Raw genomic sequence first — 111,576 nt, 5'->3', positions numbered from 1 at the left:
ATCAAAACACAAAAATAAAAAACAGTTTTCTGAACTTATCAATATGACTCTGTCCTTCACAGGATAGGTAAAATGGATCACTGCAAAAACTCAAAATCTTAACAAGAATATTTGTTTCATTTCTAGTTAAAATGTCTCAGTTTAGTAAAAAAAATCTCATTACACTTAAAACAAGACTCATCACTGGAAAAAACAACAATTTTCACCTGTTTCAACTAGATTTTCACTTAAAATAAATAGGAAAATCTGCCAGTGGAACAAGATTTTTTTGCTTGTAATGAGAAGATAAATCTTGTTCCACTGGCAGATTTTTCTACTTATTTCAAGTGGAAATTTACTTGAAACAGGTGAAAATGGTCAAATAAGTTATTCTTCTGGTGATGACTCTAAATGTTGAAATAGCAGTAAAACCACATTAATTGATGAAATGACATAAGGGATGGAAAGGGGGGATGACAGTTTTACAGGGGGGATGATTTGGACCGTTTTTATTTCAGGGGGGGGTGCCATCCCCCCTCATTCCCCCTCAACTCCAGTACTGGGAATACGTCCTAAAACCCAAATACACAAACACACAGTATTTTTTGATGATTGTATTTTTTGACTGGCGGCATTGACTCAAGATGATTGTGGGTGCCTAAATAAGCGACATATCCCACCGAAAATGGTTCAAATCTGTATTTTATTTGTGTCGTCATACTTTGCGCTTAGGTTAAAGCTGGTTTAACACTGTCGGCTTTCTATGAATCTCCACATTTTTATGTTATTTTCTTGTGCTTTAGAGCACGGGATTGCAAGTGGAAATAGTTTTCATCACTTAATTGTTGTATTTAAAAAAAAATAGTTTTGAGGTCTAAATGATCCAATCGACCCTTTAATGGAGCTAACAAACATCTAAATACAGCAAGTCATCACAATTATTATTGAAGAGGTTATTCGACAGCCACTACTGGAAAAGTGTTATTTTTACACAGCTTGCAGTAGCTTCAACTAAATTCGGAAATTTTGTAAAGCCTATATTTCAGGGACTGCTACTATTAAACAGAAGATAGTAAAAAAAAATCACAATTTTATCAAAAAGTTCAAATGACAAACCTTCATATTTGCATGACAAAATATAATTGATCACGAGACAAGGGTACTTTATTTTTTACACGTTAAATGCAGCTGCAGTTCAAAGTGCTTTGCACAGTTAAATTAAAGCATCAGAACATTGGAAACAAGGAATAACAGAGGCAAGAATAAAATCAATAAAAAAAAACACAAGAAGAGAATAAAAGTATAGTAAAATGGATCCAGACACAAAGGGATAAAAGTGGCTAGAGTTGGCTGGCACACGTTTAATATGCAGGAAGTTAATTCCATCTGTGTGCAGCGGAGTAAATAGATGCATTTTCAGTCTTTTTAGTTCTTATTCTGACCATCTCCTGAAGACCCCAGCATCCTATTTGATTTATTTTCTGCAAGATGATAAGACATTTATTTTTCCATTTACTGATCTATTTATAAACAAAGTGCAGTAGTATAGTCTAGTATAGTGTACTCTGGAGATAGTAGGCTACAAAGACTAGAACACAAGAGCCCTTGGCAGGAGCGCTGGTCTGAATGAGCTCAAAAGCTACCAAACAGTCTTTTTCCTTCGTTTTTTCTTTTGTTCGTTTTTGTTTTTTCTCTGGAGACCGGAACTAAACTGGATTTAACTAAATATGATGCCAGATGTTTCTTGTAGCGCCCTCGGTGTCCGGTGCGCAGCAGTGAAGTAACGTCTCCACAAGGGGGCAGCAAAGCTCTACGGATCTCCTTCTCTTTTTGACACTATCATATCGCAAAAGCTGTTTGGAAATTTAAAGAATGTGTCAGTCTAAAAACAAGCGTGACAACCCTCACAGCGAATAAGCTAAAACATTAATAAAATGATGCAGATTTATGGGTTATTTCTGAGTTTGACACCGAACCACGTGGGGCTGGGGAAGGAGGAGAACCGTTTCTATAATACATCCATGAGGAGAACGCGCAGTGGGTTTGGGCTTTTGCGCAGCGGACACGCCTGTTTCTGGACTCCTGCTTCTGGCCACACCCTTCCTTCGCAGCCACTGAACACGTTGGACCAGTGATGAGTCCCAGAGGGTGGGTCCCGTCGTTGTGAAAGAAAGCAATGTTCACCTCTTCCTCTGTGCAGCAGGGGCGTCGCCAGCAGTCCTCTCAGTCCTCTCAGTCCTCCTACTTCCACGGACCTGGAGAGAGAGTCGGGCAGACACAAAGCTCGAGCACAGCCGCGCACCTCACAGCCTGGGGAAAGTGGACGATACTCCTGGTGGCGTGGCCCGGAAATAAAACAGCTGGAAATACTACCGAAACTATTTTAACCAACAGAGTCTAACCAGGATACTTCAGGATCTCCTGCCACCATGGGGGACGTGGTTTCCTCTCACCTGGATGAGAACAGGCGGGAGATAATTACAGGTGAGGAAGGAGTGTCACTCCCGCTGGTGAACAATGTCTTTTTTTATATGTATTATTCCAAAACAAATTCAGCAGGTTAATAGCAGATACTTTATCTTATTTTTCTTTGTTTTTTTTCTTTCTTTCTTTCATTCAGCCTTCTTTTCTTTCTTTCTTTCTAAGTTAAATTCCTCACATTTCCACTCTGAAACTGCTCTCTTCTATCGTGTGTATCAGCGTTCTGCTCCGTGCGGGGAGTTTCTGCTGCGGGCTCATTTCTCCGAGATAATAAGTAGGTTTCCCAAAGGGGAGCATGTTTGTAAAAGTTTGGGACTGCCTTCTATTTTGGTTTCAGATTGCTGCGCAGGTCTGGGGGATGATTTCCACAAAGCAGCACTAAAACACTTGAATCCGAAGTTGTTTGCACCGCGGTTGAATTGGTTTGATATTGGATATTGGATATTATGAATTCAACACCCATAAAACTTGTGATACATACCACTGATTTTGGTCAAACCACTTGTGATGTGTTCATGGTCATCTAGAGTCAGACTATATATCACAAAACAGTAATGATTAAAAAATCATATATATGGGCTGATTTAAAAATCATATGGGCTGATTTAATGTGGTTTAATGAATTGTACACCCATAAAACTTGTGATACATACCACTGATTTTGGTCAAACCACTTGTGATGCGTTCATGGTCATCTAGACTATATATCACAAAACAGTAATTATTAAAAAATCATATTATGGGCTGATTTAATGATTTAATGAAAACAATCAGTGTTATGTATCACAAGTTTTATGGGTGTTGAATTCATTAAACCTCATTAAATCAGCCCATAATATGATTTTATAATAATTACTCTCTTGTGATATATAGTCTAGATGACCATGAACACATCACAAGCAATATGACCAAAAACAGTGGCATGTATCACAAGTTTTATGGGTGTTGAATTCATAATATCCAATATCCAATATCAAACCAATTCAACGCGTTGTTGTCTGCTCTCACCTGCAGAAGCTCGGTGGTGCCTGCTGTTGGTCAAGGAGACTGTGTGGGTAGTGTTGTTTAACTAGTCATTTTACCCTCAATTGCTATGTTTTTCTCTCAGGGAACAGTCTGTTTGTGTGCCATTTCTGGTGTATTGGCAGAGGCACTTGCATGAGGAAACCAAAGATTATGTTTCTGAGGTCTAGACACTTGGTTTGTTTGTTGTTGCCTTCTTTTTTTTTTAGCCTGAGACATTCTCTCAACCTTAGACAGGAAAAAAGTGAAGACACTCAGTTTGGGAGCTGCTTCTTGCTGTGTTCGATTCTCTGTCTGTTCCTCTCCAGGATGAGGGTGTAAAGCATCTTCTCATTGGACTTTAAACTCCTCTATCTCCACTTACCTACTCTTTTTAGCCACACATTACAGCCTCCCTTCTTTGATGCTGCTGGGTCATGTAAAACAGGTGTCTGGACGACTGTCTTTGAACGCTGACACACTGTAAATGTGGCCTAATTACTGTGGGAGGCGTTGCTGGAAATGGAAACAGGAGCTTCAGCTTCATGCTGGGATGTTGACGTCAACATTTCTGTTACTGTGAATACCCAAATGTGTGGAAAATGCACCAAAACCAGAGGACATGAAAGTAAATTGATTCTTTTCCAGAGGTGTCTTCAGTATTCACATTCATTACTCAGGTAGAAGTATAGATACTAGAGTTTAAAAATAAAAATACTCCTGTTGAAGTATCAACTCAAGTTTTTTACTCAAGTAAAAGTATAAAAGTACTGGTTTCAAAACTACTTAAAGTATAAAAGTAAAAGTAATGTAAGGGGGGAAAAAAGCCATTAAGGACAAAAGCCATTGAAAATGAATGCATCTTAGTATAATGCAAATATATTAAAGAACCATATATGTGTACTATTGAGCATTAACATGTGTTTCAGAGAGCAGCAGATATGATGACTAGTTGCCTATAAGTATTGTAATGGTGCAAAAAGTCAAACTTCAGAGGCATGTTATCATTTATCCTAACCTTTATTGGAATGTACATCCAAGTTTAGTTGCAGGAATCTGAGGGAACGGATGTAAGAACAAAACTGGACAAGAACATCTGAAACAACCACAACCAAATTCACTCTATCCGGATGGAGCAATTTAACTGGATAGTTTTTTTTTAAAGGCCGAAATGAAATAGAGTAACGAGGCTGTTTTTAAAATGTAAGGAGTAAAAAGTACAGATAATTGCGTGAAAATGAAAAGTAAAAAGTCTGAAAAATAATGACTCCAGTGAAGTATCGATAACCAAAATATTTACTTAAGTAAGGTAACAAAGTATTTGTACTTTGTTACTTGACACCTCTGTTCTTTTCAGTCTGTTAAATTAGTTTAGTGTGTTTTATTTTTTTTTTACCAAGCTCCCTATCATAATGCTGATGTTGGGTAAAATAAAATGATCCAAACTGCTAAGTTTTACATTCAGACTCCATGAACCTTATTCCAACAATCTGCAGCTATGGACTGCAACTCACTGCCCGGTTCTCTGGGTACTGAAATAATCAATGCCTGAGAAGCAGTAGAAGCTATAAGGGGATAGAAAAAGCTCAATAGTCTTTCAAGAAGCTATTTCCTCAGTTTACCTGCTTTAGGAAGTCCCAGTAAAGTAGAAGACTCAGACTCAGCAGCCACCATAGCTCAACATGGATAATGGGGGTGCATTGTTCTGCTGCACGGTGACTAAAGGACATTTATGAAATGTGGCTGGTTGAAAAAGGGTGCAGAGTTTCCCCTAAAACAGCTCCTGTCAGGTGAAGCGGGGGATGGACCAGCTTTGCTTTGGGCAAAGTGAGTTTCACTGGGAGAAAGAAGATGGCTTTGCATCAATCTAGGACGGGTTATTAAAAAAGATCTTAATCATTTATTGACGAGTGGAAAAGACTGAAGACAGCGGACAATCCTCCCAGGTGTAAATGTCCCATCCCAAGTTCAGACTGAACAATGCTCAGATAATTTGTTGTGAAAAAACAAAACAATCAAGAGCATCTTAGTCTTCTGTGTTAAACATGAGGACCTGCTGTGACTGAGCCTCTTAAGTCTTAACAAACTTGTAGTTGGGTCATGCAGGAGGACAATGACACCTACAACACGAGAAAATCAGGAATATCTTCTAAATAAAACCTTTTTTCAGGATGATAGCCCCCACCACCACACACTAGGGATGGGCCGTATGGACTAAAACATTTATCACGATAATTTCTGGCATTTATCCCGATAACGATAAAAATGAGGATAAAAAAATACCAATTCAACTCCACCTTTGTAACTATAAATCTATCTCGCTCTCAGATCCGCCATGTTTGTTACACAAAAACGTCATCAACGGGAATTTATCCTTTTTTCTTTCTTTCTTTCTTTCTTTCTTTCTTTCTTTCTTTCTTTCTTTCTTTCTTTCTTTCTTTCTTTCTTTCTTTCTTTCTTTCTTTCTTTCTTTCTTTCTTTCTTTCTTTCTTTCTTTCTTTCTTTCTTTCTTTCTTTCTTTCTTTCTTTCTTTCTTTCTTTCTTTCTTTCTTTCTTTCTTTCTTTCTTTCTTTCTTTCTTTCTTTCTTTCTTTCTTTCTTGCTCATTTCCTTCCTTCCTTCCTTTCTTCCTTCCTTCCTTCCTTCCTTCCTTCCTTCCTTCCTTCCTTCCTTCCTTCCTTCACGTACGTTCTGCGTGAATTTAATGCAGAACCATAAATCAGATTTACACAAAAACATCAACAGGAATTTATCGTTTTTACCGTGAGATGACAAATTCTTACTGTGGGGAATTTTTTTGACGGTATATCATGAACGGTAAATTATCGCCCATTCCTACCACACAAACACACACACACTTCACTTTCACCACCTTCAAGCAAGTGTTGAACTGAAAGCCTCGCAAGACACCACAAATGCATTTTATAAGGTGTGATACTTGCCGAAGGATGTGTTAGCGAGTCCTGAATCTGCAGAGTGCCAGACGTTTTGGGTCTTCTTTAACTTTAAAATGTAACCACAATAATAATTATTATAAAAAAGAACCGTGCTGTTTTCTGGTAAAACTCTTGGATCAGGAGCAGAAGAGCCACATTGCAAGAGCATGTCAGCAGGTGAGGATAAAGAGTGGAGCTGCAGAGCTGCAGCAGGTAGAAACATGTCGCCGGGTTAACAGCTAAAACCGCAGTGTGGCTCTCACACGCCCTCCCTCACCGTCGTCTCTGCCAGCGTCTCTGTAAATGTCCTTTTGTTTGTATGTGTGAACCAGTGGGGAAACAGAGAGCATGGCCTTGAAATTTCTCCTGTAACCCACAAGTTTACGTTTTTTTTTCTTTTTTTTTTGGATTTGTGAATAAACTAGCATGATCTGACTTGTCGGTTGCTGTTCTCGGTTTTGTGTTTGTGTTTTCTTGAGCGTAGTCAGCATTGGGACATCAGGAGCTTTGATTGACTCATCTAACTCCCAGCAAGTAGATTTTCCCACCCCTACTGCTTGATTGCATGCTTTAGAAAAAAACAAAACCAAAAAAAAAAACACCTCCTCCCTCACGGGCCTTAGCTGATGGAGATGCAACATACACACACTCAAAGTTGAAACCATAGTCATGCGGCCACCCACGCATAGCGTAATTTATCCATCCATTACAGTGTTTAGCATGTTAGCATTCTGGTCAAAAAACTGCCGTGCCAAAGTGCAGCCTGAAGCACAATTATTGATCTTTGTAAACATTTATGAATGAATGAATGAAGTTTATTCAGTCATGACAACACAAAACAACACAAAAAAAAAACATTGTGCACAGCATTAACATTTCATACAAAACCAAAAATGTGTTGAACAATGACTGAAAAGGCATAGGCTGAAGCAAAATGCTTATAAAACCTTTTTTTTGGCTACCGACCTCCAGAAAACCAAAAAGAGAATAGAAACAATAGAAAAGCAAAGACACATTTACAGATAGTCAATTGCACTTATAAGCTTCAAAAATAGCTTTACAAACCATTTTCTTAAAAACAAAAAGAGAATGACATGTTTTTAAATGTATTTATAAAATGTATTGATGGAGATTTAGATGCTTTTTATGTTGCAGGTATATGTGACACACAACAGCAAAAGAGATAAGATACTAGACGTATTGGCTATCATGCACATGCAAGGCCTCGATGAGTGGAAGCATGGGAATATACGCACACGTCCCCTTTAAAAAAAACGCTCAGGTACTAGGCTGCAGCACAAGCGCACAGCATGATGGTAAAGGATGGGTTTGCACGCTGCAGAGCTTTTTGTTGAAGTGCAGCAACCTTTGAAACATCCTTAATTTGGTTCAAAAATATAATTAAAAAAAGTTGGATCCTGTCAGACCACAGCAGATCCTCCAATGTGAAACAAAATGACGTAAGACAAACCTCAGTTTTTTTCTCCTTCTCAACAAACTGAGATCAAAGTGAACCGGTCCACTCCCACCTGGAAAATAAACACTTGGTCTGAAAGACTAATTACCCAGAATTCAGTTCAAATGTTTTAATAGTTAATTCACAAGAAAAACCGTCATAGAGGAAGTAAACAAGTTGAATTAGATACAGTCGTTTTTCAGTCCAACTGTACCAAATTCAGTCTAGTTTAAACACAGTTTCAATACAGTAAATATCTATTTCAATAGAGATCAATTTAGTGTAGTATTTTTGTGGTATAAAGTAAAGTGCTGGTTCATACAAAAATACAACTTGTCTAGCAAAGGAACCACTGGCTTTGATTGCTTTCTTTTAACAGGTAGGGGCTTCCAGCAGCCAGACTCTGGAGGGCGGTCTTCTGGGCTGGTGGGTGGGGGGACGACCTGATGGACACAAACACCTGAGTACCTGAGAGGGAAAAAGAAGAGGAATAAAATGTTAAAGCAGCACAACGTAACTTTCAGCTTTTGTTGAGTTTGGTGGCTTCTTTGGACAAAAGCAGTAGTACTTTACCAGAAAGAACACTACGTTTCCCATGAGCACCAGCGCGTACTGCCGGAAAGATCCTGTACCGTCGCGTGCATTTGTTTTGATGAGAGAAGACGGGACGGACTTTCAAAACTACTTTTCTGTTTCACCAAGTGAACAGACGGAACGCAAAAAAAAAGATGTTAAACTGCTGGAAAGGAACTGGAATTTACCGGGATACCTTAAACAAGGAAGCCAGGGAGCGGTATGTGGAGAAAATAATGATTATTAACGGGTTGGGTTCATATGAAATCCCTATCAAAGAGTGAAGCTCCGATGAGGATTTACTGCCGCAGTTCTGCACAACCGACGTCTTAGGCGACCTTGTTTGGGAGTGTTTGGCAGCTGCTTTGGTAAATGTTTGACTCGCCATGTGTTTCAATAAATTTGTATAATAGTACAACAAACAGTACATGTATCACTCTTACTTTTCTTTTCTCTTTTTTTGACTGCTATATTATGCTGAAGAGGCTCCAAGGCGTGAGCAATATTTTTGTTTTCCTCGTGAGATTATTTTTTTCCTCTGCAGCTACAAATAGAGTTAATATCTTTTCCTCAACAAACTAGTTTTATCTGAAGATTGGGGTTAATCGCACCGCAGAGAGCTGGCCAGCAACTGCGTTTAGCTGGCGAAGTGGGGAATAAAACCCGATCCGACCCCGGTCTGTGTGAGTGTTTGTTTGTGATCATGTGTGGAAGTTTGTTTGGTCGTTACAGCCGCGATCCAACCGAGCCGACGACTCTTTTACTCTTTTACTTTGTTATATCAGATACTTGGCCTCCGGGGTTCTGCCTCCGAGCAGGAAACCGTTGAAAAGTTAAACCATTAGGATCTTTTCCCCACGTCTGTTGTGTGTGGAGCTGCTGCAGCCACAACGCAGCAACGGATTACCAGCTTCTGCGGAGCTGCGCTCCAAGCCCCGCCCATTTTCGTCTCGACTACGAATCGGGAAGGAGGGGGAAGTGACGTATGCCGTAAAGCAGTCAAAGCCGTAAAAATGTGTAGTTTTTTAGTGTGGCAGGGTTCCTACCATGCTCCTCAAAGTTACATAGTGCCAGTGAAGGCGATACAGACCCCTCAGACCATGACAGAGGTTCATTAAACCTGTTGGAAGTTGATGTACCATCACAATGACTCTGGAAATATGATATTAAGGTGGAAAAGTTACATAGTGCTGCTTTAATTGCAACAACCATAATGGCACGTGTGGAGTAGAGCGTTCCCTGTAGTCTAAACCTGTAGGAGCATAACTAAAGCCAATGATGGCTCAGGCCCTAACTATATGATTTGTATAGTTTTATAAAAGGAAGGTTTTAAGTCTAAGGTATGAGGGTATCTGCATCCTGAAGCTGAACTGGGAGCTGCTGCGTCCTCTCTTTAAGCTCCACGGACCACAAAGAAGCCTGAAGGCTTCCGTCGGGATGATATGAGCCAGGATGAGGAGATGGTTTTACATTTTATGCTAGGTTTAACAGTGAGCCAATGAAAATATACTCAAACTAGAGAAATACGGCCTCTCCTATGACTTCTAATCAAAACCTTTCAGAATAAAAGCTTAGGCCAATCTAATGATGAGGAATAGAAGTTGAAGGGACATAATGTATTGATCTTTTTTTGTTCCTGCATCATATTAAGACAGCATGGCTTTATTTTCTGACGGTATTAATGTCGGTGAAAGCAGGCGTCCTAGAAACATGTGAATGAAAGTATAAATCCCGGGTTCTTCACAGATTTTGGATGTTAAATGTCATCCAGGGTAACTTCATACTTGGGAGATCTGTTTTGATTTGCTTCAGTTTTTTCTGCAAAAATGTTCAGAGGTTTTTAAGACAAATTGATTGGCAATCGTACCATCACAGGCTCAGATCTTGGAGCTGATTACTCATCTGTAATCACAGACAAAGTCCTGTTTTGTCTTCAGGGGTAAAAATAACAACTTTTATTTTTATTTTGACTGGTTCATGCATCTGCGTTTTATTTACCGACTGAAAAACGGTTGTTAATTCTTTTAAAGGGGCCGAAGCTGCCGTGGAAAAGGACGGTGTGATTGAGTTAATAACGACATAGTGGGATCAACAATGTCAGGAATGTGTAGGTCAGTGTAGGGGACGCTGTCTCGTGGAGCGTCTGGGCTCTCGTACAACAGAGGAAAATAGCCAGCAAGCGATTGGAGAGATGGAGGGACGTGTAAGAGGATGAGGAGGAACCTCCAGAGTTAAAACAGAGGGCGAGTGTGTGTTTTATCATCCGGCCCAGAGCTCCTTCCCCATTTAAAGTTCCCCAGTCTGCTGACTTTGGCACAGCGGGACAACCGGGGGAAAGTACCAACTCTCTGCATATTTGGAGAGTAGGAAACATTAACCAGCACTTATCTGGTGGAAACATACTCGTGAAAAAGAGGGTTTCTGTACGAAAAGCAAATATCTACAATTTGTCCAAAGTGGCAAACTGATTTGAAGCCAGAAACCCGAACAAAAGAGTTTGTGCAGTGGTCTGATTTCACACTCAAATGCCGACAAGTGCTTCTGGAAACAAAATGAAAGAGATGATGTGAACATCCCAAAATATCAACATTTTCAATCTGAGCTTAAATTTGCAATTGAAACAGCAATCTCTGGAGCTTACCTGGTGCCTCCGCATCGTCCAGTTTGTAACCTGTCCTCCCTTCTCATCCCGCTATGACACGGTGGTACTTTTTAATAAGTTTGGGCGTCCCTGTCCTCGGTCTCCTCCACATTTTCTCCCCGTCTATCCTGTCCTGTCAGCTCTTTCCTTCCTCCTCTCCCCTGCAGCCTGGCTCCCTCCTTCCTGCGCTGTTCCTTCCATAAACAGATCGTCGGCAACACTGTCTGCCGCTGACTGAGCTCAAAACACCCATCGGGTCGGGGACCCAGTCTTTTTCCAGCATGAGAACGTGGGAAAGCTGGATTCCTGCAGAAGTCCTTGGGGTGTTGGTCGGGACGCTGAGCATCTGTGCAGTGCAGGAATGCGGCTAACTTTAAGTTATTTGGGGGGAGAATTAGACAGGACATGCATATTAACCTATGATTATTATTGTTTTAAGCAGAGGTGTCAAGTAACGAAGTACAAATACTTCGTTACCTTACTTAAGTAGAAATTTTGGTTATCTATACTTCACTGGAGTAATTATTTTTCAGACGACTTTTTACTTTTACTCCTTACATTTTCACGCAATTATCTGTACTTTTTACTCCTTACATTTTAAAAACAGCCGAATTTCATTTTGGCCTTTTAAAAAAAACTATCCAGTTAAATTGCTCCATCCGGATAGAGTGAATTTGGTTGTGGTTGTTTCAGATGTTCTTGTCCAGTTTTGTTCTTACATCCGTTCCCTCAGATTCCTGCAACTAAACTTGGATGTACATTCCAATAAAGGTTAGGATAAATGATAACATGCCTCTGAAGTTTGACTTTTTGCACCATTACAATACTTATAGGCAACTAGTCATCATATCTCCTGCTCTCTGAAACACATGTTAATGCTCAATAGTACACATATATGGTTCTTTAATATATTTGCATTATACTAAGATGCATTCATTTTCAATGGCTTTTGTCCTTAATGGCTTTTTTCCCCCTTGCATTACTTTTACTTTTATACTTTAAGTAGTTTTGAAACCAGTACTTTTATACTTTTACTTGAGTAAAAAACTTGAGTTGATACTTCAACTTCTACAGGAGTATTTTTAAACTCTAGTATCTATACTTCTACCTGAGTAATGAATGTCAATACTGAAGACACCTCTGGTTTTAAGTATGCAGGCATTTTTATATACTGCTTTCAAACACCTGGGCTTTCGGTGTTGATGATGCTGAGAATGAATCCAGTACCGTAGTTCATTTTAAATTTAAAACAAACGACAATTTTTGAATGAAACCTGGTTCAGAAAATGTATTTTCAGTCGGGGAAACTGTACCCCGGTTCCAGATGTTAAATTATGCTGAAAAATTAACAACTGACAGAGCAGGTCATCTGGGATAATGATTTCTCCAGTTTTGTTCGTAGTTGCTCCAGTTTCTGGCTTTCCTTGCGGAAACCCAATCCTTTGAAACCCAAACGCCAGAGTGTGCAGCTGCAGTTCATCCCTCTTTCCCTTTGACTTAACAAACTCGTGGCCTTTCATGTGACGCCTCATTAAATGCTTAATGAGGGTCCTCGTGTTATTTCTAGAAACCTTCGTGACACCTCTGGAAACCGCAGCTTTGTATAATGACCCTGTCCGTGTTCCCGGTGGGATATTTGCGACCTAAAATAAATTGTTTTTGCCAAAGTGAATATGGTGGTGCTAGATGGCTAGCTGTATCGGCCGACTCGTGCCACCGCTTCTCCGGCTGGCAACTCAAAACAGGAAGTTGCAAGGCAGTATTGTGTAACTTCCTATGCTGGATTTTACAGCAACAAACAAGAGTTGGGATTCTGTTAATTAAAAGAATAAATAAACAAAAATACATGACTTAGTGAACAGGTCTGTCCGGCAGGGAAACGATGAAGCTGTTTGGTTCTTTAAAAGGAACCCTGGTTATTAAGACTTGTAGTCCCTAATTAGCCACAATTGTTCTCTTATACTAAAATATGTTGTTAGAAACACATAAAATAATCTAATTGCTTTAAAAATCTACAATGTTTATCACATATTTTGACCTGCGGGAGGCGCCATGTTCTACCTGCGCAATGCATTCTGGGGGCGATGACGTAGAGCGGTGGCTCTGGGAAGATAAGCCGCGTTAGTTTAACTGGGACAGGTATCTAAATTAAAACATAGATGAGCAGCATCTCCCGGCCGTGGAGGCTGACGAGGGAGCCCATAAGACGTCTCGGTTCAGGCCAACTGGATCAAAGTTCTCGGGTGCTGTGATGCACGGGAGATCTGCAAAAATGATCAAAGTCGTGCGCATCTTACCAGTGCATTAGGCTACGGCGTAGACGGCGTAGACTGCGTAGCCGTGCCTCTAGAGCCTGCAGCGCACCGCCACCCGCTCTCCACTCTCGCCGGGATGGAGACGCCGGTGGGCAGGATGCACGTTTGGGTGAGCATAGCCCACCCCTGCCACCCCCTAAAACCGGCCTCGGTACTGGGTCCACCGTTTGATGACAGACCAGAGGCTGAGGGGACTGGCCCGGGACTTTGACGAAACGGGAGGCGCAGACTTCGCGTCAAATAGGCAAGAACATCTTTATTTAATTTAATGTCGCCAGATCTGGCTGGGGTTTTTATTGTAGCATCGGCTATCTGCTAGTTGAAACGTGTGGTCTGTTAGTCTATCTGAGTTTTATGGTGTTTTTATAGTTCATGCTGTATGGTGCTGTACTTTTTTTTTTTTTTTTTTTTACTTTTTTGTAGGTGCGCCGTCACCTTTTCATCTGTGTTTCTGTTGCGCCGTCACCTGTTTAGCTGTGTTTTCATCTGTTTCTGGGTGTCAAAACAGTGGACGGGGGTTAGCAGGAGCCACCGTCTGACGTCACTACCCAGAATGCATTGCGGTGTAAACAACAATGGTGACCTACGACTTAAATTATATTTTCAAATTTTATAAAAACGAAGACATCAACAAGGTTTTTTATATCACATTGTTATAATTGATACCAACATTTATCTTTTAAGACCTACATGTCTTAATAGCCATGGTTCCCTTTAACTTCAGCTGTTGGAGCTGTTGGAGCTGAAACCTTCTTGTTGTAAGTGTTTGACTGTATGATGGCGTCCTTTTCCGACTGGAAAAAGCTGCCCTATTTCAATAAAAGATGAGTGACAGAGTTTGTTTGTGTCCCCTCTCGCAGCTCGGACCAGAGATGTGATGAAACAGTTCAGCGATGTCTACGAGCAGCAGTACGCCGTCGCGCTCTTCAACAGCGTCCGCTTTGAGATTGAAGGAGGAGGAGGCGCCCAGTCGCAGCTGCTTCACAGAAAGGCAAGTAGCAAGTGGTCTTGGTTTGAAAAGGACATTTCAACCTGCTCTTCGTACAGAGCAGAAAGATCTGGATCATTTTCTGCAACCCAAGTGGCTGCTGAGAAATATAGACATCACTCTATCAAAGATTGAGGGAGGGTTTAATACAGACAATCAGAGAATTTCATCAAATATGTTAGCCACATTATCTACACCTCTTCATTTGGAAGTAAAACCGAAAGAAAGCAAACCTGAAATATCAGTTTCAATCCGTTATTGCATGGGAAGACTGTTTTCAATTAAAAGGAAAACAGTACACTTTTTAATTCAATTCAACAAGAAAACGTGTAACAGAAGCTCTGGGAAACTTCTCTGAAGTGCAATCCAACAAAAAGATCCTGTTTTGGAGTCTTGGTCTTGAGACTGAAATGTTTTGGCTGTAGACCAACAAAGGCCCTGCATCAATCACGGGCTCCAGATACGTTTGACTAACATGCAGCAAACATCTGCTGACTCCTGTTTTTACTCACTTAACTTGAATTCATACAAGAATCTTGTTTTTTTTTTTTTTTTTTTCCTCCCCAAGCTAATTTGCTAAATTTAACTATTAAATGTTGCATGTTTGTGACTGCACAGGGTCAGTTTCTTTTTTCAGCAGAGATTTACATTTTTGCTCCCTCGTTGTGGACATTGTTATGATTACAGCTTCAAGTTACAAGTAATGCATAAATGAGACCATTATTTATTCAACAATCTTTTCTTTCTTTCTTTCTTTCTTTCTTTCTTTCTTTCTTTCTTTCTTTCTTTCTTTCTTTCTTTCTTTCTTTCTTTCTTTCTTTCTTTCTTTCTTTCTTTCTTTCTTTCTTTCTTTCTTTCTTTCTTTCTTTCTAATGCATTTCGTTTCCCTGAAATCTTTTTGCCGATCACTTCCGCTGGTCACCGTGGGGTCACAGCTCTGTGAATTTGTCTCTTTTCTTTAACGATTCAACAAGTGGACTAAATGTGCGATAATTAAGAAAGCTGATAACCATATCATTTGGTAAATACGCTTCATCTTGTTAAATTGTGTGTATTTTGTTGACCAGTCACCAAAGAGGACAGCACAATCAGCTGGTCATTTGATTTATAACCTTATCCGTATTTATACTTTGACCAGATGAAACATTTCTGCAGGGAGTCTCCACAGCTAAAAACGTACTGAACCTTCATAAAACTGGAAACCAGATAATTAAACAGGTTGCAGCAAAGAAACGGCAGCCCACTGCTTACCATAGCCACCCTTGCGCGCCACCTCCAGTGACCCCATAGCCTCTTTGTTCTTCTTTTCCCTCCTTGACCATGGATCATTTAATCCAAGACAGGAAATCAAAAAACAAAGTGGGTGGTGTATATTATTGCACAAACATTCCTCCTCTGCATGTTTGAAAACTCTAGTTAAAGCTTTAAGCCTCTTGCACAATTCATGAAAACTTTACAGCAAGGATGTTTAAACGACACATCAATGCAGCATTTATTTAACACATCTATCACTGAACACTTCGTTTGACACGGTGCACTGAAGTGAAGACGTAGAGGATCATGGCTCCCTGTCTCAGTGTTGGTTGTGTGTGGGGATGTATTTCTTCAGGACGCTCTGGCGGGCCGCTCCATCTTCTCCGGGAGTCTGTTTCAGTACCTGGAGGAGAATCGAAAGTGGAGGAGTCGTTTTGTGTCCGTGCCCAACAGCTACACCATCAGCCTCTATGAGAGCAAAACAGTGAGCAAACGCCGTCCTGGACCAAAGCGCTGTGCGTTATCAGAGTTTGAGCGTGTGTGCAAGTGTCTTTTGGCCGTTTCTCTCAACAGGCGCATGAACGGGGACTTCACCCTAAAGTGACCATCAACTGTGCCGGGTACAAAGCCCTGGCCTCGATGGAGGAGTATATGGAGCTGATCAATGGCAGTCTGCCAGGTAGGAAAACATTTAGAAAAATATTGGTTATCCATGGAAAATATTACTGGAACTGGTTATTCACTGCTGAAGTGTCCTGTGTGCAATTATTAATTAGGGCCCGAGCACCTTCAGTGCGAAGGCCCTACTGTATCTGTAGGAATTTTTTTTTTCTTTCTTTCTTCTGACAAAAGGAGGGCCTTTTTGCCCCCCTAAATGTGCCCAAAAAGTCAGCAAATTTTGCACGCAAGACCGGCCTGGCGAAAAATTTGATATTTAATGGTTTGCATTAATGGGCGTGGCAAAATGGCTCAACAGCGCCCCCGGAAAACTTTGTGCCTCAAGCCCCACAATACGGTTTAACGTACATGCACGAAAATCGGTACACACCTGTATCATGGCGCAACTTAAAGAAAAGTCTCTTGGCGCCATGGCCGAAACCCAACAGGAAATTTATGCCATTCCTTTGGCAGTTAATTCGGCCCGAACCGTAACGTGCACCCAGGTGTGTTATACATCAAAACGTGCGTCTCCATTCTCCGACATCACGCATTACTTTTCTCTTTCAAAAGCGTTACCGTGGCGACGCTAGACGCCAAAAAGCCCGCCCACCCTTCATCTGCTTGGTTCAGACAGAAAAAACTTTGTGCCTCAAGCCCCATAATACGGTTTGACGTACATGAACGAAAATCGGTACACACCTGTATCATGTCGCAACTTAAAGAAAAGTCTCTTGGCGCCATGGCCGAAACCGAACAGGAAGTCGGCCATTTTGAACATTCTGAATTAATCGCGTAATTTTGGAGCAATTTTATGCCATTCCTTCGAGAATTAATTCAGCCCGAACCGTAATGTGCACCCAGATGTGTTATACATCAAAATGTGCGTCTCCATCCTGCGACTACACGCATTACTTTTCTCTTTCAAAAGTGTTACCGTGGCGACGCTAGATGCCAAAAAGCGCACCCACCCTTCATCTGATTGGTCCATATTTGATAGTTCCCCAAAAGTCACCACATTTTGCATGCAAGGCAGGCCTGGTGATACATTTGATATTTCATGGTTTGCATTAATGGGCGTGGCAAAATGGCTCAACAGCGCCCTCTAGAAAACTTTTATCTGCCATAACCTTTGAATGGTTTGACATAAAGAGTCGTGGGTGGTGTCATCGGACTCGGACTCATGAGTCCATGACCATAATTGGTGCAAATTAGCCCCGCCCCTTCTTCTGATTGGTTGTCCCTTTTTTCTGCTATAACTTTTGAATGGTTTGACATAGAAAGTCGTGGGTGGTGTCATTTCTGATATGCTTATGGGGGGCGGTGGCCATGAGTGCGAGGACCCGTTCATCGCTGCTTGCAGCTTTAATTGTAACTTGAAATTATATAATATGCAATTAAGTGGCTTACTTGGTTTGAAAATACATCAATTATCATGCAGTTTGGATTTGAAGGGTACAGTTTACACCACAAACCCAGGTCAGGCTACTGTTAGCCATCCTTTTTTCCCACCATTTTTCACATGTATTTGCACACACTTATCAGGAGTTGAACACCTGACTCCACCCCCTGAAACCCACTGAATAGTAAGAGCATAACTGAAAGGTGAAGTTATTGACTCTTAGGTCACAGACTTAACACCCTTTGGTGAAAGAAAATGGGCTTAATAGGCCTCCTGTTTCCAAAATAGTTTTGACTGTTATAAAAGTGAGCTTGCAAATCATTTGATCTCTATTATAAAGTTTAGTTTAGTGTTTCCATCCTGCTGGTGCCGATCCCACCTGTCACCAGGCAAGAGGGCGGAGTGTGCCATGGACAGGTCGCCAGGGCAACAACATTTTAGATACCTAAATTGAGACTTTGATGCAGGCCACATACTCCGAAAAGTTTGGCTCTGGGAGTAATTGATCACTCTGATACGGCCATTTTCAAAAAAGAATTAGTCAGACCCCCCCCCCCCCCCCCCCACACACACAAAGAATGAAGCAGCGTTTCTAATTTACATTTGTGGACGCAGCAATGGACTTTGTTGGCAGAACGTGGTTTTCAATTAAAGAATTATATCAACTTTGAATGCAGGGATAGCTTAAAGGATACAGCAGTTCTGTGCTGGTTTGCTGCCTTGTCCCAAGCATACAGAGATCCCTTTGGTTTCTTTGAATCATTAAATGATAGACCATTTCACCCCAGACAACTTTCGTCAAATAGATAATTACAAGCATCAGCAATTCTAGCTGTTTCTATGTAGCAGTATGGTTCTGGGGCTGTCCTGCCCTTTCACATGGAGACGTGGATTGCCCGGGGCGGGGAGGCCGGCGAGAACAGGCACGCCGGAGTCCAGGATAAAGCAGCAATACTGACAGACAAGGTGTTGAATTAGTAAGACCCAAAAAAAGTAGTAGCTTGCAGATAAGGCAGCAAAGGTATGTAGACAAGATTAGCTTAATCAGAGCGTTCAGCATGAGATTTACCAAGTGACTTCACATAAAACAAACAGCTAATTGAGCAGCTGATATAACAAGATCTGAACAGAGCTCGACTACGTGCTCGATTCCAACATTGTGCTTAATATGTTACATCATGAAAGCTTCACATTGTTCAGTATTATGCTGAAACATCTTAATCTCAACTATGAACTCTTAGAGTGAAGAGGCCTCTCCGTCTTTACTCATGAAAGGCTCAGTCTCTCGAGCATTTTCAGTTTATACCCAGAACCTGCTGCCAATTGAACCTGATTTCTTAGGTGTTCAACCAACATGCAGAACTGGATGAACTGCAGAGGCAGAGGCAAGAGCTGAGAGAAGTTTGGACGGTTTATATACAGGACTGTCTCAGAAAATTAGAATATTGTGATAAAGTTCTTTATTTTCTGTAATGCAATTTAAAAAAACAAAAACAAAAATGTCATACATTCTGGATTCATTACAAATCAACTGAAATATTGCAAGCCTTTTATTATTTTAATATTGCTGATTATGGTTTACAGTTTAAGATTAAGATTCCCAGAATATTCTAATTTTTTTAGATAGGATATTTCAGTTTTCTTAAACTGTAAGCCATAATTAGTAATATTAAAATAATAAAAGGCTTACAATATTTCAGTTGATTTGTAATGAATCCAGAATGTATGACATTTTTGTTTTTGTAACTGCATTACAGAAAATCACAATATTCTAATTTTCTGAGACAGTCCTGTATTGTTGTTTCTCTCTATGTGGTCCTGCAGTGGCCTGGAGAACCATCCGAGGTGTATATCTGCCTTTCACCCAAGGAAAGCTGGGATAGACTCCAAAACACCCCTGAGACCCTTAATAGGACTAAGTGGGTGTAGCTAATGGATGGATAGAGTTTGGAGGGATTTCAGTGCAAATGCACAAGCCTAAGCTCGACCCCCCTGATCTCTGATGCCTCAGACGGCTCTGAATCAAGAAACGCCGTGGCTTGATAGCTGATATGACCACAAGTCCAGTGGGAAACCTTAGACAAGTCCTACAATACCCAGATGTATATTCACAAATCCCATTTGAAACGTCAACGTTACGCTACTTTAGCGTTTACGTTAACCTCGTTCAGAGGTGGCGTTGACATCTCTAAGCTCAGAAGCTCCTGGCATGAACCGTCACACAGTGGATATGTACAATGTTGTCAGATAAGTCACTATTCTGATTTGAACGATGCTATGGACCAAAGACCAAAAGGATGTGGACAAATTTGTTTAGTTTTTCAAATAATTCCTTTTGAGCCGCAATTCAAAAACAGCATCTGATTTTCACGAACCAGTTTTCAGTAAATTAAAAGCTATTACTTTTGTCAGTTTCAAGTTATTTCAGTGACCATGGTGGGTTTTCCTGACTTAAATTGCGGGGTAGCAGCAAATGTGTCCATATGTGCATTTTTCATTTACTTTTGATTTGAAAACTTTCAAAGAAACTTTAATAAACGTAATTATTTTTTACGCTTTCATACATGTTTGTTTGAGCACATGAGGAAAAATAACCCATTTCTTTCATAAATTTGTACTTATTTATTTACCTTAGCATACGTAATATTAAATATGTTTCCATTTTTCTTTTCGTAAAGTTTTGCAAAGCTTAAGAACTCTGGGTATCCCTGTCTCAGTCTCCCATGCAACTTATTTCAGGTGTCAAGGCCAAAGTGGGCAATCATCCTTTCATCAAGTGCGCGACCCAGTTCCCGCTGATCCTGTGGCACCCGTACGCCAGACACCACTACTTCTGTGTGACGACTGAGAGGGAGCAGAAGAAGTGGCACGCCGTGCTGCAGGACTGCGTCAGACACAGCAACAACGGTAACGACACACAAACCTCACTAATAATAGAGTTAACACATCATATGCACCTTTTAACTGCAGGACTGTGTTTTTAATGAAGCTCCACCCAGGTCAATTACTCTGTCAGAGTTCAGATGTGGGCGTGTGAGCGTCTGTGTCGCAGTGTCGCTCCTTTAAATGCCATTTGACTGAGATGTGAAAGTAAAACATCGCAGGAATGAGTGGTATTTATTTACATTGAAGTTCAGCCGTGGGTATGGAGTGACATATTATGTTTGGGTCACATGTTCAACTATGCGTTGCTGCAGTTGTCGACAAAGACAGCATTGACAACAGCAAGTTTAAAACAAAACTCTGCTTTTATGTTTTCATTTGTGTTTTTGAAATACTAGCAGCTAATTTTAGATGCTGGCATCAATTCTTCCAGCTTTAGAGTATAATGGTGCTGTTTGGAGGGCACTTTGTCAGTATAATCCACTTCAGTGCTAAAACTACAAGTCCCTTCATTCAAGCATAAACCAGAATAGTCTGGTTTCAGCGTCTAAGTTGGACTTAAATACCTTTCACTGTTTTTTAGATCATTGCTAACCAAATATAAAGTTTTAGACACATCATTGCAAGCTCTCTTCATGAGCCACGAATGTAATCAAATAGGTTAATTATAGTTAAAGCAAATGATTCAGAAGATCTCTGTATCTCGCTGAATGTAACTCTGAAGCGCCAGCAGGAAGGGTTGGGTTACTTACCTGTTGTAAGAATGAATGTGTAGCTGACGTCAGCTGAGAGGCATGTGTGTGATTGTGTTGCTTTATCCAGCGAAACATTACTCTGCACATTGCTTTTGTATCTCACCAACCATCTTTTAAAAAAAATTAGTTTCAGCTTTTGTCTGACGTTGTCGTTTGCATTGAGGAATTAACATTCGGAGGATTATTGTCTTTGGTTCCACATTAAAAGATGCTTGTTTAATCGGGGTGGGGAAGCGCTCTTGATGTGTTTCTTCTTGTGGTGGCATGACTCATGTGTCATTATGTGACGCACAGAAGGCAGAGACATGCTGGAAGAAGGGCACTAACAACGTAGCTCTTTTCCTTTGTCGTTTTATCATAGTTCATTCCTTCTCTAGGACCTTGTGTGAGAGATACACGGTGCTAGAAATGACTGCACTTCTTCTGATTGCTAATAATGTAGTAGGTTTTAGCTAGCAGCACAGTTCCATGTGATTCCTTCATGTGTAGGGAATTTAGTTATATAATCGTGTGAAAGCGTGACTTCACAGTTGTTGCTTTTTATCTTAACCTGTCTGTTGTGGTGAGCAGGAATAGTTCAGAACTTCACATGAATATCTGTTGTTTTTTGTTTTCCTCCTCTGCAGTTCACATGAGCCAACCTGTTTGATCTTGTAGAAAAGCAGGGCAGGTAGTGTTTACGGAGAATTTAGATCAAGTGTAGCTATTGACAAATCATTCATCATCCTTACGCCATTAAGCAAACTGAACTTCTCTCTAAATAAATGTAAAAATAGATAATTTCAGTCAACTTGAAAAAATATGGAAGTAAGTGATATCCCAGGGTTCTGTCCTCGCTGTACTCGGGCCTGGGTCTAGTCATCTGCTCGCATGACTGCTAAATGATGCCCAGCTGTACCTCTCATTCTTGCCAGATGAGCCTCCTGTCGCAGCAAAAATCGCTGCTTTCACGTCGTCAAAAACACAAATGATCCAGTCAGGTTTATCCCATATGGAGGATTTTTTGTGCCAAAATTAAATAAATAAATACATCATTAATTAATTAAAATGAGAATGAAATATATCATTAATTAATTAAATATGTTTAAATATTAATTCAAATACAATTCATTTTAAGTAAAAATATATATTTATTATTTCAGCATTTAATTAATTAATGACACATTTAATTAATGATTTCGTGTTACGTGTGAATCATGAAATGTAAAACTGCATTTAATTAATTAATGACACATTTAATTAATGATTTCGTGTTGCTGAATCATGAAATGTAAAACTGTCAGTTCCACTCGTCAAACTCAGTGGGCGGGGCTAACGCGAATCCAGTGGAATCCACTGCTTTGGTCTGAAACTCGCTGCTTCTCTCAGCAGCTCTGGGCAGGATTTTGACATTTTGGTACACCTTGCTGTACCAACATTTGTGGTTAGAGGACCGAGTCTTCAGTGGAGTAAAGTAAAAATTTTGGAGTAGAGTAAAAATTTTGGAGTATCCAAACCAACGTAGAGGTGAATAGCGACCTAGTTTATCGGAATGTGTCCACAAGCCCTGCAACAATCCATTATGTGGATTCGATTTGCCTTGACTTGATATGCAGGGGAACCAATGAGGTGTTTGGAATCCGCCCACTGAGTTTGACGAGTGAAACTGACAGTTTTACATTTACATTTCATGATTCAGCAACACAAAATCATTAATTAAATGTGTCATTAATTAATTAAATGCTGAAATAATAAATATATATTTTTACTTAAAATGAATTGTATTTTAATTAATTAATGACATATTTCATTCTAATTTTAATTAATTAATTACATTTAATTCATTATATATTTCATTCCCATTTTAATTAATTAATGATGTATTTATTTATTTAATTTTGGCACAAAAAATCCTCCATAATCCCACACCATGGAAACATAAATGCTATCAACAACAGCCCCCCTTGATTCAGACGACCTTGGCAGTGTCTATGCAAACATTCAACCCTCTATGCTCAGCTCGTTCCAACAACTCCATCTTCTTCTGACATCTGTATAAGGAGGAACACCTTAGATTAAGCTCTCTGCCTCATGATGATGCTTGAATGGAGCCTAAACCCCAAACCTCAAGCAAGTTTTCACTGTGTGATACCTGGGTTTCACAGCTGACGACCAGTTACCCTTCTCTGGCCAATTTGCATCCATCGCTCGGTAGGAGCCAATTTTCCCTTTCCCTGCATGAAAAGGCACGCCTTATCTGACAAAGTAGGCCACTCAACTCTTGGTGTAGGTCTTGGCTATCTCTTGACCCTGCTATTTAAAAGCTCTTCTAGCAGGTCTCCTGGTGTCCACGGTGAAATACTTTCAATTACTCAATAATGCAGCCATGCACCTGATTTTCTATTAACAGAAAAGGGGCATGTTTCACTTTGTTACTTATTAAATTCCAGTGATAATGGGACCTGAATGCAGGATTATGATTCATCTGCACAGGAACGTCTACTATAGTCATCCCTGCATGCAGGGCGCTCTCAATCCAGAATGTTCACATTTGTGGTTCCAGGAAGGTGGAATGAGCTAACAAATGTCCCACTCTGCTTCAGGAGGACCTCTTTCCTCAACATCTCTAAATCAGGATACACACACAAGTGTTTCAGGATTCGACTGTGTCGCTTCTTGTACAGTTGGATATGTTGATGTTTTGCTATGCTCTGAATTCAGGGTCTAATGCTTCATTTTTCTTTGTGTAGCAGTGAAAAGTCCATTTAAAGGAGCATGAGGCAGGATTGAGGCAGGATTTATGAAAAAAATTTGTATGCGTTTTAAGTTTTCTAGTAATAATGTCAGATGAAGCGTTCCAAACCAAAAAGAATGAGCCCTCTAGTGTATCTCTCCGTTGCCTTGAACAGGCTGTGTGCTGCAAAATGTGCTGCAATTCTGGGGCCGAATTTCCCGCGCTGTCCTGTGGATGTGACGTCACATGACGCTGCATGCACGTTCTCCCCGTTCTCCCGTGCCGGCTTCACTGTTGGCTGCAGTACCCCCAACGGCCGACGTGGCGAAGGGTGGCGCTAATGAGTCTCATTTCTTAAAAGGAGCTTCATGCTCCTTTAAAGGGGACCTATTATGGCATCTAATACCTATTTTAAACAGGCCTTGAATGTCTTAAAAACAAGCTTTTGATTTTTTTTTTTTGCTAAATAAATTAGAAATTCAGCCTCTGGGCCATGTCTGCAGCATCCGTCTCTCACCCCTCATTATCTATGCAGGATTCTGAGTGGGCGGGGCTATGATAATGAGGCTCTGTGCTGATTGGCTGCCTGAATGACGCGTAGAAAATGGTGGAAGCTCCGGCCGGCAGAGTTGTTGTTCTGGCCAGAGTTAGTTGTGGGCGTGGTTTCACGCATCGGAGGCCAACCGATGTAAATCCGCCCGTCGTTACGTAACGACGGGAGCAGAATCTGAGCGGCTCGTAGATCCACATCACACTGGACGGCTCATCCGGGCGGCTGTACAGAATTTGCAGAATTTGGTTGCTTTCCTCCTTCTCTGAGTTAACAGGCTGAGGGGAGACCACATATGTTAAAGCAGGAAAAAACGTGTTTTTCATAATAAGTCTCCTTTTAAGCTTTGTAACCAGCAGTACCAACAACAGACAATCAAAGAAGGAAACAACCATGCACATTGTTGGTATTTTAAAAATTAGACCCCAAAAATTCAAGACTTTATCTTTAGTTGACGCTGACACGCTTGCGTTTGTGCACATGCACATAATTATAATGTTGTTGGTGGTCTTTGAAGTTGGAGGATTAAACAGCTTTCCTCAAATGTCCTGTGTGGCTCAATTGTCTGTAATTGTGCCTTCGGTGATGTTAAAAGTGCCTCTGTAATCATAAAGTAAACTGCGTCACATCACTCAGCGCCTGCACGAAGACACCAATCACCTGCGCTCTGCAGTCTGAATAAACGTCTTTATTCTGTTTACAGTCCCAACAACGTCGCATCTCAAATTCATACCGCAAATGAAACACTGCTCGGGGGCCGAGGTCGACGAAGTTGCCCAACCTGATTTATCCCTATTTGCACTCTGCAAGCGTATTGTGCAAATTGAACCATTCCTCTTAAACGCTGACGACAGTTTTAACAGCTGTCTGTTATTACTGCAAGTTAAAACATCCATAACATGTTCATGTTAGTTGTTCTTTTTTTTTTTAAACATGAATGTGAAGTTGCATAACTTCCACGACTGCACACTAAAGCTCATCACTCCCCGGTTTCATCTGTCCGGACATGCTCAGTCCTTGCAGAGAGTCTCTGCTGTACATTCCAGCTGTGAGGCTGTTGAAAGGAGCAGGGCATGTGTTAATGTTTTACTGTCACCATGGCTCGAGGAGGCAACTCCCCCTCTTCACCTCGGTCAGATCACCCTGGGGTTTTCAGGGAGACCATAACTGCTGCATGCTCTTGTGACCCGTACCAGACTCTCTGCACTTCTCTTCAGGTACCTCTCACATGAGGTAGAAACCAGTAGCAGCACATAACATGCATGCAAAGCAGCTTTTCAACTGAACATCTGCCTCTGATAAGTAAAAGCCACAAGTTACATGATCACACAGAGATGTTGAAGGTTTATTTGAATCCACTGAAGCTCTCCTTGTCTTGTCCTTTTATTACCTCTGCAATAAAACAAGTGGCTCCTGCTTTGCATCCCCTTAACAGCATGATTTGCAAAGTACAGAGTTAATCAGCTGAGCTAACAAGTGTCCCTTACATTAGCAGCACGTCTGTTGTTTTGTTTTAGTTTAAGCCTTGGGTCATAATGCTGCTCAGAGATGGACGATCAGCAACTCAATTATGACACGACCTAGTGAACCCAAAAAAAGACGAGACGCTGTTACAGTCATGTGTGAAATGTTGCAGCTGTGCAGCAGTTTACACATCTTCTGCTGCTGGAGTCTGCAGACACAGCAAATCAATTTAAGAACGAGAAAACGGCATCATATATCAGTAATCAGGCGTGTTTTGTGTCTCTCTTTCATAAACTGTAGAATCTATGAACGGCTTTGCCAGTAAAGTGAAAGCTGATCATTAAAGTTACAGAGTTAAGGCAGTAGGTGATGTTTTCAAACTTCTCGCTCTGTCCCATTAACCCCACATCGTCTATAGTTACACTTCATTTAGTCTTAGCAAATCAAGATTAATTAATCGTTCAAATTATCATCAATAGCAGCTCTGTTTCGTACGACGGAGTATTAGGGCCAAACTAAGACAACACATTTTTTGGAAATTACGAGAATAAAGTCATAATATAATGAGAATAAAGTCGTAAAATTACGAGAATAAAGTCATAATGTTGCGAGAATAAAGTCGTAATAGAATAAAGTCGTAATATTATGAGAATAAAGTCGTAATATTACGAGAATAAAGTCGTAATAGAATAAAGTCGTAATATTACGAGAATAAAGTCGTAACATTACGGGAATAAAGTCGTAACATTACGGGAATAAAGTGGTAACATTACGAGAATAAAGTCGTAATTTATGAGAATAAAGTCGTAATATTACGAGAATATAATTTATGAGAACTCTAACAGAAAGAGCATATTCTCCCTGTGTTAAAATGAGGAATATTGAGGATCTTGTGAAGTTATATTTATAATATATTTTATCTTCGTAATATTATGCCTTTATTCTCAAAATATTACAACTTTATTCTCGTAATATTATGACTTTATTCTCGTTATTTTACGACTTTTTTCTCATATTATTACGACTTCTTTTTTTTTGTCTTAGTTTGGCCCTAATACTCCGTCGTAGTTTTGCGAGCCGATGGTACCAGGAGCCCGTCTTTATTTGATGCAGAATATTGCAGCTTTGAACTCAAAGACTTCTCTTAGTTCATCAATCAAGGCTGACTCTCCACCGCCACAGCCTGGGAAGCCAGTACCAACCCCCTTCTTCAGTCCACAGACCTCAGACTAATTCCTTTCACCAGGGGGAGACCTGCAGTCCCTAGATTCATGGAGCAATAAATCCAGCTCAGGGTTATAGCCCCTAGCAAAGCGCTGTGTTCTGCAGCCTGTTCTGTGATACAAAATCATTGTGGCCTTGTTAGCATTCAGGCTACAGCAGATAAAGATACAGAGTCTCTGATGTTCACTTCTTCCTGGACACAGGGATGTTAGGACATTTGCATGTTAGGACTCACTCGTTGTGGCTGTGACGTCTGCAGCTGGTGGTATTTTTCAGTGATTGTTTATTGTGCTGTGGGTTTGGCTGCTTCCATAAGGGCTGCACCATATGAGGAAATCCTACTCACGCATGTCAGTGAAGGCAGCAGCAGCAGCATCATCATCCAGGGAGAGGAGAGCTGGTTAACGCTGGCTTTAATATAAATGCAGCTGGTCTTAAAGCTGCGGTCTCAGACCACCTTTATGTTTAGCATCCATAAAGGTAAAATATTTATGAAGGGAGAGATTTTTGTGGATGTGAAGGCCTGGGAAATCATCCCTGACTGCAGCTAAGATCTGATCCACCAGAGCGTGGTGAGAAAGGCAAGGAGGGAAATGCCTTAAATAAAAGGACTGGGCTAAGTGCTGCCACATGTTCTATTAATACGCAGCACACACACACACACATACACACACAGAGAATGTTTAGAGGTTTGCATGCCTGGCAGTAACACGTCACAAAATATCCCACTGGTGGTCTTTTTCTTATAAATACCTTAAAAGATCACACACTTGTCTATTTGAGTTTCAGAAGCAGTGAAAGTGGCAGATTGTGTAAATATACCGTTTGTTTTAGCAGTATGCATTAAGATTTGCCAAAACTGAAAATGGCGCAGCAATTCCCAGGGTTAAATGGGCCAGAACAAGTTCAAGATGCAGGAAAAGTTGGAGGCTGCTTTTATAGCAAAACAGAGTTTTTAGGTTGGGAGAAAAGTCTCCTCCTTCTCTCGGATGTGTATAGCAGTGGTGGTTGTGGAGGGTACTGTTCCAACAACAACATATTTGTAGTTTCATCAGCTATCGAAGACTATGTTGTGACCATGTGCTGCATACTTCAGTTAATGAAAGCGTGCTTCCAGTTGCTCCATGTGACAGGTACCATCTGGACAGAGGTGTCTTCAGTATTCACATTCATTACTCAGGTAGAAGTATAGATACTAGAGTTTAAAAATACTCCTGTAGAAGTTGAAGTATCAACTCAAGTTTTTTACTCGAGTAAAAGTATAAAAGTACTGGTTTCAAAACTACTTAAAGTATAAAAGTAAAAGTAATGTAAGGGGGAAAAAAGCCATTAAGGACAAAAGCCATTGAAAATGAATGTATCTTAGTATAATGCAAATATATTAAAGAACCATATATGTGTACTATTGAGCATTAACATGTGTTTCAGAGAGCAGAAGATATGATGACTAGTTACCTATAAGTATTGTAATGGTGCAAAAAGTCAAACTTCAGAGGCATGTTATCATTTATCCTAACCTTTATTGGAATGTACATCCAAGTTTAGTTGCAGGAATCTGAGGGAACGGATGTAAGAACAAAACTGGACAAGAACATCTGAAACAACCACAACCAAATTCACTCTATCCGGATGGAGCAATTTAACTGGATAGTTTTTTTTTTTAAGGCCGAAATGAAATAGAGTAACGAGGCTGTTTTTAAAATGTAAGGAGGTAAAAAGTACAGATAATTGTGTGAAAATGTAAGAAGTAAAAGTAAAAAGTCGTCTGAAAAATAATTACTCCAGTGAAGTATAGATAACCAAAATTTCTACTTAAGTAAGGTAACGAAGTATTTGTACTTCGTTACTTGACACCTCTGGGTGGAGTGGAGTTGAACACCTGACTCCACCCCCTGAAACCGACTGAATAGTAAGAGCATAACTGAAAGGTGAATTTATTGACTCCTAGGTCACAGAATTAACACCCTTTGGTGAAAGAAAATGGGCTTAATAGGCTTCCTGTTTCCAAAATAGTTTTGACTGTTATAAAAGTGAGCTTGCAAATCATTTGATCTCTATTATAAAGTTTAGTTCAAAGTGTTTCCATCCCTCCTGTCACCAGGCAAGAGGGCGGAGTGTGCCATGGACAGGTCGCCAGGGCAACAACATTTTAGATACCTAAATTGAGACTTTGATGCAGGCCACATACTCCGAAAAGTTTGGCTCTGGGAGTAATTCATCACTCTGATACGGCCATTTTCAAAAAAGAATTAGTCAGACAGCAGAAGGGCTTTCCGAAAAATAATTACTCCAGTGAAGTATAGACTTTGTTACTTGACACCTCTGCATCTGGATGATGACTGAACAACTGCAACTTAGACATTTTTTTGCTGCTGTATGTTTGTTTTTAGGTGGATTGAGAACAGGTGAATATCAGTTTATGAACATCTGTGCATGTTTATTTAGCTGCCATCCCAGCCATGCTCTGTCATCAGTGTGTTAGGTTTGGCACATTCAGTGAAATGAATTTCCCATCAGCGATGTGGAGCAATGCAGGTGGAGAATTGCTCATTCACAAACTATTCTAAAGCCAATATTTCTTGCCCATGCAGATTATTAATTGTTGGTGTGGAATTGTCTGAAATGTGGATGGTAAACCACGCGTAAGTCCGGTGCTGTTTCCTTCAGGTGCTTCCAACTGAGATTGACCTGGGAGTGATGGTTGATTGCCTGTCAGCATTTAAGCTCCTCATTCCGTTACTTTCCCGTTAAGCCTCAAGCTTCAGCGCCCAGTGAGTTTTCACGAAAGCATGCGTGAAGACAAAAAGAGCCCAAACCTCTGCCTTTCAGTAAAGCCGGCTTCCTGCCCGGCTCTGGTTCTCCCCCTCCAGAGTTCTTGGTAGCTTCCTGCCTTTGTCAGCTTCCTCTGAGTCACGGACTTACAGTCACAGACAGAACAACTTCACAGACGTCCGCAAATTCACTGGTGCTTGTGCATGACAGACTTCTATTACAACAAATGAAACATCCCTCAGGCATGCTGTGGGTGACCTACCGCTCAAGAAATGTCTTCATTTCTCTCTTCTCATTCATTGGCAGCCTCAAAATAACCACAAGGAACAATGGCATCTCACACTGTAAATGTTAATATTTAGTCCCTTTAATATTTTATGATATATGTTTTGAAGAAAATTTGTGTCATTGTGATACAGTATATCTACCTCAGTTATTTATTTATTAGATGCAGTGGAAATATGTGTATCACACCATAAAGAATAGTTATCAGTATTTCTAGTAGTCCTGATTGTTGTAATAAAAGAAAATGAGAATGAATTATAAGGATATTTGATTTCATACACGTCCTTATACCATTTTGCCAGCGTTGCAAGTCACTCAGCCCACGGCGCCCTCCGTTCTCTGGCCCGGAGAGAGAAGGGAAACGCCACTTATGACCTCAGCTGTGAACGTATTTTCATCACATAAGCACATGATAAGAACTTCCTAAAACTGTTGCTGAGTGCTTTCTGAGCTGTTTCTATTGTCCTGTCAACAGGGAGGGGCGTTACTATAGCAACTGTGAAATCCATGCCTCAGGAAAAAAAAAAGAGCCAGCATCTTCCTGTTTTGAGGGATGACACAGCTGCGTATGATCTCTGCTGAACTTCACCCTGCCATCTGTTGTGACCATGTGCTGCATACTTCAGTTCATGGCAGCATATATATATATATATATATATATATATATATATATATATATATATATATATATATATATATATATATTAGGGCTGGGCGATATATCGAGATTTTAATATATATCAATATATTTTCAAACGCGATATGGTACGCGATGGTCTTTATATCGATTTTTTTTTTTTTCTTTTTTACTTTTTTTTTTTATGATTTTGATATACCGGTAGCTTATTTTGTGACAAATTGACTTGAATGTTTTATTTGAGATTTGCACAAATGTTTTGTTATTTGCACAACTGTCAACCTCAGTGGAAAAGTCTGCCTGTTACTGTCTACACATTGTATTAATTGCACAGGGTATTTTAATTTAATTGTTATGCAGGAAAGGGATATTTGTTTGATTTCATTCAAGAAGCATTTTTATTCTATATATGCAGGCAGTTTATTTTTATTTCATTTGTTTTATATATTTTGATATTGTGCAGACCTCTGTTAATAAAGGAACCTGTGTGACATTTGGCACGAGGCTTTGTATTAAAACTGAGTGTTTTTTTAAGGGTTTGCCTCAGAAAAAATGAAGCTAACAGAGATGCTATGCTATAATGCTTTGGGGGAATTATGTCACAGAAAAAATATCGATATATATCGAGTATCGCCATTTAGCTAGAACATATCGAGATATGACTTTTGGTCCATATCGCCCAGCCCCAATATATATATATATATATATATATATATATATATATATATATATATATACACACATACACATACATACTTCTGGCAAAATTACAGAAGTGATGCAGATGCTATGGGGAATGCTGTTAATGTTAGGAATCTGCAGAAGACGGTGCAAAAAAGAAAAATGTCAATAGTTCACAGAGTTATTACAGAGCATTCGCATACTTTACCTCAGTGAAAAGCTGATTTCATCTCGTCTTTTCCGTGTCAGCATCCTCATTCTTTTGTGACCCAACAGGTCTTCCGGAGGACTGCACCGTTCAGACACCGGCCTTCACTGACTCTGTGAGACTTTTCAGACAAGCCAAGGGATACTACGGGACCTGGGATATGATGTGCGGAGTACCAGCACAGGTCAGAATCTCAAATTACCCAACAAACATGGTGCAGGCCACGCTCTCTCACAAACATCTCAGAAATACCTGTCAGAGTAAACTGTATACTTAACAGGTCACACCTTTCACTGCGTGACAGGTTGACACAGAGGGCGGCGTGACAAAAATGTTTGCTGCAGGTTATAGTTGCAATTAAATATTTTCAGGAAAGGTTTGAAACACAAGTTGAATTGAAATAACGACAACAACACAGCATTGCTTTCCACGTAGCTTCATATAGCTCCTAAAATATAGCTCCATTTCCATGATGAAAACACACAGAGTGCACCTTCTCAAAGCCTCCCGCAACAAGACCCCAAACCAAATACGGCGTTGGTTGGATCGCTCCTCTGAATGAGTTCCTTTCAGCTTCTGCTAATACTTAGTGCTTCCTTTGTGTGTTTCTGGCAGTCACACTTTCCTCATAAACCTCCATCTTTCCCTGAGAGCTTTCAGCTTGTTGTGTAAGTTTACCCTCAAGACTTTAGTTCAGTTTGTTTAGTCTTAAAACAGATCCATTCATCTTTGACAGCACATCTGAACTATGGTTCAGCTTTTCTGCACAACGGCTTTTCACCTTTTTTTAGTTTAGTTTATTTTTAGCACATAAAATAAAAAAATAACATCACACAAATAAGTGCAGTTAAAAGAAACTGTGCAGGGAGGAGCGAGCAAGCCAGTAGGCTTATGAGGAGCCCCCACCTAATAACATTTAACAAAATAGTTATGAGGATACAAAATATACAAATACATCATAAAAAATTGCATGCAGAACATGAATGAAAATAAAAAAAATACTGTAGACCTATGATCACATGATCATGAAAAATATGAATATTATGCTGAACAAATGGCAACACAGAATATGAAGTACAAAAGAAACATTAACAGTGGGAAAAGCAAGAGCTTTCTTGACTACATTGTTGAATTAAATGCTCTCTTGAGCGACTTTTGAAAATGGATAGGGACCTACAATTGTTTGCAATCTGGTACCAACTATTCCAGACTTTGACACCTCTAAACCTAAACAAAAATGGTCTTCTAGATTCCAGACATTTAGGTGGATGTAGGGCCAGGGCCTGCCGTGTTGAGTAGGAATGAAATTGAGAATTTGTAGCAAAGTATGACTTCCACAAACCTTACATGACCATTTTATTAAATATTGTGCCAGATGCTTTTGCATAGTCATTTATGGTTTCCTATTTTACTGCAGCTCACGTCGCATTATTTACCTCTGATAAAAGGCATGCTAATGTTGATGTGGCTTGGCTAGTTGCTGCAAAGAGGAGGTGCAGCACCAGCGCTAACAAGCCACTGTGGAGAAAGACATTTGATGATTAGGGGCTTATTTGCCGTGTTTAGTGTGGAATAATGTCACTGATGCCAGTATACAAACACAAGCAGTTTTTTTTCTTAATAAAAAAATAATGCAGCCATTCACTGCTTTCTCAGGGTTATTAGCACCTGTGATGTATCTGCTCTGATATGTCATTAAATAAGCAGTGAACAGTAGGTTCACAGCTGATGAGGATCACACAAACACCCAGAGGGATGAGTACTACAGCATACAGATGACACGTACAACGGTCTCAAAAGAACTCAGATGTAGAAAAACCTGCAGCCCCCATTTTCAAGTGCTGTTAAAAGGATGATGAAACAAAAATATTTATTCACCTCAAAACTTTGCCTTTTAATTGAGATATTACTCACCAGCATTTGACGGCTGACACTTAAAGGCGAAACCATTTCATGGAACCTGAAGTACCTTTTAAAAAATGAGATATGAGACCACCGGTGCAGTAAGAATACAGAGAAAAAAGAACGCTTCACTAAATACTTCCAGACAAACATGCTTTGTAATAAAAAAGCTGCAGAACAATTATTTCTGCTGTTTGTCAAGCCCTCTGTGTTTTTATATGACAGCCATTCATTACACTGCTAAATGTTTAACCACATATTTGGTTTAGATGAAAACCTTGTGGAGGTTCTTACCTTCTTTGTTAGTGGGGAGGGTAATGCCTTCCTGCTGCTGTGTCCAGCTAGGCTTCTTCTAAACCAGGGGTCAGCAACCAAAAATGTGGAAAGAGCCATATTGGACCAAAGACACAAAAAAACAAATGTCTGGAGCTGCAAAAAATGGCCGAGTCTTGTATCAGCCTTAGAATGAAGGCAACACATGCTGCATGTATCTATATTAGTTATAACTGGGGGAGATGTTTTTTTCATTATGCACTTCGAGAAAAAAGTCAAAATGTTGAGAAAAAAATCGAAATGTTGAGAAAAAAGTCGAAATGTCGAGGAAAAAGTCAAAATGTCATGAAAAAAGTTGAAATGTCGAGAAAAAAGTTGAAATGTCGAGAAAAAAGTTGAAATGTCGAGATTAATGTTGAAGTACAATCTCGAGAAAAACGTTGAAATGTCGAGAAAAAAGTCAAAATTTCAAGAAAAAAGATGAAATGTTGAGAAAAAAGTTGAAATGTCGAGGAAAAAAGTCAAAATTTTGAGCAAAAAGTTGAAATGTCGAGAAAAAAGTCAAAATTTCGAGAAAAAGGGAAAGAAAAAAAGAAGAAAAAAAGAGAGAAAAAGAAAAAAAGAAAAAGAAGAAAAACAGAAATAAAAAGAGAAAAGAAGAAAAAAAGGAAAAAAAAGGTCAAACATTTTTGAAAAAGATCCAGGAGCCACCAGGGCGGTGCTAAAGAGCTGCATGCGGCTCTAGAGCCGCGGGTTGCCGACCCCTGTTCTAAACTATCCCTCCATATCTTTGTAGCAACACATGGAAAAGGGTTTTATAAAGATTTTAATAAATGTTTATTTTCTTACTTTTTTTGCCAGTTTTTGACTACAATACCTGTCGAGTTGTCATGATGGCGGAGTAAGTTATGTTAGTGATGTCTGTTGTGCACACAGATTTTGGCTAATCTGGTGATGGAGACTCTTCACCCGGAGCTGAGGAATGTGATAGGTCCTCGTCTGAAGGGGAAGATGCAGCAGAGGCAGAGGAACTGGATGTTGGTGAGTTTCTGTCCGCCTGTACTGACTGAAGTGTGCAAACGGAGTCAGAAGTGCTTAAATTATGTGTCTTTTAAACAACTTGTCTTCTCCAGATCTCTGATGCGGTATACAGGCAGGTGTTGCCTCAAACCACCGGCCACTATGAAGCGCTGGTGGAGGCCTGCGAGGCCCACAAAGCTTCTCTGGACTCCAGGCTGCGAACCGACATGGACCAGATCATCTCATCGAAGGAACATATCAGCAACAAGATTAGAGGTGGCTTTTTTTTCCTCATAACCTGCAGGAAGATAGATGCTCCTATTTTACGTGTTTTAAAGATGCATTAACTACTTTAAATTGTAGCCCAGCTGGCTGAGAGAAAGCCTGGAGGAACAGAGAGAGCTGTGTTTGGGAGAGGGCAAAAAATGTCTCAAGAAAACACTGAAACATGTAGGAATTTGACTGGAGAGTTTTCTTTCTGTCACTAAGCAAAAGAAATTCCAAGGAGTACACTTGTAGTAATGTTTTGAAAGGCTAAGGACTATATAAAGTAAAAAGGAAGAAGCTCCACCCTCGTTGTGTCATGTAACATAATCTACATGACATCAAGTACTCTCCATTATTCATTTACAGCTTTCCTCTATGAGATGTGGCTGAGCTCTCTTTGGTTGGGGGCTGTTTGGCACAGCGAGGCCATCAGTCTGACCCCACCATTCAAGTTTCTGGTGCCTTTAAGCACCAAGTAAACTTCTGCTTTGTGTTTTTAATCCATTGTTGTCCAGTGATTCCTCCAACACTCGCAACAGGAGGTTTGAGCAAAAAAGCTGCCTGTTTTCTGATCCAAAGTAAACTCAAGACATGCAGCTCATTTTTTTCAAGGCTCTTATTGAGCTGAAGTGGACAAACTGCATTCCAGCATTGTGTTGCCCATTTCTGACTTACTTTACCCCTGCAGATAAGGCTTAAAACCACGGGTGACTTGAGCAAAACAATGTATTCAATGTTAAATGAGATAAAGGCAGAGGTTAGACATGTTTGTGGATATCTGTGCTTTCTTAACCTCATCATCATGTCAGATAAACCTTACCGATGACAGATATTCAATATGTCACGCTCTCTGATGCAGCTCATTAAAAATCTGAGTTGTGTCTTTCATTTTCTTTCTTTATACTTCCTGCTGTCTTGCAGCTCTAGTATTGCCCAAAGCAGAGAATCTCCTCCGGTGCAGCATCCAGCCCTACATCAGCTCCATCCTGGAGGCCCTGATGGAGCCCACGAGCCGAGGCTTCTCCGAGGTCAGAGACGTGTTTTTCAAGGAATTGGTGGACATCAGCAAGAACTCGATTAACGGAGAGGGCAAGGAAAGATTGGGAGAGGTGAGTCACATTGTGAATGTGAGCAGTATTGTCTCTGGATTTAATGGGATTGATAGACTGCATGAACTGGAATGTGTTTGCCGCATTGGTGCAAGTCTGAAATTAAACGTCAGGGAGTGTCGGGAGCTGTTTTCATTTTTGACTAATGCTAGACTATCAGATTATTCGATGCAAATTAGGACCAACAGTGAAGGTTGAGCTAAGTGCATTGCTGTCGTCTTTTCGGTAGCAACTGGAGAGGCTGTCCATGCTCGCCTTCCATCCAGTGAAGATGCAGAGCTGTTACGAGAAGATGGAGCAGCTCAACCTGGAGGGGCTGCAGCAGAGATTTGATGTTTCAAGCCCCTCTGTGTTCATCAGCAGGGCTCAGATCCTCATGAGAGAGGTGAGGAACGTGAAGTCTTTCTCAAACAAAACACTCACATGTCTCATAGCTTCAGAGGTGTCAAGTAACAAAGTACAAATACTTCATTACCTTACTTAAGTAGAAATTTTGGTTATCTATACTTCACTGGAGTAATTATTTTTCAGACGACGTTTTACTTTTACTCCTTACATTTTCACGCAATTATCTGTACTTTTTACTCCTTACATTTTAAAAACAGCCTCGTTACTCTATTTCATTTCGGCCTTAAATAAAAACTATCCAGTTAAATTGCTCCATCCGGATAGAGTGAATTTGGTTGTGGTTGTTTCAGATGTTCTTGTCCAGTTTTGTTCTTACATCCGTTCCCTCAGATTCCTGCAACTAAACTTGGATGTACATTCCAATAAAGGTTAGGATAAATGATAACATGCCTCTGAAGTTTGACTTTTTGCACCATTACAATACTTATAGACAACTAGTCATCATATCTCCTGCTCTCTGAAAAAGTTAATGCTCAATAGTACACATATATGCTTCTTTAATATATTTGCATTATACTAAGATGCATTCATTTTCAATGGCTTTTGTCCTTAATGGGTTTTTTCCCCCTTACATTACTTTTACTTTTATACTTTAAGTAGTGAGTAAACTTGAGTAAAAACTTGAGGAGTATTTTTAAACTCTAGTATCTATACTTCTACCTGAGTAATGAATGTGAATACTGTTGACACCTCTGCATAGCTTGCATGCATGGAAAACTACCTACTGTAGTTCCAAAGAGCAAAGTAGTGGTCTCTACTTCCATCTGCTGGACGAAAAGAGCATTACTTCGCAGCTAAAGCTGGGCTGACGTACAGTCACACAATGCCTCTAGGAATTAGTTCTTTGTGATATTGTTTATATTTAAAAAATATATATATATATAATTTTTTTTTTTTTTCTTCTTTTTTGACAGCAAATGGACAATGCGGTGTATACATTTGAACAACTGCTTCACCAGTCGTTAGAGGCTCAAGGGGATGATAACTTTTGCAAGGTCGTCCAGAAATGCCAGGACCGGGTTCTCAAGGTAAAACTGAACAATCCGAGTCAGAGAGTCGGCAGATAGGAAATGAATGACAGTCAAGTAAATACTTTGGATGGATTAAATGTTTTCTCTTTGCACACTTGGGCTAATGCATCACTTTAACGATAGCTGGATAGGAACTGAAATTGGACTAAATCCATAAATCTATAACATGCTAAGTTGAATTTTGTTCACTTTAGAAACTATTTCATCTCTAAAAATATTTTCTTTTGATATTTCTGGTCTTTCTCATCAGAAATATGATTATGACAGCAGCACAGTGCGCAAGAAGTTTTTCAGAGAAGCTCTGCTTCAGATCATCATTCCCTACATGCTGCAGCAGCTCTCCCTGTCCTGTACGCCTGTAAGTAACTCCCAACATTAACTCAATACTTTACAGAACACTTTTCCTCCAGTTTTACAGTTTCCCCCTGAATAAATGCTCCGCCATGCTTTGTGGAGTTCTGATCCACTGTTTTCTACTTTGTGTCCTGTTGGGTTCACAGTAGGGATGGGCGGTAGGGACTAAAAAATGTATCATGATAATTTCTGGCATTTATCCCGATAACGATAAAAATGACGATAAAAAAAATACCAATTCAACTCCACCTTTGTAATTATAAATCTATCTCTCTCTCAGATCCGCCATGTTTGTTACACAAAAATGTCAACGGGAATTTATTCTTTCTTTCTTTCTTTCTTTCTTTCTTTCTTTCTTTCTTTCTTTCTTTCTTTCTTTCTTTCTTTCTTTCTTTCTTTCTTTCTTTCTTTCTTTCTTTCTTTCTTTCTTTCTTTCTTTCTTTCTTTCTTTCTTTCTTTCTTTCTTTCTTTCTTTCTTTCTTTCTTTCTTTCTTTCTTTCTTTCTTTCTTTCTTTCTTTCTTTCTTCCTTCCTTCCTTCCTTCCTTCCTTCCTTCCTTCCTTCCTTTTCCGTACGTTGTGCGTTGATTTAACGCAGAACCATAAATCAGCTTTACACAAAAACGTCATCAACAGGAATTTATCATTTTTACCGCGAGATGACAAATTCTTACTGTGAGGAATTTTTTTGAGGGTTTTATCGTGAACGGTAAAATATCGCCCATCCCTAGTTCACAACTGAATGCAAAGAGTTTTCCCACAGATCAACTGTTCCTCTCTTTCCCAGGAGCTGCCTCGCTTCAAGGAGCTTATCTTCGAGGATTTGTCACGCTTTCTTCTGGTGGAAAACATGTATGAGGAGGTGGTGCTGCAGTCCGTCACCAAAGAAATAATGATGGGTGAGAGTCAGAAAACGCCAACATTTAGAATCTGTCTCCATGTTGATGTCAGTGGTTTGCAATGGTATTTAATCACAGCGTATTACCCCACTCACCTTCTGATGCCATGTCTGGCTCTTGTTTTGTCCAGCTGTGAAGGAGGCGGCTGTGCAGAGGAGACACAACCTCTACAGGGACAGCATCGTACTGACCAACAGCGACCCCAACTTACACCTGCTGGAGGAAACATCCCCAGTTGACTGGGCTGCCAAGTTTGGGGCGGATGAGCCAGAAGGCTCTTTCCCCAGTGAAGTTGAAGAACGGGGAGCTGCGAGAAGGCGCAAGCAGGTGGTGTCCATGATCCAGCTGGACGGGGTGCCTCTTCCTTACGAGTCCTGCCTGGAGGTCCCGGGGGTGGAGCTTATTCCAGAAGAGGAGGGTGAGTTTTCTGAGTGTCAAGATGAGGAAAGAGAGGAGGAACAGGAGGACCCCAAGTCTCCCGACAGCGTGGATGCGATCAGAGGCCTGATTAATCCGGTGGTAGAGGTGGAGTTGCCTGTTTCGGACGAGGAACCGAGTGAACCGGCTAACGGGACGGAGCCCACTGTTGGCCTCATCACCGCGGAGGATGGGTTGCTGGAGGAGGTGACACACGTAACCACCGTTGTGGAAGATGCGGCGAAGAAATCTCCACAGGAGAAAACGTCCCCCCAGTCTATCCTGAAGGAGCTAGTTGGAAGCAAGAAGCAGGAAGGTGAGAAGGAGCAGGAGGAGGAAGCAGACATCCAGGAGGCAGTTGAGGAGATGGTGACAGTAGTAAAAGAAGATGAGGGTGAACAGGTTGCCGAGGCCTCAGCCGAAGAACTACAGTGTGAATCACCACCACTGGCTACAGACTCCGGCTCGCAATATGACAGCGGCTTCCAGTCGCCGAGCGGCGAGGCTCTGGAGGATGCTGAGCCTCAGCCAATCACAAATGGTCTAAGTGGCGAGGACAAAATCATCAGCCCCACTGAGGTGGAAGTGGTTTTGGCATAGTGAAACGGAGAGCAAGCGCTTTGAGAGTGGACAAAATCATGCAAAATCATGGATAATGACGGAAAACCCAGAGTGAACATGAACTGTTTAATATCATTGCACACACGTCTCCAACTCACCACGCTCTAGATTTACCCTAGGGGTCTTCAGTGTTTGGTTCCCTCTATGCAACGAGACTGTCGCCTCATGTTTTCTTCATTGAAAATGGCAGTAAATTCAGCAGAGCTGATAAAGACATATCGCCCCCTTCAGGCCTGAATCAAATATTTATGGACTGAAGGCAAAGCGGGCTGTGCTCGCCTCTAGTTTCAGAGCACGTTGCTGGGTTTAGAGGTCTCCAACGGTCATTCTGCACAACTCTGCTGCACTCTCTAACACAAATAACTACTCATCACATGGCATGTATCATGAGCTTGATGAGCTGTTCTCCATGTGCATTTTACTCAGCAATGACAAACCATCGCTGCACGAAGCGAGCTGATGACTTCAGAGCACGGCCACGCCATCGTGTTCAGGTGGAAGGGCCTTTAGGCTCCACGCAAATCTAAGTTATTGGTGTTTTTTTGATGTTTAAGGGTTTTTTAATGTCCCATTTTCAGCATATAAGGAAGTCCTCTCTTCTTCTGTATATCATATTCATGAAAAAAACAAAGAATGGAATCACCACGCTTGGCGGTCGTTCATTCATCAGTTATTATTTTGTATGGAAATAAATGACAAACATAGCACAAAACTATATGCATTTAAGTGCCAAACATTGAGGCTTTCTAAGAAATGCATCAAAGAATTAATTCAGATAGTTCAAATTGTAATTTTTTAAATTTTTTCCACAAATACGAGTATAAATATTGAAATTGGTCTGCAGAAAAAAGCAAGCAGAGCTTAATTAGCTGTTGAACCTGGCTGATTGATGATAAACTCCATCTCTTTAAGAGTTAAAAAATGTAAAAGATTAAAGCTTGTCCTGAACACTAAATTAGCATAAACTGTGATTAAATAATGTTGGCTATTTCCAGTCAGCTTTTTTCCAAAATTTAAGCAAACTGGGAAACAAACAGGAAACATCCAGGTAGACCAACGTAAGAAGCCCATGTTTCAAGAGAGAGTAGTCAAAGAGAGATGGAAAATGTTTTAACAAAAGTACAACTGAACTAAAGAAAGCCGTATTTGGGCTTTGGGCGATTACTGAAGTGGTATTCAGAGGTGAGTCACAAACCTCTGAATACCACCATGTGGACGGAGATGACGTCACAGCTTTTGTTTGGTTCTGGGAAAATGAATCATGTGAAGATGAAGATGTCTGCATGGGGGGGAAACAAGTAGGTTTCCATCATCAGTGATTACATCAGGCCTGCGCAGTCATTAACTATAGTACATGTACACTGGGATTATAAACTCTATTCAGTCCATTAGAAAAAGTAGGTTTGGTGATGTATTTCACCTTTCAAGATGGTAACACCTCCTACGTTGGTCTACCTGGATGTTTCCTGTTTGTTTCCCAGTTTGCTTAAATTTTGGAAAAAAGCTGACTGGAAATAGCCAACATTATTTAATCACAGTTTATGCTAATTTAGTGTTCAGGACAAGCTTTAATCGTTTACATTTTTTAACTCTTAAAGAGATGGAGTTTATTGTCAATCAGCCAGGTTCAACAGCTAATTAAGCTCTGCTTGCTTTTATCTGCAGACCAATTTCAATATTTATATACTCATATTTGTTGAAAAAAACTAAAAAATTACAATTTGAACTATCTGAATTAATTCTTCATCAATGACATGACCAAACAGTGACTGGATGTGACTGAAATGTTAAGGTGGAAATTATAGGAAAATTAGTCTGTGAAATTGATGAAGAATACTTTTTTATTTTTATTTTTTATCAGCCATATCAGAAATTCATATATCATAACTGAACTCTTCCATACTTTGTTTCCTCTCTGCCTGATTAAGAAAATAAAAGGAAACAAATAGTTTTATTTTATTTAATTGGAACGATACCCAGATAGGAACATTATGCTGTTAAAAACATAGTTTTGTGTCACAAATGCATTTTTTCCCTCAAAGTAAAAGGCTGAGAATATTCTCCAGCAGTGGTGGTTCCGTGTCTTTGGCTAGAGGTTTTCATGTGAACGCTAGTCGGTAGTTGAATTCTCAGCTCTATCTGGGCAGCAGGGGGCGCTACAGTAACACTTTACTTCTGCTTTCAGTGCTTTGTACTGCTTTTTTTTTTTTAAATATATTTTGACAGATGTAATTTCATAAAAAGTGACATTGATTACTCTGCATTTATTACATTTGCAAGTGGGCTCTATGTTTCAATACAGTCAGGGAATAATCCCAGCAACTTTGGAAAAACAATTGGCTTGTCTATTGGGAAAAATAACCCCTTTCTTTATTTTTATTTAATTGTTCATCAGCGTGGAGGATTTTGATGTATTTGTCAATACATGTTATAATTTTAATGTTAATGTTCTAGCTTACACTATTATTACCGGTGTTCATTAGCTTCATTGAAAGTACATTGAAGTGAATATGACAATGTTTTTTTTGTTGTTTTTATTTAGTTACATTTCTGTAGTCAGAAACACTTACTCAGCAAATGATACTGCTGTATGTTGTCTGGCATCACTGTAAATCACGAGTTTTAACAGCTGAAACTACAGAACCCATCTTTTAATGTCTATTTTGCATCGTTCCTTGAGAGGAGTGTTTAATTTGGTACCAGGTATAGCCTAACTATGTGTCCTGTCCAGGCTTATGGCACAACTTCAATGTTCCCAGTTGGATTGGCAAGTAAATCTTGTGTTTTTGACGGCAGCTGAACCGTTTTACACACAGAGAAGCAGCCAACATCATCTGTTGTTAGACAGCAATTAGGATTTAGATTGGAACAAGATTTTAGCTAAAGACGATAAGATAAGCAAGTATGCACATGTGATTTTACATCTGGAGTTTTTCTTTATTTCAGATTATACTAATTTCTTTTAAAAATAACGAAGTATAGCACTTCTTGTTACCAGCACTCACATTTTCACATTAGTTCCACCTGCATTCCACAGCACAAGTTGGACTTTTTGTAATTATTTCTTGCTCTTACTGCCAGTGTACGAGCCGGGACTGGGATCCATCATTCCAAAGGGAACGCCACTTTCTACCGCTTATTTATTACACAACTCACGTGGTGAATAACCTCCAGGTGTAAACTGTTTTCTTTTTTGCGTGTGAATTTCCATGCCCTTGAAATATGTGTTTTGAAATGAACGAATAAAAATATTTAATCAGCTTTATTGTTTAATTTTTGTCAATTGTGCTTCTGGCGTTACAATCATCATTAAAAATGTTAAATATCCTGGTTCAAAAAAGAAGAATCATCTTAAATGTCCCGAAATAACGCAGGAAATAAATCAAAATGAGCCATCAGAGGACCAAGTCGGTGACTTCAGTTCTCTGAACCACTCATGACTTAAAAATGCTGCAAAACATGAAGACATTTTACTTCATTCATCAAAAAAATCAAACATTTAACACACAGCTTTGCAAACAGTCCAAAAAAACCTTTGTTTTTACATTAGCAGTCTTTATTTTCATCGTTGTGGAAAATTATCAAATTATGTGTAGTGTCATAGAAATAAATTATAAATCATGTCAAGGATTAAAATATTACAGCAACAAAACAACTAGCGATGAGCCCTTGATTTACACCTAAGAGATTTGTGGCACTGATGCGGTTGATTGCGAAACATTCCTCTTATTTTTCAGTCGTATATCCTTTTATTTTATTTTTTAAAACCACTGCCTCCCGCTGATATCTAAAACTGTTTTTCACACTCTGAGTGCTCTGAGAAGTTTGCAATTACAGAAATGAAGCTGAACTACAGCCCAGGAACTCTGCGTGACAAAGACCACATCATTCATGACCACGTCCTACACTTTCTCCTGCACCCAAGACCAAAACCTGAACACACTAAATTGCTTCAACTTTTCCGTTTCCATCTGCTGGTGAGTTGTATGTAGCAGTGTTGAGCAGCTTTCTCCAGAGAACACAATGAATTCCCTTATTTGTCAACCCAACACACAGAAATTAGTTAAGTGGTTTCCACTTGGTGTCCACAACATGTGATCCTTCAAACTCACCAAAAATGACAAAAAAATGCAGTTTTTTTCATCTTGATTTCAGGATCTATGCTGTTTGTATAGTGACATCTGATCCAGCAGAGGGAACGAGATGAAATAACCGAGCGTGGAGCCCACGACGACCCCGATAAAGATCCAGGCGTTGTAAGACATGACGCACAGCATCAGCATGTAGCCCAGACACACCTGCAGCATGTGGAGGACGGTCTGGATGATGTGCAGCAACCAGCTGCAGAGGGAGAGGGATAGCATTAGTCACAAAGTGTACAAAGATGGGGGGAAAAAAAGCATCTCAAATAGGTGATTGATATAAATACTGCAGGTTTAGGCTGCAAAGATATAGTGGAGTTTGCTTGTATGTGCAGAGGTGTCTTCAGTATTCACATTCATTACTCAGGTAGAAGTATAGATACTAGAGTTTAAAAATACTCCTGCAGAAGTTGAAGTATCAACTCAAGTTTTTTACTCAAGTAAAAGTATAAAAGTACTGGTTTCAAAACTACTTAAAGTATAAAAGTAAAAGTAATGTAAGGGGGGAAAAGCCATTAAGGACAAAAGCCATTGAAAATGAATACATCTTAGTATAATGCAAATATATTAAAGAAGCATATATGTGTACTATTGAGCATTAACATGTGTTTCAGAGAGCAGGAGATATGATGACTAGTTGCCTATAAGTATTGTAATGGTGCAAAAAGTCAAAGTTCAGAGGCATGTTATCATTTATCCTAACCTTTATTGGAATGTACATCCAAGTTTAGTTGCAGGAATCTGAGGGAACGGATGTAAGAACAAAACTGGACAAGAACATCTGAAACAACCACATTCACTCTATCCGGATGGAGCAATTTAACTGGATAGTTTTTATTAAAGGCCGAAATGAAATAGAGTAACAAGGCTGTTTTTAAAATGTAAGGAGTAAAAAGTACAGATAATTGCGTGAAAATGTAAGGAATAAAAGTAAAAAGTCGTCTGAAAAATAATTACTCCAGTGAAGTATAGATAACCAAAATTTCTACTTAAGTAAGGTAACGAAGTATTTGTACTTTGTTACTTGACACCTCTGTGTCTTATTTACATACATAACAATCTGAACACACAGATGACAGCTGGAGAAACAAATTGAGAGTAAACAGATTAAAGCTACTGTGAATGCTTCAGGTTGTTTTCAACTGGTGTTCATGAAAGTTAAATCCTTATACCGGTAATACTAACCCTGACCTGTCTCCGGTGCTCGGAGTGTGACGGGGAAACTCTGATGGGGTGAGTGAGGATTCGGAGGGGCTACTGTCCAGCACAGAGCTGCTCTCGCCGCGGCTGGATGAAGGGGCGGCGTACAGAGACGCAGGCGGAGCCAGCGTGGAGCTACTCCCCAACCACACCCTCCACACTTTGAGCGACTCGTAGAAGACCGTCAGCAGCAGGACGACGAGAACCGACAGCACCATCCCTGGAGAGAGAAACACACACACACACACACACACACACACACACACACACACACACACACACACACACACGACAATTACACCACTACTCGTCTGGTCTGTTTAGGAAGTTTGAAGAGCACAAAGAGCATAAAGTCTAGGAGCAGGTAGAAATGACTCAACCAACATAAACATATTGCATGTAGTTTATTTAACCTGAAAATAAATACAAATGTAAAAGAATAAAAAAGCTTACAAATATGTGACTCCATTTCTCTGTCAGACTCGATTTCTCTGTCTATTTCTCTGTGTATTTTTTTCTTGTAATAGTTTTTTTAGACCCATATTCAACACTGACAACTCAGGTATAGTCAGCTTGAATTCAATTACACCAAAAGCTTTAAAACATGTGACTGCTGCTGTATAATGACACTTGTGCACCTGTAGACAGGTAACCCCCCCCTATTCATGAGCACCATGCTCAGATGTCTCAGGCTTCTCCAGACTACATGGTTCAGCTCTTTCCACAGAGTTCCAGTCATTTATTTATCTGTTTATTAAAGCCTATAGTTAGTGTGAGTAAACCTCTAGTTAGTGTAAACTCTAGTGTGTTAGAGTCAGTAGTCATAGCCCTTCCTGTCTGCAACTTGAATAAAAGGGCCACTAGAGCCACAAAAAATCTTAAAAAAAATAAATTATAAGTATCTCATAGCCATCATTCTTGTAGTTTGTTGTGCTGATCTGCCCCCCCCTCCCTCTTTTTCTCTTTTGTGTATGTTTACAGGCCAGAGCGTCAGGAGCTGTTTCTTCCCTCCTAAAGGAGAGTTTTTCTTGCCACTGTTTGGCTTAAGGTTTTTCTCCCACTAGGAGAGTTTTTACCTGCCATTGTTTATGTAATAATTGCTCTGGGGTCATGTACTGGGTCTCTGCAAAGATCCTAGAGACAACTTCTGTTTTAGTAGATGCTATATAAATGAAATTTAATTGAATAAAATTGAATTAAGATTTGGATCAGGGTTCATAAAAGGCCACTCAAGAATGGTCAGATGTTTTATTCTCTGTCGTTCTCAATCCTGTTGGAACCTGTGACTGAGACCAAGCTCTCTGACTTATTTTATGACATATTTTACCCCCGAATGCCTCGATGGTCTGGATATTTAACTGGACCTGCACATTTCAAAGACGTGCCGTTCGAGATGAAGCAAAGCAACCCCGAACATAACCAAAATTATTTAATGGACCAGTTTTTAGTCTTTGGCATGAGCTACAAGAAGACACCAGGCACACAACGGGCTCTGAACTTTTTAACTTCCTGCAGGACTAGTAAGTAATATCTTATTGTCAGTAACTGGCATCTTTGTCTCTGGTGTTGATGTGGCGATAAAGTCATCCACTCAGTGAATGTGTCATTGTTGTCGGAGTTTGGTGTGTTTTACTGAAACTGGTGTTTCCTGCATCGGTTCTTTGTTCTATCTGGACTGGTATCTGGTGAACTGGTTTCACTTTTTTGTTGGATGGTTCCAAGTTTTGTCAAATTAATTCTGTGAACTTGCAGTTCTTTGTCTTTTCTTTTTGTCAAAAAAAATTGTACACCGATCATCCAAATCCGATAATATCTGCTAACCCACTAAGTCCTGAGAAGAAGCAGATGGAGGAGGAGGAAGTCAATTGCATTCGGGTCAGCATGTCAAATGTGGCAGATGGAAGTATGCAAATAACATTTTTATCAACTGTTAACTTTGTACCACTGGAAAAAATGCTTATCAAGATTTACTGAGTTTTTCAACTCATTTGTCAATTTATCTCATACAGAAGATATGCACAACTTGTTGAATCTACTGTATTTACTGCATGGGCAGCACGGTGGCTTAGTGGTTAGCACTGTTGCCTCACAGCAAGAAGGTTCCCGGTTCGACTCCCAGGCCCAGCAGGGCCTTTCTGTGTGGAGTTTGCATGTTCTCCCCGTGCTTGCGTGGGTTTCCTCTGGGTACTCCGGTTTCCTCCCACAGTCCAAAAACATGCATGCTAGGTAAATTGATCATTCTAAATTGCCCGTAGGGGTGTGTCTGGTTGTTTGTGGGGACTGCGGGTGGAAACTAGCATTTCTGTTAAACCCGGTGTATTTACACTGCTTAATGTAGTGTACATTAATATGCATTGTATTCCATCTAAATAAACTTTGAAACATGAGATTCAGGTAGAACATGAGATGGTGGTGAAGAGAGGCGTGCTGCTGTTCAAGTCCTTGGCCCAAAAACAACCTGCCCCTGTTTCACTGTCATGTTGGAACAAAGGCTAAAATAGGTCACTTTTGCTCCACAGTACAATACAGATACAATAGATACAATATTGTATCCACATTTAGTCTGAAGAAGAGCAAAATCCGCTCGAAACGTCACGCATGATGTGCTAAATAAATCTGCACTGTGGAGCAAAAGTGTGCGGTCTCCTCTCTTGTTTTTCACTGTCATGTTGGCCCAACTAAGAAGTGGTCTGAGATTCATCGTAACTCTAAACCTTTAAAACTTAAAATGTTCTGCTGAGCCATCAAAAAACAGATGTGTCCTGATATAACACTGCACTACCCGATGAACAGGAAGTTACTGCCTCTGAGAGCGATCTGTCAGACATGAAGGGCTGCTGAGGCCTCGGGCAGCTTACCTGCGGGGCCGTGCACGTTCCAGAAGTCAAACAGCAGCGTCACGCTGCCGGAAAACTCAAAAGTCATCTATGGAGGGGGCGGAAAAAAGACAATTATTAAGGGATGTAAGCAGCGGGTACTCTTTTATACTTTTGCCTGACACATCTTGAGTTGTGACATTTTTAACAACCTTGCAGAAAGAACATCGACCTCATATAACATCAACCCCCACGCTGCCACGAGCTACTGCACCTCTCTGAAACATCCAGCTCACTTTCATTTCCATATGTAGTGATGCTCTTTTCTCACGGCCTCCTCTTTAAAGTGTTCAGAAGCAGAAAGAAAATCCGAGGGAAGGTAAGGTTTTTCAAATAAAGTCAATCTATGTTATGGACTTTTCTGTTTCAAGTAAGTAATCTTTGGATTCCTTGAAAATAAAATAATTGAATTTGTGCTGTTTGGAACAAGCTTATTTATTGAAGAGGACACACAATTACAGAGCATACTGTCACACAGAGGCGCACATTGTTCTCCCTGGTGGTGCGGTTATGTGACTGACAGAGGAATGCACTGTGCGTGTCCGTGTGTGTGTGTGTGTGTGTGTGTGTTGATCCGTCGGCAGCCCAACTCTCTGCCTGTCTCAAAGGATAATTCACCACCTGTCCGGGCAGGAGTTTCTCCAAAGATACTCTATCTCAATTCAGCACCTGTCCAGGCAGGAGTATCTCCTACCAGCTGCACACCAATGAGAGCCTGATCACGGATCCCAGCCTTGCAGATCTGGGGCCTGTACTACGAAGCAAGTTCAACATACCCAGGATATCTTTTCCTTATCCAGATTCACTAAGCGGGACAATTGCAATCACGCTAAGCGGTCACACGACGGTGGTTATCAACTCGGTATATCAACCCAGCTTTCTCCAATCTGGATATGAGCGCGTGCACATAAAAGGGGCGGTGTTTTCAGCGCATGACCAATCGCAAGCATGGAGAAGTCCGCTGTCAGAGCCGCTTATTTCAGTAGCGAAGAGCAAACAATAATTTTACGGAAATATGATGAGTATAGGCATATAATACAGGCAAAAAGCAACACAGTTGCAGCTGCAAAATGCAGGAAAGACAGCTGGCAAAAGATCGCTGACTGTATAAATGCGTAAATTCATAGGGATATAAACATATATTTGAATATTCTGGGAATCTTAATCTTAAACTGTAAACCATGATCAGCAATATTAAAATAATAAAAGGCTTGCAATATTTCAGTTGATTTGTAATGAATCCAGAATGTATGACATTTTTTTTGTTTTTGTGTTTGCATTACAGAAAATCACAATATTCTAATTTTCTGAGACAGTCTGTATATATTGGTTCTATAACTATTGTTGTTGACCGATAACTTGTGCTGATGCTGTACCAAAGAATTGGGTTTTTTTATTTATTTTATTTAATTTTTTATTTTTTCAGGAGGGGGGTATTTAGTATTTTAAAGTGACTTCTCAGAATGTTCGAGGGACGAAATTGAAAATCCCTTTTTTGCTATCCCCTTACAAATGCATCTTCTTTTTGATTTCTTCTTGATTTATTTATTTAATTGGTATTAGTTTTGGATTGACTGTACATCGGATTTTGGGTGATGATTTGTTTTATTTATTCATTGATTGATTTATTTTTTATTTTCTCCTCCACCTCTTTTTTCTTTTTTTTTTGGATCGTTCATACAGGTACTCATCAGGGAAAGCAAAGGGGTTTTGGTGGTCCCTGAATACGCGTTCTCTTCGGAGGGATCCTCTCACGATCCGCACACCGAGCTCCACTGGATTCTCTTCGAAAGGGCATGTCATTTTCCAAGAGAGCTGATTGGTCAGTGGGCGGTGCTTTTACACCCGGCGATCTGTATCTCGAACATAACCTGCTCCGGAGCAGGTTAGCGGTTCAGCATAAGTTACCATGGCGATGTGCCCCGGTGAGAAGTGAACCACCGTCGTAGTCCTGAAAACCCAGGGTTAAACCTGAAGTTACCTCGCTAACCCCAAATCTCGCTTCGTAGTACAGGCCCCTGGTGCACGGTGATTCAATGTGTGCACATAAAATAAAAACCACCAAACATCCAGAGGTGGGTAGTAACGAGTTACATTTACTCCGTTACATTTACTTGAGTACGTTTTGGGAAATGTTGTACTTTTAGGAGTAGTTTTGAATCACTATACTTTTTACTTTTACTTGAGTATATTTGTGAAGAAGAAACTGTTCCTCTTACTCCGCTACATTAGGCTACGTTGAGCTGTTACTTTTCTTTTATCCCTTTTATCCGCGTACGCGTCAATCTCATGACATCACTGAGTGATTCTTTGGGAAAAAATGTTTGTTTTTGCATGTTTTGTCACATTTACACAGACTCAAACACACACAGAGTTTATGAGTTAATGGGCTTGTTCTAGTTCTGACTGGTTAAAAAAGAAAAGTACAAAGGCTTGAAATTTTGTGCTACTTGTGCTTAATTTATTTTTTTATTCTGTTATTATTTTATTATTTATTAAAGTACTTGAATTTACTTACAGATTATTTTAATTTAAGCTATTTTTTTATTAATTTTAATTTATTTTATTATTTTATTGATTTAATTTGCCTGAAGATGATTATTTTGTACTTTTGTCTGTTTGAATGGCTGTGTTAAAAAAAATAAATCAGACGTTACTCAACAGTTACTCAGTACTTGAGTAGTTTTTTCACCAAGTACTTTTACTCAAGTACTTATTTGAATGACTACTTTTTACTTCTACTTGAGTCATATTATTCTGAAGTAACAGTACTTTTACTTGAGTATAATTTTTGGCTCCTCTACCCAGCTCTGCAAACATCTGACTGAAACCAGATCAACTCATTGTTGTCTCGGTTCTCCCCGGAAATCAAGTTGCTCGTCCTGTTATTAGCAAAAGTGGTGACAGTGACACGTTTAATGCTTATTTCGGTCACCACTTTTAACCGAGTTGTCGTTTTCTAAACAGAAAATAAAACGCGACGGCAAGAAAAGAGGAATAGACGATTTTGCTGTGAAAATCATTAACTTCATGCCACTTTTTAAAACTAATCTCAGTTCCTCTCTGACCCACTTCAGCTTTCAGGTTTAACTATAAATCCACAGCGTCGCAAAGATGCTCTTGATGATAAAAGAAGAATCAAAAGCAGCAGATTTGAGACAGTGAGAACATCAACAGTAAATAATATAATCCCAGTCAACCACCGGGAGCCAGACAGAGTGATTGTCAGTTTATCTGAACCGCTGGGATCACTAGATATTTACTTGTCTGACGAATGTTGACACAACAAGATGTGTGATTAGAGCTGCTGGTGCAACACCCAGGGGGTTCTGTCTGCCTTGCTTCATGTTAAGCACAAAAGCACACTTGAACTAACACAAACAAGCCGGTACATGTTCAACTTTAGCGTTTTTTCTAGACCTTAAGAGATATGATTGAGGTAATCTGGCGTAGCTAAGGCTTTATTTGCATTTTACTTAAGCAATATATAATAATAATTTTGATTTCCCTGCAAAGTATATGTGGGGAGAGATAATAAGGAAGAACACAAATATATTTAGGCTACTCATCGAATGTCAATTATAAAAAAGTAATAATTTGATACTTTTTCAATAAAACAAAAATGGTCATAAAATTTACTCTCACAGGATTTCTTATGCTGCGTTCCATTTACCTCGAAAGTCGGAACTCGCAACTGGGAATGACGTCACAGCCGAGTTATGAGCGTTCCAGTAACAAAGTAGGTAAACGAGTTTGTAGTTCGCATATACCACATGAAAAATGTAAATTACACTATAGCAGCATATATATGCCGAACAATACTTGTATACGACTGATTTAGTGTGACCAAAACTAGAATGAAGTGCTACGATTTTTTACAGAGCTCTCTTCTACTGTTTACAACCGGGGCAGCCATCTTGGAATGTGAACTCGGGGGTGCTGAAGACTCTCCCACTTTCCCAGTGGGAAATCCCACTTCGAGGCGCGTTCCAGTTGAAAAATCCAACTGGGAACTAGGAAATCCCCACTTCCGAGGACAAATGGTACGCGGCATTATACCATGAGTACTACACAGGTACCAGCCTCGTCCATCTGATACGATCTGAGGTATGTCAACAAATATTTATATAAACATTACATATAAACATAGTCCCCCATTCAGTTCTCTAATCATGGCTAAAAGAGCAGTCAGAATAGCTATCACCTAACTTTTATTCACTTTTAATGTGGTAGATGGTTAAATTTGTCATTTGAATCTAGTGTTAAAAGCAAGTTTCATCACGCTACAACCGACACGTATTGTCGTAACTGGGTGCACTCAGTCTTTAGCACATCTACAGTCATAACCTAAATTTAGTCTACGGATTTTTTTCCCTTCACTTTTGCATTTGTCTCGACATTTTGTGGATGCAAAACAAAAATAATAGTAATAACATGTAAAACCGGGTCGCGGGAGCAGGAAAACTTACGGGCATCATGGTTAAGTTGCACAACTGATCGTTCACACAAGAGGTTTTCTGCAGGCACAAGATGCAGGTTCTGTCATAGTTCTGGTCCGGACTCCGTGAGCTGGTGCCGTCAGGACGGAGCCATGGCCTCAGCTGTGTATGCAAGTATGTAAGCAGCAGGAACACACACAACACACACCATGGATCTATTATAAAACGACACACACACCTCGTGACTCGCTCAGGAGCCGGGGCTGATGGGTAATGGAGTCCTTCAGAGGAGCCGGGGCTGATGGGTAATGGAGTCCTTCAACTCCAAAATAACCTTCAGTCACGTGACCAAAGGGAGGCGTGCAGTGCTGGCAGAAGTGGTTAACCTCAATTGTGTTGTGCATGAACGAGTTCAAATGTTTTTTTGATTGATTGAAATCTTTATTTCGAGCATTAAATAAAAAAGAAAAAACAATTACACAAAACATCAGAAAAGAATACAAATAAACAGTCATTAAACAAATCAAAGGGAAATAAACCTTCATGCCCGAAAAGGAGTAGGAGGAAGTAAAAAAAACTTATGAGGTCCTACCCCTTGTTTCTTTTTCAATTTTGCTTGAATACAAAATAAAAATAAATAAATATAACAGCAAGCTTTAATTTCTCAAAATATATACCTGTTATTACATTATAAAAATATAACAGCATTTCATTGCAATATTATACCCGAGCATTGTAAGTATTATACCTGAGTATTATAAATATAAATATACCTGAGCATTGTAAGTATTATACCTGAGCATTATAAATAAATTATATAAATAAATTATATACCAGAGCAATTATAAATAATATACAAATGTTCGTTCGTTCTTTTTTGTTTATTTCGAACATGTATAAAAAACAAGAAAAAAGATAAGAAAACAAATACAGGTGGGCATTCCACCACATAAAGAAAAAAAACAACATCAAAACACATATTTCAGTTACATGTTCGAAAAGGAGTGGGGGGAAGTATACATTTATGTATTCCCACCCCCTTTCCACAACTAAACATTAATTATATGTCTGTATTTATTTTTTATACTATACACTAATTTGTATAAATATATATCATTTTTACAAAAATAACCTGTTTAATACAAGATGTAAGCTCTATCATAAATATAATACGGAAATGAACACGTTAATTTCCGTGAGAACATTGGAATGAACGCAACATATTTTCAAATGACGAACTAGAATTTGAACTGTTCAGATTATGTGAGTTTCAGTTTCACTGTTTGGGTCCAATTATTACGGAATACATTTCACCAGCGGGCGGCTAGTACCCCTCGCTGCAGCCCTGCGGAAGGGGGCGGGGCGTCGGACATCACAGGGGCGGGGCGTCGGACATCACAGGGGCGGGGCGTCGGACATCACAGGGGCGGGGCGTCGGACATCACAGGGGCGGGGCGTCGGACATCACAGGGGCGGGGCGTCGGACATCACAGGGGCGGGGCGTCGGACATCACAGGGGCGGGGCGTCGGACATCACAGGGGCGGGGCGTCGGACATCACAGGGGCGGGGCGTCGGACATCACAGGGGCGGGGCGTCGGACATCACAGGGGCGGGGCGTGATATCAAAATGACACAGCACCATCTGGTGGCCATTTCCAAATGCAAATTTATATTCAAAGTCATCATTTATATACAGATGAATCTCCGAAAATAAGAATACCGTGCAAAAGTTAATTTGTTTCAGTAATTAAACTCAAAAGGTGACACTAATATATATACTCATAATATGCAAAGATAGATATTATATAAGATTATAAAACATACTTGTGTAATATAATTATTATGTTTAATATTACATAATTATAATAAAAATATATAGATTGTCATTGGGTATTGAGTGTGATGAGTAGGCTAGCACTAAAAATCATTGGTAGTAATGATTCCATATATACAAATTACATTTTTTCAACAACAAAAGAGGGACAAGGACAACAAAAGCATGTGTTTTGTGTTAATGTGTTTATTCATTCATGAGATTATATAACTAAATATAAAATACTATCAATCTATTGCTTTAAGACAAGCATTTATCAAATTAATTCAAAGTGCCTGTATGAGACAAAAGTAAACTATTTTTTGTGCCCAACAGACAATAGGCAAAACAATGACACTCAATAACAATGACAAAATAGAGAGAGATAGACAGAGATAATTTTGGTCATTGAGATGTATGATCTAGTGAATACTTTTTTATACCTGTTCAAAGTATTGTTCTCCAAAAGCAGCAGGCACCACCATCTTCGCAGAACAGGCATGTCAAGCTGAAATTATTGTTTGTTTCACTTTAGTGCACAACATAAAATGCAATCTGGAAGATGTAATTTTCAGTGCCGAAATGTACTTACAACGGAGTAGTCAAACTGCGCATCCAGGACAATGTACAAGGCAGACTGTACCAAAGCCATCTTGCCACAGGAGAGCTCGCTCACTTTAACATTGTGTTTAATGGTGCCTGTACTGCAAAACAACCATAACTTACTCAATTCTCAACAGATTTTCAAACAGTTTGGTTTGTTATGAACGTCAGGGATGTATGCATACTTGTGAATAACTATAAACATTGAAAAAAGTACGTTTATATGAAAATAACCAAAACAGATAGCTATGACATTTATATTAAATCAATATTTCCATAGTAATCTTAGTAACATTAATATTTACATTATAACATATATATATATATATATATATATATATATATATATATATATATATATATATATATATATATATATATATATATATATATATATATATATATATATATATATATATTACTATATAACATGTAGGCCCTATATATATATATATATACACAGATGTTATAATGTCATGATATAAATACATCATAATGTAATATATAAACATGTTATAATGTAATAATATATATATATATATATATATATATATATATATATATATATATATATATATATATATATATATATATATATATATATATATATATATATATATATACATATGTTATATGGTAATAATATGTATATGTATATATGTTATAATGTAAATATAAATGTAAATATAAATGTTACTAAGAATACTATGGAAATATTGATTTAATATAAATACCATGTTATAGCTATCTGTTTCTGGTTATTTTCATATAAAAGTACGTTTTTCAATGTTTATAATTATTCACAAGTATGCAGTGTCATAACTACATCTCTGACGTTCATAAAAAACCACACAGTTTGAAAATCTGTCTAGAATTGAGCAAGTTAAGGTTGTTTAAGCAGTACAGGCACCATTAAACACAATGTTAAAGTGAGCGAGCTCTCCTGTGGCAAGATGGCCGCCGTGTGACGACGTCGCTCTCCATTGGCAGCAGCGCGGACGAGTCATCTAGCCTTTATATATGTCTATGGCCCCGCCCCTGTGATGTCCGACGCCCCGCCCCTGTGATGTCCGACGCCCCGCCCCTGTGATGTCCGAGGCCCCGCCCCCTTCCGCGGTGCTGCAGCGAGGGCCTTCTCGCGGGCGGCGCACACTTTTAAAATACTCGACGAGGCGACGAGTTCACACTACATTACCCACAATGCAGTGCATACCAGCATAACAACGGGCACCATCTCCATGGCAACGGCGGCCCGAGCCCGGTGCAGTCTTTACATGACACGTCAGATGATGATCCGCTTATCATTATCTGATAATTTTACACATCGTCTCCCAAAGAGTCTGACGGTAAAAATCTAACCTTTCTGTGCAAATTATGTTCACCTGCGCTGAGAAAACAAGTCCGAGCATCTGCCTCGTCAACTTCACATTTGAAACCTCATGTGGAATTAAAGTATCCGTCCAGTGTGAGAAAATATCTGCAAGTCCTTGACAATCAAAGAAGTCATCAGGAAAGACCAAGAAGACCCAACAGCCCCAAACGACCCCAGTCCCACTGCTGCAGCCACTAGGAAAAAACATGATTGTATACAGTGAACTATTAACGTGAACTATTCATTTTTAAACTACGTGAACTGAACTTTGAACTAGTTCATGAGAAGTATGAACTTGCACAACACTGTTAGGAAGACACCCTTACTATCATAGATGTTTTATATAAAAAAAAGCAAAAGGTTATTAAACCGTAAACTCTTTAAATTATTACAAAACTGTCCATTAAAAATGTTCTCTCATAAAAAGAAATACTCCATGGATCACGAAAGGATTGCAAAATACCTGTAAAAAAAAGCACAAACTACATAGAGATTTCATAAAGCATAGATCATTGGAGATCGAGAATAAAAATAAAAAATATAAGAATAAATTAACTGCTATTTTACAAATAGCTAAAGAGGATTACTATGGTAAATTATTAGATAGAAATAAGAAAAATATGAAAGGGATTTGGAATGTATTAAATTATACTATCAAGAAAAACTCTGGAAAAATTAGTTTCCCACAGTTTTTTTTACAAATAATGGTGACATTTTTGAGCACAGTAAAGACGTGATTCATCATTTCAATTGTGTGTTCAGGTGTGGGACCTAAACTGGCAGAAACAAATCCCTGATCCTACAACAGCTGGAGCTCTGAATGAAACATTAATCAGCAGAATTCCACATTCAATGTTTCTCACCACAGTGGGAGAAAGAGAAATTTTAGATATTGTCAGTAAATGTAAAAACAAAAGGTCAACTGACTGTGATGGTATTGACGTGAATTAAGAAGGTAATTGAGGAAATTATTCAGCCTCCGACTTACCCTCTGTAACCATCTGTCATTTCAAGTGGGTACATTTCCAGAAAAGATTAAAATAGCAAAGGTCATTCCACTTCATAAACCTGGGGACGGACATCATTTCACAAATTATAAGCCTGTTTATTTGCTTTCACAATTTTCCCAAATTTTGGAAAAATGATTTGTGAGTAGATTGGATACATTCATTAATAAACATAAGCTACTTTCTGAAAGTCAATACGGATTTAGATCACAAAGATCCACAGCAATGGCAGTCCTTGAATTGATAGAAGAAGTCACCAGCTCCTTATACAAATATAAATGTGCAGTTGGTTTATTTATTGATTTCAAAAAAGCATTTTAAACAATAAATCATGAAATATTAATCAAGAAATTGGAGAGCCATGGTATCAGGGGAGTGGTCCTGAACTGGATGAAATGCTATCTAAGCAACAGGCAACAATTTGAGCGAATGGGTGACTGCCAGTCATCTTGGTTGGACATTATTTGTGATGTCCCCCAGGGGTCAGTATTGGGACCAAAACTGTTTATTCTATATATTTATGACATCAGTAACGTTTCTAAAATACTTAATTTTGTTTTGTTTGCAGATTATACCAATATGTTTTGCACAAGTGATAATTTGCAGCAGCTTTTGACTGAAATCAACTTTGAGTTATGTTAACTTAAGATATGGTTTGATATTAATAAATTATCATTAAACTTGGATAAGACTAAGTTAATGTTGTTTGGTAACTGCAAAAGCAAAACAAATTTGCAAATCCTAATAGATGATGTGTCGGTGAATGAATCTAATGAATCCCAGGGTCTGTTTCCAGGCAAAATTGTTTGTTATAGTTATCCCCCTTGACGTCACTGCAGCTCCAACTGGCACAACCTTGACAATTCCTGATGTAAAACCCAACTATCCATGATACTGTAGACGTTTGAACACCAACATCATATACCAATAAGTCCGTTTTCATTTATATGTTCATGTGTCTAAGGAGAAACTATTCAAGACAGGAAGATTTTTGCTGAAAAAAACTATGAAAATGCCAATAAGATTCACTGTTCCAAAGACAAAAAGTAATAAAATAATAATAAATAAAAACTTTGGACATCCTCCCATAATACAACAAAACAACAACGATATCAGTTTTACAAAATACATTCATCAATAAAGACATATGTTGTATCATTTTATTACATCGTACAGTACACTTTTAATTATGCACTGTTATTTGAAACATTACATATACTGGTTGAGGTGCTACTGTCACTATGTGCATTCAGCACCTGAAAACAGTTTCAAGTAGAAAAATACAAAACCACTCTGCAGTATGTGAAAAGGAAATAATGAAGGGTAGGGAAGGAAATAAAAAGAACGAGGCTTCATAAAGCTATAGTACCTTTTGGTGAAAACAAGAACAGAAGGAAGACTGAAAGGCAGCATGGAACGTTCAAGGAGCTGCTGCACTCTTGGAAATCAGAGGAATTACACATATTTTCTAAAAGAAGAATGAAAACAAAGTTGTACAGATCTAAGTTCCAGTGTCTCACAGATCTTTAGAAGCTACATCTGTATACATAAAGTGCAAGTAGCACAGTCCAACTACAGACAGCACACCAGGAGCACCTCCTGGCGTCTTCAGAGAAGAAGCAGGTCCATGAGAGGCTCATGTACATCATCCAGGCTGGGTAAGGCATGCAGTCACTTTAACGTTGCAACATCGTATTATCATCATTTGAGTGACAAAAGCCGTCTGCTTCAGGAAATTTAAAAACTCAAAAGAAAACACAAATTCCCTAAGAACATGCGGCAAGACATTAAACGAGAACCAAACGCAGACACGGTGAGTTTAACACGGACTTTGATTATTCTGCAATGTAAGGAAAGGAGAAGAAACACATGAATATCAAGACAAACATTCAGTACAGTTGTTTTGTTTTTTTACATGTCCAGTGGCAATAGATTAACACACAAAAGGGACAGTAAATGATATTTTCAAACTCGCTGGGCCTGGGTGATGTGTAAATCATTTAATTTTATATATGGTTAACTTTGTTTATTAATACATGAACAAATTAGCAAATGTTAGTAACATCAGATAAAAATGAATGGAAAGCAACACTGAATCCCCCCGTTATGAGTTATATCAAACAAAACTGCACATCCAAAAGGAGAAAGTATAAATAACTTAAGCAGAAGATAGTGAGGATGATTTTGTTGAAGATGTACCCAGCTATGCTGCAGGCAGAGAGAGAGGAATGAAAACCGACACATCCAGTGAGAAACTGAATCAAAATGAGTTTCAGTGGAAAAGTCTTTAGATGAACATGTGCAAAAAGTCTAGATATTTTGGGAACCCATTCATTCACACACAGTCAAACACACGCAGCAATGTACTCACTCAAAATCCACATCCTCCAAAAGTGCTGTGCACGTGTTATCATTTTCACTGACTGATTCCACGACTGTTTATACAACAAAAAGTTAAGGCAACAAAAAGGACAAGAACGACCCCCGATCTAATTCAGAAACCCCAAAGAAGATTCTAAATATAACAGCAAAGACCTACTTTCAATGTTAATTAAAAAATGTTGGGCTTTAAAAAGACAGGATTTTTAGTTTTCCTGTCAGATTATGTCAAACTCCAGGTGTAAGGCCCAGCTGATATGAAGATCCTTCCAGCGCCAAGCACAGGAGAGTACAGGAACGGCGGCTGAGTTGCCAAAGTGCTGCCCCGCTGCAAAAATGAGGCTCATCTGCAGATAAACTCAGCATTCAGGTCAGGAACAACATCAAAACAAATGTTTGTATCCACCCGAGTCAACACAGGGTGGCAGTATTGAGTAAATATTGGCATGCCACAAATGTTATATTTAAAAAGAAAAAAATAAATGTACCAGGCATATTTAATCTTCAATAGAAGAAAATTTATTTCACAAAGTAATAAAGAAAATATTCTGGCGGACCGTTCGGCGCCTCAGAAGGGGGAAGCAGTACTCTGCCGGCACCGTTTATGGTGCGGGTGGGGAGCTGTTGACCTGGACTGGGGACATCGTTGGACGGTGGAAGGAATACTTCGAGGATCTCCTCAACCCGACTGACATGCCTTCCACTGAGGAAGCAGAGGGTGAGGACTCGGGGACGTGCTCATCCATCACCCAAGCCGAGGTCACTGAGGTAGTTCGTAAGCTCCTCAGTGGCACCGGGGGTGGATGAGATTCGCCCTGAGTACCTCAAGTCTCTGGATGACGTAGGGCTGTCTTGGTTGACACGTCTCTGCAACATCGCATGGAGGAAGGGGACAGTACCGCTGGAGTGGCAAACCGGGGTGGTGGTCCCTCTGTTTAAAAAGGGGGACCGGAGAGTGTGCTCCAACTATAAGGGGATCACACTTCTCAGCCTCCCGGGAAAGTCTACGCCAGGGTACTGGAGAGGAGAATACGGCCGATAGTTGAACCTCGGATTCAGGAGGAACAATGCGGTTTTCGTCCCGGTCGTGGAACACTGGACCAGCTCTACACCCTCCGCAGGGTGCTCGAGGGTTCATGGGAATTTGCCCAACAAGTCTACATGTGCTTTGTGGATCTGGAGAAGGCATTTGACCGTGTCCCTCGTGCCATTCTGTGGGGGGTGCTCAATGAGTATGGAGTCCGGGGCCCTCTATTAAGGGCTGTCCGGTCTCTGTATGATCGGAGCAGGAGTTTGGTTCGCATTGCCGGCAGTAAGTTAGACTTGTTCCCGGTGCATGTTGGACTCCGGCAGGGCTGCCCTTTGCCACCGGTTCTGTTCATTATTTTTATGGACAGGATTTCTAGGCGTAGCCAGGGGCCGGAGGAGATCTGGTTTGGTCTGGCAGATGATGTTGTCCTGTTGGCTTCATCGGACCGGGACCTTCAGCACGTACTGGGGCGGTTTGAGGCAGAGTGCGACGCGGCAGGGATGAGAATCAGCACCTACAAGACCGAGGCCATGGTTCTCCACCGGGAAAGGGTGGCGTGCCTTCTCCGGGTGGCTGGAGAAGTCCTGCCTCAGGTGGAGGAGTTCAAGTATCTCGGGGTCTTGTTCACAAGTGAGGGAAAGATGGAGCGTGAGATTGATCGGATTGATCAACGGATCGGTGCAGCGTCCGCAGTTATGCGGTCGATGTACCGGACCGTCGTGAAAGACGTGAAAGAGCTGAGCTGAAAGGCGAAGCTCTCGATTTACCGGTCGATCGTCGCCCCTACCCTCACCTATGGTCATGAACTTTGGGTAGTGACCGAAAGGACAAGATCGCGGATACAAGCGGCCGAGATGAGTTTCCTCCACAGGGTGGCTGGACGCTCCCGTAGAGATAGGGTGAGGAGTTCGGTCACCCGGGAGGAGCTCGCAGTCGAGCCGCTGCTCCTTCACATTGAGAGGAGTCAGCTGAGGTGGCTTGGACATCTGTATCGGATCCTCCTGGACGCCTCCCTAGGGAGGTGTTCCAGGCATGTCCCTCCTCCCTAGGGAGGTGTTCCAGGCATGTCCCACCGGGAGGAGACCCCGGGGAAGACCCAGGACACGCTGGAGAGACTATGTCTCTCGGCTGGCCTGGGAACGCCTCGGACTCCCCTCGGAAGAGCTGGAGGAAGAGCTGGAGGAAGTGTCTGGGGTGAAGGAAGTCTGGGCATCTCGGCTGACCCCCGCGACCCGGAAACGGATAAGTGGAAGAAAATGGATGGATGGATAAAGAAAATATTGGTCAATTTAGGTTTGACTTCATTGTTCATTGTAGTGGTGACAGATGTGAGAGGTTTCTCCAAATCTCCCCCGTGCAAGATTACAAGCTGATATTCTCAAAAAGATGGGGCAACAATCACATTAACCTCCTCCACAGAGGAGCTGGCTGTGTCTGCAGACACATGGGACTAATCACACGGCTCCGCCTCGGCTGATTAACCAGCACCTGCCGCTATACGTTCACTTCTTGATATCAAGGACAGCTGACAAAACAAATACACAACAGTGGACCACGCTAACAAGCACACATTTAGAAGAACAAGTACAAAAAGAACAACAGACTGAAAGGTCCGGGACAAAGCAGTCATTGGCTTCATATTTTTTTTAAAGGCATCCCAGATGCAGCAATGTGTTGGGGGGGCGGCGCAACAGACCTACTACAACAATCAAAAATATTCAGTCACTGAACATCCTAAATGCTGTGTAACAATCATAAATTACTCTTTTTAGGCACAGTGATGCTCACCCTTTCTGACATTTCCTAGTGGGACATGAGGTGAAACTAAAATTCTTATTATAATAAGAATTCATCCCTTTTTTCCCACTCATAAGAGAACAAAGAAACAATCTTCATGGCGTGTGGAAGATGGCGTTGTCTTCCATCTTTTGTCATCCTGCCATGTCTTTGTCTGGACTTGCTGACAGGGGAGTGCAGCCAGATGTGGGTGGGCACGGCCGTGATGACTCACAGCTGCTTCTCCTCTACTCTCCGCTGGTAAAACTGGAGTTCACTGTACTGCAGCTTTCCTCGTATGTGGGCGGGGGCTCTGTAATGCACAAAGACAACAGAGTCTAAAACAGGGAGCCGAAGACAATTACAGAGTACAATTACTATCAGATAGACGCAAAATATAACAAAGTCAGTTCAACCAACCACCTGCTAACTTTATGGTGCACGAATAATCAGTTTTCATTACTCTAGTCCAGGGGTCGGCAACCCGCGGCTCTAGAGCCGCATGCGGCTCTTTAGCGCCGCCCTAGTGGCTCCTGGAGCTTTTCAAAAATGTTTGAAAATGGAAATCGATGAGGGAGGGAAATACATTTTTTGTTTTCATATGGTTTCTGTAGGAGGACAAACATGACACAAACATTCTTAACGTTTTCTAATGCTGTAAAAATGTGTAGAATAAATATTACATTTCAACATTTCTGTTAACAAAGATTTGTACGAAAGAGTATCAGTGCCATGCAGGAGAAAAAATATTTGAGAGGGAGGGATTTTTTTTCATTGTGCACTTCGAGAAAAAAGTCGAAAAGTCAAGAAAAAAGTTGAAATGTCGAGAAAAAAGTTGAAATGTCGAGAAAAAAGTCGGAATGTCGAGAAAAAAGTCGAAATTCCGAGAAAAAAGTTGAAATGATAAGAAAAAAGTCGAATTTTCAAGATTAATGTTGTAATACAATTTGAGAAAAAAGTCAAAATCTCGAGAAAAAAGTTGAAATGTCGAGAAAAAAGTCAAAATTTCTTGAATAAAGTTGAAATGTTGAGAAAAAAGGCAAAATTTGGACTTTATTCTTGAAATTGTATTTCAACATTAATCTCGACATTTCGACTTTTTTCTCGAAGTGCAAAATAAAAAAAAAATCTTCCCCTCTGAAATATTTTTTCTCCTGCACAGCCCTGATACTCTTTCGTAGAGGATTCAACGTTTCTTGGAGCGAATCATTTTGCATTCCTTGCCTGAATGTTTGCTCTGTAGCGAGAAGTCCAATAACAAAAAGAGTCATGTGGAAAGACATTTTCATGCTACATTTGCAGCTGAGGAGCTCGTTATAACTAATATAGAAACATGCAGCATGTGTTGCCTTCATTCTAAGGCTTATACAAGACTTTTCATTTTTTGCGGCTCCAGACATATTTGTTTTTTTTGTGTTTTTGGTCCAATACGGCTCCTTCAACATTTTGGGTTGCCGACCCCTGCTCTAGTCAGTTTGGGCATTATTGGGAGCTTTTACTGAGAATGTTTCACATCAGTGGAACATCCTCTCTGGCAGAATCAGGGTTTCATCTCTTAATAAAGTCTGTTTGATCAGTCCGTCAAAGACGTCTGGTGAAGGACGCGTTCACTTTTACACACACCCATGCACGAAATGCTAACTGCTGCAAAGATTTAAATGCATATACACTGACAAAATATATATGCAAACAAAAAGAAGGAAAAAAAGTAGAGGGTTGCAAGAGGGACTTGAAGGACTTTGAGGAGCCAAACAAGTGTCTTTGACAGATTAAAAGCCATTTTCAAATAAAATATGCATACGATTCACGGCTTCATCAATCTGATACCGGTATCACTGACTTTTAAGTTTGTAGACCACAAACTTTCAATTTATTAACATACATTATTGTTAAATCATTTTAATTCCAGTTAATTCTCATGGAAATTTTTCAGTTTGAAAATTTCCAAAATTCCAGTTTAACTTTCAGTGGGAAGTTTCTGGGAAGTCCTACCGTCCACACTAGGGCTGGGGATCGATTCAAATGTCAAGAATCGATTCGATTCCGATTCTTAAGATTCAGAATCGATTATCAACATTTGATCCGATTCGATTCCGATATTGATTTGGGTTAGTGTTATTAAAACTGTTTTTTGAGCTGTTGCATGAATGATATGACTGTATTTATGCATACATATTAATACTAGTATTATATTGAGATTCAACAGCAAGTATTGCAGCTAATGATGCTGTAAGGACCAATCAGCTCCCAGAATGCTGATAGAACTGCTTTCAGAAACATCGTGGGTCAGAATTATCAAATAGATCCAGGGAGGAAACAGAGACGGATGAAATCGTTTTTTACCCACATTCCGTTTTTATTTGTTCCATTTTCGGTCTATTTTGGTTTTTAATTTTTGAGCATTTGGTTTTTATCATTTTTTGCAAATGTAACCCCAAGACAGTATATAAAGTAATGAAATATAAACAATTTATGCAATTATAACCTAACACTTTAATGTTTTCATACCTTTAAACATATTTAAAGGCAAAAACATGGCACCAGTTATTCTCGTGTCCAACAAAACATTCCTTTTTTGGGGATAAACAAAAAAATAACCAAAAGTTGTAATGATGAAAAAAAAAATACATAAATAAATAAAATTAAAAAAAAAAAAAGAAAATCGATCTTTAGACATATGAATCGATTTTTAGGAATGAATATGAGAATCGATTTAGAATTGGGAAATCGATTTTTTCAAAACAGGCCTAGTCCACAGTCCTAATGACTCACTGCTTACACTGCATCAGCAAGGGTAGGTACAGATTTTTCATAGTAAGTCACAACTAATTGTAGATTGAAATGTAAGAATAAAAGCTTGAGCACGTACAAGGATGACTCACGGACAGCTAGTCACCGTTTCAGCTGATATCACGTTAGTCAATGTGTTTATTTCTTCTAACCTTGAGGGTAGTCCCAGCTGCTGTACTCTGGAGGGAGAATGAGAGAGCAGGAAGTGGGGACCGGCGTCACATTTCCCTCTGTGAAGAAAGGTATGGTGGCTCCAGTTGAAACGCAGAACAGGGGTGCGGACGCATTGGGTCGCCCGTGGCAGGGAGGCAGCGCCGCACCGGGAGCGTGGCTGAAGGCGCTGGGGGACATGGTGACCTGCTGCCCTGTGGGATCCTGCTGAGAGTGACTTTTGGTGGGTAGCTCCTCACTAACGATGCCCCCGGCGCACAGTTCGTCCTCTGGGTAATCTGGGAACTCCACCGGTGGCGCGCTGGGTGTCACCCCTGCCGCAGCAGCAGGGACTGGGCTGCTGGGCATGAGCCTCGATGGAGACAAGTTCACAGCAATGTTCCCAATATAGATGGGTAACGTGACAACCGCCTCTGGAGACTTTAGTGACACCTGTCACACGAGGAGGGATTCATGAAGGGAGCAGCAGTTAAAGCTTATCACAGTTGGTCTCATTACAGTGTAGGTGGGTTAAATTTACAATCTAATTAAAATCTACTGTTACAAAGTCCCTCACGTGACCTATTTTCCAAATTAACTGGTGAAAACAACACTTCTGGATATTTGTATTTGTCTATGGTGCTTTCTCACTATTCTCCAGACATAATGGTTAATAAACGATGAGCGATTACACGACTAAACAACTACAGTTGCATGTCAAAGGGGAGGGCTGGTGGAAGTATATCAATGTTTTTTTTTTTTTTTTTTAATAAGGATGCAGCCTTCCTTCATCATGACATTTAAAAAAAAAATGGAAAATTGCAAAACTAAAATCAAAAACAGCTTAAAACAACCAAAATAATCATAATAATATTACTATAATAGCTAGAAGAGTACTCAAGTGCAGGTTTGAGTGTACATAATCAATTATTCAGTAATTCCAACCCGGACTAAATCAATACAACATAAAAGGAGTATGTTTGCTAGCATGTAGGCAGCAGGTCTCTCAAAATATAAGCTACAAACAGCCAAAAATGTACACTGAGAGTTTAAAACCAGCAGCTAAAGTTTTCATGGTTCACAGACCCACAAACTTGTGATTAATTTCAAAAACCGAACACAGGCACGCAAGGCTCTGACCTGAATGAAATATTCGATGTCTATGAGGCTGCAGCCGGCAAGTGCGGACTGAGGGAGAGGAGGGACGATGATCTGCTCTCTCCACTCTGCATGTTTCCCGGCCTTCACTCCGGCTCCCTCCACCTCTGCGATGGTCCGCAGATCAAACACCGGCCGCTTCGTCTTATACGTCACTTTCTGGTGCGGCAAAAGAAACAGACCTTAAAGCATAACTTACAACCAGTTTGTTTTTAAGAAGAAATATTCCCCATAATAGATATAACGGGAAAAATCACATCCTGATAGTTTGTGTGACGTCTTTGCTATTTTTGGCTTAGTTTCCATTAAATAAACATGTTCATGATTTAGTATGTGGTGGTGTTTATCATCAGAGTATGCACTTAACCTGATTTTTGAGTACTATTATATCCTGTGCTTAAACCCTCCTTCAAAAAAAGGACATCTCTTTCTTTTTTCATTTTTTATAACATACCTGTATGAGACTGGCCAGTACGTATCCGGTGTCTTTGCCAGACTTGTTGTGGATCTCAGTGGCTAACTTGATGACCTGACCAGGGACATAACCCCTCAGATCACTGCGAGCCTTCAGCATCACAGTCCCTGTCTTCACCAGAAGGTAGCTGAACTTCTTTGTGGTCACAGCGTAACTCGGATACTGCAGGGACAGAGAGGAAGGGTCTGTTTATTTCCAGAGGTGTCTTCAGTATTCACATTCATTACTCAGGTAGAAGTATAGATACTAGAGTTTAAAAATACTCCTGTAAAAGTTGAAGTATCAACTCAAGTTTTTTACTAGTAAAAGTATAAAAGTACTGGTTTCAAAACTACTTAATGTATAAAAGTAAAAGTAATGTAAGGGGGAAAAAAGCCATTAAGGACAAAAGCCATTGAAAATGAATGCATCTTAGTATAATGCAAATATATTAAAGAACCATATATGTGTACTATTGAGCATTAACATGTGTTTCAGAGAGCAGGAGATATGATGACTAGTTGCCTATAAGTATTGTAATGGTGCAAAAAGTCAAACTTCAGAGGCATGTTATCATTTATCCTAACCTTTATTGGAATGTACATCCAAGTTTAGTTGCAGGAATCTGAGGGAACGGATGTAAGAACAAAACTGGACAAGAACATCTGAAACAACCACAACCAAATTCACTCTATCCGGATGGAGCAATTTAACTGGATAGTTTTTATTTAAAGGCCGAAATGAAATAGAGTAACAAGGCTGTTTTTAAAATGTAAGGAGTAAAAAGTACAGATAATTGCGTGAAAATGTAAGGAGTAAAAGTAAAAAGTCGTCTAGATTACCAAGTATAGATAACCAAAATTTCTACTTAAGTAAGGTAACGAAGTATTTGTACTTCGTTACTTGACATCTCTGCTGTTTAGAGACAAAACACGAGGATACAGTTCAAGTTCCATCAGCTAGCGTCATGAAAGACACTTCGTTAGGAACATTGCAGGATCTTGTATTCGGTGAGGAGCTGAAAGCCAAGCACCAAGTAAGGAATAAAAGTAAAAAGTCGTCTGAAAAATAATTACTCCAGTGAAGTATAGATAACCAAAATGTCTACTTAAGTAAGGTAACAAAGTATTTGTACTTTGTTACTTGACACCTCTGTTTATTTGTGGCATTGTAAGTCATTTTAAGCCCTCGTTAGCTGATGGTGCACTGATTATTTACTGCTGCTAAGTTCCAGAAATTCACAGACGGTGGGAGTAAAGGAGAAAATTATTGATATCTCACTCTGGCATTAAGTGAAAAACAAAAATGCCTCATCAATAAAGAAAAAGCAGTGCTACATTTAACTTTCTCCCACTCTTTCTATGCAATTACTCAGCAAAATAGCAAAGTGAGCAGATGAAACTCGAGCAACAAGGTGACAGACAAGAGAAAATACATGTGGTGCAAACACTTACTTCAATGTCAGGCACCACGTTGAGGTTGAGAAGGTTAAGCAAGTAGAAGGGCTTCTGCGCTTTATAGTCCTTGGAGAAGCGGGGCGTGTCAATGGTCGCCCTCAAGCGGTAAACAATCTTTCCAAAGGGTCCCTCGAAAGAAGTGGGAACAGCAGCTGATGGGTTAGAGAAGAAAATGCGATTTAGACACTGACCGTTACAGACACTTAAGTGTAACAAAGTACCACAGGCACAAACCACAGGTTTCTTATGTATCAAATGGAAACACAGAAAAGGGAGCAGAAACAGGAAAAAAACAAGCAAAACCAAAAAGATATGGCTACATGTCATGTTGCTACTCTCTACCAGGGAAGACCGAGCTAAAGGAGTGATGTTAATCCAAGCAGATCTCTATCAGAGCTGCCAGCCTCTCAGACTGATGCTGGCATTTCTTGTCCAGACTTTAACAAGGTCTGCATTTTTGTGACCCGAGGAAAGCAGAGCAGGGTGGGGGAAACAGGACGAAAGGCTGTTGGGTAGGAAATTTAAGAAGAGCAGGATAAAAATAACCACTTTTGGGGGAAAGTAGCCTATCAGACAGAAGTGATGCTCAGATCCAGCAGAGAGGAAACACACAGCAGGTTCTGAAACTCACCCAAATAATCTGCACAAAAATAACCAAGCAGGATATACAAATCAGTGATTAGTGGGCTATCGAAATAAAACCCGGGCGGAGGAAGATTCAGAAAATACGGTTAAAAACGTCATTAAAACACATCTTAAACTCCCTGAGGATGCGGGACAAAATAGGGCTGGGGATCGATTCAAATGTCAAGAATCGATTCGATTCCGATTCTTAAACATTTAAAAACATCTCCTCAGCTCAGTCACAGGCAACATCAGTGGCGAGTTCTAACACATAAAATCAGCAGTGAAGTGGGAGGACATTTGTGGGCTTTAAGGCTCAGCTCGGTGATGGAATCAGATCATCAGGCAATCTGATTTTTTTTTTTTTTTATTTGTGCCAAAGCAAAAATACTGTGTGCATGGACTAATCTACAGAGGATAAGAGAGAGAGAAAAACAAAACAGAGTACCACATGTCTCTGTGGAACAAACTCATCCACTATCTAATCAAACCTGATTTATCCCTCAGTTATTTGGATCCATCATGTCACACCTGCATCTTTCAACACCTTTGTTCCAAAGAATAAAGCTAGAAAAACACCTGATGCCTCGACTCCAGATGACTGAGCTTTGCTAGTCATAAGAAATTATGTTAAACCACCTGATCACAGTTTTGTGTGAGGTGCAAAGCTTCTCCCAACAACAAAGAGCTCTCCCTCGCAGAGATGTTCTCATGTTCCTCAGCCGCATCCTGGGGTTCAATGTGTCCATCACTCCAACTATTTATGTTCTCATATTTCAATTATTTAATATATGTTTGTTGAATATTATTACATTCAGTTACCACTAAGATCCTATCCATCTCATGCAGCAGTCCACGAGTCCTGTCTTCTTGAAGCTTTGCTTTTAGAAAAGTCAGTTATCTGTAATATAGAGGCTTCATAAATGCAACAACATTCAAACACAGGTTGTGGAAACAGCTGCAGTAATTCATCTCTTCACAGATTTACAGTATATGTGATGGCATTGAACTGCGCACTGCACATTTTTGGGCCTCATCCACCTATGAGGTTCAAAATCTTAACCGAATTACATTATTGATTCAGTTCAGTTCAACTTTATTGTACCCGAAGGTAAGTTTGCCTTGCAATAAGATGGTCTAGCGCAGGGGTGTCAAACTCATTTTGCTTGGCGGGCCGGATTTGACCAATTTTTTTCTCGCGGGCCGCACGCTCAAAATAACAAAAACGGTGCGGAAAATTTTTTCTCTAATTCTTTTTTTTTACTATTGTTATCTAATCCAATATCAGTTTAGTTAATTTCAAAGGAATATGCACTTTGTTTACACTCTAATTATGTAAAATATATTTCTTCAGGATCTTTTCTTGAAATTTCTCATTTTTTTTCAAATGATGTAAGATACTTTTAATATAATTTTACAAAGATAAACAGAAACAAGTATGTTTTTTTTATATTTCGCTTTTTTTATAGGAAATTTCATTAAAAGCAAAATATTTCTTATTACATCCGAGAGTGTTTCTTTGTGATTTAGAGATTTTTCCAGTACAATTAAGTGTATTTATTTTTCAAAATTGGTGCGGATATTTACGCCAGTGTGCCGAAAAAGTCAGCACTTCTCTTTTAACTGTTTTACTTTGTCACTATCCTCGTATTCAAAACTGAAATTCTCTGAATAAATATCTTCTATCATCTTTTTTAGCAGTGATATTTTTCCTGCTAAAATATATAATAGTAGTCAGTTCATAAAAATAAACGACCGTCTACAAAGAAATAAAATCGGGAAATGCATTCTAGAAAACTAAAAAAGTGTTGAAAACTGCTTTCTTTGTGGAATAACGATGGATTTGTAGAAGAAATATATTATCGGATATGCTGCCGTTCATGGCAATTATTTATGCCTTCCTTTTTAGTAAATTAACATTTCGTTTTTTTGCGTTGGAAACTTCTCGCGGGGCGCATGAAAATCTCTCTCGGGCCGCATGCGGCCCACGGGCCGCACATTTGACATTCCTGATCTAGCGAGTCCAGCAACAAGAAACCATCAGTACCCACATACAACATAAACATAAACCATAATCACAACATAAAAAAGCACCTGATTCTGCATGGAACCAATTATTACTACATGATTGGTGACATGGCCTATGCTTATGTTCTCAAGATTAGGATAGTGTGAACAGGGGGAAACAGAGAGGCCTGGAGCACAATTAAACATTGACTGCACAACAGGATAGTGACTAAAAATAACCTTGGGGCATTATCATTCAGAACACACATGAGAGGGTGTAAGTTACCAGACAGAACTGCAGTGCATGCCCTCACAGGCTCAGATATGTTCAGTCTTTGTATTTTTGCTATTATCTTTTGTTTTCATTGTAAATATTCATAGTCCTGAGAACTAGGACCACATGCTATAGGAACAGCTTTGTCCCTGCTGCTGTCACTCTTTTAAACAAATCCTAACGCATCTTACTTATTGCTGAGGTCTTTCCTGCTATTAACTTATTTATGTCTATTTATTAGAAACCCTAACCTTGGTTCTACCTCTATTTATTGTTCTTTGCCTTGTGGGCAATATTTACTTTTATCCTCTTCAGTGAGCATTGTGAGTCTGTCTTGTGCTGTCTTAAACCTGTTCTCTGTATTTGTCCTGTGTCAAATTAATGTCTGTAAAGATTGTGTGTGAGATGCCTTCTTCCATCTACTGCAAAACAAATCTACCTACGGGTATTAATAAAGTCATCTTGATCTTGAACATGTTGATTTAACAGCACCAGAAGTGCGTTTGTGGAAGGGTGACACGTATTGCCTCATAGATGTATCATGATCAGCTTAATCCACCCAGAACTTTGGAACATTAACTGCGTAATGTCTCCCAGCTCACGAGGTGGGAGACGGTACCACAGATGTGAGTGTGACTCGTCTGCACTTGCTGCAAAAATGTCCGGGAGCGAAACACCTTGTAAGTCTGCAGAAAGGTTATCACTTGCGTGTTTCTTTCACTGACGTCACCAGACTGTTTTTCTGTTAGAAAAGATTTAACATTTTGGGAATGTCCAGTAATTGTACGTTTTTGGTAAGAGATGCACAAAATATTAGAAAACATGTTTCATATGAAAATACCATATCATTTCAAAACTTTTATTCTGGGAGAAACTAATTTTCTCACAGGACATCTCAACAAATATCTATTTGGTGCTGTGATTTCTGCTGGCAAGAAAACCATCACACGTCACTGGCTGCATCCTGACCCCCCCACAATGGAGGAATGGACTGATATTGTTAATGAAATATATAAAATGGAAAGGATTACTTTCTCACTTCGGCTACAAATGGACAAATTCACAAGGTCATGGTCAAAATGGGTCCCCTATATACAAAAGTCACAGTTATGTAGAAACTAAATTACTTGTCTCCACTCACTTAAGCCGCGTTTATACTTGCAGTTCAGAACGCGTACGCGAGACGCAGGATACGCGTGACGTCACGTCTCGCGTATCCTGCGTATCCTGCGTACATTTGACGCGTCGACGTGCACGTTCTCAAAAAGACACTGAACGCGTACGCGACCTGCAGTTCTCGCTCTGGCCGCTAGTATCGCTGTTCCCGGTCTGATCCCGGCTGGCACTGCTGCTCTCCCCTGGAGAAAGTTCCCCGTGCATATATTTATGCAATATTTAACTTCCCCCCAGGGTTTCCGTTGTCCGGTAAAATATGCCGAAGTCCGGTATTTTATAATCTCTCCGGTCAAAATACTCACTGGTGCTGCGGGACTAGAGTCCCCGGGAGTACCGCGGATGCCGAGCCCCGGCCACCGAGCCCCGGCCGCCGAGCCTCGGCCGCCGGGGGTCGGCCGACCCCCGACGGACCCCCGGCGGAGCCCCGGCGGCCGAGCCCCGGCGGAGGTACGCGCCGAGCCTCGGTGCCTCCCGGAGCCGGGAGGAAGCGGTGCCGGGAGCCAGGAGTCAATTGACGGGACTTATTTTATTTGAAATACTCTGTTTTTCAATAAAAATACTATTGAATGACTTGCAAATGAATGAATGAATGACTTGGAATCATATTAGGAACAATACATTTTTTTACCATGTTAATCTTTCTTATATATTGACATCTACTTCTCCATATGAACCTAAAATTAACTGGATTTATTGTTTGGTCATTCTTGTTGAGATGGGTAAGGAGAATGCTGGATAAATTAGTCTGGAAAGACTATCCACTTTTGATAATAAGCAATAATAATAAGATAAGATAAAATAGTCCTTTATTACTCCCTCAACGGGGAAACTCACGTAGCAGCAACACACACACACATACAGGGAAGGGGGTAAAACAGTAATATAAATAAGTAATACAAATTAATAAAGAGTAATAATAATAATAATGCTGTGGTTTTATATCGCTCCTTCAAGGCTCCCAGAGCTTTACAGAGATCATTATTCATTCACACACATCCTCCCGGTAGCTCCGTTTGTAGCCGCAGCTGCCCTGCAGACTGACGGAAGCGTGGCTGCCATATCGCGCCAAACGGCCCCTCTGACCACCACCAAACATTCATACACATTCACACACATTCACACGATGTTATAATCTCCTACATCATCCAATATTGTCCTGTAAAAGTGTTTGTTTTTCTAATCGGCTACCGCTGCTGCTGCTACTACTTCTGCTACTTAATATAAGTAGCTTTTCCAACTGTTGCTCTGCTTACTGCCCCCTATCGGTCACCATCGGTATGACAGGCTCTACTCGGGTGGTACGCGAGGTCAGCGCGAGGTACGCAGTGGAGCATGAACAGACACGTTTGCAGGGTACGCAGGATACGCAGCCACCTGCGTAGAGTATATTCCCGCCTTTACTTTCTTGGTCAATTCTCTGTTGGTTTGAAGGACTGCCAGGTTTCATGCGTTTTATACGTACATCATTTTATGTGTGTGTATATCCAAACCCTTATAATATTGTAGTTTGGTCTCCCTGCAACGCATCCTGTTTTGATTCATCATTGTTCCCCCCCCCCTTTTTTTTTTTTGTGCGTGTTTGTCTTTAGTTAGTTCTGTTTGTTCGTTTTACCTTAAAAAATATAAATATATGCAGGTTTTGTTTCTTTCAACATTACACAACTATAGGGCAACAGCTATGTTTTGACATGCTGATGTTTTTCTTTCTCCCTGACAATAATTGTAAACCAATTGTACACCAGCTGTGTAATGTAAGATGTGAGGATAATAATAATAAAGAAAATTAAAAAAAAAAGAAAAGATTTAAAAGAAGTGAGGGGCATGCCTAGAAAATAGGACTGAGGTCAAAGGGTTAAACTTACCTGGAATGACGAACTGGAATGGGAAACTGTGTTCACCTGGCGCCAGAATTCCTGTAAAAGAAAACAGTTCATCAGCTGCACTGTAGATGGAGATTTAGAAGAAACTAGAACAATTGTCATTGGAAGTGAACATCTGATGCCATTTCTCAGGGTTTACTGTCAGTTTTAGTGTATTTATTAACATCCCTTTGCAAACATTCCTGTGAGACTCTGGGCCTTCAGGGCACCTACTTTCCCAGTGGATGAGGTTTCTCCCACTAACAGGCTTTGCTGTTCAAAGAAAATTGAGCTGAGTCTTAAATAGTGAAACCAGTAACTCAAAGCAAACCATTCAGCCTTGAAGAAACCGGTAAATGGTATGATTTATATCAGCTGAAACATGTACCTTGAAAAGATTAGATTGTTGTTTGTAACATTAAGATTTACAAGCCAGCACTGATCAAACGAAGCCTTGGTGCTTTTGTTTTGCAGTGTCACAACATGTACAGATCACTATCACTTTGTAAAGCCTGGCCTTTTAGTTAAGACATGCAGGAGCTTATCTTACTTATTAGCCTACTTATTAGGACTTGGGTATGGGGGGGCTGTGTGCGTGTGGGTCGGTATTTCTGTGGGTGTATTCTTTTTGTATTATTTTTTTTTTGCATTTTTTTGTTCATTTTCTAGTGTGTGATATTTTATTTTATTTTTTTTTAATTTTAATTTGATTTATTATTATTATTATTATTTTGCTGCTTATTATCATAATTTGTAGATGGAAGTAGTTGGTTTACACACCGGAATGTTATATTTTGATGTAATTAATGTGTCTGTGTAACCCCATGAGGGATGGGTCATTTAAATGTCCGGACACAAAAATAAAATAATTCATTCATTCATTCAATTCATTCATATTAGCAGTATATTACACTATTGAAAAAAGGTTTAGTTTTAAATTGAGGCGTAGTTTCCTCAAACAGCTTTCCACTGAGGTTCTTATTAAAAGTTATAAAGAATTTGTCTGGACAGAGATGAACTCAGCAATAGTCTACAAGAGAAGGGCAGTGTTAGCGAGGGGGCGGCTAAAAAGCCCACGATCCATTCATTGTTCTGGAGGAAAGTGACAGTGGAGCACAGATGTCTTTTTAATAGCCTTTAAAAAAAATATACAACAGTTTTTTTTAGTAACATTTCGAAGAGTTCAAGCAGGTGTAAACTTAAATATGAGGAGGGGTTAATGGAAGAAAAAAATGACTTTTGAAACCTTTTTTTTTTTTACTTTAATAGAGTTTCCGAAGTGGAAAACTTTTTGCACACTGGATTTGCAGAAAGGTGCGTCGGAGAAGGAAAGCTGCAGCCAAATTTAAAAAGAAAACTCCCGCCCACCTTCCTCTCACCGTACACTTGTTTATTAGGCTTAATAAACAAGTGTACGGTGAGAAGAAGAAGAAGGTGTGCAGGAGTTTTCTTTTTAACTTTAATAGAGTTTGAATTTCATTTTGAGGAATATTTGCTTATGACCTCCCAACCCTACTAAAGTTAATTTACTGGGTTGGTTTTTTGTTTTAAGTTCCTTTGTGCCACTTAAAATAAACAGCCTGTAAATGAATTTTTAGTGAGTAGATTGTAGAGAGAAAATTAGACATTAGACATTAGACAATACCAGCTGGCTTCAACCATAAAGAGTTCAATTTCCTTTTGTGTTTTGCTCCAATTAGTTGTTCCGATAAACACTAAATTGTAATATCTGCCACAAAAGTCAAGGCAAGAAAATCATCAAAGTATCTAAGAAATGCTGGAATCATTCTCCAAACCAACAATATGTACAAAAACGTACTTATTATGTCTATTTGATATACCGTAGTACTTCTAGCTGCATCAACTATGTGCATTGTTTACTTTGCAAGATCAGTTTAATTGATAACCGGGACGGACAGATACGGGTCTTTCTGTTCCTGTCACACTTGGAGCACCTTGAGCCAAGCAGCTTATTAATTCTCCAGATGAGCTCATCACCCAATTAAATTCTTCCAGACAGCAACATGTCTCACCTCATTAGAGACGGGCACAACTTTTTCCACTAATCTACGTTTCCTGCATGCGTGCGTACGGTGTGTGTCCGTGCGTGCGTTCACTTGCATCATGTTTGCTGCTTAAAAAAAAGTGTGGTAACTAACACAAAGCTGCCACTGAATATGCTCATATCAGCAAACAAAGACAACAACAAAATGATCTTGAATTTGATCACTGAACCTGCAAAAACAATCTTGACAGCAGTCTGGTAAGGACATATTTAAAAGCACTAAAAACCTCTCAAAAAGTTTCCAATTTCTCAAGTCTCTCTCTCTCTTAAAATTCATAGTTCATGACCCTTTCAGTTCATAGGAGACATTACTGAGTGTTTCATAAATATGATATTGTCAAAGTGATGCAATCTAGCACATTTAATATCGCATTTCAATACAAATCCTCTAGGTTAATGTATATTTTACTTCACCTTACTTATCTGATAATTTGATGCTTGCCATTTTATAACTTATGGGTTTCACACACAAACTGCATGATGACGTGGGTAAATTATCTGGATGATATCACTTCTAATCAACAATCATAGCTCAATTTACAAATTAAAAAAAAATTATAAATCTAAAATAATAGATAAATATAGAACACTAATATAAATTATCTTCATATTAAACTGTCTAAATTATGCAACTTTCCTCCTGCAGCTGTCCTCAATCGTGAGTGACCACATTTATTTTCTTCTCTTCTTTGTTCATTTTCTTTGTTTTGTTCGTTCGTTTCGTTTTCTTCTTATTAGTATCTTTTTGTTTCTGTAGTCTGCCTTTTGTTGAAAAGGATAGGCAAAATAAGCCATGAGGCTTCAGCCTATACCTTTTTGGTCAAAAAAAAAAAAAAAAAAAAAGGAAATGTGTACATATATATAATATATATATTTATACCTGTGTGTATACATATACAGTGTGTATATGCAAACATCCTAAAATGTAAATGACCAAAACAAAATAAACTAAACTAAACTAAACTAAATCATCAATAAAACAAGCCGACTCCTCCTTAACCCTCCCTCAGCACTCATTGTGTTTGTTTTGGTTTGTGGGAGGCTGCCCCCACTGTGTTTCCACTTTACCAAGCTAGAGCTCTGTATGAGATCATTTCCTTGATATAAGAAGGAGCTGGGCCCTTAAGGGCTTTATATGTGAGGAGAAGAATCATTTTAAATTATGTATTGGACAGGAGGCACCAAATTGAAGCTGAGATTGGGGAAATATGGTCTCTCCTGATAATTTTTATCAGAACTCTCGCCGCAGCATGTTGATGGTTTAGAAGAAGCTATTGTTATTGCCAGCTCAAAGAGCAGACACAGTCCAGCCATTAATCAAGTTAAAGCCCCCCCACAAGAAAAAAACTCTTCACTTGACTTAACACCCTATGGCAGGAGAGTGAAAAGTGCCACAAATTTTCTCTTTTTAGGAAAAAAACGTATTTGTGAAAAAGCTAATACAAGCATTACTACTGAGAGTTAAAGGAATACATGGCTTAATGGTGTTGTACGCATCAAGGTTATAATGCTCTTGACAAGACAATCAACCTGTGCAAAATCCAAGTCACCATTGATGCTATCAGTATTTGTCAAGGAGGAAATGGACAACGAAACTGTCATTAAATTTATCTAAAACACCCTCTGATAGATGGAAGATTTTCCACTGACATGCAGTGTAGTTAATTAATGTAAATTCAAAGGTTATTAAAAATGTCTGGGTTGTGAGCAAATACTTTCAGTTGTTCAATTTCTATGCCGTATATGAAAACAAAATCAAGGCCATGAAGAAAATAATGAGTAGGCCCATGTACATTTTGCCATAAGCCAATAGAGTCTAACATGGACCTAAAGTTAACACTCAGGGAATATTTTTCAGCATCCATGTGGATGTTTACATATCCTATAATAACTATTTGTATTCAACACAAAGTAAAAAAAAAAAAGAAAAAAATCTAAGAATTCAAAGAGAAACTCTGGGAAAGAACCAGGTGGACGATACACCACAACAAAAAAGAGTTTCTGTGACATCCTCATTGAGGATGAGTTAGAATATTAAAGACCTATAGCTGAAAATGGGACATGGGGTGATCAATAGATTTGAGTGGTAGATTGTGAAGACAATGCCCTACTACCAAGTCAGTTTAAAGGAATAATCAAAATAATCAACGTTTAAACGGTCCAGTGAGTCCAGAAAAAGTTAGAATGATCAATAAAATATATGTTACCGGATACTAATACTAATATCAAAAGTGCAACGAGGATCAGATATGAAGAGAGATTTTCCTAACTGTTTTAGAAAATTAATGAGCTGGCTAAAATCAGATTTGGTCATCTTGCTCAAAGTCTGTCCATTGTCCGTGATGGAGTGTCAGTCCTGAACAGTGATTCAGGACAGTAATGGGGAAAGAGCCGGCAGTAATTCCAGGAGCTTTTGTAAGATAACAGATGTGGCACAGGGAAAGCAGTGTGTGAACTAAAGTAACGCACGTTCCTGATCGTGGAATTGCCGATAATCAGTGTTGAATGGGGAAATAATGGCCTGCAATTTGAAGACTCCTCGCTTTCAGGGGGTTTCTTTGTGTCGGATGCAAAGCTTACGTTCTCTTCACTTGCATGCTGAGGACACGCAGCATGGGAGCAGCATCCGCAGCAGCATTCCCTTTTGCTTCTGACGGATTAAAGATTTTAAAGCACCGTCTCCTTCAGCTTCAGATTCTTTCAGCATCTGACAGGTGACCCAGCGTCATTTAGAAGAGGTGCAAAATGACTGGAAAGTTCAAGGCAGGACTGCACCATGACTTCACCCCGGTAGGCAGTACTCGAGTTGTAAAAGAAAATCAGGGGGGATGATGGATTTTATCATATGGGAACAGATAATTTGTGCTGATTACAAATATTATAATATATTACAAATAATAGCACTGACCAAAACACCTGCAGAAATACTGCAGGAATGACATAGCAGCAGTTAAATGCAGCCTTCTGTAAGCTTTAAATATCCACTGGGCTTACATCAAATACATCAAAACACAACAATAAAAAACACTTTTCTGAACTTATCAATATGACTCTGTCCTTCACAGGATAAGTAAAATGGATCACTGCAAAAACTCAAAATCTTAACGAGAATATTTGTCTTATTTCTAGTTAAAATGTCTCATTTTAGTAAAAAAAATCTCATTACACTTAAAACAAGACTCATCACTGGAAAAAACAACAATTTTCACCTGTTTCAAGTAGATTTTCACTTAAAATAAGTAGACAAATCTGCCAGTGGAACAAGATTTTTTTGCTTGTAATGACAAGATAAATCTTGTCCCACTTGTCAAATAAGTTATTTTTCTGGTGTTATTTTTCTGGTGATGACTCTAAATGTTGAAATAGCAGTAAAACCACATTCATTGATGAAATGACATAAGGGATGGAAACCCCCTTTCCATCCCTTATGTCATTTCATAATGACATAAGGGATGGAAAGGGGGTTTCCATCCCATTCCAGTTTTGCAGGGGGGATGATTTTGACCGTTTTTATTTCAGGGGGGGATGCCATCCCCCCTCATCCCCCCTCAACTCCCGTACTGCCGGTAGGTCTCAGTCCCATGCACCACCTCAGCCCAGGAGGATTTCATAGAACAGCTGGCCCGATCTGGAGTAGATGTCAAAGCGGGGGCCCAGGTCTAGCTACCAACAAGGTATAGCTCAGGGGTTCTTAACCTTTCTGACCTTGGGGCCCAATTTTTTCAGTACAGAGTGGCCCGGGGCCCATTAAATATAAACACTGTATAGCAGGGGTATTCAACTAAAACTTTAAGAGGTCCATTTAGAGAAAATTTACTCAAGCGAAGGTCCAGAACATCATAATATATATATATATATATATATATATATATATATATATATATATATATATATATATATATATATATATATATATATATATATATATATATATATATAATATATAATATATATATATGTGTGTGTGTGTGTGTGTGTGTGTGTGTGTGTGTGTGTGTGTGTGTGTGTGTGTGTGTGTGTGTGTGTGTGTGTGTATATTCAAGTAGCCTCATAGTTGTATCAACATCTGTATCTGACTGTTATATTAAAAAAAGTACATATTTGCCAATTAACATGTTTAACTTGAATTAAACATATTTTTTTCTCTTAAAAATAAAGTAGATTTTATTTTATTTTTCAAATGCTATCTTATTTTATTTCTCTACCAGCAGTTTGAATTTCCCCTTTTCTTTGTTAATTGTCTCAACACATTTTTATACTAAATTAATATAAACACATCTTAACAATTTAACAGTTTTGCAGTTTTTCTTTCTTCCCCTCTTATAATCTTATGCCCCCACTTTCTGTCGTTCAGTGAGAGAACTGAGCTCTAATTTCTTCTGTCAGGACTTTAAATCTGGGCTGGATGGTGTCAGGTTCTCATATGTGGAGGTGCTCATTGATGAGCCTGAAACGATATTTAGTTTTAATAATGTTCACTGTGGAGAAAGCTGTTTCACAGCTGTATCTGGACCCAAACATGGGCAGGATGTTTTAAGATGGTCAGTTTATTTTCTGTGACTTCAGTTCAGACTTGAGTGGATATGTTTGATGAAAAACTTTGTGTTTTGTTTCAGTGGCGTTTCACTTTCGCACTTTGAACGCCACGGTCTCTGAACGTATGAGACACTGGTTTTGTCCCAGTGGGAAGACTGAACCAGGATGAATCTGTCCATTCCGGGTTGCATATTTAAAAATACAGCGAGGACAAAACTTAGTTTGATTTTACTTTAAGTTATTTACATTAATAAGTTGTCAGGACTCAGTGTGTCGGGTTCATCCGAGCCTGATCAGCTGCGACGGGCACAGCCCGCACCGCAGCTCTCTGGTCGCGCTGCACCAGTTACTTTCCCATGCTTTTTCGAAAGCTTGAACAGTCCAGTCCAGCAGACACGACAGCCCACGCATCTACATCTACCATCCTTCAGCAGTAACGATGGAGCCCACCGCCCGAGCGGCAGCCTCAGCCGACCTCCCCGGCCGCGGGGATGCGCCGGGATATATGCTCACGCCGCGCTCGCTCGCTCTGGGCGCAGACCCAATTAATCGATCCCTAATCCTGGCGGATCTAAACCTACTCTGTGCAAAATGAAGGATTTTCTCTGTAAATACACACCATTTCTCTTACTATCACACGTTGCTATGCAGTCCCGCGGCCCTCGCGGCCCACAGGTACAAAACTGATTTTTTTTTCGCGGCCCACTAGATGGCGCTCGCGGCCCAAGTGTGGGCCCCGGCCCTATGGTTAAGAATCACTGGTATAGCTGAACTAGAGCTGGTTTACTGAGCCAACCAGCAGGAGGCCAACAGGGCCAGCAATGCATAAAAGAAATCTGCTTGGACTGTGTCAAGACAACTGACATAAAGTCATTTATCAAATCATCTCTTTCCCTTATCTTAGTCTTAGCCGGGGAATGTTGTTTTCCAACAGACGGTAAGCCTGTGAACAGTTGTCACATGCAGATTTGTTTATTCACGTAACTTGGTGCACCTTTCCTGTCACTGCACACTCGATGTTCCCACCCTCACCCATGGTCATGAGCTGTGGGTAGTGACCGAAAGAATAAGATCGCAGATAAAAGAGGCGGAAATGAGCTTCCTCCGCAGGGTGTCTGGGCTCTTCCTTTGAGAGGGTGAGAACCTCAGACGTACGGGTGGGGCTCAGAGTAGAGCCGCTGCTCCTCCACATGGAGAGGAGCCAGCTGAGGTGGTTTGTCCTGGAGGGTTTCCGGGTACGCCCCAGGGAAGAGCCGGGCATGCTGGAGGGATTATGTCTCCCGGCTGGCCTGAGGAAGACCTCGGTACACCCCCAGGTGAGCTGGAAGAAGTGACTAGGCCTGTGTTGAAAAGATCGATTCTCCGATTTTAAATCGATTCTCATATTAATTCCTAAAAATCGATTCATATGTCTAAAGATCGATTTAAAAAAAAAAAAAAAAATTAAAATTTTTTAAAAAATTCATCATTACATTACAACTTTTGGTACTTTTTTGTTTATGCCCAAAAAAGGAATATTGTGTTGGACACGAGAATAACTGGTGCCATGTTTTTGCCTTTAAATATGTTTAAAGGTATGAAAACATTAAAGTGTTCAGTTATAATTGCATAAATTGTCAATATTTATTTGCTTTATACTGTCTTGGGGTTACATTTGCATAAATATTGAAAACCAAATTCTCATAAATGGGGAAAAAATAAAAGCGATTTCTTTCGTCCTCTGTTTGCTGCCCTGGATCTGTTTGGTAATTCTGACCCACATGATGTTTCTGTTTCAGTTCTATCAGCATTCTGGGAGCTGATTGGTCCTTACAGCATCATTAGCTGCTAATACTTGCTGTTTAATCTCAATATAATACTAGTATTAATATGTTGCATAACTACACAGTCTTATAATTCATGCAACAACTGAAAAAACTGTTTTATTAACCGTAACCCAAATCAATATCGGATCGAATTGGATCGAATCGAATCGTGATAATCAATTCTGAATCTTAAGTATCGGAATCGAATCGATTCTTGACATTTGAATCGATCCCCAGCCCTAGAAGTGACCCAACCCTGGATAGAGGTGGTAGAGTGTGATAGAGGAGTGGTAGAGGATGAATGGGTGGGAAACAGGGAGCATTCACATGACTGCTGTGAGCGGTGTACAGTAAAGCCCAACTGCATTATGGTATGCAGCAAACTTTCTTAGTTTGTTAAACAGTTCAAACTAATTCACAAATTGAAGATTTTATGTTATAATGCTAGCTTTGGCTGGGAAAACCTGCATTCTGTCAATTATATAAATGTTACTTTGACATATCAAGTTTGCTAAGTTAAGTTTTGGACCAATGTAAATACTTTTTTTGACCAATCCACCTCTTCCAGCGGTGATACTACATATTTTTGAATACTTTGGCGCCGGTCAGACTTTGAGTTATCATGCGCCCACGGTGGCTTAATTAAACCTGCCACCAAAATGAATTTCCAAATGTGTCTTAAGAGACAACTTGTGACAAAATGACTTGCTCCATATGCAAATAAACATAAAGCCTACTACATCACAAAGTCAGTCGTGCAAGGACAACACAGGACAATCTTTTGTAAAATCTAGAACATGCAGTGGCTCAAACTATTTCAGTACTGAGACATTAAGCCTTTTTAATCCAATCTTCTCCATAAACCCACTAACATAATGAACATGTAATGAGGCACACAGTTTAAAATGAGAATAAAGCAACTGGATTGTTATCTTCCAAAGTTCAGAGTCAACAATATTCCGCTGCCAAAAAACTGTTGGTTTCACTATTACTACTCTAAAAAAAAGCTAAAAGTTCACAGGTTACATGACGACCGAAGAACTCTGACTACTGTATGTAGCCTCTTCGTTTCTGTTACAATCTACACCTTCAATAATGGACAAATGAAAAAGCTAGTATGCAAGAGTCAGTCACATTGTACTTTGCAATTACAGACAATGCTTTATTAATGTTTCCAAGCTTTGATTTAAGTGCTGGTTTTACGTTCCCATGTTTGAACATTCAACACACTGCGTCATCATGTGGACCAGTACAGCCCGTCCCAGACTGCCCTGCTACACCTGGGGAGTAAACTGAGGCAAAAGCTCAAGAATCCGCAAGAAAAAAAAGACAACAACAAAATATAAAGTATAACCATGTTTTTAGGAATATTTAAAAAAACAAACAGGAATATGAAGTGTACAAAGTTTTCTGTGGTCCCAAAGTACTTAACTGGAACAGACTTAAAGTTTAACACTTGCCTTTGTGGCTCTTTAATTCTTTTTATAGAGAAATAGTGCTTTATGGCCCTTTTCCACTAGTTCTTACTCGGCCCGACTCGGCTCATCACGCCTCTTCCCGTTTGTCCCCGTTTGTTTTTCCACATCCAGGGGAGAAGTGGGCAGGTTGTGGTGAAGCTGCTGTGACGTACTCGATTGCGCAACACCTTTGTTCATGTCGGCGCTGATGAGAAATCAGCTGGAGCCGCGAGCGGCTGAGAGTAAAACAGCCCGTCTACATCCCTTTTTTAATTCTCTCCTCAGCCACCAGGTTTATGAACATCTGCACCTCAGAGTTGGATCACCAAACAGACGTTTTGCGCTTTATAATAAAATCGCCACGAGCCGTGAGTCGCGCTCGCGCTGACTCCCGCTTCCTGATTCAAACGTCTGCCGGCCCCGCCCCCCGACCAATCAGAGGCGTGGAGGGTGGTGACGTCAGAAATAGTCCCGGCTCAGCCCGGATAGAACCTCGCCAGAATGGTTACAGAAAGAGTATCGGCTTGGAGCGGCTCTCCCCGCCTCAGCCCTAGTGCAAAAGCACAAGACGGGGCCGTGGCGGGTAGAACCGAGCTGAGGCGGGACTAGTGGAAAAGGGCCATAAATGGACTATGTAACAATGAAGAAGCGAGCAACCCTCAATGATTCTGCAAAACGTTGGTGAAAAAATAAATGCATCAGTTCTGAAGCTTAGACCCAAGTCTGACCATGAAAGCAAGATGGACTTCAGTAGTTGATGGTCGTTGACTGAGAACTGTGACAGGATGTGGAGAGGACACTGACATCATTCGTCTTCACTCCTCTAACTGTCAAGCATTTGTGGCATACCGCATTATCAGTCAGCCACAGCGCTGCTGGCTTTATGTAAGATTTATGTGTGTGTGTGTGTGTGTGTGTGTGTGTGTGTGTGTGTGTGTGTGTGTGTGTGTGTGGTGATCCTGTGTCACCCTCTGTGTCTTGCTCTCTCCTCTTTTCTCAGCTCTAGCCCATTTTTGGAAGATAATAGGATACAAAAAGAAGAACAGAAACGGGAGCGCGCAGAGAAGATGTGTCATGAACAATTGATCTCTTCATTTCAAGTCTTGCTTCAAAATCCATCTAAAACCATGAGTTTTACAACAATAGATTTAGTTAAACATGTAAAAACCTCTCTGTGCATGTCGCACACTCTCTAAGATAATCTCACACCATACCTTTCAATGTATACACTTTTTACAGAGGCAATTGTGCCAAAAGAGGTTTCTTTCATATTTTTAGCTGTGCATGAAAAGAAAAAAATCTGTATGGACAGCTGGAGTCTTGATGAAAATATTTAGTTGCGTGTAGATATGTATTGTCATCACCTTTGTCAGCGACAGACAGCGTGCTGTTGACGTACTGCTCTTCCAGGTTCCACGAGGTGTCGTTCATTTTGCTGGAGATCCCACACGAGCCCTGACAGTTGACCTTGATGGCTGTGGAGAGAGAAGGAAGTAAGAACGAGTCTGATGTCTCCAAACAGAAGAGAAAGTGTCTTCTTATATCGTCAGAAACAGGCCAACAGTTTTGTTTAAGGATTTTCTTGTAATATCACGAACAAGTGAATAAAAGGTCCCGCTGTGATTTTCCAGAACCTCGTTCTGATATCTATATTCTCTTGTTGATTTATGGGAACATATTTGCAGAAAAAAGTTGTCAAATGTTGTCAAACACTTTGAACTGGCAGACTATGTTCATCGTATGGAAGTAATAAATAATCAGAGTAAATAGACTGAAGATTTTTCTGCAGGTCAACAGATGTAAAAAAAGAAAGAAGCAAACATATTAAGGAGCTGTTGTGACATTGACGTTGACGTAAATAAGATCTTAGATGTTTCAGGTCTGATTGGTTTGGACTGTAGCATCTGCAGTTTGTAGGTCAATCCTAATTTTACTGGACGCAGGTGAAAACTGAACACATTGAATGATAGGCCTGTGTTGAAAAAAATGGATTCTCCGATTTTAAATTGATTCTCATATTAATTCCTAAAAATCGATTCATATGTCTAAAGATCAATTAAAAAAAAAAAAAAAACATGCAACATTACAACTTTTGGTACTTTTTTGTTTATAAAAAAGGAATATTTTGTTGGACACAAGAATAACTGGTGCCATTTTTTTGCCTTTAAATATGTTTAAAGGTATGAAAACATTCAAGTTTTCAGTTATAATTGCATAAATTGTCTATATTTCTTTGCTTTATATACTGTCTTGGGGACATTTGCATAAATTTTAAAAACCAAATTCTCATAAATGGGGGAAAAATAAAAGCGATTTCATCCGTCTCTGTTTCCTCCCTGGATCTGTTTGGTAATTCTGACCCACATGATGTTTCTGAAAGCAGTTCTATCAGCATTCTGGGAGCTGATGGGCCTTACAGCATCATTAGCTGCAATACTTGCTGTTAAATCTCAATATAATACTAGTAGTAATATTTTGCATAACTACAGTCATATAATTCATGCAACAGCTGAAAAAACTGTTTTATTAACAGTAACCCAAATCAATATCAGATCGAATCGTGATAATCGATTCTGAATCCTAAGAATCGGAATCGAATCGATTCTTGATATTTGAATCGATCCCCAGCCCTATTGAATGAACTTGAGGTCAAGACGTCTTCAGGAGCGTCTGAATGAGGATGTAGTAGGTACAAAAGATGAACTTAAATGCTCTTGTCCGCAACTTCTCTACCCATGCTCATGTCAAACACTAAGGGATGCCGTCATGTTTGATCACCATAAAAGTCTTCACACTAATGCGGTAACTAACATCAACATATCAGCTCGAAAGAGAAAATAATGTCTAGGTGAGCGACAGGAAAAGGACTGCATGTGTGTAGCGTGAACACCCAGCGTCTCCTCAGTGACTCAACCCTCCTCCTTCAATCCCTCGTTTTCTCTCTCTCAGTCAGTCTAACCCTGATGATGCACACAAACACAAATATGTGACAGACGCAAGAGGATTAAGCAGAGAAGTGGTGCAGATAAGCAGGCCCACAAAGACAGATGAGGCTGATGCCATTGCAAATGTTTTGCCGCTAGTCTCTGTGACATGACTTTTTGTTTCTCTTTCCTGCATGTATAGCACATTTGCTCAAACTTCTTTTGAGTTTTAGTGTTAAAAAGCCAAATATTTCAAATGCATCAATGCTCAATACAAGCTGCTGTTATTAACAACATTCAGCCAGGAAAACCAAGAGTACTGTAAGGAGTTTCAAACCATATATTTGTTTAAGACAACAGTAGAGGGAAATATGAACAAAAATCCTTCATATTACATCCATTTTTACATTATAAGTTGAATCAACTGGTTGAAACTAAGGACGGAGACTGTTTTGTGCTAGCGGCTCAGTTGTGCATTGAGCTAGCTGTTGGCTAAAAATTAGACACTTGCCAAATGTAAAGGTGTTTTATTTTAGTAAAAGTAGTAGAAGTGTTTTATTTTACTCACTTAACAGAGTTAATCAAAGAGGAATGTGATACATTGTTTATCCACAGCAAATCTAAGCTCTTAAATAACGGATATTCAAAAAATGTCACACCCATGTAGGACTGTACTGACATGAGACTGTACACACACACACACACACACATGCGCACACACAAAAACACACACAAAGTGACAGATGGCTCAGCTCTGCACATCAGCAGGGCTGCTGGCACACTTTCCGGTAAAGAAGGATCCTTTGCAAAAAGCCAAAATCTGCCACTGAAAAAAAAACAAAAACAGGTTGCATACCTTCAGTCACGCATCCCAACATCCATTTATTTGGTCATTAATTAAAAGTGCAGTATGTTCATCCAGCTATCATTCCCCGAAAAGAACAATGGTTTTTTTTTTTCATTACCATCGTAAGCTTCTTGGAGTTTCCTCCTCCTCTCAAAGAAGCCACAGTGGAAATCAAAACATGCATTTCAGACTGAAAAGAAATGCCACTTCTGCATGGAGATATTGTTTACAGCTGTCTGTGGTAGACTAGTGAAAACCTCCGCTCAGCCCATGAAAGGTCAGTGCAGGGTTAATCTCTTAATATCCCCAACAGCAGCAGTGGCAGCGGCAGCAGGAAGAGTGGCTGAATGTGAACAGCTCTGTCACAGGAGAGTAGCTGGCTTCCTGTGTCTGAATAAGGGCCAGACCTCTTCACAGACGCATGGGGACAGATGGAACAAGAGCAATGATGATACGTCTGATGAGACACTCATCCAACTAACGACAGGTATCCACAACAGACACCCCAAAGTCAGTGAGAAACAAGTCAACGATTCTTTATTGTTTATTTATGTATTTCTATTTTAAAAGAAAAGAAAACTATGTAGACTTGCTTGGGGGAAGATCTCTGTTTAGAGACAAAACACGAGGATACAGTTCAAGTTCCATCAGCTAGCGTCATGAAAGACACTTATCGTTAGGATCATTGCAGGATCTTGGATTCGGTCAGGTGCTGAAAGCCAAGCACCAAAGACAAGACAAGAAAAATGTATTTCCTTTTCACAAATAATCAATTCTGGGTAACACGGTTATGAAATATGTACAAAATCATCCGCGACTGATTATATGTTGATCTATTAAGTGCTGTTGCCATTTTGCAGTGCTCTCCACACATGTAGTGAGAATTGTTATAACCTTGGCAGGGCACTCTATACAGCATCCATCCATTATCTATACCCGCTTTATCCTTTGCAGGGTCACGGGGGTCTGCTGGAGTCTATCCCAGCTATTTTCAGGCGAGAGGCAGGGGTTACACCCTGGACAGGTCACCAGTCCATCACAGGGCCACATATATACACACAAACCATGCTCACAACCACACTCACACCTACGGGCAATTTAGAATCACCAATTAACCTACTATGCATGTTTTTGGACTGTGGGAGGAAACTGGAGTACCCGGAGGAAACCCACGCAAGCACGGGGAGAACATGCAAACTCCACACAGAAAGACCCTGATGGTCCTGGGAGTCGAACCGGGAACCTTCTTGCTGTGAGGCAACAGTGCTAACCACTAAGCCACCGTGCTGCCTACTCTGTACAGCAGTGTTTCTCAATCTTTTTTGGGTTGCGACCCCCAATTTAACACACGGTGGAGGTGGCGAAGAGCTGGTGTATCCAGTCCTACTTCCCCAGTGTGTCATCATTATGGAAGTACTTATTGAAACTGCTGCTGACGGTCTGGAACACTTTTTCTTTTAGGCCATCGCTCCATTTTTCCAGCTAGCAAAGTTGCCACAGATGTGGCTAAAACAACAACGTGCCTGTTGAATTTTGGACAAACAATGAAAGAGAAAACTCTCTGTTTGGCATTATATAATTTAATATGAATGTTACAATGCTTACTTTTATAATGTTTAAGTAGCCTAATGATTAAGTTTCTATGAACGCGTCTACTTTCTGCAGCTGCCGGTCCTCCTGACAGCTACTGGGGAGAAAATAAAAAAAAAATGTCTTTGCTCTGATGATGTGTTAATGACAAGGGCGGACATGAGAATAGTGGACAGGTTCGTTGTTTTGGTGTAGCCAAGTTATGGCCGACAGTAACTGGTTTTGAGTAATAAAATGCCTGTTTGAGACCAACCGCTTGTTGTCCTTCTAACATCCAGTCGGAAGCTACATGAATTTTGTGCATTAGTATTTTTCCAAAACGATTTGGCGACCCCGAGAAATCATCTCGCGACCTCAATTGGGGTCAGGACACCAAGGTTGAGAATGGCTGCAATACAGCACAATGCATCCCACAATGCATTGTGAACAGTAGCATACAACCGATGGTGACTACATTAGCCAGAACAATCCAACATAAATAACGCTTGTGGTGTCTGAAAGCTGATCTGGCTAGTAAACTGACTTCACAGTGGTGATCATAGAGTAGTGCACAAAGGGGTGATTTTAGCCACAAACAGTGCTTTTATTTTGGAAGTGAGATAGCAGAAGACACCTGCAGCTGAAAAGTGCCTACAGACGAAACACGATGAGCCCAGGCTTCAGAATCACTTATCTGCATGTCATTTACTGTGTTTAGTGTCTCATAAGAGGAAATAAAAACTTGAATGATGATATTACATGACTGTTAATCAACCATCCAGCTGTAATTCTGCATCAAGTAAGAAATTAGCAACTGAGCGACACTCCAGCCTTCAGTAGAGAGAAGTAGCAGTTTCTGTAAAACTACAGCACAGATCACTGTCAGGTAACCGGTACAAATTGACATATCTATAGTTATTTATATCTTTATTTATTGCAAAGTACTAATAAAATGATTACGGGACTTTGCAAGTGTGGACATCTGAGGGCGGCAAGTGGTTTTTTGCTCCACTGTTTTCTTTCATGCACCTTAGTTCATCTGCGAGAGGGGAGGCCTCACGGTGAACTTCTCCTAAAACCTTTCCAGAGTGTAAACTCTGCATATTGCTGAAATGTGTTTCACAAAAACCTCCATGCAAACTTCCTGTGTGGAGATGAGGGGTGTGACTGTTCTGAAACTGAGATGGAAACCGCAACATAAGTGCCACCAGTGCCACCGCAGTCACTGCTGCTCTGCCATGCAGCTGCCTGCAGCATATGTCCATCGACATGATGGCTACTTTATAGGGTGATGGAGCTCTGGTATGTCTTTTCAAATGTTACAAATGCCTTCATTCCAGCTCACAAGGATGATATTGATTCTGAAAAATCTGTACAACCAGCCTGAAAAAAACAGCTCATAAAAAAACTTTACCAATCAACATTCAGAAAAGATTTGAAAAAAAGAAAAAGCAAGTATGACTTAAAAGGAACAGAGATTTTTAAAAAACCAAGATGCAGGACAAAATTGATGGAACGTTGTGTTTCTGTGAAAGGAATGAATTTATGGAACAATCTGAATAAAGAAAACAAAGAATCCAAATCAAACATTACATTCAAAAGAACTAAAAAGCCTGTATGTTAAGGAAATATAATGAAAAATGTTGAGTTTGATTTGATTGGCGGTGGTAATTTTATTTTAATGTTATTTTAATGTTATTTTATTTTAGTTGTTTTTATTCACTTAGTTGTTGTTTTTTTTATTATTATTTTTAATTTATGTTATTTGTGAAAGGGGCAGATCAGATAAGATTCTTCTTCTTTCTGCTCCCTTTTCATTCACAAGTTAGGAACATTTGTATTTGTGTTTGTATTGAATTGTTTTGTTTTTTGAGTGAAATAAAGAATAAAATGAAATGAAATGAAAATGAAAACACTACTGCAGGAAGCTACAGCTGATCTCCACAGAACAAGCTACAGTTGGCAGCCTGAGGGAGCCAGGGAGAGTGAGGCCAGCACACGAGCGTGCTGTGACTAAGCAGTTGCCTGGTTTCGTTGCCAACACTGGAGTCTATCCAGGTTTCCTACACACTTCAGTAAGACTGTCTGCGTGAGGTGGTGATCTGGGTGCTACTACTTACCAGACTGCACGGATCCAGACGGAGGTGTTATTGAATACATTTCTAGATCTTGACGTGTTGTCGTGATTACTAGAGATTAGTGTGGCAGAAGGTTTTGGAGCACGAGGACGAGAGGAGAGTGCAGGTCTGATGAGTAAATAAGTAAAGGAAGATGAGCACAGATCATTATCTGTCTCGTCTGTCATAGCGCATTACTGTATACAAAGACTGAGCTATTTCAGATAACAATGATAGCTGTCCTTGTTCAGAAATGTAAAAAAGGGTCAAAATAAAACAAAAACACGTTCCACATCCCTTGCACCAGTGCTGGGCGGTATAACCAAAAATTTATATCACGGTATTTTTTTTTTTCATGCACAACTGGGTGTTAACCACATTTTCTAATGATTTGGAAAGGAATTGCTGCAGTAAATTGGCTTAGAATGGCCTATTTTACTGTCATGAGGAGGAAATATTGTAGAAGTCAGACAACACTTAAAGACTTTAAGTGTTGTCTGACTGATCTTTTACAAAATTACAAGGTAGAAAATATTTATTGAACATAAAAAACTGAACATTTTTTAATTTCCCAGCATTATGTTGTTTTGGTTCCACCTCCTGGTGAATGTTAGGTAAAATTCTTATGTGGCTACTTTTTGGTTGGCCAACGATTTATGTTTGTGGTGCGCAACAGTTACGGGAGCGGCCAGTCTATTTCCTTATATTACAACGCTGTTATTAATTGTTCGTTTTTTTTCCCACTTATTCCACCGAACACCAAAAGTGTTTTTTTGCCATTTTCGGCCGAACAATTTCGGTTGCATCAGTCTACTGCTAAACAGTCCCCTCACAAACAGTGTCCAGCGGCCCTACGTTCCGCCGCGCCGCGCGGCGGAACGTAGCGCTGCGCGGCGGAACGTAGCGCCGCGCGGCGTTCTCAACGTTGTGTAGCTACTGTACATACTCACCGGTATTACGGTATATGAAAAATTCATATCATAAGAAAGAAACAGCGGTATTCGGTATGAACCGGTATACCGCCCAGCACTACCTTGCACCATTCAGTAGAGGCTGATAGGCTCAATTCCCCTACGAGGAAATGTTGTTGTTGCAGGGTTTATTCTTATGGAAAAACAAAGAAAAGAAAATAAGTACAAGGGAAAAAAACTCGATAAACTCTTGGGACGCTGCCTGGGCAGCCAACTCTCCAGAGATTGTCATGAAGGCGTCGTGTTGGTGTGTTTGTAGCTCGGCAACACCTGAACTGATGATGTCATGTATTTTCGACAGGTAACACGGATGAAGTGTCTTGGTAGATGACATCGACAGAAACTCACAGCCAACAGTTCAATATCCAGGCTGTAAACACACTCTTTGATAGTCACACGTCTCGGATTACAGCGGCTGCTGTTAACGTTCACCGCAGTCATTCCTCTTACCACTCTGTCTGCAGTCTCTTCTCTACTTCTATTATCTGCAATCAATATTGAGAGAGGATGGAGCCCGGAATATTTATTACCTACAGCCCCATCTCACTGAAATATATGATGCTCTTCTTTGGATACGTCTGCTGTCTTCAGGCTAGGGATGGGCGGTATGGACAAAAAAATGTATCACAATAATTTCTGGCATTTATCCCAATAACGATAAAAAAAATACCAATACAAAAAGTGTCATCAACGGGAATATTTCTTTCTTTCTTTCTTTGTTTCTTTCTTTCAGGCTCATTTCTTCTTTCTTTCTTTCTTCTTTCAGGCTCATTTCTTCTTTCTTTCTTTCTTTCTTTCTTTCTTTCAGGCTCATTTCTTCTTTCTTTCTTTCTTTCTTTCTTTCTTTCTTTCTTTCTTTCTTTCTTTCTTTCTTTCTTTCTTTCTTTCTTTTTTTCAGGCTCATTTCCTCAATTTATCGTTTTTACCGTGAGATGACAAATTCTTACCATGGGGAATTTTTTTGACGGTTTATCTTGAACGGTAAAATATCACCCATTCCTACTTCAGGCTTATTTTATTTGCCGGTGATTACACTTCCGCGTGAAGATAGATTTAATTCTCCTCGCTTTCCATTTTGCTCCTGCTCCACATCCTCAACACCTCCTCTTGAAACCTTCTGGATTTGAGGTTTTATTCTGGACATTGCTTTGTCTTTAGAAATTTCAACCGGACCACCCAAACCTGCTGTCGTCATGGCCAGAAATACATGCAGAAATCCTGTGAAGAGCACAAATCAAAACTCTTGATGTGTCTTGTGGCGTCAGGGTCTCATTGGCAGCAGCTCCATGCAGCCCTGTGAAGGTTTTCCCCTCCACACACAAGGACATTTCTTTACATCGTGTTAACCATTAACTTCCCTTTAGGCTATTCTCTTCTGAGAAATGATGCATCACTTGCCAACAACTGTTTTTTTTTTTTGCAATCACGTTTATACATAAAGTAAAAGAAAGACAAAGTCATCAAATGCAGAAGAGGCTCCGAATTCAGGGCAGAAACCATAAAGAGCTGGCAGTCTCAAACGTGTTTGTGCCATACAGGGCAAACTTAGTCAGGATGGGTGTTGGTGTGAAGCATGCGGAGGAGCTGATAGTGGAAGTTCCTTATTTACCCTCATTACATTGAGTTTCGTGTCTGCTGACAGTTTGAGGCACAAAGGAGGCCTCTGTGAGTTTGTTTGTTTGAAGAGAAAAAGAAAGAAAAAAAGAAAAAAAAGGACTGAGGAAATGTCCAGCCCCTCAGACAAAACAAACCAGGAATGAAATGTGTCTTCCCAGTATCTGTGGTTTCACCCCTGTGTGGGCCAGGAGTGTCAACCAAAACTTGAATTGATTGACATTCCTCACATGCTTTAAAAGGCGAACTGAACGTCATTCATACATTCCAGGATAATGAGGTATGGAAACTCCCACAGCGGTGTCTGTGTGATAAGACAGAACTGTTATAAATAATGCTGCCGTACAAATGTTGCAGCCAAGAAGTGCTTGTGCTTCTCTTGGAGAGAGGCTTCGCTGCTCCAGAATGGAGCACGTAGTCACACTGCATTTTCTCTAAAGTCATTTCTGCTATCTTTTCCCAAACGTCACACCTAACTGTATCCTAGCATATTTCAGAGAAGTGATGCTACACTTATTGCCTTCATTAAATGTTAAAGCACTTCAAACAATAAGGCCCGCTACCTTCTGCAGCATTTGCCCTTTCTAGTGTTTCTCGAAGATACGACAAACCACCATCTGATCTTGGGATCTCTCTCTCTTCCAATACTTAATTTATCCCCGAAGGGAAATTATAATTGCTGCAGTGGTTTTCATGATTTCAGTCTCTTCAAGGAGTCACTGTAGAGGTTTATAGCTGTTGTCAGGAATGATCTCCTGTAGCGGTCTGTGTTGCTGCAGATCTGAACAAGTCTCTGACTGAAGACACTTCGTTGCTGAATCACTGTGTTGTGAAGAGGATGATAAGGGTTGTCCATGGTCTTCTTCATTTTATAACGTATCCTCCTACGAACAGCCCCAGAATAAAACCAGCCTTCTTCATCAGTTTGTTGTTTCTTTAAGTCTCTGGTTCTGATGCTGCTCCCCCAACAGATGACTGCAGACGTGATTGAACTCTCTACAAAGATATCTTGCTTCATCTTGCTTCAGACACTGAAGGACCTAAGATTTCTCAAGAAGTAAAGTCTGCTCTGTCCCTTCTTATAAACAGCATCAGTGTTGCATCTCCAGTCGACTCTGTTGTGCAGGTGAACACCGAGGTATTGATACTCCTACACTACCTCCAATTCCTCTACCATCATGGAAACACTGTTTGACTTAATCCTGGCTCTGTTAAAATCCACAGTCATCTCTTTTGTCTTGTTCACATTTGAGATGAAATTACTGTTCCCACGCCATAAAAGTGTTAAGAGTAATAATATGAGTGATAGAAAGCTTGAATTATGTGCTGAGACAAAAATGTATACAGTTTCGTGACCTTCACATGAGACAACCACCGTAAGATGATTGTGATTGAGTGAGTTACCATTTGGCTAACGTGTGGGATCCACCAATCCTTGAACAGACACTTGAAAGAGGCTTATCCCTGCAGCATTAACATCAAGAAGCCAATAGATGGATAACGTGAATTCTGCATGTCTGCTCATGCACTACCAGTCATCCAGTTTCCGCACCTGCTTTATACTATCCTTTATCCTATTAACCAGCCTATCCCAGCTGTCAATGAACGGACACCTGGAAAGATCGCATCACAACTCAAGGCGTACAGTTTCCAAATTTCACTGCTTAAGACTACATCCAGATAATTTGAAACAGTGAAACTTTAGTTTTGGTTGCGTATAACATACACAGTGGTCATTTTCACCCGCAATGATGTAAACATTTTGATCTGCTGCAGACCCTGTTTCAGTTTGTAAACCCAGCTGTTACCGTGCAAAGTGGATGAACTGAAACTGAAACCGTTTCAAAACAATGACGTAGTTGAGCAGATTCATTTCCCGGTTTTCTCTTTTTTAGCAGCACAGTAAACAAGGTGCGGTAAGCAATGTGGACATGGACCAGCAAGCACTGCTGACTTTGTTGTGTTGGTGTCGGATGTCACGCAAAAGTCTGTATAAAACTGAAACTGTAATCAGCAGAAAGTATGATTTCCATCACAGTTTTCATTTGTGTCATCATGGATGTGTCATCCATGTGATGTGTTGTGTCATCATGTGATGCACGTCTACAGTAGTGTGATGTTGATGGAGACCTTTATTGGACCTGAAATGTTAGTAGGTCTGTTTTTGTTTTAAATGTCTAGTGTGGAGAAATCCTCAGACTAAAACATGCGTAGAAGAGATGTTGTCCTTACTGGATTTCACACAGTTTCAGTTTGTTGCATCAAATTGAAACATCTAAAACAATCCTTAGATCAGCGCCCATACACGGTCACCTCAGAACGGTCAAACAATTTCTTCTCAGCCAGTCTTGGTCGTTGATATTCATTGCAGCCTCTCAGTATTTTCATTCTGCAGACTGCAAGTCTCAGCTCATAAAAACCCAGTTTTATCCCATTTAATTTGATTATTGTCCATCTCCACTGAAATTTTGCTCACAATATGAAAGCCACACAATGCTGTCAACTTTAACAAATTTAAATGTCTTCTGCAGTGAGCATCAATTTTGATGCCCCCCCGCCCCCCACCTCCCCATAACTCCCTGGCAACCATCATTAATACCGTAGATCAGGGATATTCAATTGGCGGCCCGCGGGCCACATGCGGCCCGCCAGGAGCTTTTATGTGGCCCCTGGTCATATTTCAAAAAAGGGGGTGTTTGTTGAAAAAAAAAAAATATATATATTTTTTTTTTATAATATTTTTATAACTGGCTACTATGGACTCAATGCTTAATATAATATTCAAATAAGGAAATCTTGGTGGAAAGTGGTGCTTTGTCATTATGGCGTGTTTTATTAAAAGTAGGTCAATATCAATTTCATTAAGTTTGCACAATGCATGGTTTCAAAATGAACTTGCATTCAAAATAATATTTCTTTATCTGAATATTATATTTAACATTCACAATTACTAAATATGGAGACAATACATAATTCATATGTAAACTAGATATATTCAAATGTATAATACAAATGTATTATATTTACATAAGTCTTCTTCTTTGAGTGCAAAATACATTTTGAAAACCCCCACATTTTCAAATTGTGCGGCCCTCTCCATACAGTCCTTTTGCAGATGTGGCCCCCGGCCCGAATCTAGTTGAATACCCCTGCCGTAGATAGCAACATCCTGCCCCCGTAAACCACTTTCAGCGTTACAGAAACTTTTTCGGTACCTTTTTCTGCTGGCATTTCTTTTCTATATTGTAAACTGACAGTTTGAGATGCTTTTTCTGGGATTAGGATGAGCAACCGCAGGCTATCTTCAAACTCTGGATCATATCCGACAATGTCTACGTCAGGAGGGACCTACATTTAATCCTCGGCTACTCCCTCATGACAATAGACATTGTCCTTGTCTGACCTGATCTCATTTCACTGCACGGTTATGGTTTGCCTCAGAAGTAGCCTTACATTCCTATCTTTAATTAAGAGGGTTCTTTTATTCATATGAGGACATGCTTGTTTGTTTTCAAACCAAAATACTGTACTCAAATCTGTGTCCTCGCACTCAAAATGTCCCGGCTTGCGTGCAAATGTGCTTTTCTGCGCCTCTCAACTGTGTCCTTGAACTCAGAAACACTGTGTTCTGCTCCCCAGTCTGAGCTCCTGCCCTTGGCTTTGTTTCTGAACACACTGGAAACTACTCAGATACAGTATATACTTTTTGTCAAGGATTTTCATTTTCTTTATCTTGGCTTTGAATGTTTTTAACACATGATGATGTCCTCAACTTTATCAGCGACATTCTGTAAATTTGCATATGTCCCCACCTCGGCAGTAATGATGTTTTCTGTCCACTTTTGTGACTGTACTTTTTTCATGTCACAGATACTGAGAGGTTGACAGATAACAGAAGAAACAGCATCATGAACTGGTTTGATGGTGCTAAACATTGATTTTAATCAACTCTGACTGCACACAGTTGGAAGTAAAAGAAAGTTTCTCTGGAAATTACCTGGAATGAGTTTAGTGGTGAATGGCACACCTAAACAACCTGGACCCAATTAAATTTAAATAAAATCATGCATGTCACGCTGAACTCAGTTACCCAATATGAGTCTGGAAGGGATGATTTGAAAGGAAAACAAAAAAGGGCACACCTGCATGGAGGCAGTAACTCTGACCAAAGATGAGCAACAGTGAATCCAAGTCTGTCACACCATTCACAACATTCACACTCCCTCATGCTGCATATCCAACTGCTCATGCAAGGAAAACTGATGATATGGTAGAAAAGAATGAGACATAAACCTTCTCTGTTGCCAACTGTAATTTACTTCCCTGCACTGTAAAAACAAAAAAAACTATTTCTAAGAAAATAAAAAAGCCTTTATTCAAGAAAATTAGAGGACCATTTTACCTAATTTTGTTGTTTTTAAAGGGAAAGTTCGGTTTTTTAAACCTGGACCTTATTTCTGGCATTTTTTATGGTTGTATACTCACCCAGAGGTGTTTGGTGTCATTTGGAGTCCTTCGGAAGATATTAGGAGTTTTTTGCAAGCCTCTTCTCCATATAATGGTAGCGCATAGGGCACTCGCGGGACACAGACGATGCAGCGTCTAAATAACACATGATTGCCGCGAAACTCTTCATTTCTTTTATGAATCGCTAGATCTGCTTCCAGGACCTGTTGTAACATTGTGGCGCTGTCTGTGTATTAAACAAATCCGTTTGTAAACAAGACCTCTGAACTCATGACGTCATCTCTGTGCGCGCACTCTGTCCTCCGTTCAGTGAGCTCTTCAGCCGTATACTCTGGCTCAAAACGGTAAGGACGTCCATCATATTCAAAGTCGTCGTCCACAACCTCAGAATTTGACAAATATTCAGACATGTTTCAAATAACTAACAGTAAACTAACAGTAGTGAACTCCAGCTGTACACGGAGCTGTGTCTGGGATGCGCCAAAGAATAGATATGATGAACATGACTAAATCCAAGGAAAAGAGGAGTAGCTGAAGTCAATTTCCAGCTGACAGCGGTCACAGTATTGACGTACAATATTGAAAGTACACTCAGATCAGTAACACCCTCCCACGCTGAAGGGCCTCCGAAAGAATCAAGTCACTGTTGCTCTCACTGTGTAATCATACAACACATTTCTAATTTCAAGACAAAAGACATCAAGTCTGAAGAATTAAAAAGTCATTTTTAAAAGGTGAGCATCGCAGGACAATGCAAACAGAAGAAATAATAATTAAAAATAAATTGGCATGCTGAAGGGTGTTGGCACATCAGCATAGAGTTGAAGTGTGTATATGGATCCCATTTAAATGTAAATGTTTTCTTCATACATATATTAAAAGTCCCCATGCAATTCCTGCCTTCAAACTTCACCTGAGTAATCAATAAACAGATTAACTTTACTTAAAGGACTTCATGAGAAGGGCTCATGTCCCTTCAACTCTGCTTACATTTTTGCAATGAAGCAATACACGATGAACTCAGCCTTAAACTGAGCCAAAAAAAAGGGGATGCCCATCTGGAGGATGAAAGCTTTTCCAATTTACAACCGATTCACTGTGTCCAGAACAACTCTATTCTGCGTCAATATCCTGCAATACAAACAGACAAATTCTGTTAAAAATAAAACTGGCGTGGTCAGAAGTGCAAGTTTTCTAAACTTTGGAGAGGAAAATGGTGACAGAATTCAACAAGAATCCCAGGATGTTTGTTGCTTAACTGGGCTTCTTCTGGGCTTCATGTCTTGCGAAGACTGCTGTGAGGGCTCATCATTCATCGGCCTTTGAGGCCATCAGCCAAGACGTACTCCATCATTCACACAGCAGAACATAAAAGTCTGCCAATGAAAATGTGAAACATGGAAATGTGGAAATCTGTCCTTTGGTCTGATTAAAAGAAAGCTGCTGTTACAGTCGGACAAACGCAGCCACTTCAGAGATTAAATAGTCTGCTCTTCATTCAGCTCAAGAGGAAGACCACCTATCACCTCCCTCACCCATCTCATTCAGCCCTTTTCCATTACTCCCACCATAAAACTCACATTTTGAGTACTGCTATGTCAAAAATGTATTATACAACAGGTGGTCACCTTGGTAAACAATGACTGGAGGAAGGATTGCAGCTGAAAGGTTGTGAGTTGAGCATGTGTTCGGTGGCACAGGAGCACCCCAGGAAACGTTCACCACTTCTCTTCTCTGTGCACCTCAGACTGCCGGTACAGCTCAAAAATCCCTCAGAGGACCCTGCTGTTCTTGTGTGTGTAAGTGGCAAAACAGTGGATGAAGTGTGAATAGTGCATTTCAGGAGAAGCCAGGCATTGTTTCCATCTTGGGTGAAGAAGTTGAGGCAGTGGAGAACTACAGATACCTGGGAGTTCACCTAGACCAGGGGTCGGCAACCCAAAATGTTGAAAGAGCCATATTGGACCAAAAACACAAAAAACAAATATGTCTGTAGCCGCAAAAAATGAAAAGTCTTGTATAAGTCTTATAATGAAGGCAAATGGCGAAAGGCGAAATGTCGAGAAAAAAGTCGAAATGTCGAGGAAAAAGTCGAAATGTCGAGAAAAAAGTTGAAATGACGAGGAAAAAGACAAAATTTTGAGAAAAAAGTAAAAGTTTCGAGAAAAAAGTCAAAATTTCAAGAAAAGTCAAAATGTCGAGAAAAAAGTCAAAATGTCGAGGAAAAGTCAAAATGTCGAGGAAAAGTCAAAATTTCGAGAAAAAAGTCAAAATTTCGAGAAAAAAGTCGAAATGTCGAGAAAAGTCAAAATTTCGAGATAAATGTTGAAATGTCGAGAAAAAAGTTGAAATGTCGAGATTAAAAAGGAAAAGAAAAAGGAAGAAAAAAAGGAAAAAAGAAGAGAAAAAAGGAAAAAAAAGTCACACATTTGTGAAAAAGCTCCAGGGAGCCACTAGGGCGGCGCTAAAGAGCCGCATGCGGCTCTAGAGCCGCGGGTTGCCGACCCCTGACCTAGACAACAGACAACCAGAGATGCAGCACTAAGCTTTCTGAGGAAGGACCGTGCAGACTGTTCTCCTTGAGGACGCTGAAGTCTTTCAACCATTTGATGTAAGATTTTGTATTTCTGTTTGGAAGAGAGTGCAATTTTCCTTGCAAACATCTGTCATCTGTTGACGTCATCTGTTTGTCGAAATGAATTGTGGGTTGTGTGTGTTGTGCTGATAGCATTGCCTCCGTGAAAAATTGGGAGATTTTAAATGTTTCCTGCTTCAATGCATTCATGATCAGCCTATCACATTGCAGCCACACCGCTAGATCCTAGCCAATTAACTTCAAAAAGGGTAAAGCAGGCCAATTTAAGCACTCACTGAAGGACAATGGAGGAAAAACTCAATCATTGCCATATTCAACCGTGAAATGTACCTCTCCACCTGCGCTTCTGACAAACGGAATGCACCTAAAAACGATTGTTGGTGGATCACAGATGGAAAGCACAGATAATCCCATGCAATAACGACAGCGTCGGCCAGAAACACCCTCTGTCGTGCGTTGCTGCAACACTGCTGTTTGAATCCAGCATAAAGCACGCACAACTCCCAATCAGGGATGTACGCTAATTTCTAAAGCAATGTTGAAAAGAAGAATGTTACGGAGCAATTCTGACCTAATGCCAGAGACTGATTAACATAATGAAAACTTCAAGTTAATGCTGGTTAAGGCAGCTCTTCAAACTACTTAGTCTTGGAGCCTTGTGAGCAAGTGAGGGCTTGTTCAGTATAAAATAAACAGAGTTATGAAATATACAGTCACAGGAGAAAAAACATCAGTTTTATTTAAGTGAATGGTACATGGACTGATGCAAGGACTAATATGAGTTAGTAATATTGCTGACTATCAGTCAGGCAGCAGAAGGCGAAAGTTAATCATCATTAACTTCACATAGATTGACACCAATCACGGAATTAACACTGAAGCTGAGCTGGTGGGTTGTCTTGCCACAACAGGTGTGTTACATAGGCCTGTGTTGAAAAAATCGATTCTCCGATTTTAAATCGATTCTCATATTAATTCCTAAAAATTGATTCATATGTCTAAAGATCGATTTAAAAAAAAAAAAAAAAAAAAAAAAATCTTTTTTTTTTTTTTTTTATCATTACATTACGACTTTTGGTACTTTTTTGTTTATGCCCAAGAAAGGAATGTTTTGTTGGACACAAGAATAACTGGTGCCATGTTTTTGCCTTTAAATATGTTTAAAGGTATGAACACATTAAAGTTTTCAGTTATAATTGCATAAATTGTCTATATTTCTTTGCTTTATATACTGTCTTGGGGTTACATTTGCATAAATGTTAAAAACCAAATTCTCATAAATGGGGAAAAAATAAAAGCGATTTCTTTCGTTCTCTGTTTCCGCCCTGGATCTGTTTGGTAATTCTGACCCACGATGTTTCTGAAATCAGTTCTATCAGCATTCTGGGAGCTGATTGGTCCTTACAGCATCATTAGCTGCCAATACTTGCTGTTTAATCTCAATATAATACTAGTATTAATATGTTGCAGAACTACAGTCATATAATTCATGCAACAGCTGAAAAAACAGTTTTATTAACAGTAACCCAAATCAATATCGGATCGAATCGGATTGTGATAATCGATTCCGAATCTTAAGAATCGGAATCGAATCGATTCTTGATATTTGAATCGATCCCCAGCCCTACTGTTACATCACAGCTACTTTGAAATCCACTGCTGACATCTGAAAAAGAAAACTTCATACTTTCGTGCTCATTTACACTTCAGATTTCTGACAACTGTACAGTGACGAGGCCGAAAGGGAAGTTTCACGTGAAATGACTCATTTCCTGTTCCTGTGCTTTTTAACGGGCTCCTTAGCAGCTGGCAGTTAGAGAACTTTGCATTTTGTGTGTGTGTTGGGGCCTGACTTAAACTGTCTATGGCTGGGTATCAAATGTCCATGTAAGGAACGGCGCGGAGCCAGTGCATTAAACATTCCTGTAACAGGTGACAGTTGCAGAGAGGGAGAAAACAGCTTAAGAAGAGGCTGAACTAAACAAACACGCTGACTCTGCCCTCGACTTCAGATCTATAAGTCGGCAGCACACACAGAGGGATCACTGAGGCTTTCACTCACTGTGTTTATTTTCCTTTAATACCCTGAATCTTCAATGACAGAAAATGAAAAGTGACAAATATTGACTTCACCAAAAGTTAATCACTACTGCTTGGTGTTCAGACCCAACAATATCATTATCCAACAAATATTCACATTTTCTGCTCAGTAAGAGCATCGTATGCACAGTCCTGAAAAATACGACAATACCTGTGTGCGTGAATTAGCCATTTAGCAATTTGTACAACCTGTGAAAAAATAACAAAAGGAAGAAAGAAGAAAATATTTACATTTGCTAAGCACTTAACCAAGAACAAGTCTAATATTATGATGCTAAAAAGCCTAAAAGGCTGAAAATAAAGCTCCCGCAGCAGACTGCCTGCTGTTATCTTTCACTGAACGATTATTTTACTGCATATGGTGGAATATAGTATACGGTCAAAAGCTGTGCCGACATGTCCTGCTTCTAAGATGATCAGAATTGGAGAAGATAATTGCAAACACTGTATCTCTACACTGGAAAAGCAGAAGAACAAAACTTTGCAGAGTTCTCCTGTGGTGTCCGTTTTCAGCTCATAAACCAGGGTCAAATCTAGTCAAATCGCAGAAGAAGTAGAATCCATGAGTGAACAAACAACCTGGGAGACGGAAGACGTTAGCGGCGTCCCGACTGCTGTCTTCTTGGCAGATTTCTGATTAGTGATTTTCTCAAAGCTCTGCCCTGCTATTTAGATTTTCTGGGATAAACTGAAGAGAATATTTTTCTTAATTTCTTGCTTGAACACTCGACTCGATCGAACACTATCAATCAATCAATCAATCAATTACTTTATTTGTCCCCAAGGGGGCGATTAGTTTCGCAACAAAAGAAGCACACAATGGGTAAATATACATAAAATATACATACTAAATTACAATAATAGTATAGACTTAAGCTTCCCCCACTACCTTTTCCATCCCACTACCTTTTCACCCACTACCTTTTCCTTCCTGCATTTAAAAGAACAATAGCGGAGGGAACAAAGGAGTGTTTGTATCTGTTAGTCTTTGCAAAAGGGAGTCTAAGCAGTGTACCTGATGGTAGAAACTGAAAGGGATGTGAGCAATCAGACAATACGGAGTTTGCCTTCTTGATCAGCTGTTTGTTATAAAGTTCTTGTAATTTTTGTTGAGCCGACCCGATTATTTTACTGCTTAGACTGACAACCTTACTAACGATTAGATTTCCTACAAAACTGCAGTAGGTTGCAGGTCCTTCAATCTCTCACTGCAAATTTGTGATTTGTGACAGCAGACTACACATACCCCTGATGTCCAATAGCGCCATCAGCTCAGAACTGTGACTCAGGTATGAACATCTACTGTCCAAAGAAATAAAGCCAGAAGTGGTCTTCAATTGCAGCCAAAAAGCCATACTTCTGATGTGAAACTAGGCCAAGCAGCTCAGCTATGCAGGAGGTGCTACTACTACTACTACTACTACTACTGTCATTTAGCAGACGCTTTTATCCAAAGCAACTTACATTTTAATGGCGCAATTAGGGTAGGGCTGGGCGATATATTGACATTTTAATATATATCGATATATTTTCAAACGCGATATGGTACGGGACAATATCGTTTATATCGATTTAAATTTTTTTTTTTTTTTTTTTTTTTTTTTTTTTACGATTTTGATATAGCTTATTTTGTGACAAATTGACTTGCATGTTTTATTTGAGATTTGCACAAATGTTTTGTTATTTGCACAACTGTCAACCTCAGTGGAAAAGTCTGCCTGTTACTGTCTACATTGTATTAATTGCACAGTGTATTTTAATTTAATTGTTATGCAGGAAAGGGATATTTGTTTTACTTTATTCAAGAAGCATTTTTATTCTATATATGCAGGCAGTTTATTTTTATTTCATTTGTTTTATACATTTTGATATTGTGCAGACCTCTGTTAATAAAGGAACCTGTGTGACATTTGGCACGAGGCTTTGTATTAAAACTGACGCTATGCTATGCTATAATGCTTTGGGGGAAACCCCAATTATGGCACAGAAAAAATATTGATGTATATCGAGTATCGCCATTCAGCTAGAAAATATTGAGATATGACTTTTGGTCCATATCGCCCAGCCCTAAATTAGGGTTAAGGGCCTTGCTCAGGGGCCCAAGGTGGTTCATCTTGGTTGAACATGGGTCCTCCAGACCCAAGCCCACCTCTTTATCCACTCTTTCTCCACCCTCCAGGTGCTCTGATTGAGCTGAGGAGTCAAAACATGCCATCTTTGGATGTAGTACGGTAGTGTTTCAATGCTTTTCATTGTTTTTCAGCACCCATCATTTCTGCAAACGTCAGTGTGTCAGTTACAAGTGGTGCACATTCAACATTATGTGTAAGCTGCCTTTTTCATGTACTTTCATTCACGTATTCACGACTCATGAATACTTATTCATGAAGGAGTTAATCAATAAAAATGTTGTCTAATGGTTTCCATCATCAATAATAGAGTGAGACCAAGAATGTTGCCTCAGCAATATTCAGCTTACAAATAACCTTCAGGGTTTATTTTATTACAGCACTTGCACAGAGTGGTAGTTCGGCAGAGACGCGCATATGAAAACTTGAATATTAACTCTTGTTCATGACATTTCTGGTCTAAACAAAACTGGTCTGCGCTTCTGCAAAACATCAGAGAGTATTCTGCCTTAAGTGGACGAGTATGGCAGAAAGCAGCTAGTGTTTTGAGCACGGAAATGTTGCAGATTAATTTTTTCAGCTAGTTTAAACCTTTTATTATGGAAATGGTTGCTGCTCTGTTCAATTAAACAATGAAAATGGTAATGATTCAATCAAAATGCTCTATTGGTGTTTGCACGGATTGAATCTGTCATTTATGTAAAACTGATTAAGAGATTAGTCCCGATATGACTCGTTGTGACTGAATAATACATTCCTGATTAAATATAGTTCATATTCTGACCTTGCAGGTGACAGATTTACAATAACAATCCAAAAAAATCCATGGTACTGTCTTCTTAAAATACAATTACATCATAATTTGGTGGAATTTAAATTCCAAGAAAAATATAATAAAACAGAAGTGTGTATATTAGTTTAAATCTCCAGGTTAATTTTCAGAAATCAACAAGAAACGGAACCCCGAAACTCACTAATGGTAGCGGAGCTCTGAATGTGTCTGAGATGTAAGGCCTCCATCAAAACATCTGCCAAGCTGCCTCTTTGCCAGATGAGAGTGAGTGATCCCCCCCATGCTGAAGTCCGGGAGTGAAGGTGAACTGGGAGAGTCTGCTTTAGAGGTTTTCTGAGCTGGCTTTCAGAGTCGCGATCAATATGTAAAGGCAAGCAGTTCAGCTGGAAATAAAGGCAAGTCTGGGCACACTTTGGATATGCTGGAAAGAACTGTGGCACACTAAGTATTCAATGTTTGCAAAATGGAGGTCAAATAAATCAGTAATAGCACAAATGTCTTGAGCGATGTCATTTGTCAGCAAAATACAGCTGCAAAGACAGAAGCAGGATTTGTAGCAAACGTTTAATTCTCATTGGTTTTATTGTTTCTTTTAATAAACATTATTGCAACGGTTGAATAAATCAAACCTAACAATTTTATGGGTACTTATGGATCTACAAGCTACTGAATCCGGGGATACTTAGTTTTTCTTCCTTCTTATCAATGAAATAATGGCAAAACTTCAACGATGTTGTTCATCAGATGTTGTATTTGCCCAATATTAACGCCTACTACAATCAGATTATTGTTATGTTCATACGTAAAATACAATGGACTAAAAAAGGAGGGACTAACTTTTACTACACCACGTCAATCACCACGGCAGATCATTGTTTTCATCACATAAACATGGAATACAATTGACATCGGATGTTGTTCCTGATACAACTCCAGGCCAGAACTGTGAAAAATCTGGTCTGTGATCCCTTAGTAGGTGTAAGGCTGGACAGAAACCACCTCCTGACCTCAAGAATCAGACGTGAATCATGCAATAAAAGATTCACAAACCCAATATGTTGTAGGCGTGTGAAAATGTCAAACTTAATATATAAATATATATATATATACAGTATATATATATATATATATATATATATATATATATATATATATATATATATATATATATGTTTTTTAACTAATCACTTCCAAACAGACTTGCAGATCAGTAAAACAGAAAGTTGCTTTCTTGTCATACCAGAAGTGGAGATGCAACATTAAATCTGTGATGGCAGTATGAAATTACACTGCATGCAATTATTTTACCCTGCATCCCCTTATTGCACGTTCCAGAGCCCCTTCATGCACAGTTCCTGTCAGTTATCATACCTCTGCACCAGACCAGTGCCTCAGCTAAAGATAGCAGGCCTTTATTATCAAAGGAGAATCACACAAGGATCACTTACATACAATGGCTTCTTTGTTAACTCCCAAAGCTGCCCTCTGTCTGCTTTCCCCTCCCAATATCAACTTTTCCAATGAGTTTAGCTGACACATTTGCATCACGAACTAAAAAGTGCCTCAAATATAGACTGTCATGTGAAAAGAAAATAGTCCACTTTCGGTCCAAAGGTCATCCGGTCCTTAACAGATCTCAAAATTAGGTAAATACAATCTCAGATGAACAACAACCAGCGACACATCACACACACAAGAAAGAAATGCATCATCAGAAAAACTACTGATGTCAGCACCAGTATTATAATAAGCATTGAGACTTATGAGGGTAGGTATAGGCCAGATGCTGCTAATAATTTACTTCATTAACTGATCATCAGCGAGTGTAAGAAGCGTTATAAATGCAGACATTTTGGCAGCTTTTCTGGCTTTTTAAACATGTCTGAAAGCTCATACACATTTATTCTTGCTGCACTTGCTGCTGGCTCACCGGGTTGGAAGAGCATTGACCAACAACCTGGAATTCATTGTGAGACGTTTTCATGAGAAAACATATTTACAAGAGAAAGAAAACACCTAGACCAAAACTCAGCGCTACATCTCAGATTCTCCAAGCCTCATTATCAAGTTAAAATGTTAAAATTAATAGTATAACAACTAGAAAACCTGCACAATTATAGCTAGTTTGGAAGGGTTGCCAGAAAAAAACTTCTTTCCAATAAAAATATTAATGTTAACATGGATTAGATTTGTACAAGTGACACAAAGCTAAATGTGTTTAGGTTTCCAAGTTTGATAGAAACCAAAAACAGCATGTCAGCACAAAAACCTTAAAGCAACTGCATGGCACGGTGGCAGAAGTGTGATGATTTGGAATCCATGTTTGAACCTGGGCACCTTTTGATTTGACCATGAAACTCTCTCTAATATTCTCAATCAAAACATGAGGCCATGTGTCCAACAGTTAAAGCTTGGCTAAAAGTGGGTCATGTGGCTGGTGTGATCATAATGACCACACCAGCAAAGCTGCATCAGCAATGACGAAAAGAAATGAATCAATGTGATGAAATGATTCAAAGTCCACAGCTCTACCTGACTGAAATGCTCTGGGTTTTGTAGTTTTTGTTAAATAATGATCCATTATGACATTTGCTGTCGTCTATAGATATTACCCAGTTTTAAGATTGTTAAAGACTAGATTTTATTACCGCGGTTGAATTGGTTTGATATTGGATATTGGATATTATGAATTCAACACCCGTAAAACTTGTGATACATACCACTGATTTTGGTCATATTGCTTGTGATGTGTTCATGGTCATCTAGACTATATATCACAAGAGAGTAATTATTATAAAATCATATTATGGGCTGATTTAATGAGGTTTAATGAAAACAATCGGTGTTATGTATCACAAGTTTTATGGGTGTTGAATTCATTAAACCACATTAAATCAGCCCATATGATTTTTAAATCAGCCCATATATATGCCTATATGATTTTTTAATAATTACTGTTTTGTGATATATAGTCTAGATGACCATGAACACATCACAAGTGGTTTGACCAAAATCAGTGGTATGAATCACAAGTTTTATGGGTGTTGAATTCATAATATCCAATATGAAACCAATTCAACCGCGGTGATTTTATCTACTTTTTACCACGGTGCCACATTTAAAATTTTTGAGGAGAGTTTCAAGCAACCCTACATTTTCAAATAAGATTATGGAAGTAAAGTAACAATATAAACATACTTTCGTGTCTAACACCTGTTGTTGTGCTTTAATACGATGCGGTATCGTGTTAGAACAAGCAGGATACGGTGTGTGGGTTTAAGACGGACCAGCCAGCGCAGCTGTCCGTCAGAGCAGCTCGTCGCCTGGGCTGAAACGCGCCGTCCTCCGCTCCGCCGCCGCGGCTCCGCCACAAAGCCGTGTGTATGTCCGACCAGAGCCACGGGGAGACCCATCAAATAGATGACAACAAAATCCCAAAACACACATACAGCGCTACTACGCTGGCCCAAATCTCTCCTTTCCTCCAAAATCACGAGACAAAAGTTTATTTGCATCGACCAGCGGTGCGCACTCCTCTGAATCCAGCAGGCAGGAAGAAACACACGCTGACACAGAAACGCAGCTCCCTCAGCTCGGCTGAGGAACAAACGCTGCAGAACAAATGCCTACCTTTATACTGCAGCGAGTTGCCGGTGCGTATTTTCACAGTTCCGCTTATAGCCTCTCCGGGACCGTAAACTACCTTGTTGTTGGTAAAAGTGATGTCAAATTCTTGCAGCTTTCCCATGGCTCCGCTCCGTTGCGCGTCTCTGCCGCTCTGCCGTGTGTGGCGCTCTAAAGCCTGAATTATGGTTCTGCGTTAAATCGACGCAGAGCCTACGCCGTAGGGTACGGCGCAGCCTTCGGCGTAGTGTACGCGGCGACGCGCACCGTAGGCTCTGCGTTGGTGTAACGCGGAACCATAAATCGGCCTTTACCTGCCGCTGCTGCTGCGGCCCTGCCTCCATCCCCTCCTCCTTCCCTCACATCCATGTCATGCCGTGACGTCACCTTGCTCACTGGGATTACAGATGTTTACTGGGGTATATAATATGAACCAAGGACGATAATGATATGCAATGTAACTCCCACTGCAGAGATGCAGTGCAAAGTGCAATCTAAGCTTGTGTGTTACTGAAAACGTTTTTGCACGAAAAAAGATTCTGTATATTTCACCATAAAATTAAGCATTTGCTATTTATTTGTTTTTCTATCCTCTTATTCCACATACTGTTTTTATGCTTTTATTCATGCACTATGCACTTTGCTTGTATGTCTATCTTTTAACTGCAAATGATGATGAGCCTGCACAAACAAGTTTTTTACCCATGTTACTGAGTAATATGATGTGACAATAAAGTTTGATTGATTGATTGATTGATTGATTGATTGAGCAGTGATTTTTTTTTTCTGTGTGTGTGTTTATGTAACACTTGTTATGGTTAACATTTTATTATATGTTCAACCATAGAGGATGTTTGGTTCACATTTAGCCTTCATCCTGTTGTTGAAGGCTTGAAAGCTGAAGTTTTAAGCGGTACTTCCCAGAGAGGATGTTACATGTTCTGTGAAACTGCAAAGTAGGCTTAAATAAAACCACAGGCATTTGTTATGGTGCCTGTTGCTAGATAGAGAAGCTGAGGTTTAGGTCTTTTGAGTGAACATAAAGGAGTTTTAGGAATATGCAGCAGATATGCATCAATAAAACATAAAACAATAAAAAAAAATCACGAGTTAACTTTCCATTTCTGATCATCTTTAAAAGAGACACAAGACTTTGTCTTTTTTCAAAAGGTGACACAATTTCCCAAGGAGTGACATGCTTTAAAAAAAAAAAAAAAAAAA

At 39.8% G+C, this 111,576-nt stretch overlaps 3 protein-coding genes across 4 annotated transcripts; 1 reads left to right on the top strand and 2 right to left on the bottom strand.

The window, feature by feature from the left end:
• The first annotated feature begins 2,094 nt into the window (after positions 1-2,094).
• Positions 2,095-41,709, top strand: niban2a (niban apoptosis regulator 2a). Its single transcript, XM_061734470.1, has 14 exons — positions 2,095-2,463; positions 14,243-14,373; positions 15,980-16,108; positions 16,198-16,303; positions 20,423-20,590; positions 31,924-32,039; positions 34,967-35,071; positions 35,164-35,326; positions 36,239-36,426; positions 36,656-36,811; positions 37,749-37,862; positions 38,116-38,223; positions 39,005-39,116; positions 39,247-41,709. The coding sequence occupies exons 1-14, from the start codon at positions 2,409-2,411 to the stop codon at positions 40,131-40,133; spliced, it is 2,538 nt and encodes an 845-aa protein (XP_061590454.1). The 5' UTR covers positions 2,095-2,408; the 3' UTR covers positions 40,134-41,709.
• Positions 41,710-43,614: 1,905 nt separating this feature from the next.
• Positions 43,615-53,026, bottom strand: slc31a2 (solute carrier family 31 member 2). 2 transcript variants are annotated; one of them, XM_061734471.1, is made up of 4 exons: positions 52,842-53,026; positions 48,355-48,421; positions 45,482-45,716; positions 43,615-44,495 (listed from the first exon to the last, which is right to left on the bottom strand). In XM_061734471.1, exons 1-4 carry the CDS (start codon positions 52,848-52,850, stop codon positions 44,306-44,308), a joined length of 501 nt encoding a protein of 166 aa, XP_061590455.1. In that variant the 5' UTR covers positions 52,851-53,026; the 3' UTR covers positions 43,615-44,305. The 2 variants fall into 2 exon arrangements, with proteins under 2 accessions (XP_061590455.1, XP_061590456.1); XM_061734472.1 differs by having other exon boundaries at positions 45,488-45,716.
• Positions 53,027-58,753: 5,727 nt separating this feature from the next.
• Positions 58,754-110,520, bottom strand: arrdc1b (arrestin domain containing 1b). Its single transcript, XM_061734469.1, has 8 exons — positions 110,362-110,520; positions 85,969-86,079; positions 74,745-74,795; positions 68,799-68,953; positions 67,345-67,527; positions 66,873-67,049; positions 65,735-66,185; positions 58,754-63,105 (listed from the first exon to the last, which is right to left on the bottom strand). Exons 1-8 carry the CDS (start codon positions 110,477-110,479, stop codon positions 63,041-63,043), a joined length of 1,311 nt encoding a protein of 436 aa, XP_061590453.1. The 5' UTR covers positions 110,480-110,520; the 3' UTR covers positions 58,754-63,040.
• Between the last annotated feature and the right edge of the window lie 1,056 nt (positions 110,521-111,576).

Source organism: Cololabis saira, chromosome 11 (genome assembly GCF_033807715.1).
Source record: "Cololabis saira isolate AMF1-May2022 chromosome 11, fColSai1.1, whole genome shotgun sequence".
NCBI lineage: Eukaryota > Metazoa > Chordata > Actinopteri > Beloniformes > Belonidae > Cololabis > Cololabis saira.
This window is presented reverse-complemented; position numbering and strand designations above follow the sequence as displayed.

Coding starts and splice junctions, on each gene's coding strand:
- niban2a (XM_061734470.1), top strand. CDS start 2,409: ATGGGGGACGTGGTTTCCTCTCACCTGGATGAGAACAGGCGGGAGATA. Junction 35,072..35,163: donor GGCAGAGGAACTGGATGTTG/GTGAGTTTCTGT, acceptor TGTCTTCTCCAG/ATCTCTGATGCGGTATACAG. Junction 35,327..36,238: donor TATCAGCAACAAGATTAGAG/GTGGCTTTTTTT, acceptor GCTGTCTTGCAG/CTCTAGTATTGCCCAAAGCA.
- slc31a2 (XM_061734471.1), bottom strand. Junction 45,717..48,354: donor GAACGTGCACGGCCCCGCAG/GTAAGCTGCCCG, acceptor TTCTCTCTCCAG/GGATGGTGCTGTCGGTTCTC. Junction 44,496..45,481: donor AGCACCGGAGACAGGTCAGG/GTTAGTATTACC, acceptor CTCCCTCTGCAG/CTGGTTGCTGCACATCATCC.
- arrdc1b (XM_061734469.1), bottom strand. CDS start 110,479: ATGGGAAAGCTGCAAGAATTTGACATCACTTTTACCAACAACAAGGTA. Junction 86,080..110,361: donor CAACTCGCTGCAGTATAAAG/GTAGGCATTTGT, acceptor CTCTCTCCACAG/CCATCAAGGTCAACTGTCAG. Junction 68,954..74,744: donor ATTCCAGTTCGTCATTCCAG/GTAAGTTTAACC, acceptor CTAACCCATCAG/CTGCTGTTCCCACTTCTTTC.